This window comes from Coregonus lavaretus (genome assembly GCF_964263955.1).
Source record: "Coregonus lavaretus genome assembly, chromosome: 20".
Taxonomy (NCBI): Eukaryota; Metazoa; Chordata; class Actinopteri; order Salmoniformes; family Salmonidae; genus Coregonus; species Coregonus lavaretus.
The window spans coordinates 30,821,582-30,922,668 of NC_140007.1; the positions used below are offsets into that span (position 1 = coordinate 30,821,582).

Genomic DNA, 101,087 nt, shown 5'->3' on the forward strand with positions numbered 1-101,087 from the left:
GAGAAACAGGCAGTTGTTCTCAGAATTCATTAGCAGCAGTTTGCCATGCATCCGGCTAGAAGGACCATGAAACAAACAGCACCTCTTTCGGAGTCCACCCTTACAAGGTGGTGCCCTTTTTCAGGTGTAGTAACTCACCATTGAGCCACCTTGAGTCATACTGCTCTGTCCTGACTGCTGTTCTGCCCCCCATGGTCCTAAAGAGTGCTGGGTCTGTCCCCATGAAGTCTACATGGACACCTGCATACAGATTCCCATCTGCAGAGGAGGAGGAGAAAGAGGTGGAGGGGAGAGAGGTGGAGAGGAGAGGTTAGGAAACAGTGAAAGTGAGAGGACTTGTTTTCAGTTTTGGGCAGTCTACTAAGTGTATTCATAAGTGAGGTGAAACTTACTGATGAGAGCAGCAATGTTCTCCTGGAAAGGATCGTAGGAACATTTGCCCTTCCCTGATTCTATAAATCCAGGAACCAACCTGAACACATAATCCTGGAAAGAGAGGGACCAGAAAGGCCAGATAAGGAACAAATACATTTTTTTAATGAAATGGCAAAAGTGTATAGTGAAATAGAGCTCAAATCTGTGGCCTAGTTTTGAGTACTAGACTTTTTAGTAATCCGAGCTGCTGGGCCTAAATATACACAGATATGCTGCAGTTGAATGTGTTTTAGAATGCTTTTGGGCATATTTAACCTCTCACCTCTGCCTTCCAGCCTCTGTTGATGAAGGTGCAGATGGGTTGGTAGGCTCCGGTCCCACAGGTGTACAGGTGGGTGCGGTTCCATGGCTCTATCATACGCACAAAGTTTGCACACTCACCCTGTTGTGTGTACACAGACATGGGAATGTTATGAATTGTTGTTGAATGAAAAAAACAAGGCTTTCTCTTTCAAAACTGTGAAATAGACCCATGAAAGTGGGACATCATCAGTTCATCCTGTAAGAAGAGAAGTTATTATCACCTGTCCTCCTTTTCCTGTCATCCGACACTCCCCTTTTCTCTTGTCAGAGGCTGGCCAATGGATCTGTCAGGGAAAGACCACAAAGCTAAAAATTATACCACACACAGTAAAGGAGCATTTTACTTGAGGTCTCTTTAATACCACATTAAACTGGCACATTAAACTACCACATTTTACAACCAGATTAAACTACTACATTTAACTACCACATTAAACTGCCACATTAAACTACCACATTTTACTACCACATTAAACTACCACATTTTACTACCACATTAAACTACCACATTAAACTACCACATTAAACTACCACATTGAACTACCACATTTTACTACCACATTAAACTACCACATTAAACTTTCTTGAAGGACAAAAGACTCATGTGCCTTTTTGAATCAGTTGTGGTTATGTGTGTTTATGTTTATGTGTGTTCGTCTTACAATGAGTGGCTCCTTGTTGACGTTGTGCATGTCCAGGGCCACCAGGTACTCCCGGCTGCCCAGGTAGAGACGGCCCTGGTCTTGGTCCATCAGCAGGATACGGTAGTCACTGGTGTTGAAGGAGAAGGAGAAGGGCCGCGCTGCTCTGGTGTCCAACAACTCTGGGGAGGAGAGAGACCCCCCCACCCACACACACACGCATAGATGCACACATGCATAGACACAAGCACGCACACAGAGACACAAAGTTAGTGTAAATCATATTGAAAATAAGTTCTGTAGCATGAGAATGATAAAATCTTAATATCCAGCAGGGGGAGCCATAAGTTATTTCTGCTTATTGCCTTGAATCTGTCCCATGACATTTCTCTGGTAATGACTACAAGTGCTTCATTTTTCACTCTCAGCAGTACCTACCGAACATAGACTAACACCATCCTCAAAGTAAGAACAAATGTGTGAATGACTAAATTTAACTTATCCCAGGACGTATTCCAGAAGCTTTTAAGAATTCAATATTTGATGTGTTCCAAGCTTCTGATTGAGTTTGTGGCATTGACTAAATGTACCGTGCCACTTTGTGGTTGTTAATGCAGGTCTCTGAGGACTCAGTCAGATGAACTCTAAGTAAACGCTTTAAACCACGTCTCTTCTGTGACTCGCTCTCTGAGTGAGTTTTACACCCATTCATTCAGACACTAGAGATGTCACGTCTCCCCGTATCAGGTCCTCATAATGACTGCTTTTACTGGAGCTGCCCTCTTGGCCAGGTCTGCCTTGTAAAATAAGTATATTGACCTAAACGGGACTGGATAAATAAAGGTTAAATAAAACTGACCTATGTAGAATAGCTTTCAAACTTTTAAGTGCTATGATGTAATTACTAAGTAGCGTACAAAACACAGATGTGTAATCTATACAAAACCACTCAGTTTGGCCATGTGGGACATATGATATATCCCATGGCATTTGGCAAAGGTTTGTGAACAAACATCAGCATGAAGTACACATATACTGTTTTAGCCTGGCCGGAGTAAGGACATCTGTGTTTACATCAAAGTGCTCTGCCGTCTTCCTTTGAGGTGACTGTTTGTCTGAATACTGTTAACAGGATGCAGTCAATGTGCCGCTAAAATAAGCTGCTGCGCAATCGGATCTGCTCCTGGCTGACACGGGATGGGGGTCTTAGAGGTGGGGCAAGGTCCGGTTCTGTTCTTCCGAGGTAAACACAGGATAACGAGCCTCTCTGGAAACCTCTGTCCGCTCGATCCACTGGGGCAAAGTGGACTCACAGCCTAGGCTAAAACTAGCAACACCACACCCTTGGGCCCCACATGGCGACACAATGACTGGCTGCTCTCATCCTCTCCGTCATAAACAATGTCAATTGGCACTATCTGATAAACAATCACTTAATGTATCATCATATCCTATTTGATTCAGGTAAACCAGTTCCAGACATGAAAGACATGAGAAACATTTCCAGATCACTCCATTTTTGTGAGTATACAAAACATTAAGAACACAGGCTCTTTCCATAACATAGACTGACCAGGTGAATCCAGTTGAAAGCTACGATCCCTTATTGATGTCACCTGTTAAATCCACTTCAATCAGCGTAGATGAAGGGGAGGAGACAGGTTAAAGAAGTATTTTTAAGCCTTGACAATTGAGACATGGATTGTGTATGTGTGCCATTCAGAGGGTGAATAGGCAAGACAAAATATTTAAATGCCTTTGAATGGGGTATGGTAGTAGGTGCCAGGCACACCGGTTTGAGTCAAGAACTGCAACGTTGCTGGGTTTTTCAGGCTCAACAGTTTCCCGTGTGTATCAAGAATTGTTCACCACCCAAAGAACATCCAGCCAACTTGATACAACTGTGGGAAGCATTGGAGTCAACATGGGCTAGCATCCCTGTGGAATGCTTTTGACACCTTGTAGAAAAAGGGGGATACCTAGACAGTTGTACAACTGAATGCATTCAACTGAAATGTGTCTTCCGCATTTAACCCAACTCCTCTGAATCAGAGAGGTGCGGGGGGCTGCCTTAATCGACATCCACGTCATCAGTGCCTGGGGAACAGTGGGTTAACTGCCTTGCTCAGGGGCAGAACAACTGATTTTTACCTTGTCAGCTTGGGGATTTCGATTACTGGCCCAACGCACCCACCCACCAGGCTACCTGCCGCCCATAGAGTCCAGGCCCCGACAAATTGAGTCTGTACTGAGAGCAAAAGGGGGGGGGGAGCAACTCAATATTAGAATGGTGTTCCTAATGTTTGGTATACTCAGTGTACGTAAGTAAAAGTGAGGCTTTAAATCATTGCCTCCATAATGCAGAAGACAACCTAAAATCCATATTTCTCTGGCTCTATTTCTACCTGACAACTCGAGGTCACTGGAATAACCTTTATTTGGTCCCTTCCTCTGACACAGTTCCCATCAACCAGGAAACATGAAGGATCTTGATCATGGATCATATATACTGAACAAAAATATAAATGCAACATACAACAATTTCAAAGATTTTATTGAGTTACAGTTCATATAAGGAAATCAGTCAGTTGAAATAAATAAATTAGGCCCTAATCTATGGATTTCACATGACTGGGCAGGGGTGCAGCCATGGGTGGGCCTGGGAGGGCATAGGCCCACCCACTTGGGAGCCAGGCCTACCCACTGGGGAGGCAGGCCCAGCCAATCAGAATGAGTTTTTCCCCACAAAAGAGCTTTATTACAGACAGAAATACTCCTCAGTTTCATCAGCTGTCCAGGTGGCTGGTCTCAGACCATCCCGCAGGTGAAGAAGCTGGATGTGGAGGTCCTGGGTTGGCGTGGTTACACGTGGTCTCCAGTTGGATGTACTGCCAAATTCTCTAAATGACGTTGGAGGCGGCTTATGGTAGATAATTAACATTCAATTCTCTGGCAACAGCTCTGGTGGACATTCCTGCAGTCAGCATGCCAATTCCACGCTCCCTCAAAACTTGAGACATCCGTGGCATTGTGCTGTGTGACAAAACTGCACATTTGAGAGTGGCCTTTTATTGTCTTCAGCACAAGGTGCACCAGTGTAATGATCATGCTGCTTTATCAGCTTCTTGATATGTCACACCTGTCAGGTGGATGGATTATCTTGGCAAAGTAGAAATGCTCACTAACAGGGATGTAAACAAATTTGTGCACACATTTTGAGAGAAATAAGCTTTTCGTGCTTATGGAAAATGTCTGGGATCTTTTATTTCAGCTAATGAAACATGGAACCAGCACTTTACATGTTGCGTTTATATTTCTGTACAGTATAATTAACTATCTTGATCTGGCATGTCTCCAGTGGTCCTGTCCTCCTGTCCCACTCACCCAGTCCCAGTCCCAGTCTGTCTCGAAATCATGTCCATGGGAGGGAGTCAGATGCGCCCCCCCCCCCCCCCCACAAAAAGAAAAAATCCTCCACAGGCGCCTTATGGAACAAAGAGAGTCCCTGTCGCAAACAATGAACAATCAATCTTTGGAATGGCAGAAAACACAGAGCAGGGGAGCAAATCCCACTTTTCAGGCTATTCTTGGAAATGAGGAGAAGATGATTGGGTCTCCCGAGTGGCGCAGTGGTCTAAGGCTGTGCCACTAGAGATCCTGGTTCGAATCCAGGCTCTGCTGTAGCCGGCCGCAACCGGGAGACCAATGGGGCGGAGCACAATTGGCCCAGCGTCGGGGTAGGGGAGGGAATGGCGGGCAGGGAGGTAGCTCAGTTGGTAGAGCATGGCGTTTGTAACGCCAGGGTTGTGGGTTCGATTCCCACGGGGGGCCAGTATGAAAAATTAAAATAATGTATGCACTAACTGTAAGTCGCTCTGGATAAGAGCGTCTGCTAAATGACGTAAATGTTCTAGGGGTGGATTTGACTGACTATCAATATCAGTGAGATCTTTGCACAGTGTTAACAGAGATTGGTTGCAGTCATTGTGGGACAGTTGCAGACAAGAAATCTAATATCATCCACAGCAATCCGATACAATACAGTATCAAAGCAATCTAATAATAATTCAATTGGGTTATTTTACCACCAGTTACAGGCTTACCCTTACTTTTAGCAAAAATTATGCAAACATTGGTGTGTGGGCTCAACTTCTGTGACATTCTCTACCACATTGCAACCAAGTAAACTAATACATACTTGAACTAAGGGCGCTAATTTCATAGCATTGCTCCCCTGCTCTAACACTAATCCCATTCAGCAAACAGCTTATACTCTCAGTGCTGTAGTTTTCATCAGCAGGCTCAATTGAGAGACCACGGACTTCTTTAACGTCTTTATAGGGTCCCACTTATAAAGGCTTTATACAGCATACAAAAAGGCTTCATAAGCACTACATACGTTCTTCACAAATCATCTATAAGCGTATGTCATACTCTAAATGGTGTATTAAGGATGACATAACCATTCCCACTTCAGGGTGAATTGCCAAATGGAACATAACACACTATGTATGTTTATACACCATTTATAGATTATGACATGCACTTGTAGATTATTTGTGAAGCAATTATGTAGTGCTTATGAAGCCTTTATGTATGCCATATAAAGCCTTTATAAATTGTACTTCGTATTAAAGTGGGACCCTTTATACTTTACAGTAATATGTTCACAGTGTACATGATCTTCTCTTCCCTATATTAGAGCAACATATATCAACATGAAAGTATTTTATCCTAAAGATTCTCATTTTTCTCAGCCTTGTTAGCTATGGCATAATAAGCTTCTACACCAAAACGCATGCCGACTAATAGAGAACATGACAGTCCAAGTTCTCAGGCCAGACCTGTAATTCTGATTGTAAGGGACTCAACTTGCTCCCAACACATCCGTCATGATGTTGTGGTATACCTGAACAGTAAACCTTGAAAGGTGTGTGATATTCCCTACACCTGAATCATGCAGATAATTCTTATTTACAGGCGTTTCAGGCGAGTCACCCCTTGTGGTGCAATGAAAGGTGTGTGTGTGTGTGTGTGTGTGTGTGTGTGTGTGTGTGTGTGTGTGTGTGTGTGTGTGTGTGTGTGTGTGTGTGTGTGTGTGTGAACCGAGGAGTGACGACAGCATGGGGTAATCACTGTAATCTTTCAGCATTATTTTGATGAAAGCCTTCATCCAGGTTACACTTACAGAAATGACTTTCGAACACAATGCCTAAACTTGTATTCACCCAGCACAGTGTTCACCCACTAGTCTAGCAGATCGAATAACCGATTCTTAGATTATGAAGGAAATGTTTCTAATCTTTAATATCTGTAACCCACAAGACTTTCTGAAATCTGGAGTTCACTGAAATCCACTGGCCAAATAAGAAATAACTGAACCAACCTGGCCTGGAAGCCATCCCAGTTGACAGATGAGCAGTGTCTGTGTGTCTGTGAGCGTGTTCTGGTCAGGTAGCTCACCTTTGAAGGACAGGCGTACCCTTGGAGCAGACTGTTGGAGGCCTGAGGTGCAAACACATACACTCAAACTCAACAGGAAGAGTAGGGTCCGAGTTGCTGTCTTGGCCATATCTATGGCAGAAAATGTCTGAAAGAGAACGTCACATCATTACAAATGGCCAATTAGCCCTCTGACACTGATCTAGTGTGTGTGTGTGTGTGTGTGTGTGTGTGTGTATGTGTGTGTGTGTGTGTGTGTGTGTGTGTGTGTGTGTGTGTGTGTGTGTGTGTGTGTGTGTGTGTGTGTGTGTGTGTGAGTGAGTGAGTGTCAATGAGAGAGAGAGAAAGAGAGAGAGAGAGAAAAGAGAAAGAGAGATCTCTTTACCAATGTGTGAATGCCTGTGAGTGTCTGAGTGAGGGCATGGGAGAAATATAGAATACGTAGACCTGTTCGTGCTAGAAAGCCATACTGGGACATACTGTACATTACCAGTACTGAATTTCACGCCTCATGCATATTTCAAAATACATTGCTGGCAAAAGAAACAGTTGGACATCTGAAAACCATTTCTGACAGTTTAGGGGTGTTGGCAGGTAACTGTTTTACTTTTATGTAAGCATTCATTATGTAGTATCTGCACTTTGCTGAAGAGCATCTTTTATAAATTATGAATACTAAAAGCTGAGTCCATAACGTCCATTAAATTGTCTCCCAAAAGGTGTACTTTTCAGATGCACCCTGAAATGCTGTTATTTTTCTAACCAAATGTATCAAGTAGGCCATTTGTATCAAGTAGAGTATTTCTACATCTGCTACAATTACAAAATTACAAAAGGGAGTAAATTAAAGTTATTTGAAGTACTTCATAAAACTTCATAAATAGAACTTCATAGACTATAAATTAATTAAATATTTCCCATTGAGTGCTGAAATTTGTGCCCAGCAATAATTATCAGGCTGTGGTTTATAAAGCACTTATTCTAACTTTATAAACCTACCATTATCTTTGACATGGTCCATTTTCTCTCTGCCTACAAGTTTGACTTATGGTTTAAATCGTGTTCTGTGGACATTATTTTACAAAAATCTTTCTCACTTAATTAATTTTTTATTGTAAATGATTTAATCTTGTAAATGTTTGAGGGGGAAAAAATGAACAGTCGACTGCGCATATTATGCAGGAATGCATTTCATGACCATGACGATCACTGGATCTTGATAACATCGCAGTTACCTGTGAACTCACATCAAAAGACAGCGAGTACACGCTCTCTCCATATGTAGGCTACCCCTCGTTCTTGGTAATTACTTTGGTCCTTCAACACACTGACTAAAAAAACAAACAAATACTTGTGATGTTCAAAAAAGTGTCTAGAGAAAACTTGCCAAAGTAGCCTACCTTCTTTTTTTCTTTTTTAGCCCGCTGGTGTAGGAGACCCGAAACTCACATAATAAGATGTTATCACTACATTCCTTGGGCGTCTCGCTCAACAATGTTAGATGTAAAGTCTCACACGAAAACAACGAAAATCTGTTTGAAAAGGTATTTAATGCTTAAAATTCCAATCAATTATAACTATGTATAGCATACAGAGCCACAGAGTTTCTAACGTCTCTCCCGATTGATTTCCAAACATGAAAAATATAACATGGATTTCCGATCAAGAATTATAGAATGATCATTCCAACAAATGTTGTCTTATTCCCACAGCCCTCATCCACCTGAAAAGAAGTAAATAGCTTGATGTAGGTCCATATGTCCTCTCCTCGTGAGGGTCCTGTGCTGTGAAGGTCTGTGACTGCAGGTGTTTGGAGGGCTGCCCCCACTCCTCCTCCCCCCTCCTCTCCCTCCTCCTCCTGCTCCCTCCCTCCTACTCCTGTCATCATTACAGTACAAGGGTAAATCTCAAATTGTCCCACTTTAAACCGACTTGATGCTGGTAGGGGAAAACGTTTGTCCAATGTATATTAGACTAAAGTAAACAGGGAATTGAAATTAACTTCAATTCTAAATTATGAAAATACATTTAATTCTAAAATGTCATTATATGGACAAATGACATTAATGATTTAGAAATTAAAAGGCCATTTCAGGCTATTATTTCAAATGGTATATTGCCCCCATAGACTTCAACTAGGCTATTGTATTCTACATCTTGGTTGTGCATATACAGTAGGTTACATGAATACTGTAGTCATTCCAATGTCACAGTAAATTGATGCCCCATGCTGTGTCGTGAAAGATATCTTCAGTGCTGTTCAGCTCCACATGAGAGCCAGGAGAGTCCTAAAGATTACTCAGATTCCTGATGGACCGACTCCTGGGCTCACGACAACGGTCACAAAGTAACCAGGAGGGGGCATTTTAAAGAAGACATTCACTCTTTCAAACCAGCTCAAAGCCTGAAATTACTAAGGACCATTCTCTTCTCTCCACCATTGATTTTGTGGAAAGCTCTGACTGACACATCAGGCACACAGAAGATGAAAAGGCACAGGGATGTATTAAAATAAGTAGCCTAAGGCTAGGATTTAACCGTTTCAGATAGTGGCCTCTGCACTGCACATTCAGAGGTGCATTTGATTTGCACATCGTTGTGTCTCAGATGGAAGGAGTTGACACTTGATTTAGAAATTGACAGATCCTGTGCCAAATAGTGTGCCAAGTAACTTTTCAGCCAGGTTCCCCGTCAGTACAGTACTGAACGGGGCTGTGTTTCATTTCAGGAAGATATTCCCTCCCATCTGCCCTTGTTCCCTCCCTAGGTCTGCAGTTGGATGCTGAATTTATTTACACTCTCACTCATCCCCATCGTTCTGGCTGGCCTGGCTCATTGGGCAAGCAGGAGATGGAGAACCTTGGGTTACTTTAGTTTGGGCTTCGGCCAAACGTTCTATACACTGGTGTGTCCAGATTACAGTACATCCAGGTTGGGAGTGAGCAGTGAGGTCTTTGTGTTCTTTTTTGTCTTGCTCTGTGGGAGGCATCCTTCTCTTTCCAGCTGAGGAAATGAGTCATGAGTCAGCGCTGAGCTCAGGTTTCCGTACTACGTACTCTGTACTCTAGGCGGACATGGACACCACCACACTGACCGGCTCCCACTGCTTTACAGGGCACCACTAATGTGACTGAAATGGGCCTCTCAATGGGCTTATCGGCCCTGTGTCCACCCTCTATTGCCTAAACCCGCTGAGTGAGATCGTGTAGATGTAGTGTTCACCACCACCACCCTAATAGTGGGAATGACGTTTTTGCCTTATGTTAACATCTGTGTAAAGTATTTTTAAAAATCAGATTTTTATTGCTGATTTGAAAGGACACATTCAATATAAGTCACAGAAACAGTACAGTGGAAGAGCAGATGCTGCATTCATTCATAAAACACATGATCAAAAGACACTTACTGTACAACAATTCCACATCTCAAGTGCATTAGACAGTCTCCATTTGTAGACGGTCTACTTCAAAAGGAAGAATACACCTGCAGACATAACACATACAACAGACATGGACGCCTGTAGTCCGTCTATGTCTCTGGCCCTCGCCATCTGACCCTCAGGTAATGTGCCATGTGATTACTGTGGAATTGAAAACCTTGTAAGACAGAGAGCCCATAGAGCCTCAAACAGCACCTCTGACCCTGAGAGGAGGGAGAGACACATCAATCAAAACAACACGTCCAATGACAAAACCAAGGACCTAAGAGACAATAAAACCTATTATTATACTGATGGATGGTCTGGAAATACAGTTGAAGTCGGAAGTTTACATACACCTTAGCCAAATACATTTAAACTCAGTTTTTCCACAATTCCTGACATTTAATCCTAGTAAAAATGCCCTTTCTTAGGTCAGTTAGGATCACCACTTTATTTTAGGAATGTGAAAAGTCGGAATAATAGTAGAGAGAATGATTTTTTTCAGCATTTATTTATTTCATCACATTCCCAGTGGGTCAGAAGTTTACATACACTCAATTAGTATTTGGTAGCATTGCCTTTAAATTGTTTAACTTGGGTCAAACGTTTCAGGAAGCCTTCCACAAGCTTCCCACAATAAGTTGGGTGAATTTTGGCCCATTCCTTCTGACAGAGCTGGTGTAACTGAGTCAGGTTTGTAGGCCTCCTTGCTCGCACACGCTTTTTCAGTTCTGCCCACATATTTTCTATAGGATTGAGGTCAGGGCTTTGTGATGGCCACTCCAATACCTTGACTTTGTTGTCCTTAAGCCATTTTGCCACAACTTTGGAAGTATGCTTGGGGTCATTGTCCATTTGGAAGACCCATTTGCGACCAAGCTTTAACATACTGACTGATGTCTTGAGATGTTGCTTCAATATATCCACATAATTTTCCTTCCTCATGATGCCATCTATTTTGTGAAGTGCACCAGTCCCTACTGCAGCAAAGCACTCCCACAGCATGATGCTGCCACCCCCGTGCTTCAGGGTTGGGATGGTGTTCTTCGGCTTGCAAGCAACCCCCTTTATCCTCCAAACATAACAATGGTAATTATGGCCAAACAGTTCTATTTTTGTTTCATCAGACCAGAGGACATTTCTCCAAAAAGTATGATCTTTGTCCCAATGTGCAGTTGCAAACCGTAGTCAGGCTTTTTTATGGCGGTTTTGGAGCAGTGGCTTCTTCCTTCCTTTCAGGTTATGTCGATATAAGACTAATTTTACTGTGGATATAGATACTTTTGTACCTGTTTCCTCCAGCATCTTCACAAGGTCCTTTGCTGTTGTTCTGGGATTGATGTGCACTTTTCTCCACCAAAGTACATTAATCTCTCGGAGATAGAACACGTCTCCTTCCTGAGCGGTATGACGGCTGCGTGGTCCCATGGTGTTTATACTTGCTTACTATTGTTTGTACAGATGAACGTGGTACCTTCAGGCATTAAGAAATTGCTCCCAAGGATGAACCAGACTTGTGGAGGTCTACAATTTCTTTTTCTGAGGCCTTGGCTGATTTTTTTTTTATTGTCAAGCAAAGAGGCACTGAATTTGAAGGTAGGCCTTGAAATACATCCACAGGTACACCTCCAATTGACTCAAATTATGTCAATTAACCTATCAGAAGCTTCTAAAGCCATGACATCATTTTCTGGAATTTTCCAAGCTGTTTAAAGGCACAGTCAAACTTCTGACCCACCGGAATTGTGATACAGTGAATTATAAGTGAAATAATCTGTCTGTAAACAATTGTTGGAAAAATTACTTGTGTCATGCACAAAGTAGATGTCCTAACCGACTTGCCAAAACTATAGTTTGTTAACAAGAAATGTGTGGAGTGGTTGAAAAACGAGTTTTAATGACTCCAACCTAAGTGTATGTAAACTTCCGACTTCAACTGTAGATCTGATTTATTTTCTGAAGGACAATATTTTATTCACATTTTATAATTCAGGACTGTCCTCACACCAACAGGAGCTTTTGCTTAGAAAAAAAGAAAGTAAAATGATAATAGAAGATAGTGGAAGAGGTGATGTAAGTGACATACATAATCTTCATGCTTAAATTAAGTTACGAAAACACATTTGACAGAAACAGTGCATACGTGGCATTCATACATTCCAGTCAGTACTTGTACAGTATTGGAACTGGAAGCCAGGTTATTGCAGGTTTTTACAGTGAAGGAAGGCGGCACCTTCCCTCTGAAGCTCTGTCTGTCTGCATATGTATGGCCGGTGGTATGCCACATGTTCACGAAGCCAGCTATCCAGTCACCATCTGCACAGAAGACAAGATTGGCACTCTCCCTCTCTATAAAATGCAGCTGGGTGAATAGACAGCTGTTTAAGAATAATTCCTTTAAAAAAAATTAAAAAAGAAAAAAAACAAGGGGGTCAAAAAATTAAGGATAGTGAAAAAGGCTCCAGGGATGAGTAAAAGTACAGTGCATCTGTCTTGGGAGATAAATCTGTCACTTTGGTGGGAGCCGAATGGATAAGCATGCTAATGCTCCCAAGGCTCATTAAATATGGATTCTCTATGGCAGGATTTTGGGGCAATAAGGGTCCAAAGGGGACTGTTATTTTTCAACATGCATTAAGACCTCCACTTCCATAATCCCCTCCCATATTTACCTTTGTCTTCTACCTTACGGAGATCCACTTTGAGAAGTCAAGATGTTGAAGTGAGAATATCACTCACTGCATGCACTCACTGCATGCACTGAGCCACTCTCAAACACTCTCTCTCAAATGTTGTTCACACCAGTGACAAGGAATATTGATCAGTAGGTACACATAGGCATATTCAATTTCAATCAGCTCTCTTTTCATCTACTTCGATCAAAAGGAAAATCAACCACATTTTTCCTGGTAACATCTCTCTCTCTTGGCATCTCTCTCGCTCTCTTTCTTTCGTTGTGTCTCTCTCCAAGCGTTTCTTTGTTATGGGGAGACAATAGTGCCTGCATTGTCATTTCTGTCCGCTCACCCTGTCTGTAAACTCATTGTCTTCTAACAGAAATCAGTGAGGGCAAACTAATGGAGACAGAGGATGCTTCTCTCTGTATACAACAGCCTGTGGAGTGCACAGCATCATGTACTGTAGGAGTGTGTTAAGCTTGTGTTAAGCCTATGTGTGTGTACATGCATGCGTGTGCAAGTGTGTGCGCAAATGTGTCTGTGTGTGTGAGAGAAAGAGCGTGTGCAAGCGTGTGAGATCATGCACCTCTCTGTGACTGGGCAGAGCAGAGCCGTCATCATGCTTTCTGTGATCTCTCAGATAACAGTCATCCATCTGCTGTGCATATCTGTCAGGGCCTGGGAGGTCAGGCTGAGGCTAATCACTCCAATCATCTATCTCCCTCCACTCAGCGTCTCCCACGCACCTTCTTGCTCTCCAATCTCACTCCCTCGCTCTTCCTCTGTCCACACTTTCTTTTGCTCAGTTGAACTTCCCATAACTTATCTTACCACAAATTAATTATAGTACATACTATGACGGGTGGTGAAAACACACACGCCACACGAGTGGGAATCTAACAGGTTTGTCTTCTATCTGCCACCCATTAAAAAACAAAGCCTTAACATATGCTGCTCCAACCACCAACAAGCTCAAGCAGTCTCTGGATTACCTTGTTTTCTTTGTAATCTATGTGTCTGTTTGCATTGATCGATATTGTGGAAACCACCTCAATTAATTCATACACATTAAAGCATTTGTGGTTTTGTACTAAAGCCCATGAGGTGCTACAGTAATCCACTGGGCTGAATACAAGTGGGCTGAGAGATTAAACAAGATGAGGCAGAGAGATAGTGTTTGTCGTTGTGTGATCATTTGATGGCGTATGTACGCTGTGTTTTTTCCCATTGCTTTTATAAATAATAAGTGCCCCTCCTAGACTGCATGCCTCAGTGTGTTCTGGAGCTAACAGCAGGATAGGTTTTTGCTAGTGGAATATTTATAGCTGTGCATTAAAACTGGAATCAAGGGTTTAAGTGTACCATCGCAACTTTGCCGCTGTTCCTTTGTCCGGGCCTGTCCAAAAATGCCCCGCCTGAGGCTATTTGCAGAGCCAAGAGCTAACATGTGAATCCGAATACTGCGTTTACAGAGGCAGCCCAATACTGATATTTTTTTCCACTCATTGGTATTTTGACCGATCACATCTTATCTTTTCACATCTTATCTTTTTCAGAGCTGATCTGATTGATCAAAAGACCAATTAGTGAAAACAATAACAGAATTGGGCTACCTGTATAAACGCAGCCTAAAAAGTGATATCACATTCTGACCTGTGTCATGTCAATGCTGTGATACAGGTTGACATCTTCCATAATTATACACTGATATTGTTGGTGTCTTCAACGCCCTTTGTCTGTTCCTATAAGAATAGGCCAACATAAACATATTTTACAAACAACAGTATGTCTTTGCTGTCATAATGTCAAAGTCAGTTGTCATCTTGAGCATCTCATCTTGGGTATCAAGCTCTTTCATACTGAGACCCAAAGTATTATACATACTAACTGACTGACATTGGGCCTATATTCCTGATTCAAAATACGATTTGTTATTTTCTTAACTGTACATCATTTGGGTTACAAAAGCGGTTCAGAGTTGTGATACCATGTATCCTTGCTGTTGCATACTGCCATCTTCTGGTTTGGCAATATATTCAGTCCAGAAGGTTGTATTTACATAACTACTAAAACTCAGACAATAAAAACCAGTAAGCAAAAATAAATAACTTGCTATTTAATTAAGTCTGATTCAAAATGAGGACATTATTTTATCTTAAAAAACAAAACGTTACTTTTTTCCAAAACTACTGCATACTATAAAATAATTCAGCACACAAAATATAACTTTTTGTTAATGTACCCTATTTGTCAAATTCCAGATGGCTACAGGTAAGGATTTAAACATAACATATCCGAACTCTGCACACAAAGTTAACTTTAAATATGTACATGCCAATGCCATCAGTCTGTGTGGAAAAGAAACAACATAAAAACACTAGCTAGCATTGTTCCAGTAGTTTAAGAGCTGCCCTGGGCTACAGGTCTGTTACTTTGTCGGACCACACTCGTCAATCACACTCGTCAATGCCTTTGAGGCAATGGTCACTGCAAAAACTGTTAAATGTCATCATTCTGACTTAACTTACTTTGATAGACACTTATTTATTTATTTTTTAAAACACTAAAATGTGATGATACCATAGTTTCTAAAAGTTACACAAACAGAAAAAAATTTTTGAATGCAACAAGCTCAAAATATTACAATTCATGTTACAAAATGTGGGATTCCACACAAATAACTAAATGAATGTTAAAATATACTTAAAGAATTGAAATACATAAACTGACTAGAACACGTGTGAATATGAATTAATATGGGTGCACAGCTACACACTAAGTTTATGATAGGAAAGGTGTGAAAACACAGGAGACATTACCTATATTTATCTTATTAAAATAACACAAACTACTGTAGAGTAAACTTATTTTACACAGATACACCCAAACAATGGCAGGAGTGTAAGACAAAATTATATAGTATATGGTCTACAAAATCAATCAGTTTCCTTCCATGAAAACACTCACGACTATGTCATCCCTGAGAACAAGATTTGGTTCAATAGGAAGTGCATCCAAGATGGGTTGGGAATAACATTACAACCTCTCAGAAAATCTCCTTTTTACCTCGTCAAAGATCAGATTTACAATAGGAAAAGTCCAAGATAAATTGAGTTGAAGACGTGATCACTGATACCTGTCAGTAAAAGATCTAGTATTTTTTATTGGACCATTTGCAACAAGAGATTCTGCCAAATCTTGGCAGTATTAACAAAATTAAATCAGGGGTCTCAAACCTCGTAGAATATTATTGTATTGGTATTATTTTCATTTTGTGTTGAGTAGCCCTATCAATAAGAGTAAACTGAATGAATGAGTCAAGATCTAACGCAGGATTAAGTTAGAATCCTTTGAATTTGAAACCCCAGTAATAAAGAATCTTTACCAAAAAAACTATTTTAAAAATCCAACAAAGACTACAGTCAAATATACAGTCAAACCATGGTGCCCTGGCTTTTTTAATTTACCCTGATTTTAAAATGCAGTCAAGCATTTAGAATTTATTAACAATAATTGAGCTTATGTGCATAATAAGAAAAAAAGGAAATTGGGAAGAACAAACAATCTTAGCTCTCGTCCGCTTCTTCGTCCACCTCAACATCCTCCTCTTCATCTTGGTCTCTGACCTCGCGACCTCGTGATTCATCCACGTCTTCCACGTCCACCTCTTCATCCTTCTCGCCGTACGATGAGTCCTCATCCTCTCTGGCGTCCTGGTCGCTGTCATCAGAGCCTAGGGAATGGAGATGATCAGACCTTTTATAATGGGTTTCCCACTCTGAGCCAATGGGGTGATTAGTATGGGATATAAACAGGGGGGTTTAATACTGGATTGTGTGAATGGTGAAAACAGTGAGTAGTGGATTGAAGTATCAGGTAACCAAAATGGATACACAAATAGACACAAAGCACCCCTTAACCCAATAAACTTCCAAAATATAACTTCCAATGATTGTACAAAACGCCTCTTGCATTTAAAGTATAAACGTTCCTTGGGTCTACTGGTTTCTGCAGAAAATTGGCAGATCAGTGTGAATAAGCTGCTGAGTTTGCATTTCAAAATCACAGTCTTCCAGAACCATTCAAATAAATAGATTTTCATCCAAACAATGACTTCATATTCTAAACTGAGCTGCAAAGCCGACCAGCAGATCCAACAACCCTCCAGAATAACATTTCTGCTCAAGGACAATGTCTTACCGTCTATTGCCACCTCTCCGTCATCCTCCTCCTCTGGGCTTTCATCTGATTCTGAGGACATATTCGCTATCTATTCAGTTTCACCTGGATTACTCAGTAAGGGACATCTTACTACACAAGTACAGACATTTCTCAGGAGGTAGAGGTAAACCAGCAGACACTGTGGCCCTTGAGGACTGGAGTCAGAGCATATGTTATGCACATCTGTGTTGGAGCATAAAACCTGACTCATCACATTGCATTTTCTGTAAACCAGCAGACAGTGTGGCCCTAAAGGACTGGAATCATGGTCTTCTAAAGCTCTATTACAGTATTGACTAACCTGCATCTCGGTCCCCACGCTCCTCGTCCTCATCCTCCTCTTCCCTGCTAAGACCTCGTCCAGACTTAGCCTGCTCTTCTTCATCATCATCCGAGTCAGAGATCACCACACAATCCTCCCTGTTGCTGTTGTCAGCTGGCTTGGGCCCACTGGTGCTGTTGGAACCGCATGTTGTCACAGTTAGAACAACCAAGAGACCTTTCCTTTCTTTCTTTTTTTTTTTACACAAAATGCTTTCTAATAAAAGTGTTTGGTAGTGTTTTAGGCTAGATTACAGCACATAATAAAGTGGTAATAACATGGTAATAGTATCATGAAGATGGAAAGTCCTTATTGAACTAAGTTCTACGACAATAGGTTTTGTTGGGCAGCTTACCTGCCATTCTGCCTGGGTTCCCACAGTGGAGTCAGATAGTATCTGAGAGGGTTTCTGAAAAGGTCATCCTTCAGTATCTATAGATTCACGCAGAACAAAGAGAGAAGACGAGTGTGTTGGAATAGTGCAGTAACCGTGAGTGTTATATACAGAGCCTAAAATAAAGTCAGTCGTGTGATCACCAGTGGATCTGTGCAACGTGTCTTTGCTGGATTACTTCATGCATGTCAGACTGTGCCAGGCAGTGAGCATGCCGTTACCTGTGCTATGTCGTCCCGGCCAGGACTGGTGTGGTCGCTGAACCAGCTGAAGAAGGTCTGGTAGATGCCGCGTCCCGACCTCCTGGGCTCACTGTGGAGCGTCAGGTCCTGACCCCGGTGCCACAGGATGGGGTTGGAGAAAGACACTGGAGATCCTGTGAGAGGGGAAGGATATCGTCATTATTGGCCTCATTTAAACACGATACCTGATTACACCTCTGCATCTATACCTGTCAAAGATGTAAAATGTGGCATCCTAGCAAGATAGATATGACAACTGGATCTGTCACTCACCTGCCATTCCAAGGTGGAGCTCCTTCACTATGATGTTGTTCTGGAAGTAAGGGTTCCGTTTGAAGTGGAACCCAATTCTGTAACCAAGCTTGTTGGTCTTGAAGGATTCAATCTAAGAAGGAGACAAGAATACATTGTAATTTCAGGGCAGCAATAGCACATTTATTCGGAAGACTTTAAAGAATCATTACATTTTCGCTGTGATTATTTACTTACTTCAAGGTTGGTCATGTAACTGAGAGCGCCTTCATCTGTTTTGTCGATGTGAGCAGAGAGATGAGGGTGGTTCAACAACTGTTGAGCTTTGAGCCAAGGGAAAAATAAATGTGACATACCAACACACTCACAATCAACAACACAAACAGGCTCTTTGCACATAATTCACAGGTACATGAATTGGAATCATGAAGTAATTTGTTGCCATCTGGAAAAGTGTGTGTATTGGTCACTGTTTGTTGGTGTGTGTGCGTCCGTGTGTGTAGGAGTATTCAAAAGGATACTGCCGTGACCCAGAAGCCGGGGATGGCCTGTATGATGGAGCTGCGCTGGTCCACGTGTGGATGGCGCTGGCGGCTCATTTTCTGCTCTAGCCGCTGGTGGAGCCGCGCACCTTTCTTCTCCAAAGCGTCCAGCCTCATCTGTACCTGCGCCAGAAGGGCCACTGACTGTCGGATCTCCGGGGCCATCTTCACTGACACTATAGCGCACTCCCCGTCATCATCATCATCATCATCATCTGATGGGAAAGAGGAACTCTGTGTGGAGGAAGATCCAGGTATTGAGTCGTCTTCCTCATCCGCATCGGGCATGTCTTCGGCATCCTTCCTGTCAACTCCACGCAGTGAGGTAGAGCTGTCTGCCGCTGCTGCCTGTGTGTGAAGACCCCTTTCAGGTTTTGACCGTTCCTTTGAGGACTCATGGTCACCACGCTTACCTTTGTGTCCCATTCTCTCATAATGTCCAACTTTTTTGGAGGAGCAGGGCGTTTGTTTAGCCTCGTCACCCGCAGCTGCTCCTGTGAGACTAGCAAGTGCCTCGGCGGCTGCTATAGCGGCCGAATCAGACTGGTCCAGTGAAGTTGAGGGTCGGCAATCTCCAGCACCAGCACTTCCCTTGGTTTTTAATTCATTTGCATCGCTAGAGACGGGTGCACCCGACGAGGGCGCACTGTTGGCGGCGCTGACATGTGCATCAGCGCTGGATGGGTTATTGGCAGTGACAGCTGCACAAATCCCCCCCCCCGGTCCCTTTTTCAAATCTAGTCCACTCTCCTCATTTCCACCATTCTTCTCTTCCATACTAGCTGGTACTTTATCGCCATCTTCCCCATTTTTGTTTCCATGAGAATTCGATGGTAATTCACTGGACACCACGCCGTCCACTTTGGCTAACTTACTAGGAAGAGGGGACTCGCCAGCCTGCTCGTCGGACGAACATCGTTTCTTCGGGGCAGAGTCTGCAGACTTTTTGCTGTACCTCGTTTTATCGCTCATTTTTGCCAATTAGTCTGCAGTGCTAGCTAACGCAATAGCCTACAAATTAGTTAGCTAGCCTAGGGGATAACGTTAGTGGAATTGTTTACTTAGCTAGATGTAACTAGCTACCTTGTTCGTTTCACAAATTACTAGCTAGCTACTAGCTCGTATTTCCTATAAACAGTTAGCAAGTTCCTTTTCCGCGTAAATTTTGCTAGAGGCCTACAGTACTGTAGCGCGAACTAGCTGGCTAGCTAGCTTACCTTGCGTGTGTTCTTCGTGTTACAACTCGGTCCCGTTCTCTTAAAAGCTATATATCAATTTAGCTCTAGTTGTGCATTATAAAACATTTTTTTATATTGAATAAAGTCATGGTTTATAATTACACAGAGTCCTGAAATTGTTTACATTTCTCCTTTCCCTCACTATTTCTCCGGCCGCGATGTTTATTACATTACGAGATAGGAAAACAATCCGCTGATTGGTTACAGAACGCCGCGCTGAAATATATCCACCAATCATACAAAGGGGGTATGTTTAAGTGAGTCAGCTTTACCAACAGAAGCTGCGCTCCCTGCGCTGCATATTTTCAGTACTAGGGGGCGCGCACGTACAGTACAATATTTTCAGTGACTACGCAGTAGCCTGACACTTGATCTATTTTGATAAGAATTTTTGGGGGATGACGTTTGTCCTACAATGTAGCCTTACCTTGATATGTGAATTGCAAAATACTTTGGGTTAGGAATAATTATGTACTTCATTGTAGACCTACCAGCAATTGAGACTTGCTGACTATCACCGATTATTATTATTATTATTATTTTTTAGTCATTTAGCAGACGCTCTTATCCAGAGCGATTTACTGGAGCAATTAGGGTTAAAAGTGCCTTGCTCAAGGGCACATCGACAGATTTTTCACCTAGTCGGCTCGGGGATTAGAACCAGCAACCTTTCAGTTACTGGCACAACACTCTTAACCACTAAGCTACCTGCCGCCCCATTATTAAAATATAGTATATGGAGAAACAATTTCCAGTTGAATGGATTTCATGGCTGGACTTCTGTGGTGCCTGCTTGATGGATGAGAGACTGATTTTTGCAGACAGAGAAAAGAAAACAACATCAATTTCAACATCAATTTAGAATACCTTATCATGCAAAATGCTTGCACATGACAACTGACCAGGGACTATAGTTACATTAATGTCATGACAACAATGTTATTACTGTAGTAATTTAAGTGTTATAATAAACAGGTATAGAGCAACTTGGCCCTGTTTTTGTTCCAGTCCAAGTTATGGACTCTTATGATGTTGAATATGACCAAGTTGATTGTCTTGTACCAATCATGTTCTGCTCTCTTTAATTACATTATTGCATAGCCAACCTACTGAGCATTCCATGCATATAGTCAGCACTCAAAATACACTGCTCAAAAAAATTAAGGGAACACTTAAACAACACAATGTAACTCCAAGTCAATCACACTTCTGTGAAATCAAACTGTCCACTTAGGAAGCAACACTGATTGACAATAAATTTCACATGCTGTTGTGCAAATGGAATAGACAACAGGTGGAAATTATAGGCAATTAGCAAGACACCCCCAATAAAGGACTGGTTTTGCAGGTGGTGACCACAGACCACTTCTCAGTTCCTATGCTTCCTGGCTGATGTTTTGGTCACTTTTGAATGCTGGCAGTGCTTTCACTCTAGTGGTAGCATGAGACGGAGTCTACAACCCACACAAGTGGCTCAGGTAGTGCAGCTCATCCAGGATGGCACATCAATGCGAGCTGTGGCAAGAAGGTTCGCTGTGTCTGTCAGCGTAGTGTCCAGAGCATGGAGGCGCTACCAGGAGACAGGCCAGTACATCAGGAGACGTGGAGGAGGCCATAGGAGGACAACAACACAGCAGCAGGACTGCTACCTCCGCCTTTGTGCAAGGAGGAGCACTGCCAGAGCCCTGCAAAATGACCTCCAGCAGGCCACAAATGTGCATGTGTCTGCTCAAACGGTCAGAAACAGACTCCATGAGGGTGGTATGAGGGCCCGACGTCCACAGGTGGGGGTTGTGCTTACAGCCCAACACCGTGCAGGACGTTTGGCATTTGTCAGAGAACACCAAGATTGGCATATTCGCCACTGGCGCCCTGTGCTCTTCACAGATGAAAGCAGGTTCACACTGAGCACATGTGACAGACGTGACAGAGTCTAGAGACGCCGTGGAGAACGTTATGCTGCCTGCAACATCCTCCAGCATGACCGGTTTGGCGGTGGGTCAGTCATGGTGTGGGGTGGCATTTCTTTGGGGGGCCGCACAGCCCTCCATGTGCTCGCCAGAGGTAGCCTGACTGCCATTAGGTACCGAGATGAGATCCTCAGACCCCTTGTGAGACCATATGCTGGTGCGGTTGGCCCTGGGTTCCTCCTAATGCAAGATAATGCTAGACCTCATGTGGCTGGAGTGTGTCAGCAGTTCCTGCAAGAGGAAGGCATTGATGCTATGGACTGGCCCGCCCGTTCCCCAGACCTGAATCCAATTGAGCACATCTGGGACATCATGTCTCGCTCCATCCACCAACGCCACGTTGCACCACAGACTGTCCAGGAGTTGGCAGATGCTTTAGTCCAGGTCTGGGAGGAGATCCCTCAGGAGACCATCCGCCACCTCATCAGGAGCATGCCCAGGCGTTGTCATCATTGGATCAGCCTGTAGTGTGGTTTTCCACTTTAATTTTGAGGGTGACTCCAAATCCAGACCTCCATGGGTTGATAAATTTGATTTCCATTGATAATTTTTGTGTGATTTTGTTGTCAGCACATTCAACTATGTAAAGAAAAATGTATTTAATAAGATTATTTCATTCATTCAGATCTAGGATGTGTTCTTTTTGTGTTCCCTTTATTTTTTTGAGCAGTGTATAAAACTCCCACAGGCCTATTATTGTTGCCTGACGACTCACCCTGAATTGAATTCAGTTGCTCAGTTTGCCGGAGCAATGTGGATGGGTAGCCAGGCAACTATTATTGGATCACGACAGAGACAGAGAGGTGAATGGCAGCGTTACTTATGCCACCTAGTGGATCAGATGGAGTAATGATCCAAAACGAGGGACTACCAATCTATGGAGTCTGTGAATGAGAACCACACCATTAATTTACCATCAATAACAGAACACAAGACAGCATATTATTTTTTACAAGTAAGGTATAGGTCTACAATATGCTCGATTATCCATATAGCTCGATTATCCATACAAGCCTAGCTATGTTTATTTAGATTAAACATGTCATACAACCTACACTCACCAGCCCTTTAATTAAGTACACCACCCCATTCATGAAAATGGTTAGCTCCTACAAACAGTGAGTCATGTGGCCATGGCTTGCTCTATAAAGCAGGCAGACAGGCATCGAGGCATTCAGTTACTGTTCAATTGAACGTTAGAATGAGTAAAACGAGTGACCTATGCGACTTTGAGCGTGGTATGATCGTCGGTACCAGGTGCGCCGGATCCAGTATCTCAGAAATGGCAGCCCTCCGGGGATTTTCACACACGACAGTGTCGAGGGTTTACTGAGAATTGTTTGACAAACAAAAAACATCCAGTCAGCGGAAGTCCGTGGGCGAAAACAGCTTGTTGATGAAAGAGGTCGAAGGAGAATGGCAAGAATCATGCAAGCTAACAGATGGGCCACAAACAGACAAATAACGGCACAGTACAACAGTGGTGTGCAGAACGGCATCTTGGAATGCACAACTCATCGATCCTTGTCATGGATGGGCTATTGCAGAAGACGACCAGAAGAAGCGGCTACAGTGGGAACGCGATGACCACTGGACAAATCTCGGTTCCTGTTGGATCATGCTGATGGCAGAGTCAGGATTTGGCGTAAGCAGCATGAGTCCATGGACCCATCCTGCCTGGTGTCAACGGTACAGGCTGGTGGTGTAATGGTGTGGGGAATGGTCCCTTGATACCAATTGAGGAATGCCCTGAAGAATTCAGGCTGTTCTGGAGGCAAAGAGGGGTCCAACTCAGAACTAGATGGGTGTACCTAATAAACTGGCCTTTAAGTGTATGTCCTATATGTGTAGGATCTTAATTGGCCCTATATTGTCACAGCAAAATAATCCTGCTGCAACAGGATTTGAACGTTTATCCATAATGTCGCTTGATCGGTGGTTAGGCTATTAGCTGGCCAAAAGTAGGCTACATGAAAATTGCAATACTGTTATAACCATGTGTTAGTATGGGTTTTCAGTGAATTTAAGTTAATCACAAAGCTCATCTGCATTTCAGGAAGATTCTCAGCAACAAAAGATTGATCGAATTAAGATTCCTGTATATATGTCCTACATATTATATTGTAACTTATACCCTACAGTAGGCTATGTGCGTATTGCCCAATATTTAAATAAAACGATGTAATGGCAAATATGGCGATTTGATGAAGCATCACATTCTGATAAGCATTCCAAGAGCCCTTTAAATACACTGTAGCCCATTGTGACACAATATGACGTTACATAGTCAAAAAAAACATGATGTGACATCATGGGAAGATTCCATTCACAGAAAGTAAAGGACTGAAATATCATCATACAACAAAAAAACATCCTGTGGTTCGATCAGAAGGGAAACCCTTCAGGTAATGTAAAGGAACTTAAAAACAAATTTAACATTGATGTACAATACTGTTGTAATTTGTTATGGCATATTACATAGCCCAATAATAAGAATAATACAAATATATATATATATATATATATATATATATATATATATATATATATATATATATATATATATATATAGGACTGACCATAATAGCTTTTTGCACTGTATTAGGCGTGGTTTATTTCCGTCTAATAATATTTAGGAATAAAAAGCACGTTTCCAAACAGAGATTCGTCTATAGTGTAGTTTTGGAGGTGGGCGTGTACTGTCTGGGCAAACCAAAACAGAGGGTGGGGTCGCCAGTCCAGGGTTGTACCAACTTCAATAGCACATTTGGGGCAGGCAATACACAGCTAAAATTAGACGGTTATTCTTCTGGGAATAAGACCTAACTAAAGTTCCAGCTAAACAAGGAGGACTACCCTATACGAGCCACAAAAGTTGGTATTATAGAGACTCGCACTTGCTCCTCAGTTCTCCATTGGCGTCATGCTGTACAACACGTTCTGAAACTCAAAAGTGGCAGCTGGGTAATCGCTGTACAAACCCGTACCACTGGATTCTATTGGATTCTATCCTCTGACTAGTGCTACTCACAGGCGAGAAAATGTCTTTTTTAACCATACCATCCCAGGAGGGGCTTTTCACCAAGGTGAAGAAAGAGGGGTCATCCGGAGAAGGACGGTGTTATGATGAAGGACAGTGTAATTCGGATGAAGAATACGAAGACAGCGAGGAGACAAACGTGCGTCTCATCCCCAGGTGCTCTCCTATCCCAAGGAAACGCGGACGGTCCATCTATGATGAGACCGCAGAGTATCTGAAAATCAAAGATGCAATTTCCAGCAGGAGAGTGTCGTTTGCCGATACAACAGGTAGAGACCTAACCGACGTGAAGGAATTCATCCAATTTGATTCGGATGATGAGGATAATGCCAGGTGGGAAGAAGAGGAGGCAAAATACCGAGCGAAAATCCGTGAACCGACCTACCGCGTAAACCCGGAGTGGACCATGCCCACTGCGGCTGCCCTTACTAAAGCAGTGCACATTAATAAAGTAGAGGTGGAGAGTGTGTCACCCATTGAAGACGAGCCCCTGGCGTTTACCGGGTTTATTCGAGTCCTTAATATTTCATTTATCAAAACTGTGTGCATTCGATCAACTATGGACAGCTGGAGCACCTACTTTGATTGTCCAGCAGATTATGTCCAGGGCGACGGTGAGACTGATAAATTTTCCTTCAAGCTCTCCTTCTGTCCACCGTATCTTCACCATGGGGCTCGCATTGAGTTTGTTGTCCGTTACGAAACTCCAGATGGCGATTACTGGGCGAACAACTCGCACATGAATTACGCGGTAACTCTTCTCGTGTCCTACGAAGACGATGTAGCACAAGATAGCCCGTTTGATATGCCAGACCTTACAAGTATCCTGAAAAGTGAAAGCAGTTACAGGTAAATTCCCTTGATCATCATCCAAACATCCTATCAATCTGATGAAGTCAAACAAAATAGACCTAGGCCTACTTACTGTAGGCTATGTACAGTAGGCCTATAGCAAACATGGAAAGGAATAGAATATAAAATAATTGCGGAATAAGATATAGGTATACAAAATAATAGCAAGCCTATAATAATATGATAATACAATCTGCTATTACACTTTCACATGAATCACATTTGACAATAGTTTTGAGGGACTACTGTGGTGCTACTACAGTGATGAAAGTTGTCTAAGGGGTTGTGAGGAAGTCAGGGTGAAAGGTCTCAGGACCACTTCTAGGAACACTTGTTCTAGTGCACTGTAAAATTAGAAAGACTCAAAACACCATGATTGTGTAATGAAACCATGAAAAGTAGTGCATCTAACCTGAGAGCTGTTGTTTGGAGGGTGTTTGAATGTAAACCCACCAACATGTACTTAAAGAGATTCTCCGGTACTTTTGTATACTTTTTAGCCAGTAGGTCTGAAAGTAGTGCTCACGAGCCAAAAGTGGTCCCCGAAAATTGCATACCATGTCACATATGTGCAGATACAGTTGAAGTCGGAAGTTTACATACACTTAGGTTGGAGTCATTAAAACTCGTTTTTCAACCACTCCACACATTTCTTGTTAACAAACTATAGTTTTGGCAAGTCGGTTAGGACATCTACTTTGTGCATTTTTCCAACAATTGTTTACAGACAGATTATTTCACTTATAATTCACTGTATCACAATTCCAGTGGGTCAGAAGTTTACATACACTAAGTTGACTGTGCCTTTAAACAGCTTGGAAAATTCCAGAAATTATGTCATGGCTTTAGAAGCTTCTGATAGGCTAATTTACATCATTTGAGTCAATTGGAGGTGTACCTGTGGATGTATTTCAAGGCCTACCTTCAAACCCAGTGCCTCTTTGCTTGACATCATGGGAAAATCAAAAGAAATCAGCCAAGACCTCAGAAAAAAAGTTGTAGACCTCCACAAGTCTCGTTCATCCTTGGGAGCAATTTCCAAATGCCTGAAGGTACCACATTCATCTGTACAAACAATAGTACGCAAGTATAAACACCATGGGACCACGCAGCCATCATACCGCTCAGGAAGGAGACGCGTTCTGTCTCCTAGAGATGAACGTACTTTGGTGCAAAAAGTGCAAATCAATCCCAGAACAACAGCAAAGGACTTTGTGAAGATGCTGGAGGAAACAGGTACAAAAGTATCTATATCCACAGTAAAACGAGTCCTATATCGACATAACCCGAAAGGCCACTCAGCAAGGAAGAAGCCACTGCTCCAAAACAGCCATAAAAAAGCCAGACTATGGTTTGCAACTGCACATGGGGACAAAGATCTTACTTTTTGGAGAAATGTCCTCTGGTCAGATGAAACAAAAATAGAACTGTTTGGCCATAATGACCATCGTTATGTTTGGAGGAAAAAGGGGGTCGGTTTGCAAGCCGAAGAACACCATCCCAACCGTGAAGCACAGGGATGGCAGCATCATGCTGTGGGGGTGTTTTGCTGCAGGAGGGACTGGTGCACTTCACAAAATAGATGGCATCATGAGGAAGGAAAATTATGTGGATATATTGAAGCAATATCTCAAGACATCAGTCAGGAAGTTAAAGCTTGGTCGGAAATGGGTTTTCCAAATGGACAATGACCCCAAGCATACTTCCAAAGTTGTGGCAAAATGGCTTAAGGACAACAAAGTCAAGGTATTGGAGTGGCCATCACAAAGCCCTGACCTCCATCCTATAGAACATTTGTGGGAAGGACTGAAAAAGCGTGTGCGAGCAAGGAGGCCTACAAACCTGACTCAGTTACACCAGCTCTGTCAGGAGGAATGGGCCAAAATTCACCCAACTTATTGTTGTGGAAGGCTACCCAAAACATTTGACCCAAGTTAAACAATTTAAAGGCAATGCTACCAAATACTAATTGAGTGTATGTAAACTTCTGACCCACTGGGAATGTGATAAAATAAATAAAAGCTGAAAGAAATCATTCTCTCTACTATTATTCTGACATTTCACATTCTTAAAATAAAGTGGTGATCCTAACTGACCTAAAACAGGGAATAAAACTGAGTTTAAATGTATTTGGCTAAGGTGTATGTAAACTTCAGACTTCAACTGTATGTGCACCACATCATTGCTCTCTCGCTCACTCTGCTGTGTATGTATCTTGCTAGCTGTCACTGAAATGGCGAGCGGCTGAAGCTCATTGGCTACAACTACAATTGCTAGGGGGCTGGCGCACGTGAGGGAAAATATAGGGAAAATGGCGCAGAACAGCTTCCAAAAAAAACGTCACTTTCAAACTAGGGATTTCATGGCTAATTGAGGTAAGACAGTGATTCTGCTCATAGATTATGCATGTATGAACTACACATTGACACATCCAGCCCAAAGTGGGAGGTTGAAAAAATATTTACTAATAATTAATTCAAGTCATTTAAATGATTTGTTAATATAATTTTACCAATTAAAATAAATAAATAACTTAATATCTTTCTCAAAATGTAAGTATATTTATTTATGAGGATAAACAAAGATAGAGAACATTTAGTGATTTAAATAATTAGAAGTCTGGTTTTAATCTCCTTGCACTTCCTATCTTGCCAAGTGCCTCTGTTTTTAGAGGATTGTGGGTAATTCACATTTTTACACAATGTTGTATGCACGTTTTAAGAAAGAAAAGTATACTTCTATATTAGTATTAAGCAGCTTGTTGTGTCATGAGGTGTAATGGATGATTAACGGAAATCAAAACCATTAGGCAAAATGACGATCAATAATGAGATGGCCCATTCCCACATTTCCAATTTCTGATGGTAAAGTAAAATACAGTATCCTGCAATGCTTGTTTTAAAACCTCCAGCTACTGCTGGTGAATTGAGCACTGTGATCAACAATGCCTGTCAAAATGGGTTAAACTGGCAAATGATCAGATACCTTCTTCGGGAGTATTTTAATTGATGTATGTATCTAATTCTGCACTAGACAGGATTCGAAACACCATAATAGTGTTTTGACGCTTTAGAGAGAGGAATCGACACCAAAAGAGAAGGGATCTAATTCTGCACTAAACAGAAATTGAAATACCAACATAGTGTTTTCAACATTTTCTGGTAGAACTCCCAGTCCCTGGCAAGGTGTTGCACAACACTTGATGATGTGTTTCAATATATCTGCAAAGTTAAAGGGATACTTCTGGATTTTGACAATGAAGCCCTTCATCTACAGTACTTCCCCAGAGTTAGATGAACTCATGGATACCATTTTTATGTCTCTGTATCCAGTATGAAGGAAGTTAGAGGTAGTTTGCGAGCCAATGCTAACTAGTAGTAGACGCATTGACTGGAAGTCTATGGTATCTACTAGCATGCTAGCAGTTACCATAGACTTCCAGTCATTGTGCTAATACTAGGTAGCAATTGCGCTAACGCTAGTTAGCAACTTATTTCAAACTGCACGCAGAGACAAAAATGGTATCCACAAGCTCATCTGACTGTGGGGAAGTAGATAAAGGGCTTCATTGCCAGTCGCTTTGGATAAAAGCGTCTGCTAAATGGCATATTATTATTATTATTATTATTGCCAAAATCCTGAAGTATCCCTTTAAGGTTTGGTCTCCTTTGAGTGAGTGGCTGCTCAGTTGCCACTAGTTTTGGTGTTACAAAGCACTTAATTTTAACAGTGTGGTTGGTTGCAGACAGTGCCTCACGTTGCTATATAATAGGCCTACCCACCCATTGTAGTTACGCAAAATCAGATTTGGTTTGCATCAGTGGTTTATGTGGGACAATCTCATAATATTTCAGCCAGGTTATATCTTGTGACCCAGTCTCCAGTACATTGAAGGGGGGCGGAGATGAGATGGCAGACACATGCACACACACCCTCTCAGAATGCCAGCAATCCAGGGGTGTGTGAGCTGTGAGGGGGATCGAAATAGCGTGTACAAGGCAGGTGTCACTTTCAGCCCCGCCGTTCTCGGACACTTACCCCTGACCTTTCAATGGAAAACCACAGTTGACATCAGCCCAATCTGGTTTCAATGAAATAGGTCATCTCTGAGGCTCCACCTGACTCCTCCCCTTATTGCTCCTTTTGGCCTTATTCCTCTAAAATCAATCTGATCGTCTGCAGGGCTCTCCTTTTCATTGACAGGATAATATTGCAAAATATATGTTATTTAAACCATAGAATTTCAGTGTAGGCTGACAGATAGGCTAGATGGATAGATAGGAAGTGTCCTTCTCTCATAAATGACCAATTGTCTAATTCACACCTCTATTCTTAAAATGATGGTTGCTGCCCTCGTATTTGGCAGTAAATTGTGCATCACAGTGTATGCATCAACTGCCACCTTGTGATCAATGGAAACCATCACACCATCATTATACCCCAAGGCATTATATAAAAACCTCAGTGTATCTAGATTTCTGTAGTTTTCCACTGCCTCTCAACACTTGGCATCTGTCTGCAATGGCGGTTCGCAATTCAATCAATCAATCAAATGTATTTATAAAGCCCTTTTCACATCAGCAGATGTCACAAAGTGCTATACAGAAACCCAGCCTAAAACCCCAAACAGCAAGCAATGCAGATGTAGAAGCACGGTGGCTAGGAAAAACTCCCTAGAAAGGCAGAAACATAGGAAGAAACCTAGAGAGGATCCAGGCTCTGAGGGGTGGCCAGTCCCCTTCTGGCTGTGTCGGGTGGAGATTATAACAATTGAGAAGGATGGGAACATAGGCTACTGAGTTATTGTTGGGCATCTCACACTCACAAGCGTGGAACACATGATGAAACTTGTGATCCTGCGTGTGAGTAGTCAGGGGGTTTGGGGGTCACCTCCCCCTGAAAACCCTTAAAAAGACTGGACTCCTGGGATATAGGATATAGATCGATCCAGTCACGTGGGTCTTCATTACACTACTGTATGCAGCCCTGAGAGGAGAAAAGCTGGGATAAAGAAGTGGGGCAGTGCAAAAAGGGTGGGTGGTGGGGGGCATGGAAAACCCCCTATTAATAAATGGGTTCTGTAGTTAACTGAACTCTGAAACCTTTTGAGTGAAAGCTGCCATCCTATGTGGGATGTTAGGGAAGTAAGTAAGTAGCCTTGTCTGAGCTATATAGGGCAGGATTATATCTCCTATTTCTGTAGCTTTAGGCTGCTTGATGTACAAGTACACCCTAGTCGTAAAGAGAATCTCCAAAAGAGCTTGCTTTATCAAACTCATTAGGCCACGGCATCAGCTACCGATACACTTGTGGCTGTTATTTTCCACTGTTAGATGTGGTATCTTATATCACTACCCCCTGACACTGGAAACCCTTGCCAATCTCAGGTTCTCTGCCAATGGCTCTAACTTGATTTTGACTAGATGGGATGCAGCTAATGTCAGAAGTGACTTTTCGTAGCAGGTTAGGAGAACTTACGCAGCAGGTTTGGAGAATTAGGCTAAGGTTAAGAAAAGAGTTAGGGTTAACTAAAATGCTAAAATTCTCCCAGAAGCGACTTGAACAAGCAACTTTTGATGTCACTTTGACATTAACTGCATCCCTTCTAGCCACGACCCTCTAACTCATGTCAAACTCATTCCACGGAGGGCCGAGTGTCTGCGAGTTTTTGCTCCACCTTCGTACTTGATTGATCAATTAAGGTCACTAATTAGTAAGGAACTCCCCTCACCTGGTTGTCTAGGTGTAACACCCCTGCTCTAACTCTTCAGAGAAATGACGAGTGAATGGAAGGTAAAGGGAAAACGCAAAGATCAGGAGGAAGGCGTATCCACTTGCATTTCCAAGAGTGATCATGAGGTTTATGTCTTGTGCTATAGTATAAGATTATCGTGGCTTCCATCTTGTAGGCTATTACTCAACACAGTGACCAACACTCCACCAACGTGTGAGATGTGACAGTAAGGCTCTGTGAGTCATGCTTTGTGTAGGCCTATAGTGCATTCGGAAAGTATTCAGACCCCTTGACTTTTTCCACATTTTGTTATGTTTTCCTCATCAATCTACACACAATACCCCATAATGACAAAGCAAAAACAGGTTTTTAGACATTTTTGCTAATTTATTAAAAATAAAAAACGGAAATATCACATTTACATAAGTATTCAGACCTTTTACTCAGTACTTTGTTGAAGCACCTTTGGCAGCGATTACAGCCTCGAGTCTTCTTGGGTATGACGTTACAAACTTGGCACACCTGTATTTGGGGATTTTCTCCCATTCTTCTCTGCAGATCCTCTCAAGCTCTGTCTGGTTGGATGGGGAGCGTCGCTGCACAGCTATTTTCAGGTCTCTCCAGAGATGTTCGATCGGGTTCAAGTCCGGGCTCTGGCTGGGCCACTCAAGGACATTGAGAGACTTGTCCCAAAGCCACTCCTGCATTGTCTTGGCTGTGTGCTTAGGGTCGTTGTCCTGTTGGAAGGTGAACCTTCGACCCAGTCTGAGGTCCTGAGCACTCTGGAGCAGGGTTTCATCAAGGATCTCTCTGTACTTTGCTCCGTTCATCTTTCCCTCGATCCTGACTAGTCTCCCAGTCCCTGCTGCTGAAAAACATCCCCACAGCATGATGCTGCCACCACCATGCTTCACCGTAGGGATGGTGCCAGGTTTCCTCCAGACGTGACGCTTGCCATTCAGGCCAGAGAGTTCAATCTTGGTTTCATCAGACCAGAGAATCTTGTTTCTCATGGATTGAGAGTCCTTTAAGTGCCTTTTGGCAAACTCCAAGCAGGCTGTCATGTGCCTTTTACTGAGGAGTGGCTTCCGTCTAGCCACTCTACCATAAAGGCCTGATTGGTGGAGTGCTGCAGAGATGGTTGTCCTTCTGGAAGGTTCTCCCATCTCCACAGAGGAACTCTGGAGCGCTGTCAGAGTGACCATCGGGTTCTTGGTCACCTCCCTGATCAAGGCCCTTCTCCCCCGATTGCTCAATTTGGCATTGCAGCCAGCTCTAGGTAGAGTCTTGGTGATTCCAATCTTCTTCCATTTAAGAATGATGGAGGCCACTGTGTTCTTGGGGACCTTCAATGCTGCAGACATTTTTTGGTACACTTCCCCAGATATGTGCCTCAATACAATCCTGTCTCGGCGCTCTACGGATAATTCCTTTGACCTCATGGCTTGGTTTTTGCTCTGACGTGCACTGTCAACTCTGGGACCTTATATAGACAGGTGTCTGCCTTTCCAAATCATGTCCAATCAATTGAATGTACCACAGGTGGACTCCAATCAAGTTGTAGAAACATCTCAAGGATGATAAGTTTAGTTTTAAACTAATATTTAAAACTCCTTGCACACAGAACACCCAGCTGGTGACGGTGATAACTGAGTAGAACAATACTTCTCAATTTCGAGTCTCATAGCAAAGTGTCTGAATACTTATGTAAATAAGGTATTTCTGTTTTTTATTTTTAATACATTTGTAAAAATGTCTAAAAACCTGTTTATGGGGTATTGTGTGTAGATTGATGAGAAAAAATAAATAATTTAATCCATTTTAGAATAAGGCTGTAACGTAACAAAATGTAGAAAAAGGGAAGGGGTCTGAATACTTTCTGAATGCACTGTATGTCTTGTGTTCTACAAAACACTAACATAAGATCATGCTGATCAAATGTATATTTACATTTATCTTTACAATAAGATCATGAGTGTCTTCATTGCAGTGCCATTGGTTAACAGTCATGTTATATCTTTGCTTTCAGTATGGAGGATTCTGACTACTTTGCACAGTTCCCAGAGAAGGGTGGAGGTAAAGCAGGACTGCTGCATATGAGTATCACACAGAGTTATTACAAAGTTGTAAAAGGATGAAACATAAAAGCGAGTAAGGAGACATTTTTAGATCCTTATATTCACTTTTTCAATCATACCAGGCGACCTCTCAGGCCAGTCCAATACATCCAATGTATGTTAATAGAGTTTTTTAGAGTTAATAGAGTTTTACATGAAACACAGTAAGTGTATATTTAGAATAATGGGTCGGTGTGATTGACTTTTGACCTTTGTTTTTGAAGATGAACCGGTGACTAAGCCAGTGCCAGATATGGTGAAGCCCAGTCCTGAGTGCCCAGTCATTCTTCAACCAGAGCTTGACTTAGAGGTAAGGGTGGAATAACTCATCAGTATTTCTTACCAGTTATCTTTGAACTTGTATATATTTATACTACATTCTCTATGTTGTACATTTCATCCTGATCCATTTAGGGATGACACACTCTCGGTTGTAAAAGTGTAGAGGAGCACTTTGTGTACAGTTAAAGGAATGCCATTGGATATGCACATCTTAGGCCTCCTACGTGTTTGGAACAGTTTGTCATCGTGAGGATGAGGATATAGTGGGGCACACACCATCAAAGGCATTGTTGTGATAACGTTAGTACAATGTTGCTACTAGTATAATAACAGGGTTACCGTACAGTTACAGCAACTTAATATGAAGTGTAAACCGGTAGATACAGTATAACGGAACTGCAGAAATGATTTGTAAGAATGGTCATAAACATGTGCATGCCTATTTCATCAGCTAATTGAATGGAATGGCAATATGGGTATGAATGAATGTGGCACATAGCTAGCAGAGCCATAGATGTATGAATATATAGTTAATGCCTTCCCCTCAGCAGAAATGAAATCATAAACTTCACTGCAATTTTCATGCATATAATCTCATGCATGTTTAGCTATCCTGGAGTGTGTTGGTTCATGTTACAGTTGAAAGTTCCAGGTTAAATAACTAGGCCTATGTTATTTTATAAAATGATGGCTGAATCCTAACTTGAGAGCTGTACTTCCAACTAAAACTTTCACATAAATCTCCCATTGACATCAATGCATGAAAGTGCAAGTTCATTAGATCTTAGGTTTCAGCCAATATTGGATTTATCATTCATTAGGGCATAACATTATTATATTCGAATAGTTCTTAATTTTGCATGCGACAACAAGTAGTGGAAAATATGTTCTGTTACTAAATATGGGCGAATTGACTAAAAAAGTTCATTTCAAACTCTAATATATTTTTTTCTCCAATGACAATTAATTTCACAGCTCATTGAAGCTTCAGCCACAACTTAGGTAATGTGCACGCTGATGGCCACAAACTGCATGAGCTGTTTTCGCTACTTGTATCATTTGTCTTTCAGTTCTTATTAGGGTTGAATGGTGGGAACCCGGTTACCGAGATTTACCGGAATTTACCACTCAAAACCACTCCCTTTTTGCAGGATAAATAACTGGGATAAATAACTGTGAGAAACCGGTAAATTATAAGAAAGTATTTATAGGAACAGCATAGCGTGAAATGGAACTGTTAAATTACAGTGGGGAGAACAAGGATTTGATACACTGACGATTTTGCAGGTTTTCCTACTTACAAAGCATGTAGAGGTCTGTCATTGTTATCATAGGTACACTTCAACTGTGAGAGACGGAATCTAAAACAAAAATCCAGAAAATCACATTGTTGATCTTTAAGTAATTATCTTTAAGTAATTAATTTGCATTTTATTGCATGACATAAGTATTTGATACATCAGAAAAGCAGAACTTAATATTTGGAACAGAAACCTTTGTTTGCAATTACAGAGATCATACGTTTCCTGTAGGTCTTGACCAGGTTTGCACACACTGCAGCAGGGATTTTGGCCCACTCCTCCATACAGACCTTCTCCAGATCCTTCAGGTTTCGGGGCTGTCGCTGGGCAATACGGACTTTCAGCTCCCTCCAAAGATTTTGTATTGGGTTCAGGTCTGGAGACTGGCTAGGCCACTCCAGGACTTTGAGATGCTTCTTACGGAGCCACTCCTTAGTTGCCCTGGCTGTGTGTTTCGGGTTGTTGTCATGCTGGAAGACCCAGCCACGACCCATCTTCAATGCTCTTACTGAGGGAAGGAGGTTGTTGGCCAAGATCTCGTGATACATGACCCCATCCATCCTCCCCTCAATACGGTGCAGTCGTGTCCTGTCCCCTTTGCAGAAAAGCATCCCCAAAGAATGAGGTTTCCACCTCCATGCTTCACGGTTGGGATGGTGTTCTTGGGGTTGTACTCATCCTTCTTCTTCCTCCAAACACGGCGAGTGGAGTTTAGACCACAAAGCTCTATTTTTGTCTCATCAGACCACATGACCTTCTCCCATTCCTCCTCTGGATCATCCAGATGGTCATTGGCAAACTTCAGACGGGCCTGGACATGCGCTGGCTTGAGTAGAGGGACCTTGCGTGCGCTGCAGGATTTTAATCCATGACGGCGTAGTGTGTTACTAATGGTTTTCTTTGAGACTGTGGTCCCAGCTCTCTTCAGGTCATTGACCAGGTCCTGCCGTGTAGTTCTGGGCTGATCCCTCACCTTCCTCATGATCATTGATGCCCCACGAGGTGAGATCTTGCATGGAGCCCCAGACCGAGGGTGATTGACCGTCATCTTGAACTTCTTCCATTTTCTAATAATTGTGCCAACAGTTGTTGCCTTCTCACCAAGCTGCTTGCCTATTGACCTGTAGCCCATCCCAGCCTTGTGCAGGTCTACAATTGTATCCCTGATGTCCTTACACAGCTCTCTGGTCTTGGCCATTGTGGAGAGGTTGGAGTCTGTTTGATTGAGTGTGTGGACAGGTCTTTTATACAGGTAACGAGTTCAAACAGGTGCAGTTAATACAGGTAATGAGTGGAGAACAGGAGGGCTTCTTAAAGACAAACTAACAGGTCTGTAAGAGCCGGAATTCTTACTGGTTGGTAGATGATCAAATACTTATGTCATGCAATAAAATGCAAATTAATTACTTAAAAATCATACAATGTGATTTTCTGGATTTTTGTTTTAGATTATGTCTCTCACAGTTGAAGTGTACCTATGATAAAAATTACAGACCTCTACAAGTAGGAAAACCTGCAAAATCGGCAGTGTATCAAATACTTGTTCTCCCCACTGTATGTGTCAGCCTACTAATTATACAAATAGGCCCTATTATATTTCAAAATTAAAATCAAATTCGCTAGTCTATACTTGTAACTTTGTATGCCGCATGTGCTGCACCAGAATCGCATGTTCTTTTCTGCTTTATCATGGTTTGAACAATGTGCGTAATTCCAGTCCATATAATACAGTATAATACAGTACAGTAATACAGTTCACACTCAAAAAGACTAGCCTACTGGAGCTAGTTTCTTTATTTACCCAAGAGAGCATATAGCTAGCTATATCTATGGGTTTTTCTGTTGTGCGTAATGTGCAGTAGCCTATATCATATACAGTATGTATTGAATAATGGCACAATCATTTGGGCATTTTTGGGCTTGGGCTCATTAAAGGTTGTTAATATAGGGCTCATAAAATGTATTTAATATATGGCTCATCAGGGTCAGGTAGCATCAGGTTTGAATTTTCATGCTGGTCAAAGCTCTAATCAAATCCAGACATATTTATATGCTTTAAAATGCTTTTAATTACACTTCCGGATTTGGCGGGAAATACTGGGTTACCTGGGAGAAAAGTGATTTATTCTCGGGATGGAACATTTGTAAAATACCGGGAAAATATTCAACCCTAGTTCTTATTCACCATGTGTGCATGATTTTGCATCGGAGTTTGAGCGTTTCATCATTAACCACCTATTTCTCAAGACTGTAGTTTTAAAATAACACAAATGTCTCAGTCATGACAGACGATCTTCCTGTAGCAGTAGCCATTCTATTGTAGTATAACAGTAGCCTACCAGTGGAGGCTGCTGAGGGGAGGACGGCTGATAATAATGGCTGGAATAGAGTTGATGGAATGGTATCAAACACAGTTTTCATGTGTTTGATACCATTCCATTCACTCCATTCCAGCCAGAACACTCCGTTCCAGCCCTCAGCAGCCTCCACTGTAGCCTACATACAATACATTTACTGATATTCTTCTAAAGAATATAAATCTAAGGGTATCATGCCTTAGTAATTTGAATTAACAAATTATCCATCTACTTGGTATGGATGTTTCAATGAGTGTCATGTGAGCGTTTACTTAATCTAAAACATATGGTTTTATCTATACCGTCTGTATATGTGTGTGCGTGTTTCTTTAGAAGCCATTTATTTAATGTTTCATCCTTGTCATCCACTGTCCTCCTAATGAACAATTGCCATATTTTAATGTCTTGAAGATCATTAATAGTGTTTGGGGGGAGGGGGAAGGGGGAAGGGGGAGAGAGTTGCTCAGTCTTCCATTGAGGGTAAGTGTAATTGATAATTTTGTGCCATTTATTTTGGGTGAACAGATAGTATTTATTTTGGATGGACTTATTTGCTTTGGATTTCAGAATAACACATAATTATGTTGGATTTTAGATTGATAGATAATTATTTTGGATGTTGATTGCTGTCAGTATATTTTGTCTCCTACATAAATGCATGGGTCATGTAAACATAAATCTGACCTTTTATGATATGTCCTCCACAATGTTTTATAACATCAGCATAGATTCCAAACTTTCAGTATGCATTGAGTTGCTTTTTCTCTGTGGTGATATTAGTGTGCAACACAATTCGTGACTAGTCCCTGTGCCTCAAAGCTAGCCTGGTACCAGATCTACAGTATTTGTGCTGTATATCTAACTCCTAGGTTCTTTGTCATGTCAAACAACGACCTTAGGAGTTGGCTGCACAGCACAAACAGATCTGGGAGCTCCCATGGCCGTCACTGTAATTTCTTTATTTTTGTGTTATTCATACAGACTGCCGATGACATAACCAGTTCTCCTCTCCCAGCCAACCTAGACCTTCCATTAGCAGATGGAACACTGTCCAGTGCCACTGTATCCATGGGTAAACAATCACCTCATGTGTCTTCCACATCCACAACACAAGCCAATGAAGTGTTATCCATACCTGTAGCATCCGAAGCCAACCAACTGACAACTGAACCAGAGCCTTCACGGGAACTGGACTGTGAATTACTAAAACTGGATTGTGAAATATCGAAACTGGACTTTGAATTAAAAGAACATGTTCCAACACCACTCAACATCAGCATTGCTGAAGCATCAGATGACAAGGAGGAGGAGGCAAAAGGGAGGAACCTTCCAGGAGGAGCCCAAAGATAGTAGTCCACCCACACCTCTGCATGTTCCTTCACCTCTCCCCAGCAATATGGATGAAGTCTCAGATGGTGAGAAAGAGAAGGAGGAGGATAGTAGTCCCTCTACACACCTGCACATTCTAACACCACCTCATGTCAGCATTGCTGAAGCATCAAATGACGAGAATGAGGAAAAGGGAGGAACCTTCCAGGAGGAGCCCAAAGATAGTAGTTCCTCCACACCTCTGAGCTCGTCTCCAACACTTCTCCACAGCAGCATGACTGAAGCCTCAGATGTTGATGAGGAGGAAAAAGAGGAGGAGGAGGAGGGAGGAACCTTCACTCTGAAACACACACAACCACACACCGAACTTGACCCACCTCACACGGAGATCCAAGCCAACGTGCCTTCTTCACTGGAAGATGTTTTATATCAGAGTGTGCTTTCCGCAACACCGGATGTAGTGGTGGGGGAGTTGGTGGAGGAGGAGGAGGAGAATGTAGAGGAAAAGGAGGTGGAGAAGGAGGTGCCGGAGCAGGGGTCAAAGGTGGAGGTGGATCCAAGGCAGGAAGCAGAGAAAGATGCTGAGGAGGAAAACGAGAAGTCCTTCAGAATTCAGGAGCCAAGCACCAGCTCCTCAAGTTGCCTAGAACATCCCTCAGACCCCACCCACTGTGAGCTCAGCAGAGCTGAGGACGGTACCAAATCCCAGATAAAGGTTTCCGCTAAGGCCTCCCCATCTCTCCCTGAAGAGTCTGATGATAATCAGCTGACATTAATGGATGACGGCATGGCCAGAGAAGATGGAGTCCTGATGATAGAGGCTGTAGGGCCCAAGCTAGAGAGCTCCCAGGCAGGTGGCGAAGTAGGTGTAGGTGTAGTAGCCACCTGTCCGTGGCACCCTCCCATGGTGACCGTGACACACCTTGGACCCACAGGAGAGGACAGAATGACCAGCCACACTGCTGAGCCGCCCAATGACGTCTCACAGATGTCCCCCCTTGCATCTCACCAGCGCTTCAAGCGAGGGGTGGCAGCCGGACTGAGCGAGCTGGCAGCTGTGCTCTCTGAGGACTCAGGCGGCTCTAAGCAGCAGGATGACATCACTGCTAGTGCACACACCTCTCCTGGGTTGGAGAGCCAGTCACCTCTGGGAGTTCAGCGCAAAACCGTTTATTTAGCAGTCACAGAGAACATCTCAGAGTCATCCATGACCATCACCCAAGATGGTACTAGCAGTTCAAATGAGGAAGACGCTATTATGGCGGACGAAGAGGAGGAGTCTTTCCGGGTTTCCTCAGAAACAGGTCTACCAAGCAGATCATCAGAGGCTCAGATCACCAAGCCCCTAACCCCCCAGGCTGAACCGACCCTGGACAGGACTCTGATCCCATCCATCGTGTTCCTGAGTGTGGCCATTGGCCTCGTCGTCGGGCTTCACGAACCCAGCACCTTCCTCTTCATGGGACTATTCTTTGTCTCCCTCTGTTTCTGAGGGGTTCCTCCTTTCGTGTGAAGTGACTTAACCCCTTTTTAAGTGCCTTTTCATGTTTCCAAACAAACTTGTATTATGAGCACAATTGGTTCCTGGTGTTTTATTTTTAAATGTGTGCCTGTGGAAGTGTGTATATGTCTGTATGTTATCACAAAAGAGAAGGGATCTTGTTCGTTAAAAGTAGCGAGAAGTTCATTGAATTTGCATTGTTTCATGCCAAGAGTTAGATAGTCAAAAAACTGTTTAAGTTTGTTAAAACATAACCATGCAATACATAGGCCTAATTTTGTTCTTAAAGGGTTCGAGTAAGATTTTGTGTATAAAACATGGAAATCCAAAGAATTGTTGAGAAGTGTGACTGTTGGCTGTTTGGAATCGGAATGTATATATGTTCTAGATTGGGCTGGGAGACTGAAACTGGTGAAGCAGTAAGGTTGTAAGGTAAACACAGGTTCCTTGGGTAAGGACAGTAGCTACTAGATAAAGTATGTTCATATGACTGCCTAATGCAAAATGTTGTCATTTGTGCTCTGAGAATTGCCAGTCCTCACATTGTAGAATAGTGGTGTGCTGTGGTAATCATTTTACAGTAGAATACTGTTGTTGCTATCAAATGGTAGTTCATGCAAGTTAAAGCCTACACAGTTTCACCATTTAGCTAGCTAAATCGACATAAATTTGACTGACTGAGTTTTAACAACTGTTCACTGTGATGATACCTGAAAGAATATTTGAAGTGATTTATGTGTTTGTAATGTGTGTATGTCTGGGTGTGGTGTGTTATGGTGCCCATAAAGTCTGATTAATAAACGATGTGCTGGTCTTTCTTTCTTTCATCTCTCTCTCTCTTTCTTTCTTTCTGTTCTAATTCATGTGATTCTAAATACTGACACGCAAAATCACAGCTGTACTCATTTTGAGGTAAGCCTCTTTCATCCACAGTCACAAGACAAATTACTTTACTGCTAAAAATCTACCACACATAAAGTTATGTGACAAATGTTAAAGATACTTTTTGATATAGTATAAGACTATAGTATAACAATAGTACGTTTTATCAGCCTCTTCAAGGCGCTGATTTCCTGGTGTTTTTAGTGTTTTGTGTCCAACAATGAAAATTCACAAGAAACGTTTTTAATATTAATTTTAAAAAATTGCTCAGAATACTTGGGGAGCAAAATAAAACCCCACCAGCGGGCCAAATTCGGTCCACGGGCTGCCAGTTGGGGAACCCTGCTCTAGCTGATTGGCCAGCTAGAACAGAGGGTGGTCACACAGTGTCTCAGGCCTGGATCAAATGGAAATATCCCCAGGCAACATGTGCTGCTGATATTACTGAAAAGGTCATGCATTGCAGTGAAGTCACGGTGTCAAGCTACAGAGGCCAGAGCCGCCATTGTAAACTGAGATCAGTGTTTAAAGGCCGATAATTCGCCAGGGAAGCCCCTCAGCGAATGTTGTTGTTGACTACACAGACAAAAGTGATGGCAGACTTGTCCCTTTTTGGCTTGTAAACATACAGTATTTTTGTGCAGCTATAAATGATCTCATCTTTAAGTTATTTGAATTGTAATATTATTATTATTATTTTATTTTTTTGTCATTTAGCAGACGCTCTTATCCAGAGCGATTTACAGGAGCAATTAGGGTTAAGTGCCTTGTTCAAGGACACATCGACAGATTTTTCACCTAGTCAGCTCGGGGATTAGAACCATATAGTTCAGTATTGATTATGGCCACAATGCAATTCCACTCCGAAGTCATGACGTTTGATCTTTCACACATATAAGGGAAAATCATGATTTGATAGGGATTAGCCCCCCCCCCCCCCCCCCCCCCCCCCCCATCCAAGAAATACCAAACATGTATTCATCACATTTTTCAGGTGTTTATTTATATGATGTTGAATTTATCGCTTTGTATTTAATATAATCAGTTCTCTCTCTCTATCTCTCTAGCTCTCTCCTACGAATAGAACCGACGAACTCCGCGAATAGGCGCGCAGCATCCACACAAGCAGCCATTTAATTGAGATTACTTTAAAATAATTAATTTAAACTCTCAGCCTTTTTTTGTTTGACCGTAATGCGATAGAAATTCCAATAATTATCATTTTCAATATGCCAAATCAAATGCGGTCCGCTAGAATTAGGCAGACAAATGCAATGTGGACCTTCACCTGACAACAAAAACAGACTGGCTGCAAATGACTGGGTTAATAAATGCACAGCGTTTACTTCTAAATAATGAAAATAGAGATTAATCGAGGTTATTTTGAAGACGGGTGGATGGATATGCGTCAACAAGGGTCGTCGAGACGTTCGTCAAAGGAAACTCGATATTTCACCGCTATGAAAATCTTAGATTTGGATCTGACGATATAGAGGAAGATAGATCGTATTGCAGGCTATATAGAAGCTAGCCGCCTACGTGATGTAACCTCTCCTAAATTGTCTTTAGACTCTCTATTTACCTCCGACATGACAATACATCCGAGGATCGTGCAAATTACATGAAATGAAGGACACGAAAATTGGACGCATCCTCTGTCTGTATGAAACTTATGTTTAAGATGCTCAGTGAACATTAGGCTACCTGTGGCCGAATTGTGTCATCGCTCAGAGGACAGACATAGCCTATCTTGAGTGTGGTGGTTTCAATATTGACTGGAGAATGTGTTAATATCAGTGTCAGTGCCGCCTCTCTGACTGAGGTTTCCCGCATCTTTACATATCCCAGAAATCGAAGGTAAGTTATTTCTGTATATGAACCAAATTACCAAATGGAACATGATGATGCACCTGTTTATATATGTTTACCATGCTGGATGCTCACAGGACATTACTTAAAACAGATAAAAAGTCAATGCATTGATGAAGTGATTTGAGTTCATGCAGAAATATGTTTCTTATCAAAGCTAGTCATTAGTAGCAAGGCCTATGATTAAGATTGCATAAATCCACAGTCTTATTTGGGATGAAAGCAGTATTGCAATAATCTTCCATTTATTTAGGCCTCCCTGCAGTCCCAGCTCCAACAACAGGTGCGTTCTTATCATTATATGAGTTGCCTGGGCGCGGCGCTGTTCAGTGGCAGTGGTGCTGATAAATCTGCAAACAGTCCTTTGTTTTAGTTCGCGCTGGTGTGGCGCTGTCCATGGTGCTGAATGTTTGCCAATCCATTCCCGAAGGCTATTTAGTTAGATTTCTTTATTGTATCTGCGGCTTCTACAATGAAGTTACAACATGTTTGGGTTGTGGTATTCTAATGTGCAGAAAATGATATCGTTTCCTCTTCAATGCCCTGCATGAGATGTAGACATTTCCTTGCTACGTTTAGGCCTACATTATTCACTGAGGCATGGCCTGTGTATTCAAAAATTAGGGAATTATTAATATTATATGAAGTCAACAGGTGAATCAATCACTCTCATATATACTCATAGACACACATATGCCTCCCAACTCCTTTGTTCCGCGATCCATTTTTAGTACAAACACTATTTTGACATTTAGAATGTCTTAATTTATCTGATTGGTTGTGCTCAGCTTCATCCCATATACACCCCCAAGCACGCACTCAAACACCCACACTCCTTCACAAAGTATGTCAGCTGTTGTATCTTAGCAACGGGCAAGGTAATTATTGAGAGCGCCAAGGAGCTGGCATGCTGGAGAACTGCTGATCTGATCCCAGCAATAGAAAGACAGGAAGGTGGAGATATCGTCACTGTTGCCCAACATGTTTCTGGAAGCCATGTTTTTGTTTTCTTTGTTGTTTTTATGGATCCAAATCGATCTGACAAAGGTATGAGCCAAGGCTGCCTGTTTTGCAGATGGTTGTTCTCTGGTAAATGGATAAATATGCTAGCTATGTCCTCCTGGAGTGAGTGTCAACACACTGTCTTCTGTTTCTTTGTTCACAGGTGTTAAATGTAATGGAGACAAATGAGCCTGTTATGTAGAATGGATCCTCACATCTCCCAGTAAGAGGCAGGACAGAGGGAGGAAAACCTCAGGAGGGACGATAGGAGGGCTGCCGTGCCAGAGGCGGAAGAGTGGCGTCGGTCGGAGCAAGAGAGGGGGTAGAATCACCCTAGCATCCCTACCCCTAGAATCATAGAGTTGAAGGCATGTCTAACCAGACCCAGATATTTGGCATTGATGGCCCAGGGAGCCTGCTGGCAGTGTTGGCCTCACAGAGGGCCAGCAGCATCAGCGGCACCAGCAGTGAAGGAATCTCGGCTGCAGCCGTGTCCGCCTACGTCAAGTTGGTGTTCCTGGGCCTGATCCTCTGTGTCAGCCTAGCAGGCAACCTGCTGGTGTCTCTGCTGGTCCTCCGAGACCGGGCCCTCCACAAGGCCCCCTACTTCTTCCTGCTGGACCTTTGCCTAGCTGATGTCGTCCGGTCTGCTGCCTGCTTCCCCTTCGTCCTGGTGTCTGTCCACAACAGCTCGGCGTGGACCTACAGCGCCTTCAGCTGCAAACTGGTGGCCTTCCTAGCTGTGCTCTTCTGTTTTCACGCTGCCTTCATGCTGTTCTGTGTGGCTGTGACCCGCTACCTGGCCATCGCCCACCACCGCTTCTACGCCAAACGCATGACGGTCTGGACCTGCGCTGCCATCATCTGCATGGTCTGGACTTTGGCCATTGCCATGGCGTCTCCACCCGTCTTTGACGTGGGGACGTACAAGTTCATTCAAGACGAGGACCAGTGCATTTTCGAGCACCGCTACCTTAACACAAATGACACTCTGGGCTTCATGCTCATGCTGGCCGTCGTGGTCCTGGCCACCCACGGTTTCTACACCAAACTCCTGCTATTTGAATACAAGCACCGCAAGATGAAGCCTGTCCAGCTAGCGCCAGCCATCAGCCAGAACTGGACCTTCCACGGCCCGGGGGCCACAGGTCAGGCAGCGGCCAACTGGATCGCAGGCTTTGGCCAGGGCCCAATGCCCCCCACCCTGCTGGGCATCAGGCAGACTTTGCAGAACCAGCAGCACCGGTGCCTGCTGGGCATGGAGGAGGTCAGATCAGAGAGGAGGCTAGGCAGGATGTTCTACATCATCACCCTGCTCTTCCTGGTGCTCTGGGCTCCCTACATAGTGGCCTGTTTCTGGAGGGTCTTTGTCAAGTCCTGCTCCATCCCTCACAGGTACCTCTCCATCACAGTGTGGATGAGCTTTGCCCAGGCAGGGGTCAACCCTATCTTCTGCCTCCTGCTCAATGAGGACTTGAGGAAAGTGCTGAGGGCCCACCTGCCCACCTACAGCAGGACTAGACAACACCAACAGCTGCACCGCCATGAGCTGTTGGTGTTCACCATCACATGATGCACTACTGTATGGTGTGATGGGGGTGGGATTGGGGTGTTTTGTTTGTATTATACAGAAATGCCTATCTTACCTTTTTTGTAAAGAGAATGTTTATCAGTTGCTACTATTCTTGCAAATGAATTATGACTGTTTCATATGTAATGTACATATTATGTGTGTGGACACATGCAGTATGAGAAGCAGGTTTGTAGTAATACTTGGTAATGAACATTCTCAGTAGATTATCTCATTTAAATGGCCCGAAAATTATGTTAAAACAGATTTTCTTTAGTTCAATGGAGGGGATTGCAACGGTCACTAAAATAGCAAGATATACACTGTGTACAAAACATTAGGAACACCTTCCTAATATTGAGTTGCACCCCCTTTTGCCCTCAGAGCAGCCTCAATTCATCGGGGCATGGACTCTACAAGGTGTCGAAAGTGTTCCACAGGGATGCTGGCCCATGTTGACTCCAATGCTTCCCACAGTTGTGTCAAGTTGGTTGGCTGTCCTTTGGGTGGTGGACCATTCTTGATACACACGGGAATCTGTTGACCATGAAAAAGCAGCGTTGCAGTTCTTGACACACACAAACCGGTGCGCCTGGCACTTACTACCATACCCCGTTCAAAGGCACTTCTATCTTTTGTCACCCTCTAAATGGCACACATACACAATCAAGGCTTTAAAATCCTTCTTTAACCTGTCTCCTCCCCTTCATCTACACTGATTGAAGTGGATATAACAAGTGACATCCATAAGGGATCATAGCTTTCACCTGGTCAGTCTATATCATGGAAAGAGCAGGTGTTCCTAATGTTTTGTACACTCAGTGTAGGTTATGATCAACTGCAGTCCAGATTGGAAATAATCTCATGTGCATTGTAACAGGATCCATATGATTTTGTAGTTTCTTTTCCATTAGGGAATGTTTGAAATTTAGTATTAATTATTTCTGACTTAAATATGTCTGAACATTCCCATGTTCAAGGAGACAGCTTTTCTAAATGCAGAGAACAAAATAATCACACATTCCAACATCAAGAGTGTCATTTTTCATGGTTCCCAGACTGAAGTTAGCAAATCATGTTTGGACATTAAATAACTAACTGAGAAGTGAACTGGGTTTGAAGATTGGGGGCCTAGCATTCTTTTCTAATATATTCTCTTGCACAGCATTTGAAGTGGCAGTTGTTTTTCCACTCACCAATAAAGTCTACTTTTGATGCACATTGATCTGGATTCTGAGTGCTGACTTCAAGTTTCAATGGGACCCATATCCTTAGCAATTAAAGAAAGAAAAACAACTTGAGCTCAACATTCAGAGGGTATAATAAAAATCATTTTGCCAGTTTTACACTCGTAAAAAAAAAAAAAGAACCAATTTATTTACAGAAAGATCTGGACCAAGATGAGTAGCATGCTCAATATACAGTGTAGCTTTGGCAACAATGACATGCTTTACGGAACGTCTGGTCAAATTACATGATTGGAACTCACAATGGGAAGAGTTCCTACAATTCCATCAGTCTATGGCTGTATTCTGATTCTCTACACTTATCCAGAAGTGTGCACTCATTCACTCCCCCTCTTGCATTTAAAAACATTGGATTGGTGGAAGCATGGCTGGAGGGAGTTTCCTCCATATTACTGACACCATGAGGGGGAGCGTACTAGTGTACACTTCAGGAGAAGGGTAGAGAATTAGAATGCAGCCTTTGTAACATATTGCAACCTCAATGAGGGACAGCAGCGCCATCCACCAATGACTGAGGCCTCATACAGTGAGTGACGGGCCTACAGCTTGTAATTGATGCCTTACCAGCCTATTGCAACCCAGTCACAACAAAGCACTTTCCAAACTCTAGTATCATAGGGCAGCGCACAATTAACCCAGCGTCGTCCAGGTTAGGGGAGGGTTTGGCCGGGGGGGCTTTACTTGGCTCATCGCGCTCTAGCAACTCCTTGTGGCGGGCCGGGCGCTTGCAGGCTGACCTCGGTTGTCAGTTTAACAGTGTTTCCTCTGACACATTGGTGCGGCTGGCTTCCGGGTTAAGCGGGCGAGTGTTAAGCGATGAGACAAGATCGAAAAAGGGGGTAAAATACAACAACATGATGCCCCAAACACTAGTTTATGATGAAATAGGGCAAAATATTCACAGACACCATAGCATACATTTAAAATGCCAGAAATAAAGTTGAATTGTCATGATGGCAATTCTGGAACAAAGCAAAATGTATAATTTGTCCTTGCCGAACCCCTAAAACAAGTACCCCCTGCAATTGTCTGTCCCACACTTGCACTCCATGCGCGCTCGCTTTTTGGGTGATCCAGTCACGAGAGGAGCCTTTTTGGGTGATCCAATCACGAGAGGAGCCTTTTTGGGTGATCCAATCATGAGAGGAGCCTTTTTGGGTGATCCAATCATGAGAGGAGCCTTTTTGGGTGATCCAATCATGTGAACATTTTTGGGTGATCCAGTCATGCTGAAATTGGAGTCCATCTTTGTACTCTCCTCATCTATTGGATCAACTAGAAAGAGAATGGAAAACAGACCAAATTATAGATTCTGTGATATCTTGAAACAGGTTGTTCTATGACCTAAATGGGTGGTCCGGAGTCTTATCCCGAGTCCTTTCCATCTGCTCTATATCAGGCATATGAACTCATACTCCATTTTGTACACTCTCGAAAATGCAATTATTTACAGTATTTCCATATCTTTCATTTCAGTGATCTCATGATCTGTGGATATATGATACAGTTGAAGTCGGAAGTTTACATACACCTTAGCCAAATACATTTAAACTCAGTTTTTCACAATTACTGACATTTAATCCTAGTAAAAATTCCCTGTCTTAGGTCAGTTAGGATCACCACTATTTTAAGAATGTGAGATGTCAGAATAATAGTAGAGAGAATGATTTCTTTCAGCTTTTATATATTTCATCACATTCCCAGTGGGTCAGAGGTTTACATACACTCAATTAGTATTTGGTAGCATTGCCTTTAAAATTGTTTAACTTGGGTCAAACATTTTGGGTAGCCTTCCACAAGTTTCCCACAATAAGGTGGGTGAATTTTGGCCCATTCCTCCTGACAGACCTGGTGTAACTGAGTCAGTTTTGAAGGCCTCCTTGCTCGCACACGCTTTTTCAGTTCTGCCCACAAATTTTCTATAGGATTGAGGTCAGGGCTTTGTGATGGCCACTCCAATACCTTGACTAAGCCATTTTGGCACAACTTTGGAAGTATGCTTGGGGTCATTGTCCATTTGGAAGACCCATTTGCGACCAAGCTTTAACTTCCTGACTGATGTCTTGAGATGTTGCTTCAATATATCCATATAATTTTCCTTTTTGGCTTTTTTTATGGCGGTTTTGGAGCAGTGGCTTCTTCCTTGCTGAGCGGCCTTTCAGGTTATGTCGATATAGGACTCGTTTTACTGTGGATATAGATACGTTTGTACCTGTTTCCTCCAGCATCTTCACAAGGTCCTTTGCTGTTGTTCTGGGATTGATTTGCACTTTTCGCACCAAAGTACGTTCATCTCTAAGAGACAGAACGCGTCTCCTTCCTGAGCGGTATGATGGCTGCGTGGTCCCATGGTGTTTATACTTGCATACTATTGTTTGTACAGATGAACGTGGTACCTTCAGGCGTTTGGAAATTGCTCCCAAGGATGAACCAGACTTGTGGAGGTCTACAATTTGTTTTCTGAGGTCTTGGCTGATTTCTTTTGATTTCAAGCAAAGAGGCACTGAGTTTGAAGGTAGGCCTTGAAATACATCCACAGGTACACCTCCAATTGACTCAAATTATGTAAATTAGCCTATCAGAAGCTTCTAAAGCCATGACATCATTTTCTGGAATTTTCCAAACTGTTTAAAGGCACAGTCAACTAAGTGTATGTAAACTTCTGACCCACTGGAATTGTGATACAGTGAATTATAAGTGAAATAATCTGTCTGTAAACAATTGTTGGAAAAATTACTTGTGTCATGCACAAAGTAGATGTCCTAACCGACTTGCCAAAACAATAGTTTGTTAACAAGACATTTGTGGAGTAGTTGAAAAATGAGTTTTAATGACTCCAACCTAAGTGTATGTAAACTTCCGACTTCAAATGTATATCAGATGCAACCTACTCTGCATATTGTAGTCGAAGGTGAGCTCCTCCCCAGCGCTGATACCACGGTTTGAGAAGAAAGCCAGGCGTGGCAGTCGCTCATCCAGGTTGTCAATGAATACGTTATACACCTGCAGGTTAGGGTTGCACTGTGGGATAGAGGTAGGAAAGGAGAAGAGAATGCTATGTCTAATGTTTGAGTGTCCTCAAATAAATAAAAATAAATCGCAGAGAAATTCCAATGTAGCCTATGTACTTGTACCTACAAATGGCAATAAATGGAACTTGAACTACTCACACTGTGGTTGACGAAGTGGGAGACATTTCCATAGTGAGCAGCATCAACGGTGTACTCATCCTCCACATAGTCCAGGTCAAACAGGTACGTTGCACCCTGTCTGTCATAGACCTGACCCCGCCTCTCTGCCTCCTCTGTAGTGATGATCTGGATGGAACACAGCACAGCCAATCACAACAGAGAACAACCATACAATATAACACAGCCAGGATACACCAAGTCCTGCATGATATTAAATCCACTAGTTAATATGTTGATGTTCACTTGTCAAATGTGATAGTTGCTGGTGATAATAGAAACGAAGCACCAAATATGTGGTCCCTATAATCAAAGTTGTGTCTTTCTTACCTCTCCGACATACTCCATGACGAAGGAATGCCTTCTGATACGCTCAGAGGTGCGTACTCCCCACCCCCGCCCGTTGTCTGTTTTGAAGATGCAGAGGGTATGCTGGATCCCTCTCTGTACCACTCTGTTGGGGCAGTCTGGTCCACAGCGACACATATTGTTGCATTCATAGATGGGCTCCCCAGGCTTAACCTTCACCTGCCCACACTCGTTGTAGGCAAAGCCATGTCCCGATATTCCTGAGCAGCAACCACCCACAGGGTTCTCCAAACAGTTGGTGCACTCGCACCCCACTGCCATCGTCGTCATCGAAATGCCCTCACCCACCTAGGAGAGAAAAGCTTTGATTTAAATATACATATTTATATTTGTACTGTATTGCTGATGCATAATACTGCAGGGATAAAGAGGGTGACATCACTACAGTTGAAACATGTCATTGATACAAAGTACTGGTGATATACAAGCCCTTGCACACCTTGTAGTTGTTGATGTAGGTAAAGTTCTTCGGAGGGCCCTCCAGGTCCACACGGTTGCGGACCAGGATGCGTTTGTTGAGGCCTCCGACACTGTTGATCTGGGCCTCCCACCTCTGCAGGCTCTGCCTATGCCTGGCCCTCTGCTCCAGGTAAGAGGACAGCTCTGTTTCAAACCGGTTGGGGACTACAGTCTTTTTCTGTCTCTGCAGTTCCAGGAAGACATCGTCCCAGAACTGACGTAGGAGCTCCACACACCGCAGGTTTTTCCTCGGTTCCCAGGTGTTCATGTGATCTGGGTAACCCTTCCATTTAACCAGGTAGAACTCTTGCTCCTAGGAAGAAAAACAGCAGTTGAAAGGAGTCATACTGAACTCTGGCGCCCCTATGGCAAGGTAGACATCGCCTAAGATCACTTTATTCGTCCAATTGTACACAAGGTCCAACGGAAATGTGACTTCTGCTTTATCCCAACCCCTCTGAAAGACACACATACACATACAGGTTGGAGGTTGGAGCAGTTCTCTCTCTCTCTCTCTCTCAAGTACAGATGGATGCTTTCAGTAACAGCACCACATCAGTTAAGAACTGAAAAGAACAAGTTCATGTTGCCTGTGATGTCAGTCAGAGTATAGCACTGCAAGTTAGATCAATCAATGCTGGATCAATTTAATATCTAGCTACCAAAAATCTATCCAAAGTTTAGCTAGAACTTGTTCTAACCTTTGGTACTCCTGTGGCATTGGCTGTCTTCCTACCAGGAACAAGTGTCCTCTTGTAGTCACATAGGTACTCCACTTCGAAGTCGTGCATTTGTCTCCTGTTGACCCCCAGATCCAAGCACACAATCCCTTCATGACGACAGAGTGTCTGCAACTGGCTCGTTGTCACTTTACATACAACTTGGCACCCTGCTGTGAGTGACAAGCCAGTAAGCTAATGTTACACAAAGAACACAACAGTGGTTGCTTCGATCAACAACTATCATGACTTAATTTAGTTATCAACATGTTTTCATTCTGTATGTGTATAACATTAACTAGCTAGCTTATAACTAGCTATTTAAATGTGATAGTAGATTTATTCACTATTGTTTATCAATGAAAATCAAACAATCAGCATGGCATAGCTACGACCATTGATTGCGAAATAGCTAGCTGGCTAAATTCGACAAATATCTCATAAGCTGTGCTGCATCAACATTTCGCTAATCAACTCCGGGATATATGGTATTTTTAAAAAACGTTATTATTATAGAACCGCTGTTGTTACCTAAGGAAAGTAACAAAATCCAACTTTTTCTCTAGAATTAGTTACCTTACCTTTTAAATATTCCGCCATGTTTACTCCACCGCCAAAATCCCAGGAAGTCTCGCTAGCCAATGGTTGGATCCGATTTTAGAATGACAGGCTGCCCAAATGACCAATAGACTTCTAGCTCACGTGTGGAAAAACAAAAACATTTACACTTTGCTACAGAGAGCAATACTAATGGCGTCTTTTTGTAGGTACAAACTCTGCCATGGTTCGTTGGACAAAGCCTATAGGAAAATTTAGTTTTTGTAGGGTTTTAGGATAAACGCGGAAAATAAGGTCTGTGGTAAACACAGGCTTAGAGCATATACGTTTTGTTCTATGAGATCATCTTAATCAGCGAACCTCATTTTTTTGTGAATTTTGAAGCATTTATGTAATCAGAAAAAGCACAAAGGCGTCATGATTCATCAAGGTCATGTTAACTGATATTATCTAATAGAACACAACTTATAAGATCTCCTAAACCTGTGTTAACCTCACATCTTATTTTCGGCGTTCATCCCAAAACCCTATTCTTTCCCGATTCATTTTCCCCATTGTAATGGCTGAACGATCCAGAGGTAACTAATTTCCTTTTTTTTTTTAGGACTACAAGCCTGCTAGCTCTATTGTAACACTGGCAATCAAACAAAACAATCAACTCTATTTGGCTACTTTATTCAGTATGTGCATATCATAAATATATTAAAGTTATTTGCAACCATGATGTTCAATGACACACACAGGCACATACAAACACACAAAAACTCACAAACACACAATGTTTTCTTTGAGGTCCCATCAAGTCTTAAACATTTTTATACAGGAGTTATTCCAATATGTCAGTACTGATTTCTATGATGGGTTCTTGATACAATGCTATGCACATGAAGGAAAATGGGCAACTCCAGAGGAACAAGGCTGTCATTTAATACTACTGTATATTCAGTTTTGATGTATTACTGCTTTACAATAAGTAGTTAGCTCTATTACAGGTCCTAATCTTGACACATGCAAGCCTCTCAGGACCCTCAGTGAGGAGCAGTGCTCCCTTTACGTTGAAAACCTAGGCAGGGATTCAATTAGATCGCACTTTGTCGGCTATATTTAATGGCAATGTTCCCGCGTTCGCGGAAACCGCACTCACGGTAACAACTAAATCCCAGCCTTAAAAACACAGATACCCCTTCCCTGCCCCTTGTATTTAGCATTCTAGTGATTGGATGGTTCAAAGTGGTAGTTGCTTATTTTTTTGTAGTGCATGGAAGGAAGCTTTTGATTGGTTGGTCACTTCTGCTCCCGCCTCCAGATGATGACCATACCAGTGGAGTCTGCAGAAGCCAGTAAGCTCTCGTCACAGTTGAAGCTGACGTCCAGCACTGGGCCACCGTGACCCTGCAGTTTGTTGACTATGGCCTTAGTGTTGCGCTCCACATCGAAGAAGTAGACACAGGCATCCTCACTGCCAGTCACTGGGATATAGAGTGGAGAAAAGGGGTGGAAAAGGAGGAGAAAAACAGGGAAGAGGGACAAGAGAGAATACTTGTGAGAACCGACCTGTTATAACCAATGTTCCCTCTAAACTGCGCGCCGGGTAGGCGAACTGTTGCCATTTTGAACCATTTCATGTGTCTGAAGGTACAAACTCTGCCTTCCAGGCGGGCCCAGAGAGCAAATAAAGTGCACTATAGGCCTACCGCTGGCCAATCGGATGGCTCAGATTATTGTGTCTGCAGTACCGTAGCAGGCATAAAAGAAAGCTACAGCAAAGTTGATACTGTGAGATTTCAAAACGTTAAAAACCATGACTAGAGAGACGGTCAACAAATACAGCAAAGAGCTGCTGTTTTTATGTGTGAGTTCATGTTTAAGTTCTTACTCAGCACTGTCAACACTTTGTATTCAACACTTCTATAAGCCATAAAATGCGCGTTCTACCTATTTCCATTCAGCGTTACAACAAGCAGTGCAGCAGTAATGAATGAGTAGGAAAATGTATCTATAGGCTTGCGTTGTTGTTATTATTAGCGGCTTGGGTCTTTTTTAATATTGAGGAATAGTTCACTTTCTCTGTTCATGGGAGTAACAACATGAATTTGTGCATGAGGCAGAAATAATGCGGTGTAACTCGAATTTCCTCATCAGCTGGAAGACGGTGTCCCTTTTTGGTCAGTGTCAGTAGAGGAAAGGGAGAGCGGAGGGATGTTGAGAGGTGGACCCTCAGTCTGCTGAGACTGACCATCAGATGCAAGCACCACCAGCCCAGTAAAATACAAATAAAAAGCAAATTATTTAAATGTATGCTCGTTCAGCTGTGCCTCACAAGTAATACAACAACGGATATAAATGTATTACCGTTGTGATCATATAGACTACCTTAAATTTAAAAATAAAAACGTCCCGAACAACAATGCATTAGCCACTTTCAATGCAACATACCAAAACAAAACGAACTATGCAAGACATTTTGTTGTAGGCAGAATGCATCGGAGTAGGATTCTATTGCATTAACACGCACTACGCAGCCCGTACTCTACACAGACTGGTGCGGCATAAACAATCAGAGCTGCAATAGGCCTATATGCAAATAGACCATTGACATATATGGCTCTGTGCCATTTACTTTGAACTGGACTGTGTTCACAGGTCTCAGTTGTAAATGAGAAATTGTTCTCAACTGGCTTACCTGGTTAAATAAAGGTGAAATAAAATTAAAAATAAAACAGCATGAGCCGTCATGAGTAGATGTGCTTGTTTTGAGATCAACGCAAGAGCTACATGTAGCCACGTGTTCACATTTTGTTAATATCCTTTGCTAGTTAGTGAATTATTAGCCCAGTTATAGATAGTGATTGCTTCAAGAGCACAAAACTTGTACATTTCTAGGCATCTTTGAAAAGCGAGTCAGGTAAAGAGCTTTTTTTTTGTCTTAAAGGGGCAGTGTTGTATTTTGAGACAGGCTTGAATAAGCTAAGTAGCCAATAGGCAGAGGGTAGCATAATTTGTCTGATTCTCTGTAATAATGGTATGGGAATAATAATGCATTTTATTTTGTAAAGTGCTTTCTTGCATCAAACAACAACATTTTCAGTCACCTCCTTGTCTGAAGGACAAGTGGATAAACAGGTTAATGTCAAGCCCTGCATGTTTTTTTTTCAAAAGTCTCATGGAATGTAGGCCTACATTGAACACCACACATTGGCTGCTACTGTAGTCTGAATGATAGAACAGCTATTTCCATGTTAAAATGTTATGGGATGCATTTTCTCCATTGTTTTGGATGGTAGGCCACTCTGGTAGGTGTACATTATGATCAAATAGCCACAGTAACCTACACCTACCACTTAAAACTGTAACTTAAAGCCGGTACAGCCTCAGTGGTCACAGTAAACGCATGCTGGAAGTTTTTACAACGTTCAAGTTTGCGCTCAGCAGACCTGAAATTTTCTAAGTGCCGAAAATAATTAGAGGGAACATTGGTTATAACTGATTGCATTGACCTGCTATAACTGAGTGAAGATGGTTATATACAGTAACTACTCTATGACTTCAGTGAGTTGATGTACTGGCAACCAGTACACAATCAAGGTTCCTAAGTGTGGTGCACTTTTGTTTATAACATCTATAGCAGATATAGTGAAAGTCAGAGTAAGGCTGTGAGGCTCATACCAATACAGGCGCCCTGTCTGAAGGACATGAGAGGGCAGAAGATGCTGTGGAGGGGCTGGGAGCCGTGCTTGATGGGGAAGCTCCTCTTCAGCTGCAGAGTGCCTTCATTATCCACCACTCTATAAAGACGAGAGGAACAGAGACCCAGTCAAACTCAACTCAGCATGCAGTGTGCAGAGTGGATCATGCCTTCCTTGTTCAATCAACAGCACACAGTACAAGACTGATATAACATACACAAATTCCAGTGCACGACACAGTAGTTAATCAAGATATACTGAACAAAAATATAAACGCAACATGTAAATTGTTGGTCTCATGTTTCATGAGCTGAAATAAAATTCAATGCGCACAAAAAGCTTATTACTCTCAAATTGTGAAGAGATTTGTTTACATCCCTGTTAGTGAGCATTTCTCCTTTGCCAAGATAATCCATCCACCTGACAGGTGTGGCATAGCAAGAAGCTGATTAAACAGCATGATCATTACACAGGTGCCCCTTGTGCTAGGGACAATAAAAGGCCACTAAAATGTGCAGTTTTGTCATACAAACACAATGCCACAGAAGTCTCAAGTTGAGGGAGCGTGGAATTGGCATGCTGACTGCAGGAATGTCCAAAAGACTTGTTGCCAGAGAATGTAATGTTCATTTCTCTACCATAAGCCGCCTCCAACGTCGTTTTAGAGAATTTGGCAATACATCCGACCGGCCTCACAACCGCAGACCACATGTAACCAAGCCTTCCCAGGACCTCCACATCCGGCTTCTTCACCTGCGGGATCGTCTGACCAGCCACCCGGACTGCTGATGAAACTGAGGAGTATTTCTGTCTGTAATAAAGCCATTTTGTGGGGGAAAACTTATTCTGATTGGCTGGGCCTGGCTCCCCAGTGGGTGGGCCTATGCCCTCCCAGGCCTACCCATGGCTGTGCCCCTGCCCAGGCATGTGAAATCCATAGATAGGGACCTAATTTATTTATTTCAATTGACTGATTTCCTTATATGAACTGTTACTCAGTAAAATGGTTGAAATTGTTGGATGTGGCGTTTATATTTTTGTTCAGTATATGTATAAGCATTTTGAGCTTTATGGAGCAGCAGTCGCTCTCTTGCTCTCTCCGACGCGTACCTGTAGAGTAGCAGTTTGTTGACACAGGCATTGATCAACAGGGAGGGGTCTCGAGCCTCTCTGCTGATCCAGGAGCGGGCAGATATGCTGCAGATCGGGCTGCCCTCACTCACAACAAGCCGCTTGGCTTTGGTCAGCTTCCCTGTGGGTTGAAATTCAGAGTTGTCACACACAACACTTGTCTGTCCCATACTTGTGGCCTAGCACTTTGGGATTGTGATAAAGCACTTCATTAATACAATTAATTATTATGAATTATTCATAAGAAGTAGGGATGTTTTTTCTCAGTGTACCTGTGGCCATGTCAAACAGGAAGGAGAAGATGCTGCCCCTGTCATCCCCGGCCCACAGGATCCTCCCAGGGGCATCAAAGGACATAGACAGTACCCGTCCCGTCAGCTTACTGGAACCCCCCTTCACCTTCTTCCCAGTGGAGATGTTCACCACCTGCAGGAGGTGCTTACTGTTCCCTACCTGCAGGGCAGGACAGAACAGAGGTCAGGGGGTCAGGGTGAACATTGGTAAAGGTCAGGAAAGCTGTAAGGAAGAGAGTTTGGTCATTGTAGGGACAGCTAGCATACCACTTAGAATAAAGCGATGTATTGGCCCTGGCCATGCATTATAAGTGATATGCTAGTGTGGATATTGTATGGGTATGAGTTAGTAACTTTGTCTGAGATTCTACTATGACTCACCACTGTCAGGTTGTTGTTCATGGGCTGGAAGGTGCAACAAAGCAGTTCGCTTGACTCCGGGTCTCTGACCTCACGGATACACCTCCCATCCTCCGTGTTCCAAATACGCAGCGTTCCGTCCTTTGATGTCGACACGATGACGTCATTGCTAAGGGACCAAGCAAAGTCGGTGACGGGACCTGCATGACCCTTCAGTACAACCTTCACGCTGGGCGGGGACGGGGACAGGATCATGATGGACAGGGTGCCGTCCAATGAGCAGCAGGCTAGGAGGTGCTTGTCATCGTTAGCAAACTGCAGCCGTGGAACTAGAGAGGAGGGAACCCGACAAAACATGAGAAGACACAGAAATACTCACTCCTTGCACTGATCTTTCCATCACATACTGTACTTTCCACTCACCTGCAGAGTCCACATGTTGGTCGAATATGTGGTGCATGCCAGCAAAAGCATAGTTCTCGCTCAGAGTGGTGTCCCCGGCCATGGCACGGCTAGCTTCTGCCACAGAGGTTGGCACCAAGGCACCTGGGGGCCTGTAGGCACAAACAAACCCACATTTCTAATCAGGGAGATTCATTTATTACAAATTGGAAATTCTGTGCTAATAAAAAGATCAAACAATGCAGTGTTTCAAAAGCAGAGACTAAAAGATGAATGAGGTCAGTAGGGTTGAGTGAGGGGTTTCTTGGGTTACCTCTCATCATAGACTGCCCTGTTCATCTGGGCCTGTAGCTGGTAGGAGCCTCTGCTCACAGATCGACGGTGCCCACGAGCCCCCTGAGCACGGGGGTCCTCCTCAAAATCCTGTCCAGAAAGAGGGAAGGAGAAATAGGGAGATAGAAAACCATAAGTAGTGAGTGCAAGTGAGGGACTTGCAGTCCATATAAAAAACAAATAATCTTAGCCAGAGACAAAAGTAGGCCTACAGTGCCTTGCAAAAGTATTCATCCCCCTTGGCGTTTTTCCAATTTTGTTGCATTACAACCTGTAATTTAAATTGATTTTTATTTGGATTTCATGTAAGGGACATACACAAAATAGTCCAAATTGGTGAAGTGAAATGAAAAAATTTACTTTTTTCAAAAAATTCTAAAAAATAAATAACGGAAAAGTGGTAAGTGCATATGTATTCACCCCTTTTGCTATGAAGCCCCTAAATAAGATTTGGTGCAACCAATTACCTTCAGAAGTCACATAATTAGTTAAATAAAGTCCACCTGTGTGCAATATAAGTATCACATGATCTGTCACTTGATCTCAGTATATATACACCTGTTCTGAAAGGCCCCAGAGTCTGCAACACCACTAAGCAAGGGGCACCACCAAGCAAGCGGCACCATGAACACCAAGGAGCTCTCCAAACAGGTCAGGGTTGGGTTATAAAAAAATAGCAGAAACATTGAACATCCCACGGAGCACCATTAAATCCATTTTTAAAAAAATTAAAGAATATGGTACCGCAACAAACCTGCTAAAGGAGGGCATTAATCAGAGAGGCAACAAACAGACCAAAGATGACCCTGAAGGAGCTGCAAAGCTCCACAGCGGAGATTGGAGTATCTGTCCATAAGACCACTTTAAGCCGTACACTCCACAGAGCTGGGCTTTACGGAACGGTGGCCAGAAAAAAGCCATTACTTATAGAAAAAAATAAGCAAGTCTTTGGTGTTCGCCAAAAGGCATGTGGGAGACTCCCCAAACATATGGAAGAAGGCACTCTGGTCAGATGAGACTAAAATTGAGCTTTTTGGCCATCAAGGAAAACGATATGTCTGGTGCAAACCCAACACCTCTCATCACCCTGAGAACACCATCCCCACAGTGAAGCATGGTGGTGGTAGCATCATGCTGTGGGGATGTTTTTCATCGGCAGGGACTGGGAAACTGGTCAGAATTGAAGGAATGATGGATAGCGCTAAATACAGGGAAATTCTTGAGGGAAACCTGTTTCAGACTTCCAGAGATCTGAGACTGGGACGGAGGTTCACCTTCCAGCAGGACAATGACCCTAAGCATACTGTTATAGCAACACTCAAGTGGTTTAAGGGGAAACATTTAAATGTCTTGTAATGGCCTAGTCAAAGCCCAGACCTCAATCCAATTGAGAATCTGTGGTGTGACTTAAAGATTGCTGTACACCAGTGGAACACATCCAACTTGAAGGAGCTGCAAGTTTTGCCTTGAAGAATGGGCAAAAATCCCAGTGAGTAGATGTGCCAAGCTTATAGAGACATACCCCAAGAGACTTGCAACTGTAATGGCTGCAAAAGGTGGCTCTACAAAGTATTGACTTTGGGGGGGTGAATAGTTATGCACGCTCAAGTTCACTTTTTTTGTCTTATTTCTTGTTTGTTTCGCACACAAAAAATATTTTGCATCTTCAAAGTGGTAGGCATGTTGTGTAAATCAAATAATACAAACCCCCCAAAAATCAATTTTAATCCCAGGTTGTAAGGCAACAAAATAGGAAAAATGCCAAGGGGGGTGAATACTTTCGCAAGCCACTGTATATGAACTCACCACCTCTTTGAAATCAATCTATTCCTCCCAACTAAAGTGATCAGTTTAGTGTGCCTACTACGCATCCTTATTAGTGTCAGTAATACCATCTGTCTGCCTCCAACCATCTCAATTGACCTGTGTATTGACAGTAGCCTATTCTCTTTGTCTGTCTATATGTCTCTCCCTTTCCCTCTGCTCCTTCCACTCAGTCTCGGAGTCTAACCTTCCCCTCAGTCTCTGAGTCTAACCTCCATGCGGTCCAATGTGGTGCGGGAGCTGCGCACACTGCTGGCCCTGAAGCTGCTCTGCTCAGACAGGGGCCCGTAGCGCAGGGCCAGCAGCTGGCTGCGCAGCCTCAGGTAATGCCTGCGCAGCCCCGGCTCAAAGCCACACTTGGCGTTCTCCCTGAGTAGCTGGCTGCGCCGGCGGATGTATTGCGTGCGGAACTGTGGGAACGTAGGCGTGCGGTATGCATTGTACCTGTGGAAGGGATCGAGGGGAAGTGATAGAGAGAGAGAGAGACAAACAGTTCCTTATATTGTTTTGCTTGCACTGCGGACTGCTGTATAAACTCAATATAACATGGAGTCATTCATTATCCAAGTATCACTTTTCACTAATACAAACATGCTGACAGCAGTTTCATTACAATCAAGGTGCTTGGCTAGCCTGGTTTAACCAGACTCACTTCTGCACTCACCATTGTTTCAGCAGTGGTCAGTCTGGTTTATCCAGGCTAGCCATAGACCGCAATCAATGTAAGATGTGTATCAGTAAACTTATTTGTATCAGTACTGTGAGGCCATCAGGCAATGCCATGCCACCAGTTTATTGAATGAGACTTACCTTGCGTCCACTGCCAACACCTGCTGCCAAACTGCAGCCATTCCACAAACAGTCAAGGTAGAGAGGATGCCACGGCCAGGGCAGATGTCAGATCTCTATAAACATATAAACAACATAACTATATAATGGTAGGGGAGTAGGCTACATGATGGCTAATTCAATTTAGCCTATAGAGTCCAGACAGTCGTGTTATTGGCTGGTACAGAACACTGCCAGCTAGATCGACATTAATCACGTGATTAATGTGGCAAAGAAAGCCAGTGGCTAAAAAAGCCTGCATTGGGCAGTGTAATGTGTTCAGAGGGTAACTAGTTACTCCGTCATTGTCGGCTAGCAACAGACGCCATCATCCGAGATGGAGCCTGCAAGCTTTGACAGTGAGAAAGCAAACGGCGTTAGCTAGCAAGCTAGCAACCTTGCTAGCCATGTCTGATAACTGGACGCCCAGCCCTCAAATGTTACTTAGCAAACGGATTTTGTTTAGTTCTCCAAATGCAATTCAAACCACGTCCTTTTCCATTACGTGTGTAAATAATGACGTTGAAGAAAACCTCAGCAACAGCTCACCTTCCTTCCTTAGCTTTCCGCCATCGTTGTCAATGGTCGGACTGTCAAATCATGTGACACCATTGATCCTGCCCACGTGCGCAGCTACGCTGATTTGTACAACACATGGTTGACGCAGTGTAATGTGCAAACCTAATCAATATGATTTATAAATCAAATAATATGTACGTACACCAAAAATGTACGCAGAGTTTGTACAGTCTTTAATGAGCCAGGAAACTATGGCAACTAGGCGTGTTCCCAAAGACATACACTGTCCCTGATAATGATAAACAACGACAATAAAATGTTGCAATGTAATGACGCTCTGTTGGAAACAACCGAGTCAATGTTCACTCATATTAATAATTTCATGAAACATGATTGAGGACATCAACTGCCTGGTTTGAATGTAATTGCACAATTTAGAAAATTTTAGAAATCACATTTGGAAATAAAAGAAAATATTAGGCAATCATCAGCTTTGAAAATTTATTGCAAGATAGGCAAGAGAGATTATGCCAACTCATCCCTTACACAACTCACCACGCACGCACACGCACATGCACGCAGGTACACACACACACACACACACACACACACAGTCAATGATGAAAACTCTTTCTTGTTGTTGAACTTGAGAACAATGAGACACTACAGCGCATTCTCCATACAATGATGGGATTATGAGTTTGGGTCGCACGCTCAGACGTTTCGCCTGAGCTCAGCAATGGCCCGCAGGACCGTGTCCCTTTCGCCCAGCTGACGGGGCTTTTTGCTTGTTCGCCGCGCTCTTTCCCGAAGGGGCCCCGGTGACGGGAGCATTCAGGAGCCGGAGCCATAAATGAGCGTGTTGGACGCCACATAAACACTGAGTTTTGTAAAAGACACAGACTTTGGAGCGCAGCCAAAATGCCAGGAACCAAAGGTATTATTTGTAAAGTTAACTTTTATGATTTGGTTAGCCTATATGTTTTTTATTAAAGCCTTATATATATATATATATATAATATAATATAATATAATATAATGCTTTTCTCTAAGTAGTGTATAATGTAGTGAATTTATGCCTATGCTAAACTGTATGAGTGTTTTATTCTATTCAGCTAAAAGCTGAATTTGGGACTATCCATCTAGTTCAAGTGTTATTTGCTCCCAGTCTCCTCTACAGTCATACATTGACTATATGAACATTACAGTGGAGGCTGCTGAGGGGAGGACGGCTCACAATAATGGCTGGAACGGACCAAATGGAATGGCATCAAACACATGGAAACCATGTGTTTGTTTTATTTGATACCATTCCACCAATTCCACACCAGCCATTACCACGAGCCCATCCTCCCCAATTAAGGTGCCACCAACCTCCTGTAGAACGGAAAATAAAATGCACCATCCCTTTTCCTGGATCATGGGGAGTTATTTTTTAAAAGTAAATCAACATTCTTTCATCATTTGTAGGTAACAAATCTGACAAGAAATCAGCTACCAAGGTAAGAACAATAAACCAAATTCTCATTCATTGTAAATGAAAACATTCAAGTTTGTGTTTGTCTAAATTGTATTTCCCCCCAAATAATCTCCTCAGCAACCTCAGAGTCCTAAGGAGCAACCGAAGAAAGCTGATCAGAAAGGAGATGATAACAAAAAGCAAGGAGGTAAGCATTAGACTAATCTAGGATTGAGGGTAGGAGGATGATGGTCTTAAACAGCCTCATGTACATGAGTTGTCATTTTCTAAGTTTAAATCAACTCAATCTAGTCCTTGCTCTCCAAATGATTGAGACCAAGTCAATTACAGTTGGCTATTTCTTCCCCCCCAATGCTATGTGAGAAGCAGGGTCTCTGTCTACTTTGCATGCTGTGTGTCTGCATTGAAGGTATCTTTCTGTGTTCTGTCCCCTCGCAGGACAGCCAAAGGGAGAGAAGCAATAATTTCCAGACATTTGTGAAGATGGCTCTGGAGACTCTGCTGGGATCCTGCCATCACAAGAATGGGGATCCTCGGGGTAGGCAAGGCTGAAGAGCAGCCTCCCATCCTCTCCCCACCTCCTTGGACCTGCAGACAGGTCATCGCTACACAACTGCGCTCACCTGTTCTCACAAGGGCAGAAAGTGTCCCAGATTTCCATCCATCAGTGATCCACTGTGTGCCCTTTCTTCCCACCCTGTTTCCCCTCCCTCATTGTCTGCTCTGGATTGTAGGACGCTTGGAAATGGATGGTCACGAGGTCAAACCAAGCCAATGCTCTGAGCTTCCCCAGAAACCGAAACCTTCATCTACCCAATCTTTCACTCTCTTCCTATCTAAAGTTCCTTATTTTGATCAACTGTCTAACGGTCCAAACCATTCTTGTAAATAAGCAAATAAACTATTATTTCCTAAAACAGTCCAGCAGTTTCTTGTTGTTACATGTTCACACAATATATGTTTTTGAATGCCACGTGAGAACATGTCTGCTTGGCAGAAATGGTTTACTTAAGGCAGCTTCCTTTAACAGTGAATAGTACTTCACATAAACTTGAACCATAGACAGTGATTCAGGTTTGATACAAAATTTATTAAAAAGTATCACAGTAGCTTCACACATATACTGTAGGTAAAAGTTTTACAAAACAAACAATTGGGGTCAATATTTCACTAGGTCAGTGGTGAAAGGTGATGTGCTAAGGCTGTGCACTTGTGCCACAGATAGAACAATGACACAGATATTTCACCAGATGTATAAATGTGAAGCATCCGCTTGGCGTTTCCACTCACTACCAAATATGGGGGAGAAGATGGAAGAAGATGGATTTTGGCCGACATTCTGCAAATTAAACATTTGATTTCAATAGTTTTCTGTTCCCAAAACTATAATCTGTTATGAACAGAGTGGACTAAGTTTTGTAGACTTTACCCTTTGTCAAAGTTTTAAAAATACGCTTTGTTTAGGCTTGCAAAGGCGAATTGAGTTACTGCACACGCACACTTCAGAGTAGGCGTTCCCTAACGGAAATGTGCAGATGAATGCTAGAACGGGCCAATAGGATCTCGCTAGCTCATGCTTGGCTCTGCCCACCTCCTTGCTTGTTCTGCCCACTATGACTAATTTGTTCCCATTGGAAACAACAGGCTGTGGTCTATCTTGGTTTAGTTATAAAAATCTTTGCTTGTGCATTGCATGGAAAATTATCGGAACATTGTTCTCTAACGGAAAGCCTACTAAATTACAGTATATGTAATCTCTCGTGGACAGATCTACATAAACAGAACTGGTACCGTAGAATCTGTCGGTAAGGAATGGGATGCGTGGGATAACGAGCAGCTGTAGTTCCGGTGTTTGGGTTTTTTGTTTTTGTGGACAAATCACGATTTCGCAGGCGTTAACATCTTTCGAATTTCGGAAGGGGAGGGGGCATGCAGCCGATAGACTTGCCAGGTAATTTACAAAAAGAAAGGAGCTCCTCGTTCTAGCGTCTCTTAATCCCTTCTCTTTAAATGTACGGACCCAGAACGTAACCGAGCAGCTGACCAATTACGCAAGACTTTAGTTCTGGGTTAACCAAGATTATAGTATGTTTTACATATGCCAGTGTAAGAGTCCCAGTCACAGTTGTGTAACAGAAACAAAAAGGTAACAAAAGCCAATAAGGGTTGTTTCTGGACTGGCCATCTTCAAATTAACCAAATGTATGAGCGTTCCATCATGAATTATTCATTTCCATAAAAGCATGTTAAAAAAAAGAGCAGGATATAGAAAATGACAAAAGCCTTTAGTTACTGGTGCAACTTCAAATGTCATCTTAATTTTGCATCTAAAACAGGAAGTTATGTATTTTCATAATCCGCTTTATAGCAACATGAAGAACTCTGACTGACCAAGTAAAGACTTGTGTTCTTTTTTGACTGAACTACAATAATTTGGAAAATATATCACAGTTACATAGTTATTAACAGGACAATGGAAAAATTGGCTCAAATTACAGGATGGGGAGAAGAACATAGTATAAAATACACAAACACCAACTGACATGATTATTTCCATAAATTAAAAAAAACCATGAACAAATACAAACTTCTATTATTTCTACTAAAATCCACAAAGGAAATTTGCTGCCTTATAATTCTGGTTTGTGCTGTCATACAAACAGAAATGGACACTTTCCTCATCTCAAATCTGGGTTTTACATGCTCTACAGATGTAATAACTAATTAGGTTGTAATAACAAAATGTAGCATTCTAATATGGAGGAACAGGAAAACAATACTTCAATGGCATATTCCAGAATCACTTCTGACATCTAAGGAATGGGTTCTTAGCTGTCCATAAAAGAGAGTGAAAGATTGACCACTGCCATGCTGACAGGATGGATATTGATTGAGAATCACAGTGAGATGTCTGATCCGTATCTGCTGTCTGTCTTTCCACAAGGGACGAATGCAGCAGCTCAAACAAAAGGATGTGATTAAGGAAGAGTGGGCCATTATTTCAAGAGTATCAAAAATAGTTTGTCACCAGCAGGTTACAGTAGGTAGATAGCCCAATCTCTTAGGCGGTGTCCTGAGCACTGCATGTTGGTCTTGAGTAAAATAGTTGATATACTGTACATAGGGGTGGTTGTGTGTACTCTTCAGTCCAATACAAGAGGACTTCACACAACAGGCTCACATTCATTCCCTCGTTATTGCTTCCCTTCTCTCGCCGTCTTTGTCCCCAGCCCTCTCTCGCTCTCTCACACAGACACACATCTAGAGTATGATACGGTAGAGCACCCAGCAGCCAAACGTCACCCAGTGACTGGCCCAGCTCAGCTCCGACCACTTCTGAATGGTGTGGTTGGCCACGTCACTCTGTAGAGGGAGAGAACGTAGACATGGGTTTGGAATGCCTAACTCAACCATAATGCTTCGTTCTAAAAGATCTGACGATGCTACGTGTTATCGTATCATCAGAGTCATGTATGTACAGTTGAAGTCGGAAGTTTACATACACCTTAGCCAAATACATTTAAACTCAGTTTTTCACAATTCCTGACATTTAATCCTAGTAAAAATTCCCTGTTTTAGGTCAATTAGGATCACCACTTTATTTTAAGAATGTGAAATGTCAGAATCATTGTAGAGAGAATTATTTATTTCAGCTTTTATTTCTTTCATCACATTCCCAGTGGGTCAGAAGTTTCCATACACTCAATTAGTATTTGGTAGCATTGCCTTTAAAATTGTTTAACTTGGGTCAAATGTTTCAGGTAGCCTTCCACAAGCTTCCCACAATAAGTTGGGTGAATTTTGGCCCATTCCTCCTGACAGAGCTGGTGTAACTGAGTCAGGTTTGTAGGCCTCCTTGCTCGCACACGCTTTTTCAGTTCTGCCCACAAATTTTCTATAGGACTGAGGTCAGGGCTTTGTGATGGCCACTCCAATACCTTGACTTTGTTGTCCTTAAGCCATTTTTACATTTACATTTTACATTTTAGTCATTTAGCAGACGCTCTTATCCAGAGCGACTTACAGGAGCAAATAGGGTTAAGTGCCTTGCTCAAGGGCACAGACAGATTTTTCACCTAGTCGGCTCGGGGATTAGAACCAGAGACCTTTTGGTTACTGGCACAACGCTCTTAACCACTAAGCAACCTGCCGCCCCTATTTTGCCACAACTTTGGAAGTATGCTTGGGGTCATTGTCCATTTGGAAGACCCATTTGTGACCAAGCTTTAACTTCCTGACTGATGTCTTGAGATGTTGCTTCAATATATCCACATAATTTTCCTTCTTCATGATGCCATCTATTTTGTGAAGTGCACCAGTCCCTCCTGCAGCAAAGCACCCCCACAGCATGATTCTGCCATCCCCGTGCTTCACGGTTGGGATGGTGTTCTTCGGCTTGCAAGCCACACTTTTTTTCCTCCAAACATAACGATTGTCATTATGGCCAAACAGTTCTATTTTTGTTTCATCAGACCAGAGGACATTTCTCCAAAAAGTAAGATCTTTGTCCCCATGTGCAGTTGCAAACCGTAATCTGGCTTTTTTATGGCGGTTTTGGAGCAGTGGCTTCTTCCTTGCTGAGCGGCCTTTCAGGTTATGTCGATATAGGACTCGTTTTAAAGTGGATATAGATACTTTTGTACCCGTTTCCTCCAGCATCTTCACAAGGTCATTTGCTGTTGTTCTGGGATTGATTTGCACGTTCCGCACCAAAGTACGTTCATCTCTAGGAGACAAAACGCGTCTCCTTCCTGAGCGGTATGACGGCTGAGTGGTCCCATGGTGTTTATACTTGCGTACTATTGTTTGTACAAATGAACGTGGTACCTTCAGGCGTTTGGAAATTGCTCCCAAGGATGAACCAGACTTGTGGAGGTCTACAATTTATTTTCTGAGGTCTTGGCTGATTTCTTTTGATTTTTCCATGATGTCAAGCAAAGACGCACTGAGTTTGAAGGTAGGCCTTGAAATACATCCACAGGTACATTACATTTACATTTTAGTCATTTAGCAGACGCTCTTATCCAGAGCAACTTACTGTTAGTGAGTGCATACATTATCTTTTTATTTTTCACACCCCCTTGTATACAACTCCAATTGACTCAAATGATGTCAATTAGCCTATCAGAAGCTTCTAAAGCCATGACATCATTTTCTGGAATTTTCCAAGCTGTTTAAAGGCAGTCAACTTAGTGTATGTAAACTTCAGACCCACTGGAATTGTGATACAGTGAATTATAAGTGAAATAATCTGTGAACAATTGATGGAAAAATTACTTGTGTCATGCACAAAGTAGATGTCCTAACCGACTTGCCAAAACTATAGTTTGTTAACAAGAAATTTGTGGAGTGGTTTAAAAACTACTTTTAATGACTGCAACCTTAGTGTATGTAAACTTCCGACTTCAACTGTATTTGGCCATCTTAGAGCCTGACACCCTTCAGTAAATAGTTACCTCCTCCTCATCATCCATGTAGTCAACACTGGAGTTGAACAGAGAGCCCAGGTATGCCAGGTGGAAGACTGCCAGGGTACTGAAGGCTACGTTAATGATGTACACCCACAGGACCTGTGTTGATGGGAGGAGCAGAAGAGATTGCAAACATTCTTATTGGGGATTTTTTGGCATCGGTTAAAGGAAAGGTTCACCCATTTTGAATGTTATATTGTTTTTGAGCATCTTTGAGAGATGTTTTATCGATTCCCTTGGTCATTTCATGTTTTCATGTGTATCTGAGTCATTGGCGTTCAAGCAGGCAGAAATCCGGCCGGTTTGACATAGCACCGTGATAAAGTCGCTCTCAGGTAGCCTTCCACAAGCTGGAAGTTAATAGGAATACGACTTTTATATCGCAGAAATGTCTATCATACGGTTCATGTCAGATTTCAATACTGGCAGATGTCATAACGATTAGTTACCGGAGTGTAACTCCAGTTCTATGAGTGGAGCGGAGCCCCATAGGGGAGCTCTGCTCCTATTGGTTTACCCACTGCCCTAAGGCAGCATCAGCCTGAGACAAAATTATGCACACACCTACAGCCAATAGGAGTACAGGTGTCCCTATAAGAGGGGATGCCTCCCCTCAATCAGCCTCCCGAGATATTTATCTTCAGCGAGACTAGAGAGGGTCGGCAGGGGCTTAAGTCCTATGGGGCTCCGCTCCACTCATAGAACTGGAGTTACACTCCGGTAACTAATCGTTCTATATCGTGGAGCTCCGCCCCATATGGGAGCTCTGCTCCTATTGGTTTAAGGCGGAGCGTAGCGCTCCAAAATGTACTCCCTGCCGAGCCCAACACTTCCCATCAAAATGAAAAGGTCAGGCCTAGCAATGGCTGCAACCAATTCCCGCAGTACTGCAACCACTGTAACCATACAAGTGTCACAATATTTATTTATTTAATTTATTTATTTAACCTTTATTTAACCAGGAAGGGCTCATTGAGATTTAAAATCTATTTTTCAAGAGCGTCCTGGCCAAGATAGGCAGCACCAAGTCATTACAAAAAATTACAGACAGACAACATGAAAAACTACAAGTAATCTAGTAAAAACCATTCATGAATTCACAAGAGTATAACAATATCAAAAACAGCAAATTAAAAACATTGACAGGTCAGGGAATCAGCCTCAAAATCCTTCATCAGAGATTTAAAAACACCAATCGGGACAAGTTCTTCCAGTTTAAAATTATTTTGTAAGGTGTTCCAAGACGATGGCGCAGAGTACATAAAATACCTTTTACCAAATTCAGTTCGGACATTTGGAACAGTTAGCAGGATAAAGTCCAGTGAACGAAGAGAGTACCCACCACATTTCTGAACAATAAAAATGCCCAAATAAAAAGGTAGTAAACCCAAAATGGCTTTGTAAATAAAAGTATACCAGTGACTGAGCCTACGAGTGACTAGAGAAGGCCAGCCAACCCTGGTATACAAAGTACAGTGGTGCGTAAGGGTTTTGCAGTTTAAAATAAATCTCAAAGTACCATGATAAAGAGTGTCAATTGATCTCAAACACTGAGCGGAAGCATTCATATATAAAATATCCCCATAGTCTAGTAAAGGCATAAATGTAGCTGATACTAGCCTCCTTCTGGCTTCAAAAGAAAAACAGGCCTTATTCCTAAAATAAAATCCCAATTTCAGCTTCAATTTTTTTGTAAGTTGTTGAATATGCAATTTAAAAGAGAGGCCGTCATCAATTAGAATTCCAAGATATTTATATGAGGTTACAACCTCAATCTCCTTGCCCTGACAGGTAGTAACAGGTGAAAGGTTCAGAGGTCTATTTCTTGCATTAGAAAACACCATTAGTTTAGTTTTGTCAGTATTGAGGATAAGCTTCAATTGACACAAGGTATGTTGAACAGTATAAAAAGCAGTTTGCAAGTTCTGGAAAGCTTTTGTAAGAGATGAGGCACAACAGTAAATAACAGTATCATCAGCATAAAAATGAAGTTGTGCATTTTGGACATTTTTGTCTAAATCATTAATATAAATAGTGAATAAGAGAGGACCAAGTACAGAGCCCTGGGGCACACCATTCAGGACAGACAATTTAACAGACATAAGCCCATCAAATTGAGTGCACTGAGTTCTATCAGACAGATAGTTAGCAAACCATGCAACTGCATGCTCCGAAAGACCTACACTCAACAATCTCTGCCTTAGTATAGCATGATCAACTGTATCAAAAGCCTTAGAGAGATCAATAAAAAGTGCGACACAGTGCTGTTTTTTGTCAAGGGCTTCAGTGATATCATTTAAAACCTTCATGGCTGCTGTAATTGTGCTATGCTTCTTCCTGAAGCCCGATTGATACATTGATAAAATAGAGTTAGTAAATAAAAACTATTTTAGCTGTTCACTTACAAGGGTTTCAAGTATTTTCACCAGGGGTGACAGCTTTGAGATTGGCCTATAATTATTTAAAAGAGTTGGATCTCCCCCTTTTAAAAGTGGTAGGACAAATGCTGACTTCCAGATCTTTGGAATTTCATTACATTCCAGGGTTAGATTGAACAGATATGTAAGTGGTTCAGCTATGAAATCAGCTGCCAGATTTAAAAAGCAGGGATCCAAAAGATCAGGACCTGCAGGCTTTCTTTGATCTAAGGATTTCAGGGCTTTATGTACCACCTGCACTGAGAATGGCAGAAAACTAAAAGTTTGACCAGCTCTCACTGGTTCATCCACACAGGGTTGTACAGAGACAGAGGACACTGGTTCATCCACACAGGGTTGTACAGAGACAGAGGACACTGAATCAAACAGCCTACCAGATGATACAAAGTGCTCATTGAAACAATTCAGCATTTCAGTTTTGTCATATATAGCAACAGAGTCCTTCAAAACACATGACGGTAATTCATTAACATTACTGTTACCAGACATAGACTTAATAGCATTCCAAAACTTTCTAGGGTCATTCAGGTTATCAGTGGTAACAGACATAAAATATTCAGACTTGGCCTTCCTGAGAAGAAAATAACACTTGTTTCTTAACTGCCTAAAAATAAGCCAATCAGCATCAGAACAAGATTTCCTTGCTTTAGCCCAGGCTAGATTACGGTCGTGAATAATACAAGACAGCTCAGAAGAAAACCATGGATTATCCCGCCCTTTAACCCTGAACCTGCGGAATGGTGCATGTTTGTTTACTATTTGGAAAAAACCATCATGAAAGAATATCCAGGCAGTTTCCACATCAGGGATAAGCTCAATCTTGCTCCAGTCAAAATAAAACAAATCATGAAAGAAAGCCTGCTCATTAAAACACTTCAAATTTCTCTTACGAATAAAACGTGGATTTGTCTTTGGAACCTTAGTATTTCTAACAGCAACAACAGCACAATGGTCACTTAAATCATTACAAAAAACACCAACCGCAGAATATTTATGTGGAACATTTGTCAATATCAAATCAATCAGGGTAGATTTATCAGGGCATTTAAGATTTGGGCGAGTGGGTGAATTAATCAACTGGGTAAGATTCATAGAATTACAAAACATTTTTAAATCATCAGACACCGGCTTTAACCAACACCAGTTGAGATCACCAATCAAGATCATTTCACTGTAAAGAAGTTTAGACATAAGGTGCGTCAAAGAAGAAAATGCATCACCAAGAGCAGAGGGGGGTCTATAACAGCCAATCACAGTTATAGAGAGGCCCTTTGAAACCTCAATATTCAAAGCAAGAAATTCCAACTGTTTACAAATAGTTTCAGACTTTGCCACACTTACATGGAATTTAGATTTTACATATATAGCCACACCCCCACCTTTCTTAACCCGATCTGCACGATAAACATTGTAACCACTTATACAAATATCCTTATCAAAAATAGACTTGCTGAGCCAGGTTTCCGAAAACACAATTACATCAGCATCAGTTGATTTAGCCCAAATCCTAACCCCATCAATTTTTGACAACAGGCTGCGTACATTTAAATGAAAAATACCAAAACCAGATCTTGATTTAAAATCAGAGGGGGTTTGGAGACATTGCATATCAGGGCCAGGGTTAGGTTGCACGTTACCTGATATCAACAACAGAAGAATAACTAGGCACCTCTGTTTAATAACCTTGCACGGCTTCTCTTTTTTAAGAGACCTACTGCAAGCGAATTCTACAAGTGAGTTTCCAGACAATACAAAACAGTCATTTAAAACCATTAGACTTTGGTAGTGACACAAATTCGTACTGTTCACATCATGCCACAAATGCATCGGCACTTGGACGAGTGGACCGAGTGAAAAAGAGCGAGTTCCTGCAGACAAAATGTCTAATGGACGCGAGAGTACATTGTCAGATGTACTCACCCTGCGACAATGTTCGTTTTCTCCAGAGTTCAATAAAGTCAGTGCACAAAGCAATACCACGTAAATTGTCATTTTCTCTGACCAAAAAACAAGAGGCCAACGAAGGTAAGTGGAGAGAGGGACAGCGTGTATGTGAGTCAATGTGAGTGTTTGCGCGTGTGAGTAGATTGGGTGTTGAGGGCGATAGAGAGAACGGGTTGAGCTGCCACTGACAGCCAGGCGAAGAGCAAGGAGCAGCTCGGACAAGACACTCCGCGGACTAACGAGGAACTCAGGCCAGCCAGAGATAGGGTTACTTTGGTAAACTTCAAGTAATGAAGTTCCGAGTTGAGGAGGACCCGTGATCTTTACACCAGCAAAAATAAAATAGTTTGCACTACGCAACAACGAAGTTACGCAACCATAAATAAATAGATTATTAGTAGGTTAAAATGTACTAGTCACAAACAAACGACTTGACAAACGACTTGACATGCTGCCATCTTGGATACTGCGTCATCGGTTAAAAACCCGCCCCACCTAGTCCAATGGCAACACCAATGACTAGTGGGCAGATCACCAGAATACAGGCCATACTAATCTGTACTAGCAGATAGATGGTACCTCAATATCCTGTTACAATACTACCGACCACTAATGGAATAACACAAAGTGTCACTCTACATTGTGTACACGGTAGGCCGCCTCACTCAATCAATGGAACCCCAGAGATTAGTGGGCAGATCCCAGAACATGATTCATACTAATCTGAACAAGCAGATAGATGACGTCACATTCCGTCAAATTGTCATGACCGGTCTAATAGTATCGTAACCAAGTTATAATAAATAATAATAAGTTACTACTATTATCCCCCATCATTCCGCCCCACTACATTGAATCACTGGTGGGCAGATCAATACATGCCCTCTACTGTACTGAACCTGTCAGTCAGGAGTCATGCCAAAAATATGTCCTTCTATCAGAAGCGGACCTGATGGAGACCCTGTCTCCTCAGTCCTGCATTCCTCTCCTCCTAGCTCAAGTTCTCCCTTCAGCTACGCTGAGTACAGACTGAGCCAAAGAGTTAGAAGACACATCCAAGAGATAGAAACGGATAAATGGAGACGGTGTTGACCATGACGCCGCTCTACATATATCCTCTACCCCTGTTCCTCTGAAAAGGGCAGTAGAAGCTGCTACTCCACGAGTGGAGTGAGCTCTGATACCCTGAGGCAATTGTCGCCCCGCTAGCTCATAAGCTGTCTCAATGCCCTCACAAAGCCAATGAGACAGACGCTGTTTCGAAAGTGGTCTACCTAGTGCAGCCGCACCGTGACACACAAACAGCTGAGGCGATGACCTAATCGCTGCTTTGCGCTCGACGTAACACGCCAAGGCGCGTACTGGGCACAGGCGATGGAGCCTTTCCTCACTCCTCTCCCTATGAGGGGGAGAAAAAGCCCACAGCTCCACGGTCTATGATCTATATGAACTCCTAATAACCTTCGGCACCAATGCTGGGTTAGGACGTAACACCGCTCTGCTCAGATCGCCATTAATGGCCAGGCAGTCGGGTCTCGTCGAAAGAGCACACAAATCACTGACACGCTTAGCAGTAGTCAAAGCGAGCAACAGTGCAGTCTTCATAGACAGCATCTTGAGGGGTATTTGATTCAATGGCTCGAACGGCGACTTACATAGCGCTTCGAGTACCAAAGCCAAATCCCACTGAGGAAGCGTGGCTCTAGGTGTTGGCCTAAGCCGCCGCGTTCCTAATAGGAAACGTTTCACTAGAGGGTGGCTAAAGACATTGTCTCTGCCAAACCCCTCGTGACAAGCTGAAATCGCTGCTGCAAACACCTTAATGGTGGCGGGCGATCGCTGCTTATCAAACATAAGCTGTAGGAAAGAGAGAATACTCTCAACCTGACAGCTCATGGGGTCTACACCTTGTGTGACACACCATCGTGAAAACACATTCCATCTACTGGCATACATCCTGGAAGTGGAACTGGCACGTGAACCCTGTATGGTCCTGATCACTGCATCAGATAACCCACGGCGCTCTAGCCTGTCCCTCTCAGCAGCCAGGCCTTCAGTGGTTGGCCGATTATGGGCAACTGCCCTATCGTGCCCCCCGCCTGAGACAATGCGTCCCGTCGATGTGGAATTGGCCAAGGTGGCGCAATCAACATCTGACTCATCTCCGCAAACCAAGGAGCCCCTGGGCGATCGGGGGCTATCAATATCACTGACAGCCCTCCTGACCTCACCCTGGCTAAAAGAGGGAGAATGCAGGACAGGAGGGAATGCATACAGAAGAACTCTCGGCCACGGGTGGTGCGCAAAAGCGTCTCTTCCCAGTGGCGGTTCGTCCTGTTCCCTCAGAGAGAACCATAGGGGACATTGCGCGTTCACGCGTGACGCGAATAGATCCACCTCGGCTCTCCCGAGCTGTTCCCAAATTTGGAGAACAATGTCCGGATGCAGACACCACTCGTCGTCTCGAGGTACCCCCTCTTGACATGAGGTCTGCTCCTACGTTCAAGTAGCCCGGAATGTGTGCTGCTCTCAATGAGCGAAGGTGCTCGTGAGCCCACAGCCACAATTCCTCTGCCGCCCGATGGAGAGCAGGAGACCTGACTCCTCCCTGGCGATTTATGTGGGCTACTGTGGTCCGGTTGTATAACCAGACCAGAACATCGCGACCCCGAAGGGTAGACGCGAAGTGGGTCAAAACCAGTCGAACCGTTTCCAACTCCAAGAGGTTGATGTGGCGACTCGAAAGAGGCCACACACCTCCTATCGCTTGGGTCTGACATGTCCCTCCCCATCCAGTCAGAGACGCATCTGTGAACACTGGGATGTAAGAGGACACTTTGCCTATCGGGACTCCATGCGTGACAACGCGCAGGTTTCTCCAATAGTTCAGATCTGCACTGAGCGAGAGGGGAACCACCACCAACCGATGACGTTGACGCAATGGGTCTAGTCTTAGTTGGGCGAACCATCGCTGCATCCTGCGCATGTGCCGGAGTCCCAGCGGAACCACAGAGTGGGCTGACGACGAGACCCAAAAGTGACATGATCGACAGCGCCGTCACCGTGTGATTCGGACGACACTTCCTCAGGGCTAGCAACAAGGCTACCCTTCGGGGGTCCGAAATTCGAGCCCTCATCATTACAGTGTCTAGCTGTATCCCCTGGTAGAAAATCTGATGACTGGGCCAGGGCGCGCTCTTTTTCCAATTCACAGCGAACCCCAGACGTGTGAGATGAATCACTGTGTCGTGTGAGTGATCGCCAGACGACGCAACGGTTCCAATGCCTCCTCCACACACTTGGAAAACGTGCGAGGTGCCAGGGCGTACCCAAATGGCATCCTCGTGTATTCGTACGCCACCCCTTGAAAGGCGAATCGCAGAAACTTCCTGTGACGCGGCTGTACCGGCACATGAAAGTACGCGTCCTTTAGGTCTATGCTCGTACAAAAGTCTCCTTTCTGGACACATTCCAGCAGACGTTTTGTCGTTAGCATTCGAAAGGGCCGGTTGGTTACGCTCTCGTTGAGAATGCGTAAATCCAATATCGGCCTCATTCCCCCCGTCTTTTTGGGCACCAGGAAGTAGGGCGAATATAGCCCTTTGTTCCTTTGCTCCTGGGGAACTACTGTGACCACCTCCTTCGCCAAAAGTTCCGTAATCTCTGAAACCAGAGCGGCCACTTTTTCGGGCGTTTTCATCACCGTCTCCTCTGAATGGGGGTGGGGTCCGATGGAATTGGAGGGCATAACCCTTCTGCAACGTCTGTTCTAGCTAGCGTGAGAGGGTGCAGCTTCGCTGCCATTGCCAGCAATGCAGAGAAAGCGGGCGAGCGCGAAGCTGTGGTACATTCAGTAGGAAGGACCTGTATTCCTCTATGGCCCTTGCCGCTGCTGTTCTCCAACACTGAGGTGGTGGAACAGCCCAAGGCGGGCCTCCCATGAAAGGGAGAGGAAACATTAGTGCGCTCTGAGAGAGAAGGAGGGGCAGAGACGTCAGTTAAACCCGTAACCGTCGTATTCCTGCCCTCCGTGAACGCAGCGCGGGTCTGAATTGCACTGACCGAGGCCACAGCCTGCGACAGGGCACCATCCCCAGCAAGCGATTGCGTCATCATCCCAGATGACTGCAATTCGCTATTAGAGCCCCTCACTACAATACTCCTAGGAGTCTGTAATATGAGGTCTCTATGAGGTAACACAAGGCGGCGCCTTGATACCTTCTTAACCTTCACCTTCTGTGTGTGTTCAACTCTGCACCTCTGGTGGGTTGAGCCACACTCAGCGTGGTGAGCATCAGCGCGTTCTGTGAGAAGCGGGGGCACCGATACATTGGTTATACCCGTAACCATAGTAATCAGGCCCTCCGTGAACGCAGCATGGGTCTGAATCGCATTAACAGAGACCTTAGTCTGCGATAATGCACCATCCCCCAAACAACGGTTGCGTCATCCTGTCTCCTGACTGAGACTGCAACCTGCTATGAGAGACACTCACTACAGTACTCCTTGGAGTCTGTAATGTGAGGTCTCTTTGAGATAACCTAAGACGGTGCCTTGGTATCTTTTTCCCTTTCACCTCCTGTGTGTGCTCAGCTCTGCACCTTTGGTGGGCTGAATTACACTCAGTGTGGTGAGCATTGGCGCGTTCTAAGAGAGGTGGGGGCGCCGATACGTTGGTTACTTTCGTGACCGTGGTAATCGGGCCCTCCGTGAACGCAGCATGGGTCTGAATCGCACTAACAGAGACCTTAGTCTGCGATAGTGCGCCATCCCCAAATAGCGGCTGTGTCATCATGTCAGTGTCTGACCGAGACTGCAGCCTGCTATGTGAGACACTCACTACAGCACTCCTAGGAGTCTGTAATGTGAGGTTTCTATGAGGTAACACAAGGCGACGCCTTGATACCTTCTTAACATTCACCTCCTGTGTGTGTTCAGCTCTGCACCCCTGGTGGGCTGAGCTACACTCAGTGTGGTGAGCATCAGCGCATTCTGAGAGAAAACGGGGGCGCCGATATGTTGGTTAAACCCGTAACCGTAGTATTCCGGCCCTCCTTGAATGCAGCATGGGTCTGAACTGCACTGACAGAGGCCTTAGCCTGAGACAGTGCGCCTTCCCCCGAATAGCGGTTGCATCATCCTGTCACTATCTGACTGAGACTGCAGCCTGCTATGTGAGACACTCACTACAGCACTCCTAGGAGTCTGTAATGTGAGGTCTCTATGAGGTAACACAAGGCGGCGCCTTGATACCCTTTTTAACATTCACCTCCTGCGTGTGCCCAGCTCTGCACCCCTGGTGGGCTGAGCTACACTCAGTGTGGTGAGCATCAGCGCGTTCTGAGAGAAACGGGGGCGCCGATACTTTGGTTAAACTCGTAACCATAGCATTCCGGCCCTCCGTGAACGCAACACGGGTCTGAACTGCACTGACTGAGGCGTTAGCCTGAGACAGAGCGCCGTCCCGAATAGCGGTCGCGTCATCATCCGGCTGAGACTGCAGCCTGCTATGTGAGACACTCACTACAGCACTCCTAGGAGTCTGTAAAGTGAGGTCTTCATAAGGTAACATCTTAAACTTAATATCCTTTTTATACCTACCTTATGTGTGCGCTCAGCAACGCACCGTGGTGGGCTGAGCTGCACTCGAGTGGTAAGACAGAGAGCGAGAGTGAGGAAGGTGGAACGCTCTCGGATGTATTATGGAAAAGGGGCTCTTTTTTTTGACAAAGTCAGGTAGAGCCAACTCTTTATTACACACATCAACAAAAAACATTCTCCTCCATACCCTCAACGGTGGGGGGGAACAGTGGGCTCAGTCACACCAGGCGCTGCGCCGTCTTCCGTTCTCTCCCCCTCGCCATGACATAAACAGCGTCTCTTCTGGCCGCCCTTCGGGTGATGCCAGGATGACGCTTTAATGACCTCTCTCGCCGGCGGAATGGTCGGCACCTCTGGCGCTGCAGGGGGGGGGGGGGGGGGCGAGGCCCGCTCCCTTGCTGCTGGAGGCCACCGTCTGACGCCGAGCTGTAGCGAGAGTAACGGCCGCCCTCCATCATGTCCACTTCCGGGTTGGAGGGAATGGGGGGCAGCTTAATCTCCAGCTGTTTAGCAGCCCACTCAATGAGACCTGAAAATTCAGAGCACAGAGAGGCTGTGGCGTCATCATCCAGGGATGTAAATGACCTCACACTTTCCTGAGGGAAAAGGGGTGTTAAACATCTGGGTTAGTGTAATGAATTGTTTCAATAGAATATTCATTTCTTCCCCAATAGCCCTGTCATCTCCTGAGTCAGTGCCCTCAGATGATGCCTCAGAAGCTAAGGCTAACACTGATAGCACATCCTCAAGAGGAATATCCTCCCTTAAAATACCCAACGCTGCTTCCTCTCCTTCAAAAAAAGGAGGGCGCAGCTGGCGCATAGTGGGGGATTAATTTGGCCGTCCCTGGCATGCCGTGTCCCTCAACCCACGAAACATAAGTCGGTGGGGGTCGACAGCCGCCAAGGGGAACAGCGACATAGAGCTCTGAAAATAGCTTTTGTTTAATACTTACCCTACGGATAAGCTTGGTGTGCTCATTGTAGAACGACGTCGATGATCTGGAAAATCGACAGCGTTTTCTTCGTCCTGAGTCTTCTCTTCGTCTCTTCTTGGCTTCTTCAGTCTAGTCCAGTCGCTGAAGATAAAGGGAGGCTGATTGAGGGGAGGCATCCCCTCTTATAGGGACACCTGTACTCCTATTGGCTCTAGGTGTGTGCATAATTTTGTCTCAGGCTGATGCTGCCTTAGGGCAGTGGGTAAACCAATAGGAGCAGAGCTCGGGAGGATGTCTTCTCTCGAATGAGCCATTGATCATATTTTTGCGATATTCCTACCTCGACAAATGTGTAATTTAATGGAGGGTCTAGCACATTTTAACTATTTCCTATTTAGTCCAGGCAGTATTGCATGGTGCCGTTGCCAGAGATATTATAGAAAGGAGATAAGAATCCATTGAATGAAGGAATGTATAACACCCTACCCAGCAGACTGTCGACCAATCGCGTTCACGTTGTCATTCCGCGTCACGCGGTTGCTAAGCGTCACGCAATCCCTTCTCAAAGTCAGTGTATATGTCGAGAAACGTGCAGATTTTTCTCGAAAGCACATAATGTCACGATTCCAAAGCTATACGATACTACGGATAGCAAGTTAATTATCTCACATCTCTGAAAAGATTTGTAATGTGTTACTTCTTGTTGACGAAATTCGTGCTAATGTTGGGGTTTTGAACTAGCGTGTTACGCATACAGGAATCCTGTGTCTTTTTGTGTTTTTCCTCTACTTCTGCCCTAATCACAGGTGTCCTGTATGTTCCTGATTGGTGGTCGTTGAGGTGTCTGCTGATTGCTAAGGTGGACCAATCAGTGAACATTCCTCTGCATTGCACCACCTGTAGCTGGTTTTTCCATCACACATTTCATTGTTTAAAAGCCGGTCAGTTGTGTTTTTTGTGAGAGACTATTTCCGTATGTGAACAGGTTGAGAGCTTCAAGTTCCTTGGTGTCCACATCACCAACGAACTATCATGGTCCAAACACACCAAGACAGTCGTGAAGAGGGCACGACAAAGCCTATTCCCCCTCAGGAGACTAAAAAGATTTGGCATGGGTCCTCAGATCCTCAAAAAATTCTACAGCTGCACCATCGAGAGCATCCTGACTGGTTGCATCACCGCCTGGTATGGCAACTGCTTGGCCTCTGACCGCAAGGCACTACAGAGGGTAGTGCGTACGGCCCAGTACATCACTGGGGCAAAGCTCCCTGCCATCCAGGACCTCTATACCAGGCGGTGTCAGAGGAAGGCCCTCAAAATTGTCAAAGACTCCAGCCACCCTAGTCATAGACTGTTCTCTCTGCTACCGCACGGCAAGCGGTACCGGAGTGCCAAGTCTAGGTCCAAAAGACTTCTCAACAGCTTCTACCCCCAAGCCATAAGACTCCTGAACAGCTAATCATGGCTACCCGGACTATTTGCACTGCCCCCCCACCCCATCCTTTTTACGCTGCTGCTACTCTGTTAAGTATTTATGCATAGTCACTTTAACTCTACCCACATGTACATATTACCTCAACTACCTCAACTAGCCGGTGCCCCCGCACATTGACTCTGCAACGGTACCCCCCTGTATATATAGCCTCCCTACTGTCACTTTATTTTACTGTATATATAGCCTCCCTACTGTCACTTTATTTTACTTCTGCTCTTTTTTTCTCAACACTTTTTTTGTTGTTGTTTTATTCTTACTTTTTTTGTTTAAAATAAATGCACTGTTGGTTAAGGGCTGTAAGTAAGCATTTCACTGTAATGTCTGCACCTGTTGTATTCGGCGCATGTGACCAATAAAATTTGATTTGATTTGATACTGTGGTGTCCTGTGTTTTGTTTACGCACTAAGTTGCTGGTTACTCTGTTTGGTAACTTTGTTAGACTACTTTTCGTATGTGAGTATGAATACTGTGGTGTCCTGTGTTTTGTGTACTCACTCATTTGCTGGTTACTCTGTTTGGTAACTCTGTGTGTTTCTGGGAAAAGGGGAGTTTAAGCAAGTTGCCCTTGGGCGTACATTACCCGTAGGAAGAAAACTGTCTAAAAACACTAGTTAGACCTGAGCGGACCACCCACTGTATTTTTGTATGATTAGCAGTAGCTTAGCGGTTCTTGAGGCAGGCAAGATCAGTTTAGGGGTGTTTTACACTTGTTTCATTTCTTGGGTCCTGCTCAGCCCTTTTTCCCAAACCTTTACCGTGTGTTCAACAATAAACCTTTTATGTTTGACGGTAGTTTATGGTTGTCGTGTAGTTTTATTTCTCACTGTTCCATGTCACGCTTATAATTTGCATGAATTATGTTACGGGTCTCATGTCCATCCACCCTAGACGTTTAAAGCCACGGGGTTCGTAACATAGCGCCCAATAGACTCCCATTTACTCCTTGAAGGAGAGTGCGCCTTGTCCCAGAATCGCCCAGAATGCACCGCGCGGCCCATTGACGTAGCATGGGCAATGTTTCCCAGCTACTCAAAAGTATATCTGAAGTTGCGAATATTAGACTCCACTCTGTAAGGCACATCGATCTGCAGGTTGACATTGTAGACTCCTAAATTGATAGTGCAGTTTGTTTAGGCGATTTTACAGCTAACTAGCTACGTTACATGCTGATATTGTCTTTGGTAATATTGTGTTTAGCTACGTTTGCTAGCTAGCCAGCCAGCCAATAGAGAGTGCATTGCATTGTGGATTTTGTAGTCGACTTGAGCTGCAACAGATTTCCACAACTATTTTCCATGTTGCTCCCAACCTTATTATCATCACGCCAAAATGAAACATTTGTTCACAAAAAATATTGTTCTCACAGAGTGTTATTTAACACTGTAAATTACAGGAATGAGTAGATTTGGGTGGATTTTTCCTTTAAGTATAAGAGATAGTGAAACATTGTTTGGTCCATTTGCATGGGAGCAAAATTCCATAATGCATAAATATCACACAAATAAAATAATTAAACCATACCTTATTGTTCTTGTGAGTGCAGTTTGGCTGGCATTTCTTTGACAGAATACACGCATTAAAAATGGCTGCCAGTCTCTTCCGCAAAACTGGAACAGAGGATAATGCGATAAAATTAGTCTCAGGCAGCTCAAATATAATTCGCAATGATTAATCTTGTCATACCTACTCAGCATTTGCTGTGCTTTGTGCCACAAAGCGAAGTTAATTGATTGTTCATTAGTAATAAACAAACTCTATATGTCACCTAAAGTTATTCTCCAGATGTAAATAATGTTATTACTGAAAGGTAACGTGGAACTTAAATAAAATTAGAAAAGTGCTATTTTATAGACTTACCATGCTCAATATACGTGATGAACCCGAGAGACAGTAGCACTGCACCCAGGTGGAAGCTGAGACCCTAAAGGTCAAAGGAGACAATGGTAAGAAAATATCTCTTACACACCTGCACTCACACCCACACCTGCTTGTGCATACTCACATGTAGAAGTGCACTGGCTGTGTATGTCACTAGGATGGCTGAAAAGGTTCCAAGGTTGCGAGCACTAGTAAAAACATCTGGGTGATCAGACAGAAACAGTTTTTAGGGAATCAAGTTTTGTATTCCAGTTCAAATGGAGTAATTTCACTGCTTTATATTTAAATTGTAGAAGGGCAACTGTTAAAACAGTAAAAAAAATAACAGTTGTATTAATTTTGTGTATTTCGTTCAAAGTAAGGTCTTTATAGGCAGAGGGTAATAATGCTGTAAATTTGTCCCATTTCACAGAAAGCTTACAGGTGTTGAGCCATCTGGACATGGGCAGATTCCAGGAGGTGGCCACCTCCACCATAGACCTGGGAAACTCCACATGCAGGGGCCTAGCAACAGTCATATCCCTGGAGAATAAAACACATGCATTTCAGTTGGGCTGTTTGAGGGGAAAAGAGAACCAGGAGGGGGCCAAACAAAGTATTTACAGCGCATTCGGAAAGTATTCAGACCCCTTGACTTTTTACACTTTGTTACGTTACAGCCTTATTCTAAAATTGATTGAATACATTTTTTTCCTCATCAATCTAGACACAATACCCCATAATGACAAAGCAAAAACAGGTTTTAGAAATGTTTGCAAATGTATAATTTTTTAAAAATACCTTAACTATTCAGACCCTTTGCTATGAGACTCAAAACTGAGCTCAGGTGCATCTTGTTTCCATTGATCACCCTTGAAATGTTTCTACAACTTGATTGGAGTCCACCTGTGGTAAATTCAATTGATTGGACATGATTTGGGAAGGCTCACACTTGTCTATATAAAGGTCCCACAGTTGACAGTGCATGTCAGAGCAAAAACCAATAAATTGTCCGTAGAGCTCCGAGACAGGATTGTGTCGAGGCACAGATCTGGGGAAGGGTACCAAAACATTTCTGCAGCATTGAAGGTCCCCAAGAACACATTGGCCTCAATCATTTTTAAATGGAAGAAGTTTGTAACCACCAAGGCTCTTCCTAGAGCTGGCCGCCCTGCCAAACTGAGCAATCGGGGTAGAAGGGCCTTGGTCAGGGAGGTGACCAAGAACCCGATGGTCACTCTGACAAAGCTCCAGAGGTCCTCTGTGGAGATGGGAGAACCTTCCAGAAGTACAACCATCTCTGCAGCACTCCACCAATCAGGCCTTTAAGGTAGAGTGGCCAGACAGAAGCCACTCCTCAGTAAAAGGCACATGACAGCCCGCTTGGAGCTTGCCAAAAGGCACCTAAAGGACTCTCAGACCATGAGAAACAAGATTCTCTGGTCTGATGAAACCAAGATTGAACTCTTTGGCCTGAATGCCAAGCGTCACGTCTGGAGGAAACCTGGCACCATCCCTACAGTGAAACATGGTGGTGGCAGCATCATCATGCTGTGGGGATGTTTTTCAGCAGCAGGGACTGGGAGACTAGTCAGGATCGAGGGAAAGATGAACGGAGCAAAGTACAGAGAGATCCTTGATGAAAACCTGCTCCAGAGCACTCAGGGCCTCAGACCGGGGCGAAGGTTCACCTTCCAACAGGACAACGACCCTAAGCACACAGCCAAGACAACGTAGGAGTGGCTTCGGGACAAGTCTCTGAATGTCCTTGAGTGGCCCAGCCATAGCCCGGACTTGAACCCGATCAAACATCTCTGGAGAGACCTGAAAATAGCTGTGCAGCGATGCTCCCCATCCAACCAGACAGAGCTTGAGAGGATCTGCAGAGAAAGGGAGAAACTCCCCAAATATAGGTGTGCCAAGCTTGTAGCGTCTTACCCAAGAAGACTTGAGGCTGTAATCGCTGCCAAAGGTGCTTCAACAAAGTACTGAGTAAAGGGCTGAAAACGTATGTAAATGTTATATCCGTTTTTTGTTTTTATATATACACACACATTTGCAAACATTTCTAAAAAACAGTTTTTGCTTTGTCATTATGGGGCATTGTGTGTAGATTAATGAGGGGGGTAAAAACAATTTAATCCATTTTAGAATAAGGCTGTAACGTAACAAAATGTGTAAAAGTCAAGGGGTATGAATACTTTCCGAATGCACTGTAACTTATGGCAAGTCTATGCCAAGCCTAGTCACATGATGCTTTAATGCACTCACCATTTGAGGTTGTCTTTCTCCTCAGTAAAGCCTGCTCCAGCCAGAGTGGTGGTGGTCTCACTCAGGTAACCCACAAAGTAGTTGCTGAAGTGGAATGAGAGTGCATTCTCATAGGCCAGGAGCCACCTAGAGGTCAATGGAAGAAGGTTAGATTAGAAGACACCTGTCAAAATAAAAGCCTCAAATCACACTTATAGGCCCAGTGCAGTCAAAAACGTGATTTTCCTGTGTTGTTATATATATTTCCACACTATGAGGTTGGAATAATACTGTGAAATTGTTTTAAATATTTTATAATGCACTTTTAGTGTAAGAGCTGTTTGAATAGACCACCTGAAATTTCAGCCTGTTTTGGTGGGATGGAGTTTTGGCCTGCCTGGTGATATGGTAAATTAGTAAATAGACAAATAAGAAAGTGTTCCCAACCCTTCTGCCAATAACAGCTCGTTTTCAGTTTTCCCCTCCCCACTCAGACCACTCCCAGACAGTCCTAGCAAAATTCTTGCTTGAGAAATTGCTCTTTGCTAATTTTCTTTTTGAATATTTTAATTGAAAACAATCATAGTAAGGTACTTAATTGTTACCAGAAATTATTTGATATTGAGATTAAAACTACTGCATTGGACCTTTAACAATAATACCATTTTCCATTGTAATATAAATGGCATTAAACATACCTTGCCACAGAACCTCTGCGCAGCAAACAATTGAAGGAAATGTTAATCATTTAATTTGATTTAATACATTTAACTGATACAGACTCACTCTTTTAAGTCTCATGGCATGAGTGGGCAGGACAGAGAGACTCGGTTGTGGGAATGATTGGGGTACAGACGTGCAGGTGTCAGGAAGGTGGAACAGCTGGTGAGTTAGAAATGGACATGCAATATAAAATGAATTACAGAGACAGGTGGAGGATATTGTATTGTCATAATATCTGATAAATAGTTACCTGATCTTCCGTTTTGTTTTGCTGGGGATAGAGCCCAGGCAAAGTAAGAACATTTATTGAAAGGGAGAAAAATAAACAAATAAGAATGTGAGCATTACCATTCAGAAAAACATTACTGAAAAATGTACGTTGCACCTGTTTTTGAACGATCACAAATATAAATGTCTGTGGATGCTTTCTATGACCTACAGTAAATCATTACAACAGCACTAAGAGGTTAGGTCATCCACTCACTTGCGTAGCAGCTTGTCCCCATAGATAGGGATGAAGTAAGGGAAGAGGTAGGGAGCAACACAGTTAGAGATGATCAGACAAAGCTGGCTCTTCACCCAGCTGACACACACTTTCCATATCCAGGAGAAACTCTGAAGAAGACGAGGAGAACATATTAATACCATCTCTCTCTCCATTTCCTTCACCTATCTCCCTCCGTATCCCTCTGCTCAAGACAGGACTTAACACTGAACTTACCAGTTTGCGGCCCTTTATAGCCTCTCTGTAGCTGTTGAAGCTGATCCAGGGCCCAAATATGACAGTCCCCACAAAGTAGATATAGCCCATGAACTCCACAGGAGAAGGCACATTGGCCACCACGCCCCGATCCAGGTCAAAAGCTAGAGAGATGGCCTTCATGGCAACCACCATCTGGGAACCTGCAGATACAGAACTCAGTGAATCTTGAAATATTCATCACAATGTTCATGTTGTCATGTACAACCGCATGTACAACACATAGTTGTAAACTGTTAATGAATCTTTCACAGGGTTTATGGGGATATACAGAACCTGTCAAATGTTTGAACACACCTACTCATTCAAGGGTTTTTCTTAATGTTTTACTTTTTTCTATATTGTAGAATAATAGTGAAGACATCAAAACTATGAAATAACACATATGGGATCATGTAGTAACCAAAAAAGTATCAAAATATATATTTTTTTGAGATTCCTCAAATAGCCAGCCTTTGCCTTGATGACAGCTTTGCACATTCTTGGCATTCTCTCAACCAGCTTCACCTGGAATGCTTTTCCAACAGTCTTGAAGGAGTTCCCACATATGCTTAGCACTTGTTGGCTGCTTTTCATTCACTCTGCCGTCCGACTCATCCCAAACCATCTAAATTGGGTTGAGGTCGGGGGATTGTGGAGGCCAGGTCATCTGATGCAGCACTCCATCACTCTCCTTCTTGGTAAAGTAGCCCTTACACAGCCTGGAGGTGTGTTGGGTCATTGTCCTGTTGAAAAACAAATGATAGTCCCACTAAGCCCAAACCAGACGGGATGGCGTATCGCTGCAGAATGCTGTGGTAGCCATGCTGGTTAAGTGTGTCTTGAATTCTAAATAAATCACAGACAGTGTCACCAACAAAACACCCCCACACCATAACACTTCCTCCTCCATGCATGCATTACGGTGGGAACTACACATGCGGAGATCATCCGTTCACCCACACCGCGTCTCACAAAGACACAGTGGTTGGAACCAAAAAGCTCCCATTTGGACTCCAGACCAAAGGACACATTTACACCGTCTAATGTCCATTGCTCGTGTTTCTTGGCCCAAGCAGGTCTCTTCTTCTTATTGGTGTCCTTTAGTAGTGGTTTCTTTGCAGCAATTCGACCATGAAGGCCTGATTCACAGGGTCCCCTCTGAACAGTTGATGTTGAGATGTGTCTGTGACTTGAACTCTGTGAAGCATTTATTTGGCCTGTAATTTCTGAGGCTGGTAACTCGAATGAACTTATCCTCTGCAGCAGAGGTAACGCTGGGTCTTCCATTCCTGTGGCGGTCCTCATGAGAGCCAGTTTCATCATAGCGCTGGATGGTTTTTGCGACTACACTTGAAGAAACTTTCAAAGTTCTTGAAATGTTTCATATTGACTGACCTTCATGTCTTAACGTAATGATGGACTGTCATTTCTCTTTGCTTATTTCAGCTGTTTTTGCCATAATATGGACTTGGTCTTTTACCAAATAGGGCTATCTACTGTATACCCCCCCCCCCATACCTTGTCACAACACAACTGATTGGCTCAAATGCATTAAGAAGGAAGAAATTCCACAAATTAACTTTTAACAAGGCACACCTGTTAATTGAAATGCATTCCATGTGACTACCTCATGAAGCTGGTTGAGAGAATGCCAAGAGTGTGCAAAGCTGTCATCAAGGCAAAGGGTGGCTATTTGAAGAATCTCAAATATAAAATATATTTTGATTTATTTAACACTTTTTTGGTTACTACATGATTCCATGTGTTATTACATAGATTTGATGGCTTCACTATTATTCTAAAATATAAAAAATAGTAAAAATAAAGAAAAATCCTTGAATGAGTGGGTGTCTCCAAACTTTTGACTGGTACTGTATGTCTCTAGTCATATCAATGTATTCATAATTAACATTCAAATGTGACTTCATAGAATGCTGTTCCTTTGTGTGCACTATATGCCAGTGGTGATCAGTGCCAATTAAGATGAGGGAGGATGATAATTTTTTTATGAACATGGCCTCATTTCTATTACAGCATATTGGATGACTGTCATTCATATTCCATTCACCCAGCTCAATTTAACATTGATAGGTTTAGGCTACTACATGATACTCACATTTTCCCTGTACCCATCATGAGGTTGCTACAACCTAGCCTATGTTTACAACGTAGGTGTACAGGTCGAGAGAATTGAGTAATCAAGGTGACAAACAGTGACACTTTCAATACCGCCTTGCGCACTCTTGCCTGCATCTAGCTGATCTAGGGTGTAATCATTAGTCCAACAGTTGCAAACGAGAGCTTCTATTGGACAAATTCAGGTATGTTTATCCCCGTTCCGTTCCGTTCGCTTCGCTTCCGTTTAAAAAACCTTTTTGAACAGAATAGGTGCAATGAATACACCCCTGACCACACTCAAACACAGTTGACTTTTCATAGCAGTCACATACTAACAGCTCGTTTTGTGTTTGTGTGTGTGTGTGTGTGTGTGTGTGTGTGTGTGTGTATATATATATATATATATATATATATATATATATATATATATATAGTGTCACCAGCAAAGGGGAGGACCATCCTCTTCAGTGAATTTCATAAAAATAAAAATAGTGAAACATTAAAAAAGTTGTCCTTTTTAGATAAAACTATACTAAATATATTCACATGTAGCACCATAGTGTAGCCGGAGGACAGCTAGCTTCTGTCCTCCTCTGGGTACATTGACTTCAAAACAAAACCTAGGAGGCTCATGGTTCTCACCCCCTTCCATAGACTTACACAGTATTATTGACAACTTCCAGAGGACGTCCTCCAACCTTATCAGAGCTCTTGCAGCATAAACTGACATGTTGTCCACCCAATCAATGATGGATGCGATAAGGAATTATATATATATATATATATATATATATATATATATATATATATATATATATATATATATATATATATATATATATATATATATATATATATATATATATATATATATATATATATATATATATATATATATATATATATATATATATATATATACTGCTCAAAAAAATTAAGGGAACACTTAAACAACACAATGTAACTCCAAATCAATCACACTTCTGTGAAATCAAACTGTCCACTTAGGAAGCAACACTGATTGACAATAAATGTCACATGCTGTTGTGCAAATGGAATAGACAACAGGTGGAAATTATAGGCAATTAGCAAGACACCCCCAATAAAGGACTGGTTTTGCAGGTGGTGACCACAGACCACTTCTCAGTTCCTATGCTTCCTGGCTGATGTTTTGGTCACTTTTGAATGCTGGCGGTGCCTTCACTCTAGTGGTAGCATGAGACGGAGTCTACAACCCACACAAGTGGCTCAGGTAGTGCAGCTCATCCAGGATGGCACATCAATGCGAGCTGTGGCAAGAAGGTTTGCTGTGTCTGTCAGCGTAGTGTCCAGAGCATGGAGGCGCTACCAGGAGACAGGCCAGTACATCAGGAGACGTGGAGGAGGCCGTAGGAGGGCAACAACCCAGCAGCAGGACTGCTACCTCCGCCTTTGTGCAAGGAGGAGCAGGAGGAGCACTGCCAGAGCCCTGCAAAATGACCTCCAGCAGGCAGCAATGTGCATGTGTCTGCTCAAACGGTCAGAAACAGACTCCATGAGGGTGGTATGAGGGCCCGACGTCCACAGGTGGGGGTTGTGCTTACAGCCCAACACCGTGCAGGACGTTTGGCATTTGCCAGAGAACACCAAGATTGGCAAATTCACCACTGGCGCCCTGTGCTCTTCACAGATGAAAGCAGGTTCACACTGAGCACGTGACAGACGTGACAGAGTCTGGAGACGCCGTGGAGAACGTTCTGCTGCCTGCAACATCCTCCAGCATGACCGGTTTGGCGGTGGCTCAGTCATGGTGTGGGGTGGCATTTATTTGGGGGGCCGCACAGCCCTCCATGTGCTCGCCAGAGGTAGCCTGACTGCCATTAGGTACCGAGATGTGATCCTCAGACCCCTTGTGAGACCATATGCTGGTGCGGTTGGCCCTGGGTTCCTCCTAATGCAAGACAATGCTAGACCTCATGTGGCTGGAGTGTGTCAGCAGTTCCTGCAAGAGGAAGGCATTGATGCTATGGACTGGCCCGCCCGTTCCCCAGACCTGAATCCAATTGAGCACATCTGGGACATCATGTCTCGCTCCATCCACCAACGCCACGTTGCACCACAGACAGTCCAGGAGTTGGCAGATGCTTTAGTCCAGGTCTGGGAGGAGATCCCTCAGGAGACCATCCGCCACCTCATCAGGAGCATGCCCAGGCGTTGTAGGGAGGTCATACAGGCACGTGGAGGCCACACACACTACTGAGCTTAATTTTGACTTGTTTTAAGGACATTACATCAAAGTTGGATCAGCCTGTAGTGTGGTTTTCCACTTTATTTTTGAGGGTTACTCCAAATCCAGACCTCCATGGGTTGATACATTTGATTTCCATTGATAATTTTTGTGTGATTTTGTGGTCAGCACATTCAACTATGTAAAGAAAAAAGTATTTAATAAGATTATTTCATTCATTCAGATCTAGGATGTGTTATTTTAGTGTTCCCTTTATTTATTTGAGCAGTGTATATACAGTAATCCCTCGTTTATCGCGGGGGTTACGTTCCGAAAATGACCCGCGATAAGTGAAATCCGCGAAATAGAAAACTTTTTTTTTTTACAATTAGCAACTATTACATGTATACAAATACAGTGACTCACGTGTAGGCCGTTTCACTGCTCTTCAGACTGGGCCGCTGCATCCTGACTGCGCTCTGCAGTGTTCTCTTCTTCTGAAGCCCGCGGTGCAGGTGTGTTTGTTCGGGAGAAGAACATAGTGACAGGCAGCTGTTGTCGCTCTTTTTTCTTCTTTGCAAAAAGATCCTTGTACACCGACATGCCACCATCGATTACGTTGGAGAACTGTAATGAACGGCTCATCAAAGGGTCCCATTCCTCAGCTACTCGCTTAAGTTCAGTGGCCATTCGCACCATGGTTGCTAAGCGACCAAGCGTTAGTCCTTCCTCCTCATTGACTGCTGCTGTCGTCCTTATGTTTTTTTCCTCCTTCTTTATGTAACGAACGGAAGATTCATTGATTCCGTAATGGCGAGCAACGGCTGCATAGCTTTTACCTTCCCTTAGCATGTCCAGAAGTTTAACTTTATCTGAGATAGGTAGCATCTTCCGCCGTTTGGGCCCATCCGCAGGTGCTTTTGTCGGTCCAGGCCGTTTCGTCGACATTATGGGTTTAGGAGATGTTCGAAATTACAAGATAATTTGGCCAACTTAATGTAAATTTGCCAAGCTGTTTTATGTACGTACACATAACTGCACGAGACGACAAAATGATAGCACAATTCGTAGCATGTTTTGATACAAGAAGCGGGAGTGAGTTTTTAGCGAATCAGAATGCAGAGCACAATGCACCAAAAAAAAAAAAATGCATTATGAAAATCCGCGAAATAGCGAATCCGCGATAAGTGAACCGCGAAGTGGCGAGGGATCACTGTATATATAAAAAAAAAAATATATATATATATATATATATATATATATATATATATATATATATATATATATATATATATAGTGGGGAAAAAAGTATTTAGTCAGCCACCAATTGTGCAAGTTCTCCCACTTAAAAAGATGAGAGAGGCCTGTAATTTTCATCATAGGTACACGTCAACTATGACAGACAAAATGAGAAAAAAAATCCTGAAAAATCACATTGTAGGATTTGTAATGAATTTATTTGCAAATTATGGTGGAAAATAAGTATTTGGTCAATAACAAAAGTTTCTCAATACTTTGTTATATACCCTTTGTTGGCAATGACACAGGTCAAACGTTTTCTGTAAGTCTTCACAAGGTTTTCACACACTGTTGCTGGTATTTTGGCCCATTCCTCCATGCAGATCTCCTCTAGAGCAGTGATGTTTTGGGGCTGTCGCTGGGCAACACAGACTTTCAACTCCCTCCAAAGATTTTCTATGGTGTTGAGATCTGGAGACTGGCTAGGCCACTCCAGGACCTTGAAATGCTTCTTACGAAGCCACTCCTTCGTTGCCCGGGCGGTGTGTTTGGGATCATTGTCATGCTGAAAGACCCAGCCACGTTTCATCTTCAATGCCCTTGCTGATGGAAGGAGGTTTTCACTCAAAATCTCACGATACTTGGCCCCATTCATTCTTTCCTTTACACGGATCAGTCATCCTGGTCCCTTTGCAGAAAAACAGCTCCAAAGCATGATGTTTCCACCCCCATGCTTCACAGTAGGTATGGTGTTCTTTGGATGCAACTCAGCATTCTTTGTCCTCCAAACACAACAAGTTGAGTTTTTACCAAAAAGTTATATTTTGGTTTCATCTGACATTCTCCCAATCCTCTTCTGGATCATCCAAATGCATTTTAGCAAACTTCAGATGGGCCTGGACATGTACTGGCTTAAGCAGGGGGACACGTCTCGCACTGCAGGATTTGAGTCCCTGGCGGCGTAGTGTGTTACTGATGGTAGGCTTTGTTACTTTGGTCCCAGCTCTCTGCAGGTCATTCACTAGGTCCCCCCGTGTGGTTCTGGGATTTTTGCTCACCATTCTTGTGATCATTTTGACCCCACGGGGTGAGATCTTGCGTGGAGCCCCAGATCGAGGGAGATTATCAGTGGTCTTGTATGTCTTCCATTTCCTAATAATTGCTCCCACAGTTGATTTCTTCAAACCAAGCTGCTTACCTATTGCAGATTCAGTCTTCCCAGCCTGGTGCAGGTCTACAATTTTGTTTCTGGTGTCCTTTGACAGCTCTTTGGTCTTGGCCATAGTGGAGTTTGGAGTGTGACTGTTTGAGGTTGTGGACAGGTGTCTTTTATACTGATAACAAGTTCAAACAGGTGCCATTAATACAGGTAACGAGTGGAGGACAGAGGAGCCTCTTAAAGAAAACGTTACAGGTCTGTGAGAGCCAGAAATCTTGCTTGTTTGTAGGTGACCAAATACTTATTTTCCACCATAATTTGCAAATAAATTAATAAAAAATCCTACAATGTGATTTTCTGGAAAAAAAAATCTCAATTTGTCTGTCATAGTTGACGTGTACCTATGATGAAAATTACAGGCCTCTCTCATCTTTTTAAGTAGGAGAACATGCACAATTGGTGGCTGACTAAATACTTTTTTTCCCCACTGTATATACACACAACAAGGTGTTTGTATGTGGCTGCTATATATATATATATATATATATATATATATATATATATATATATATATATATATATATATATATATATATATATATATATATATATATATATATATATATATATACATACATACATACACAGTGAGGAAAAAAAGTATTTGATCCCCTGCTGATTTTGTACGTTTGCCCACTGACAAAGAAATGATCAGTCTATAATTTTAATGGTAGGTTTATTTGAACAGTGAGAGACCGAATAACAAACAAAAAAATCCAGAAAAACACATGTCAAAAATGTTATAAATTAATTTGCATTTTAATGAGGGAAATAAGTATTTGACCCCCTCTCAATCAGAAAGATTTCTGGCTCCCAGGTGTCTTTTATACAGGTAACGAGTTGAGATTAGGAGCACACCCTTAAAGGGAGTGCTCCTAATCTCAGTTTGTTACCTGTATAAAAGAAACCTGTCCACAGAAGCAATCAATCAATCAGATTCCAAACTCTCCACCATGGCCAAGACCAAAGAGCTCTGCAATGATGTCAGGGACAAGATTGTAGACCTACACAAGGCTGGAATGGGCTACAAGTCCATCGCCAAGCAGCTTGGTGAGAAGGTGACAACAGTTGGTGCGATTATTCGCAAATGGAAGAAACACAAAAGAACTGTCAATCTCCCTCTGCCTGGGGCTCCATACAAGATCTCACCTTGTGGAGTTGCAATGATCATGAGAACGGTGAGGAATCAGCCCAGAACTACACGGGAGGATCTTGTCAATGATCTCAAGGCAGCTGGGACCATAGTCACCAAGAAAACAATTGGTAACACACTACGCCGTGAAGGACTGAAATCCTGCAGCGCCCGCAAGGTCCCCCTGCTCAAGAAAGCACATATACATGCCCGTCTGAAGTTTGCCAATGAACATCTGAAAGATTCAGAGGAGAACTGGGTGAAAGTGTTGTGGTCAGATGAGATGAAGCAAAATGGAGCTCTTTGGCATCAACTCAACTCGCCGTGTTTGGAGAAGGAGGAATGCTACCTATGACCCCAAGAACGCCATCCCCACCGTCAAACATGGAGGTGGAAACATTATGCTTTGGGGGTGTTTTCCTGCTAAGGGGACAGGACAACTTCACCGCATCAAAGGGACGATGGACGGGGCCATGTACCGTCAAATCTTGGGTGAGAACCTCTTTCCCTCAGCCAGGGCATTGAAAATGGGTCGTGGATGGGTATTCCAGCATGACAATGACCCAAAACACACGGCCAAGGCAACAAAGGAGTGGCTCAAGAAGAAGCACATTAAGGTCCTGGAGTGGCCTAGCCAGTCTCCAGACCTTAATCTCATAGAAAATCTGTGGAGGGAGCTGAAGGTTCGAGTTGCCAAACGTCAGCCTCGAAACCTTAATGACTTGGAGAAGATCTGCAAAAAGGAGTGGGACAAAATCCCTCCTGAGATGTGTGCAAACCTGGTGGCTACCTCTGACCTCTGTGATTGCCAACAAGGGTGTTGCCACCAAGTACTAAGTCATGTTTTGCAGACGGGTCAAATACTTATTTCCCTCACTGTATATATAATTCCTTATCGCATCCATCATTGATTGGGTGGACAACATGTCACCTCTGAGGAGCCTCCACTGCTACATGCAATACTAATTATATATACAGTACCAGTCAAAAGTTTGGACACACCTACTCATTCAAGGGTTTTTCTTTATTTATACATTGTATAATAATAGTGAAGACATCAAAACTATGAAATAACACATATGGAATCATGTAGTAATCAAAAAATAATAATAATTATATTTGAGATTCTTCAAATAGCCACCCTCTGCCTTGATGACAGCTTTGCACACGCTTGGCATTTTCTCAACCAGCTTCACTTGGAATGCTTTTCCAACCGTCTTGAAGGAGTTCCCACATATACTGAGCACTTGTTGGCTGCTTTTCCTTCACTCTGTGGTCCGACTCATCCCAAACCATCTCAACTGCGTTGAGGTCGGGGGATTGTGGAGGGCAGGTCATCTGATGCAGCACTCCATCACTCTCCTTCTTCTTATTGGTGTCCTTTAGTAGTGGTTTCTTTGCAGCAATTCGACCATGAAGGCCTGATTCACGCAGTCTCCTCTGAACAGTTGATGTTGAGATGTGTTTGTTACTTGAACTCTGTGAAGCATTTATTTGGGCTGCAATTTCTGAGGCTGGTAACTCTAATGAACTTATCCTCTGCAGCAGAGGTAACTCTGGGTCTTCCATTCCTGTGGCGGTCCTCATGAGAGACAGTTTCATCATAGCGCTTGATGGTTTTTGCGACTGCACTTGAAGAAACTTTCAAAGTTCTTGAAATCTTCCATATTGACTGACCTTCATGTCTTAAAGTAATGATGGACTGTTGTTTCGCTTTGCTTATTTGAGCTGTTCTTGCCATAATATGGACTTTGTCTTTACCAAATATGGCTATCTTCTGTATACCAACCCTACCTTGTCACAACACAACTGATTGGCTCAAACGCATTAAGAAGGAAAGAAATTCCACAAATTAACTTTTAACAAGGCACACCTGTTAATTGAAATGCATTCCATGTGACTACCTCATGAAGCTGGTTGAGAGAATGCCAAGAGTGTGCAAAGCTGTCATCAAGGCAAAGGTTGGCTACTTTGAAGAATCTCAAATATAAAATATATTTTGATTTGTTTAACACTTTTTTGGTTACTACATGATTCCATGTGTTATTTCATAGTTTTGATGTCTTCACTATCATTCTATAATGTAGAAAATAGTAAAAATAAAGAAAAACCCTGGAATGAGTAGGTGTGTCCTAACTTTGACTGGTACTGTATATACAATATATGCAAGAACTAATTACAAAGTATGTACCAACCTCTCATTTTGTGCCAGGTGGTGGTGTCCATCATATGCAGCTCTCTGGTTGGATAAGACAAGAGTAGACCAATTAGAGGCTGTTTGCTCCACTAGGAGCTGAAAGGACTCAGTCAAGTTGTTTATCATCAATTCTCTTTACTTAAAAAAGTGTATGTTGTTGCCTGGTAACAGACAAGGCCTACCTACCCCATGAGCAGGTAGATAAGGATGGTGATGGAGAGGAAGGTGGCCCGGTTACTGGAGTGCCGACAGAGGAAGAGGATGAGGTAGCACAGTAGACTGAGCAGCACCACCCACACCATGTGGAGCTCAAAGAACAGGTACAGGGTGTAGAACCCTCCTGCCACAGTGCTCAGGTGTTTCACATAGGATGGGAGGCCTGACCAGGGCAACAAAACAACAACAACACAGAAGAGAATAAGAACATGTAGTAGTCGACAGTTGTAAAACATGCATGTAGTTCTTCAGTTCTATATAATAATTTTTCCCGAAATGTCATAATCAAAATGACTCTCCTAATACTCATCATGTTCTGTTGTTATCGGGAGCTCTGTGACAATTAAATTCCAAAAGTCACATTTCACACAAAGGAATGTGAAATCTCACCCAGAATCCAGAGAAGTCGGCATAGAAGGCAGATGACCAGAAGCTGCCAGACCTGCTCCAGGCCCTGCTCAGTGGTGGGCAGAAAGCAGCCCTCCGCAAGCTCATGGAAGAACTCCTGTCGGCTGAAGGACCCCATCATGCCATGCAAAGGACCTTAGAGGGGGGGATAATCATGAAGAAGGATATTCTAATAGGCAACATTACAATTTAAAATGTATAAGTTCCAACAGAAATAACATCTGTGACCACCACTCTTTGTGCATGCTGACAAAGTAAACACTGGCTAAACTACATTTACATTTGAAATGTACTTTATTTAGCAGACACTGTTATCCAGAGCAACTTACAATTAATGCATTCATCATAAGATAACTAGGTGAGACAACCACATATCACAGTCGTAGTAAGTAGTTATCAGCAAAGTCAGTGCTAGTAGGAAAAGACAAGCACCGTTTTTGGGGGGAAGGGGGCACTGTGGGAAGCAAACTACAAGCTCCACCATGCTTCAGGATTGACGCATCTGTGATCTGTGCAATGCATCAACAAAATGCATTATATGCAGTTTTATTCAATTATAAGTAGCTAGTGAATTGTTTTAGTCAATTATAAGTAGCTAGTGTGAGCTTTCTAGGGCAGTGGCCCTGGTGCAGGCAGTTGTGTGCATTCATGGACTACTACATTACCACGCAAGCTATTCTGCTAAATCAATATACTGTATAATTAATCTAAAGATGGCCCAAATAGTCTTCCACAAACTGACAGGTTTATGTTGTTTCCCAAGTTACAACACACAACATTAATTTGCATGCTGGTTTACAAGGAACAACTCACAAATAGCTAGCTAGCAGGCTGGCGCCATACAAATTCGTCCTAATCCGCAGTGCAGTTGTCTTCACACTAACGTCAGATGCTACTTGCAAAGGTCGTAGCAGTACAGTCTTCCATTATTGTGCTCACTTAATAACGTTAGCTATCTGCTATTAATGAAATTCGCTGACCGTGCTTTCCTTAATCATCAAACACGACCAGAAAAGAAAATACCTACACACTGTGGTGTCTGGATAGTCAGCCGACCTCAACCCGCTACACCACCAGCGGGTGACAGACACTTTTTTCACGAGACTCATCATCATTCCAGACTTGCTTTCATTTTTGAGAGGGAAATTATGTGTTTTACCTCCAAACCCTTCAGTCAGCTGTTCCGTCAAATGGGTTTACTTGTCCGTTTCTTCTATCTGTAGCCACTTGACAAAATGTTATGACTTCATGCACGGTCGGTCCTGATACAGCATTATTCTGACACCAAGCTCCAGGTCATAGCAGCAGCAGCAGTCGCTTTCGCAATTCATACAGCCAGTGTTACTCTACGAACGGATTAACCAATCAACTGCGTAGTTTTAGAGGAATTAGCCAATCATTGGAGTCAGTTGCCCCGATACAAGTAGATAACAAATCAACTGCAACTGTAACCAGAGGTGGCGTTGACTGTAGGCCCAATCACAAAGGGTACATAACGTGCCAGTATTATGCGACCAATAGGACGCATACAACGAAAAATACGCTCCGCCTGCGATATCCTTTTGGTCATGGATTTCGCAAATGCGTTCCAGGGAGCAGGGCCTTGTCTCTGACAAACTTTACAGACCACATCAATAGATACATTTGTGAGTAAAGTAATAACTCTACTGTGGCTGTGGTAGACCAGGGAATATCAAATTAGTGACAATATCTATGGTCTATGTGTACATACAGTGCATTCGGAAAGTATTAAGACCCCTTGACTTTTTCCACATTTTGTTACCTTACAGCCTTATTCTAAAATTGATTAAATTAATTGTTTTCCTCATCAATCTACGTACAATACCCCATAATGACAAAGCGAAAACAGGTTTTTCGATTTTTTTGCAAATGTATTAAAAATAAAAAACAGAAATACCTTATTTACATAAGTATTCAGACCTTTTGCTATGAGACTCGAAATTGAGCTCAGGTGCATCCTGTTTCCATTGATCATCCTTGAGATGTTTCTACAACTTGATTGGAGTCCACCTGTGGTAAATTCAATTAATTGGACATTATTTGGAAAGGCACACACATGTCTATATAAGGTCCCACAATTGACAGTGCATGTCAGAGCAAAGACCAAGCCATGAGGTCGAAGGAACTGTTCGTAGAGCGCCGAGACAGGATTGTGTCGAGGCACAGATCTGGGGAAGGGTACCAAAAAATGTCTGCAGCATTGAAGGTCCCCAAGAACACAGTGGCCTCCATCATTCTTAAATGGAAGAAGTTTGGAACCACCAAGACACTTCCTAGAGCTGGCCACCCGGCCAAACTGAGCAATCGGGGGAGAAGGGCCTTGGTCAGGGAGGTGACCAAGATCCCAATGGTCACTCTGACAGAGCTCCAGAGGTCCTCTGTGGAGATGGGAGAACCTTCCAGAAGGACAACCATCTCTGCAGCACTCCACCAAATCAGACAGAAGCCACTCCTCAGTAAAAGGCACATGACAGCCCACTTGGAGTTTGCCAAAAGGCAACTAAAAGACTCAGACCATGAGAAACAAGATTATCTGGTCTGATGAAACCAAGATTGAACTCTTTGGCCTGAATGCCAAGAGTCACGTCTGGAGGAAACATGGCACCATCCCTACGGTGAAGCATGGTGGTGGCAGCATCATGCCGTGGGGATGTTTTTCAGCGGCAGGGACTGGGAGACTAGTCAGGATCGAGGCAAAGATGAATGGAGCAAAGTACAGAGAGATCCTTGGTGAAAACCTGCTCCAGAGCGCTCAGGACCTCAGACTGGGGTGAGATTCACCTTCCAACAGGACAACAACCCTAAGCACACAGTCAAGACAACACAGGAGTGGCTTCGGGACAAGTTTCTGAATGTCCTTGAGTGGCCCAGCCAGAGCCCGGACTTGAACCCGATCGAACATCTCTAGAGAGTCCTGAAAATAGCTGTGCAGCGATGCTCCCCATCCAACCTGACAGAGCTTGAGAGCATCTGCAGAGAAGAATGGGATTTATACATTTGAAAACATTTCTAAAAACCTGGTTTTGCTTTGTCATTATGGGGTCCTCCGTAGCTCAGCTGGTAGAGCACGGCGCTTGTAACGCCAGGGTAGTGGGTTCGATCCCCGGGACCACCCATACACAAAAATGTATGCACGCATGACTGTAAGTCGCTTTGGATAAAAGCGTCTGCTAAATGGCATATTATTATTATTTTATTATTATTTAGCAGACGCTCTTATCCAGAGCGACTTACAGTTAGTGAGTGCATACATTTTTCATACTGGCCCCCCGTGGGAATCGAACCCACAACCCTGGCGTTGCAAGCGCCATGCTCTACCAACTGAGCTACAGGGGACTAATATTACATGACATTACATTTCATTACACTTTTAACAACACATTAAGTGTGTGCCCTCAGGCCACTACTCTACTACCACACATCTACAATACAAAATCCATGTGTATGTGTGTGTAGAATGCGTCTTATCATGTGTATGTGTATGTGTAAGCGTGTGTCTGTGCCTGTGTCTCTTCATAGTCCCTGCTGTTCCATAAGGT

The 101,087-nt window shown here is 43.1% G+C and overlaps 7 protein-coding genes and 1 long non-coding RNA gene across 13 annotated transcripts in view; 3 read left to right on the plus strand and 5 right to left on the minus strand.

Annotated features, from left to right (window-relative positions):
- The window catches only part of LOC311148113 (semaphorin-3F-like), a gene marked incomplete at both ends in the record, with an annotated part of 9,968 nt that extends 3,017 nt beyond the window's left edge, over window positions 1–6,951 (minus strand). The window contains 7 exons of the mRNA XM_084185017.1: window positions 45–55; window positions 139–258; window positions 393–486; window positions 698–817; window positions 960–1,022; window positions 1,401–1,561; window positions 6,843–6,951. Coding sequence (XP_084041143.1) covers window positions 45–55; window positions 139–258; window positions 393–486; window positions 698–817; window positions 960–1,022; window positions 1,401–1,561; window positions 6,843–6,951 — 678 coding nt within the window. The remainder of the gene's footprint in view (window positions 1–44; window positions 56–138; window positions 259–392; window positions 487–697; window positions 818–959; window positions 1,023–1,400; window positions 1,562–6,842) is intronic.
- An 8,070-nt stretch (window positions 6,952–15,021) lies between these two features.
- On the minus strand, window positions 15,022–20,322 carry LOC311147424 (uncharacterized protein). 2 transcript variants are annotated; one of them, XM_084184126.1, is made up of 8 exons: window positions 18,873–20,322; window positions 18,589–18,666; window positions 18,373–18,484; window positions 18,079–18,233; window positions 17,819–17,895; window positions 17,443–17,597; window positions 17,121–17,171; window positions 15,022–16,653 (listed from the first exon to the last, which is right to left on the minus strand). In XM_084184126.1, exons 1-8 carry the CDS (start codon window positions 19,863–19,865, stop codon window positions 16,487–16,489), a joined length of 1,788 nt encoding a protein of 595 aa, XP_084040252.1. In that variant the 5' UTR covers window positions 19,866–20,322; the 3' UTR covers window positions 15,022–16,486. The 2 variants fall into 2 exon arrangements, with proteins under 2 accessions (XP_084040252.1, XP_084040253.1); XM_084184127.1 differs by lacking the exon at window positions 17,121–17,171.
- Window positions 20,323–25,067: 4,745 nt separating this feature from the next.
- Window positions 25,068–44,679, plus strand: LOC311147663 (protein phosphatase 1 regulatory subunit 3A). 3 transcript variants are annotated; one of them, XM_084184412.1, is made up of 5 exons: window positions 25,068–25,990; window positions 33,757–33,803; window positions 34,069–34,154; window positions 35,102–35,128; window positions 38,766–38,814. In XM_084184412.1, the coding sequence occupies exons 1-4, from the start codon at window positions 25,143–25,145 to the stop codon at window positions 35,126–35,128; spliced, it is 1,008 nt and encodes a 335-aa protein (XP_084040538.1). In that variant the 5' UTR covers window positions 25,068–25,142; the 3' UTR covers window positions 38,766–38,814. The 3 variants fall into 3 exon arrangements, with proteins under 3 accessions (XP_084040538.1, XP_084040537.1, XP_084040536.1); XM_084184411.1 differs by lacking the exons at window positions 35,102–35,128; window positions 38,766–38,814 and adding an exon at window positions 44,531–44,679; XM_084184410.1 differs by lacking the exon at window positions 35,102–35,128 and having other exon boundaries at window positions 38,766–39,138.
- A 58-nt stretch (window positions 44,680–44,737) lies between these two features.
- On the plus strand, window positions 44,738–45,940 carry LOC311147664 (putative G-protein coupled receptor 173; the record flags this gene model as incomplete). Its single annotated transcript, XM_084184413.1, has 1 exon — window positions 44,738–45,940. One exon carries the CDS (start codon window positions 44,738–44,740, stop codon window positions 45,938–45,940), a length of 1,203 nt encoding a protein of 400 aa, XP_084040539.1.
- A 1,296-nt stretch (window positions 45,941–47,236) lies between these two features.
- On the minus strand, window positions 47,237–52,535 carry LOC311147847 (histone-lysine N-methyltransferase SUV39H1-like). 3 transcript variants are annotated; one of them, XM_084184655.1, is made up of 7 exons: window positions 52,501–52,535; window positions 51,902–52,092; window positions 51,181–51,513; window positions 50,703–51,029; window positions 50,355–50,501; window positions 50,076–50,205; window positions 47,237–48,459 (listed from the first exon to the last, which is right to left on the minus strand). In XM_084184655.1, the coding sequence occupies exons 1-7, from the start codon at window positions 52,517–52,519 to the stop codon at window positions 48,188–48,190; spliced, it is 1,419 nt and encodes a 472-aa protein (XP_084040781.1). In that variant the 5' UTR covers window positions 52,520–52,535; the 3' UTR covers window positions 47,237–48,187. The 3 variants fall into 3 exon arrangements, with proteins under 3 accessions (XP_084040781.1, XP_084040782.1, XP_084040783.1); XM_084184656.1 differs by having other exon boundaries at window positions 51,937–52,092; window positions 52,501–52,534; XM_084184657.1 differs by having other exon boundaries at window positions 51,181–51,766; window positions 52,501–52,528.
- Window positions 52,536–53,136: 601 nt separating this feature from the next.
- LOC311147934 (WD repeat-containing protein 13-like) lies at window positions 53,137–61,941 on the minus strand. The gene is made up of 10 exons (XM_084184782.1): window positions 61,884–61,941; window positions 61,317–61,411; window positions 60,719–60,950; window positions 58,663–58,772; window positions 58,371–58,501; window positions 57,969–58,276; window positions 57,567–57,747; window positions 57,274–57,415; window positions 56,144–56,262; window positions 53,137–53,946 (listed from the first exon to the last, which is right to left on the minus strand). Exons 2-10 carry the CDS (start codon window positions 61,355–61,357, stop codon window positions 53,762–53,764), a joined length of 1,449 nt encoding a protein of 482 aa, XP_084040908.1. The 5' UTR covers window positions 61,358–61,411; window positions 61,884–61,941; the 3' UTR covers window positions 53,137–53,761.
- A 784-nt stretch (window positions 61,942–62,725) lies between these two features.
- Window positions 62,726–63,513, plus strand: LOC311147438. Its single transcript, XR_014614790.1, has 3 exons — window positions 62,726–62,790; window positions 63,324–63,355; window positions 63,451–63,513. It is a non-coding gene; the product is annotated as an uncharacterized lncRNA (long non-coding RNA).
- A 936-nt stretch (window positions 63,514–64,449) lies between these two features.
- On the minus strand, window positions 64,450–98,789 carry LOC311147998 (protein-serine O-palmitoleoyltransferase porcupine-like). The gene is made up of 15 exons (XM_084184872.1): window positions 98,687–98,789; window positions 97,510–97,662; window positions 97,090–97,282; window positions 96,902–96,945; window positions 86,772–86,953; window positions 86,535–86,665; window positions 86,301–86,321; window positions 86,026–86,040; window positions 85,349–85,474; window positions 83,520–83,620; window positions 83,223–83,299; window positions 83,078–83,141; window positions 82,742–82,827; window positions 68,790–68,903; window positions 64,450–66,696 (listed from the first exon to the last, which is right to left on the minus strand). The coding sequence occupies exons 2-15, from the start codon at window positions 97,646–97,648 to the stop codon at window positions 66,595–66,597; spliced, it is 1,395 nt and encodes a 464-aa protein (XP_084040998.1). The 5' UTR covers window positions 97,649–97,662; window positions 98,687–98,789; the 3' UTR covers window positions 64,450–66,594.
- Window positions 98,790–101,087: the final 2,298 nt, after the last annotated feature.

Coding starts and splice junctions, on each gene's coding strand:
- LOC311147663 (XM_084184410.1), top strand. CDS start 25,143: ATGTCTTTTTTAACCATACCATCCCAGGAGGGGCTTTTCACCAAGGTG. Junction 25,991..33,756: donor AAAAGTGAAAGCAGTTACAG/GTAAATTCCCTT, acceptor CTTTGCTTTCAG/TATGGAGGATTCTGACTACT. Junction 33,804..34,068: donor GTTCCCAGAGAAGGGTGGAG/GTAAAGCAGGAC, acceptor TTGTTTTTGAAG/ATGAACCGGTGACTAAGCCA.
- LOC311147847 (XM_084184655.1), bottom strand. Junction 51,030..51,180: donor CCTACATCAACAACTACAAG/GTGTGCAAGGGC, acceptor TTTCTCTCCTAG/GTGGGTGAGGGCATTTCGAT. Junction 48,460..50,075: donor CTTCGACTACAATATGCAGA/GTAGGTTGCATC, acceptor TTCTCTTTCTAG/TTGATCCAATAGATGAGGAG.
- LOC311147998 (XM_084184872.1), bottom strand. CDS start 97,648: ATGATGGGGTCCTTCAGCCGACAGGAGTTCTTCCATGAGCTTGCGGAG. Junction 96,946..97,089: donor CTTATCTACCTGCTCATGGG/GTAGGTAGGCCT, acceptor TTATCCAACCAG/AGAGCTGCATATGATGGACA. Junction 68,904..82,741: donor GCACTCACAAGAACAATAAG/GTATGGTTTAAT, acceptor CCATCAACACAG/GTCCTGTGGGTGTACATCAT.
- LOC311147424 (XM_084184126.1), bottom strand. CDS start 19,865: ATGAGCGATAAAACGAGGTACAGCAAAAAGTCTGCAGACTCTGCCCCG. Junction 18,667..18,872: donor CCGGCTTCTGGGTCACGGCA/GTATCCTTTTGA, acceptor AAAGCTCAACAG/TTGTTGAACCACCCTCATCT. Junction 17,598..17,818: donor GAACCCAGGCAGAATGGCAG/GTAAGCTGCCCA, acceptor CGGTTCCAACAG/CACCAGTGGGCCCAAGCCAG.
- LOC311147934 (XM_084184782.1), bottom strand. CDS start 61,357: ATGGCTGCAGTTTGGCAGCAGGTGTTGGCAGTGGACGCAAG. Junction 57,416..57,566: donor CCTGTTTGACATGGCCACAG/GTACACTGAGAA, acceptor TTCAACCCACAG/GGAAGCTGACCAAAGCCAAG. Junction 56,263..57,273: donor AACAAACTGCTACTCTACAG/GTACGCGTCGGA, acceptor TCGTCTTTATAG/AGTGGTGGATAATGAAGGCA.